The sequence below is a fragment of the Bos taurus genome, chromosome 1 (genome assembly GCF_002263795.3).
Source record: "Bos taurus isolate L1 Dominette 01449 registration number 42190680 breed Hereford chromosome 1, ARS-UCD2.0, whole genome shotgun sequence".
Classification (NCBI taxonomy): domain Eukaryota; kingdom Metazoa; phylum Chordata; class Mammalia; order Artiodactyla; family Bovidae; genus Bos; species Bos taurus.
In genome coordinates, this window is record NC_037328.1 from 67,517,703 (window position 1) to 67,639,598 (window position 121,896).

Genomic DNA, 121,896 nt, shown 5'->3' on the forward strand with positions numbered 1-121,896 from the left:
GGAAGCAAATTGGTCTGGGTTTCAAAATTCTGTCAAGAAATAAACTAACACGTGAAGGCATAGAGGGTCTTATCTGAATGCAAGCAGACACTGGGTTTTCAGAAGACTTTGATGTGTTGAAAAAAAAACCAGAGGTGTCTGAGGAAGGTGAATTGCTGATAGCAATAGCTCAGAGAATGAACTGAGTAAACCAAGCTCCGTCAGCTGGGGTGATGCAGGAGGTTGCCGTAACTTTTTGCTATATGTGTATATTCAACCCATCCTTTTGTTTAAAGCATCGCTTTCAGATATACTTGTGGCCCCAAATCTTTTTATTTTGTCCACGCCCCTGCAGTTTGCAAGATCTTAGTTCTCTGACCAGGGATCAAACCTGGACTACAGCAGTGAAAGCCCTGAGTCCTAATCACTGCACTGCCAGGGAATTCCCAATCCAAATCTTAAACCTGCCCCAAATTATGTAATGTGAATCTGCTTCTGGGCTTTTCTACTGCCAGTTGGGCTTGTAGTCTGCTAAGTCAGTGACCACCCACCAGTATGACAGTCTAAAGACTGATGCCCAACCCCATTCTCCCTTAAAGAGTTATATCTGCCAGCCTCCCTCATAGAGAGCACTGCCAACCACAGATCTGCGATTTGTGAGTACAGGTGCCCATACAATTTAGGGGTCCTCTTTAAGAAAAAGAATACAAAAATTGGGATAAAGGCAGATATTTATTTAGAATGTAAAGGAAAAATCTCAAGTTAAATAATTAAAAAGCTTAAGTACACCACAAATAACACAAAAATCTAGAATAATAATAATTTATAGTTGTTCCGTCGCTAAGTCATGTCCGACTCTTTGTGACCCTGTGGACTGCAGCACGCCAGGCTTCCCTGTCCTTCACTGTCTCCCAGAGTTTGCTCACATTCATGTTGATTGAGTTGGTGATGCTATTTAACCATCTCATCCTCTGCCACCCTCTTCTCCTTTTGCCTTCAGTCTTTCCCAGCATCAGAGTCTTTTCCAAGGACTTTGCATCCTGGCTCTTTGCATCAGGTGGCCAAAGTATTGGAGCTTCTGCTTCAGCATCAGTCCTTCCAACGAATATTCAGGGATGATTTCCTTTAGGATTGACTGGTTTGATCTCCTTGTTGTCCAAAGGACTCTCAAGAGTCTACTCTAGCACCACAGTTCAAAAGCATCAATTCTTCGGTGCTCAGCCTTCTTTATGGTCCCACTCTCACATCTGTACATGACCACTGGAAAAACCATAGCTTTGACCATATGGACCTTGGTCGGCAAAGTGAAAATAACAATACAGTATTTTTTATTTATTTTTGTTTCTTTAGGTGTCTTCTAAAATATCATCTTCCTTGGGGCGGAGGGGCCCTCCTTCTCTCACCACCCCACACAAGGAAGGCAGCACCCTTATATTGGGCTCCATCCCCTCACTCTGCTTTCTTTTCCATAGCACCTGTTCCTCAGGATGTCATATCTATTCTTATTTGTCTGCTTGTTGTCTTTTTTCTTTCCTCACTAGAATGTAAGCTCTGTGAAGGTAAAAATATTTTCTGTCCCCTCCTCTATATTGTCCAACAACCAGGACATGCTAAGTACTCAATGAATGTTTGTTGAGGAAATGTTGAAAATTTTCACACAAAATTAAGTATTTTATAAAATATACATAAAGTATGATCCAGCTTTTGTAATAATATGCATAAGAATAAAGAAATAAATAGATCAAAATGTTAAAAGTGATTATTTCTGAGTGATTTTCATTTTCTTCATCTTTCTTTTCTATATATTTCAATTTCTCTTCAATGCTGTTATACATTTTAGATAAATTAGAGGTGAAATGCTTGTAGATGAAATATGAAGAAAAGCGAGATAGAAAATGTAGCTAATAAGATCCTGATTTAATGTTTTTTTTTTTTAATTTATTTATTTTTGGCTGTGCTGGGTCTTTGTTGCTGTGGGGGCTTTCATTGCACGGGTCAGTCTTCTTATTGCAGTGGCTCCTCTTGCTGCAGAGCACAGGCTCAAGGGCACTGAGCTTCAGTTGCTGCAGCCTGTGGGCTCAATAGTTGCGGTTCTTGGGCTCTAGAGTGCAGGCTCAATAGTTGTGGCCAACAGGGCTGAGTTGCCCTGCAGCTTGTGGGATCTTCCTGGACCAGGGATCGAACTCCTACGTTGGTGGGCGGATACTTTACTACTGAGCCACCAGTTCAGTTCAGTCACTCAGTCGTGTCTGAACCTTTGCAACCCCATGGACTGCAGTATGCCAGGCTTCCCTGTCCATCACCAGCTCCCAGAGCTTGCTCAAACTCATGCCCATTGAGTTGGTGATGCCATCCAACCATCTCATCTTCTGTCGTCCCCTTCTCCTCCTGCTTTCAATCCTTCCCAGCATCAGGGTCTTTTCCAATGAGTCAGTTCTTCGCATCAGGTGGCCAAAGTATTGGAACTTCAGCTTCAGCATCAGTCCTTCCAATGAATATTTGGGACTGATTAAGGGACTCTCAAGAGTCTTCTCCAACACCACAGTTCAAAAGCATCAATTCTTCAGTGCTCCGCTTTCTTTATGGCCCAGCTCTCACATCCATACATGACTACTGGAAAAAGCCACCAGAGAAGCCTCTAATGTCCTTTTTTTTTTTTTTTAATGAGAAGAAAAAGGGAATGTAGTGATGAATTAATAGTTACTTATTGGAATAACTGGTGGTTTTCAATTCTTCTTACTTTTTGTGTTTTTCCAGTTTCTATCATGGGAGTGAATTACTTTGATAATCAATGAAAATTAAGATAACAAATATTAATATGAAAAATAAGATAACTTAGAGATGTAGCTAGACATTTGGTGGTGGTCAGAGAAAGGTCAGGGCAAGATAAAAGGAAGGGCACCCAAAAGGAGGGAATAAAGTAGAAATAGGGATCTGGATGAGATTAAAATAAAAGAGTATCAGGGAGAGAAAGAGGAACCCACCACAGCAGTGGATGAATATAATAGAGGAGAAGTGGAACCAAGAAATGCCCTCATTTTGATTCAAATAAGTGCCTCCCCTCAGAGTGTCCTAAATTTCTAAAAAAACCCAAAATTAAGTGGTAAGTGGAGAACATTTTGTAAACTTTTGATGGGCTGTTTTAAAAAGCAATGAAGGAAAAAATATATTCTGAAGTTGCCCCAAATGCCTTCTTAACTTCAGTTTTTCAAGATAGACATCTGAATTAGAATATTTATGACTTAATTGTGCATTAGTTCTGGGTGCGATGATTGACCGTAACTGCAGGTAACTGGACAAATCCTTGTGGTCTCCAAGGACTACTTGTTTAATGGAATAATAATGATAACTAGGATGTGGTGAATCCACCTTCTCACTAAGAAATAGAATGCCAAATAGAAGTCGTTGGTATTCATTGAAAACAGCATGTGAATAATCAGATAAAAGAAGGGTACTTAGTGAAGGCACAAAAACACTCAGTGAAAATCCTTTAACAGGTATTTTTGTAGCACAATAAAATAAAAATGTGGGTTAGTTTTAAAATTCATAGCTTATCTAAAGGAACTCCTTGAGACTTGCTGGCTACATATAAAATTACTTTAAAGAGCAAAATAGAGACTGTATTATAAAATGGAAAGAATTCAAAGCTCCTTCTTACTAGAATACATATTGATATGTAAAAGTTCTTTTCAGTTCAGTTCAGTCGCTCAGTCGTGTCCGACTGTTTGCGACCCCATGAATCGCAGCACACCAGGCCTCCCTATCCATCACCAACTCCTGGAGTCCGCTCAAACCCATGTCCATTGAGTCAATAATGCCATCCAACCATCTCATCCTCTGTCGTCCCTTTCTCCTCCTGCCCTCAATCTTTCCCAGCATCAGGGTCTTTTCAAATGACTCAGCTCTTCGCATCAAGTGGCCAAAGTATTGGGATTTCAGCTTCAACATCAGTCCTTCCATTGAAAACCCAGGACCAATCTCCTTTAGGATGGACTGGTTGGATCTCCTTGCAGTCCAAGGGACTCTCAAGAGTCTTCTCCAACACCACAGCTCAAAAGCATCAATTCTTCGGCTCTCAGCTTTCTTTATAGTCCAACTCTCACATCCATACATGACCACTGGAAAAACCATGGCCTTGACTAGACAGACCTTTGTTAACCAAGTAATGTCTCTGTTTTAATTGAAGATAATTAAAATAATAGGCTATCTTTAAAATAATTACATACAAATGTCTACAAAATGATGGGCACTTGGTTATAAAATTTTAACATGAGCAGTATCAAGACATAATAATGCCATATCTAAATGAATATATATATTTTTACTAATTTATCTATTCACCTTACATGCTCTTCTGCTTAGGAGGGAGGGGGTGAAATCTCACTAATATATAGACCCTGATTCAGCAGGTACAGAAGAAATTTACTGGAGTTAGAGCTCTATGACAAAGTTATAAATGTAAATTTACCATTGAAATAAAACTTGAAAGTAGTGGGCCCCCTGAAATATATATTCATATTCATATATCTATTGATATAAATAGCTACACATTTAATTTATGATAGGCTTAACTGTGTTCCTTACATTAATAATTAACTCCAAAGGAAATGAAACTAGAAGGTCCCATCTATGAGGGATGTTTAACTTAAGGAGTAATAAAATGAAATGCAACTTAACAAGAAGCTTTTTTAAAAACTTATATTAACAAAGTATTTTAAAGCTGGTAGTATCCAAAGCATCATCATCAATCATCACCAATAGCATTTCAAAGTGATTCAAACCTCTTGGAAAGTAATCTGGCAATATAATATTAAGAGACACAAAAAATTATAACTTTCAATTTAGCAATTCCAGTTCTAGGACTGTATCCTAAGAAAATAATCCCAAGTGTGGAAGCAGCTATAAACAAGAAAACATTAATCTAGGCATCACTCATAATAGGGGAAAAAAGGAAGTAGATGTCCCAGAAAAAATGCTAAATATCTAATAAAATAATAGTTACGTGGATTGTATAGTACATTCATTTGATATATTCTGCAGCTGGTAAAAATGACAGTTATGAAAACTAGGGAGAAACATGGAGGAAATCTTATGGTGTGTTAAATTTTAACAGTAGAATGCAAATGTATGTATACTGTATGATTGTAACTCTTCAGAGATATGCTTTTTTAAAAGTACCAGAATAAAATGCATTAAAATGATAATGATGGGGCTGTTAGGGTGAGAAGAATATGGCTATTTTTATTTTCTCTTCTTTCTACATTTTTAACATAATTATATTACTTTAAAAATAAATGTTATTAAACTTTTTGTATTGGAGATTTGATTTGCTAGTTTGAAGTGTTTTTTGGAATGTTTTCCAGCATCTTCTCCAATCCCGTAATATCTCTGAAGGTTTGATAAAACTTAATAGCATAACCTGAAAGTAAATTTGGGAGGAAATTTTAGGTGAAAATGCACATGAGAAAGTATAATATGAAAAAAAAGCTGGACATAAAATGCTTCCTCTAATATGATTCTGGTTTGTTTAAAAATATTTTTATAAAAATTAAGGCAAGAACTTCTTATATATGACATCAAAAGCACAAGAGCACAAGCAACCAAAGGAAAAAAAAAGATAAATTGGACTTCACTGAAATGAAAAACTTTTGTTTTTTAAAAAATACCACTGAGAAAGTGAAAAAAATAAGCATAAAATGAGAGAGAATATTTGCAAATCAGATATGTGGTAAAAGATCTGTATCCAGAATATATAAGGAACTCATAACTCAGCAATAAAAAAAAATAATCCAATTTTAAAAACAGACAAAGGATTTAAATAGATTTCTGCAAATAAAATATGAAAAGATGCTCAACTTTACTGGTTATTCAGAAATGCAAATCTGTGGTTTCACAGTGAGCTACATTCAGTTAGCTATAATCAAAAGACAGACAACAATTAGCACTGCTGAGGATGTGATGCAATTAGAACTCTTATTCGTTGTGGTGAGAGTGTAAAATGGTACACTCGATTTGAAAGATAGTTTAGAATTTCCTCAAAAATTAAGCATAGAGTTACCTTATAAGCCGGCCTCTTCCCTTGTAGCTCAGTCAGTAAAGAATCTACCTGCAGTGCAGGAGACCTGAGTTCAATCCCTGGGTTGGAAAGATCCCCTGGAGAAGGAAATGGCAACCCACTCCAGTATCCTTGCCTGGAAAATCTCATGGACAGAGGAGCCTGGCAGGCTGCAGTCCATGGGGTTGCAAAGAGTCGGGCACGACTGAGTGACTAACACTTACTTACATACTTACCTTATAAGCCAAAAATTCCACTCCTGGGAGAAATGAAAATGTGTGTTCACACAGAATACCATATGTGGATGTTCAAAACAGCATTATATTTAAGAGCAAAAAGTACAAACAACTTAAATGTCCATCAACAGATGTCTAGATAACAAAATGCAGTATATGCACATCATGAAATGTGACTCAAAGAAACGAGGTTCTGATACATTCTACAGCATGGATGAACCTTGGAAACATCATGACAAGTGAAAGAAGCCAGTCACAAAGGACCATATATTGTATGAGTCTATTTATATGAAATGTCCAGAATAGGAAAATCTGTAGGGACAGAAAGTAGATTAGCGGTTGCCCATAGCCAGGAGGTAGGAGGGTGGGGGAGTTGTGGAGCATTTTTTAAGGTTGGCTTTTTTATTTATAATTTATTTTATTATTTTTGGCTGTGCTGGGTCTTTGTTGCTGTGCGTGGACTTTCTGCGGTTGTGGTGTCAGGGCTCAGTTGCAACCCACAGGCTCAGATGCCCCAGTATGTGGAATCTTCCCAGACCAGGGATTGTACCTGTTTCCCCAGCATTGGCAGGTGGATTCTTAACACTGGACTACCAGGTAAGTCCTGTGGAGCATTTTTGGAGAGACAAAAATAATCTAAAAAATTGGACTTCCCTGGTGGCTCAGATGGTAAAGCGTCTGTCTACAATGTGGGAGACCTGGGTTCGATCCCTGGGTTGGGAAGATCCCCTGGAGAAGGAAATGGCAACCCACTCCAGTACTCTTGCCTAGAAAATCCCATGGACGGAGATAGTAGTAATGATTGTACAACTCTGTGCAGGTACTAAAACCACTGAATCCATAGGCTTTAAAAATGGGTGAGTTATGTGGTATGTGAGTTATATTTTAACTAAGCAGTTAAAAAAAAAGAATGACACCTCTATTTTGACTTAAAGGTGTTTAAAGAAATGATTGAAGGAAATATGGCAATAAATCAGTAGCCATTACCTATGACAGGTGATTTTTACTTTTTTCCTATTTTTTGGTGTTAGACAGTATTCATAATAAAGCATTGCCTAATAAAGTATATCAGTAATTAGTGTTATGTACTATCAGAGGGCCAGTGAGGCATTACTGAGTAAAGCTTAAGCAAGCTCTGGAGCAGACAGACCTGGGTCATAGTCCTTGCTCTGGGCTGCTGATAACTAGTTATACAACCTTGGGCAAGTCACCTGGACCTCTCTGTGCCTTAGTTTCTTCTTCTGCACAAAGGACATCATGAAGAAGACATACAGATGGCTAACAAACACATGAAAAGATGCTCAACATCACTCATTATTAGATAAATGCAAACCAAAACTACAATGAGATACCACCTCACACCAGTCAGAATGGCCATCATCAAAAAAGTCTACACACAATAAATGTTGGAGAGGGTGTGGAGAAAATGGAACCCTCTTGCTTTGCTGGTGGGAATGTAAACTGATATAGCCACTATGGAAGACAGTATGGAGATTCCTTTAAAAACTAGGAATAGGGGCTTTCCTGGTGGTCTAGTGGTTAAAGAGTCTGCCTTGCAATTCAAGGGACACTGGTTCAATCCCTTGTCTGGGAAGATTCCACATGCCTTGGATTAACTAAGTCCCTGAGCCACAGCTGTTGAGCCTGTGCTTTAGCACCCCTGAGCAGCAACTGTTGAACCCACATGCAGCAATTACTGAAGCCCACAGCTAGAGTCCCTGCTCTGAAATAAGAGAAGCCACCACAATGAGAAGCCCACATAGTGCAATGAGGAGTAGCCCCCTTTTGTTGCAACTAGAGAAAGCCACATGCAGCAATGAAGACTCACTACAGCCAAAATATAAAAATAGATCTTAAAGAAAAAACCCCAAAACTAGGAATAAAACCACCATATGACCCAGCAATCCCACTCCTAGGCATATACCCTGAGGAAACCAAAATTGAAAAAGACACATGTGCCCCAATGTTCATTGCAACACTATTTACAATAGTTAAAACATGAAAGCAACCTAGCTGTCCATCGACAGATGAATGGATAAAGAAGCTGTGGTACATACATACAATGGAATACTGCTGCTGCTAAGTCGCTTCGGTCGTGCCCGACTCTGTGCAACCGCATAGACGGCAGCCCACCAGGTTCCCCGATTCCTGGGATTCTCCAGGCAAGAATACTGGATTGGGTTGCCATTTCCTTCTCCAATGCATGAAAGTGAAAAGTGAAAGTGAAGTTGTTCAGTCGTATCCAACTCCAGCGACCCCATGGACTGCAGCCTTCCAGGCTCCTCCGTCCATGGGATTTTCCAGGCAAGAGTACTGGAGTGGGTTGCCATTGCCTTCTCCATAATGGAATACTACTCAACCATAAAAAGGAACACATTTGAGTCAGTTCTAATGAGATGGATGAAACTAGAGCCTATTATACAGAGTGAAACAAGTCAGAAAGAGAAAGATAAATATTGTATATGGAATCTAAAAAGATGGTACTGACAAATTTATTTTCAGGGCAACAATGGAAAAACAGGCATAGAGAATAGACCAATGGACATGGGGGGAGGGGAGGAGGGAGAGGATGAGATGTATGGAGAGAGTAACATGGAAGTTTATGTAAAATAGATAGCCAACGGGAATTTGCTGTATGACTCAGGGAACTCAAACAGGGGCTCTGTGACAATCTAGAAGGGTGGGATGAGGAGGGAGATGGGAGGGAGGTTCAGGACAGAGGGGACATAGGTGTACCTATGGCTGATTCTTGCTGATGTATGACAGAAAACCACAAAATTCTGTAGGGCAATTATCCTTCAATTTAAAAAAAAGGACATCATGATATCTCTTCATACTAGGCTGTTTTGAGCATTAACACAGAGAGTTTGTGTAAGTGCAGAGCAGAGTGCACTCAGTCAATAAATGCAAGCTGGGAATAGGAATCATAATTATAGTGATATTAGTTCCAGCAGTAGTAATACTAAGGGATCCCATGAAGCCAAAATAGTTAAGAACCACCACCCTCAAAGGCAAGGCTCTCTGACTCTAGGTTGGTCAGTTGTTCTAAGTGAGGAGGGCTGTGAGGGCACTTCCCTGACTCACAGGGCTTTTACAGATAATGTTGAAATAAGTATTCTTTTGGTTTTCTGGCCATTTTGAATTCCTAATATACTGATTATTTTTTTCTCTGAGGTTTATGGAGGCCAAAGAGAGGCCAGGCAGTAGTATTTTTTTTCAGTTTTGCTGTTATATAAAATTACTTTGCTCCTTTTCTTTCTTCTTTTTAAAATTCATATCAAAATAAATGGTTGAATTTTGAATTTGTTTCAGCTAAATGAGATTACCTCGTTGGGTTCAAAACTACACTTCGAGAGATACAGAGTAATGGACCTTACTGGGATATAAGGTTTATTTACTATTATCAGATCAGGCCCATTAGGAGCACCAATAATTCTACCATTTTCCTGAGCCTCTGCACGACTAAGGGGAAATTAGGCTGGACTTTTGCTCTTTCTATACTGAGACTTGCTGTCGAGATCAACCTGAAAAATCAGGATTAGTTGTTTTAATGATTAGCATTGGTGTCTATAAATAAGTGGTCACATATTGGATATGGTCACAAGCATCCGAAGGTAGTGATTTCTGAGTTCTTCAATGATTTTCCTGATACCACTTGTCTGGCAGAGGTAGCAAGGGCATTCCTCATTCTGTTTGCTCTTCTTGGATGCTGGGGGAGTCGGGGTGCTGCTTTTCCCAGCCTTCCTTGCAGTTATGCTGTGGGGTCTACGACTGGCTTCTATCCAGTAAAATGCAGGGGGTGCAATGGAAGCCACCTTCAGTTTTGGTCCACGTGTTCTAGGTGAAGAAATTAAGATCTCTGGGTCCCCCTTTGGAGAGAAACTCCTAAGGGACAGCCCGAGCCCCCGGACCATGTTATAAGTGATGAATAAAACTTCACTGTATTGAGCCTGTTCTGTCTTGTCGAAAACAAACCTACATTTTAACACAGAAATCCCCAAAGTATCCCATAAGATGGTCAGTGTCATATCACATTAACCAAATGGTTTGGTTTAAATACTGTTTTATTAATATAACTAGGATCAGGTGTTCATGCAACCTGTATCCTTACGTGTCACATGTAGCATCACTCGGATATTTACCTTTACATTCTTTTCACCCCAAAATGAAAGAGGAGTTCCTGTTTACTCATGCCAGGGCTGCGACACCCTTCCTCAAAGCTCACTCTTCTCCCCATGGCTTCTCTCTAACCTGGGAGCCTTGGCTCTTCACTTGGAGCCAAGTGTGACATTCCAAAGAGATAAATGCATGAAGAACGGTATATACTATGAGATATCTTCCACTGAATGTGTTATGATAGTCTTTCCCCCTTTTTGGAAAAAAAAAATGTTTGGTAACCAAATTACTAAATGCATTAGGGTAAACAAATGCATTAATGAGAAATTGTTGTTGCTGCTCAGTCACTAAGTCATGTCTGACTCTTTGCAACCCCATGGACCCCATGGACTGCAGCACGCCAGGCTTCCCTGTTCTTCACTATCTTCCAGTGTTTACTCAAACTCATGTCCATTGAGTCAGTGATGCCATCCAATCATCTCATCCTCTGTTGACCCCTTTTCCTCCTGCCCTCAATCTTTCCCAGCATCAAGGCCTTTTCCAATGAATCAGCTCTTCCTTCGCTGCTGCTGCTGCTGCTAAGTCGCTTCAGCCATGTCCGACTCTGTGCGACCCCATAGACGGCAGCCCACCAGGCTCCCCCGTCCCTGGAATTCTCCAGGCAAGAACACTGGAGTGGGTTGCCATTTCCCTCTCCAATGCAGGAAAGTGAAAAGTGAAAGTGAAGTCGCTCAGTCGTGTCCGACTCTTAGCGACCCCATGGACTGTAGCCCGCCAGGCTCCTACATCCATGGGATTTTCCAGGCAAGAGTACTGGAGTGGGGTGCCATTGCCTTCTCCACTTCCTTCGCTACCTGAGGCCAAAGTATTGAAGCATATAGTAATGAGCGATTACTATTTCTTTGAGAATCCAGAAGTGCTTAGCACCTTGCAAGCTATCACATTTATATTATGAAATCTTTTTTTCTCTAATATTTTAAATAACTTAAGGTCCAGGTTTCTTTGTGGGTTTTTTTTTTTTTTTTGGTTGTGTTTTAGGGTTTTTTAAAGTTATCTCAAGTGCTGAGAGCTGGATCAATTTTACTCAATTCATAACAAATTATTACCAGTCCACATAAGGCCTCTTTCTAGTTTTATATCATTTATATCATTTTATTTTTACCCATTCATCTCTATTCACCCCCAGATAATCATCCACAAGTGCATCTGATTTGTCTTTAAGTATGAATGTATCCTTATGAAATATGTGTTGTGGTGTGTGTGTGTAAAATCTTTGTTTCTTCTCCATGAGTATTAAATGACATTGCACAAAGTCTGATGTAAAAGTCTGGGCTAGTTTCTAGAATGTCAAATAGGCCACTTTCTCCACAGACTCTCAGATAATGTGCTGATAATTAGACTGTACAACTTTATTACATTTATATGGTTTTCAATGCCCTTTGAAATGTGATTAGTTCTTTTAAGGTTCATGGACCCATATGACACTTAGCTTATAAATAATTAAATTCAATTAATACTCCAGATTGAACCAAACCTAATTTATTTCAAGTTCTGGTTCTTAGCAGAGGAGGCCTTGGTTCACTACTTTTGAAATAATTCCATTTTCCCTTCAATTCATATGAGTAATAAAATACAGATGACATGAAAGGGGAAGTGATGCATATAGAGTATGTATTAAAATATGGTATTTTATTAATTTGAAGAAACTCCAAGTTCCAGAAAAGTAGAGAGAATAATAAACTATAAACCTTTAAATTTCTTTTTTGAAAAATAATGTATTTCATATATATAAAAAGGCATTAAAAGAATATGAAGAGCATCACTATGTCCATTTCTTGGTTTAATCTTACAAACAGCTGGCACCTTCCTGACCCCATTCCCCTCTGTTTTTCTTCTGCCAAAACACCATCATCCTGAATTTCATGTCTGTCATTCTCAGGAAAGTCTTTATGCTTTTACTCGTCATATATGCGTCCAAAACAGTAGTATCATTTTGCAGATTTTAAACTTTATATAATCAACATCATACTCTAAGTATCCTTTTGTAACTTACTTTTTATTTTAATTTTTTGGAGATTTTTTTTTCTTGTTAATATGTGCAGTTGTAATTCATTCAAATACCAGTGCCATCTGTTTTTATTACACGACTAAAGTTTATTTTTTCTCTGACAAATGATACTGATGTGAACGTTCTTTAACATGTCCTCTTGTGTATACATAAGAACATTTCATGAGAGTTGATGCTTGGGAGTGAAGGAATTACAGCATCCGGTGCCCCCTCCCTTAGGCCTGCTTGGACTTCTTGCTCACTCTGTTTCTGGTACAGCTCTCTCTTCTGTCTCTTGCAGCCATAAGGACAAGTATCCTTATGAAGGCAGGCATTGTGTTGGTGGTTGAGCATATGGAAGGTGACACTCTCTCTGGTTCCCCTTGGCTGCCACAGTTCCTCTGACTGCCATCTCTAACTCTGGCACCCAGGCTCTTGATGCAGCCTCTGGAAGAACAGTTGACAGCCCTTTTGCACAAGACCCCTGAATCACAGCCAATCAGCAGCATCTTGGCACTGCACTGACCTCTTTCTACTCATCGTCTCTCTCCCTCTGAGTGCACCCTTACTCCACTGGGACACCTCTGGCCCTTGAAGCCTTCTTGATGGCTGCAGGATGTGGCATTTATCACTTTGTTCTGGGAAGAAGGAAATCCTGTGATCGTGAGAATGCCTTTTTTCAGAGTCTGCCAGGACCAGAATGCCACATCCTGCAGCCATCAAGAAGGCTTCAAGGGCCAGAGCTGTCCCAGCAACAGTAAGTAATAAGTCACCAGCAATAACACATATTGATATTACATATCAGTGTATGGTAGACTGAGAAAGACACAACATGACTTCTGGGATATTCTTGCCCCAAAAGCATTAGCTCAATCTGATCAAGAAAACACAAGTCAAACTCTAATTGAGGGGCATATTACAAAACAGCTTACCAGTACTTTTCAAGAATATCAAAGTCATAAAAATCAAGAAAAGATAGAGAAAATGTCACAGATGGAGGAGACTAAGTAGATATGGTTACTAAATGCAATATATCACAACAAAATGTGGAAAATTCTTAAAGAGATGGGAATACCAGACCACCTGACCTGCCTCTTGAGAAATCTGTATGCAGGTCAGGAAGTAACAGTTAGAACTGGACATGGAACAACAGACTGGTTCCAAATAGGGAAAGGAGTACGTCAAGGCTGTATATTGTCACCCTGCTTATTTAACTTATATGTAGAGTACATCATGAGAAACACTGGGCTGGATGAAGCACAAGCTGGAATCAAAGTTGCCGGGAGAAATATCAATAACCTCAGATATGCAGATGAAAGTGATGAAAGTGAAAGAGGACAGTGAAAAAGTTGGCTTAAAGCTCAACATTCAGAAAACGAAGATCATGGCAGCCAATCCCAACCTTCATGGGAAATAGATGGGGAAACAGTGGAAACAGTGTCAGACTTTATTTTTTGGGGCTCCAAAATCACTGCAGATGGTGACTGCAGCCATGAAATTAAAAGACGCTTACTCCTTGGAAGAAAAGTTATGACCAACTTAGATAGCATATTGAAAAGCAGAGACATTACTTTGCCAAAAAAGGTCTGTCTAGTCAAGGCTATGGTTTTTCCAGTGGACATGTAAGGATGTGAGAGTTGGACTGTGAAGAAAGCTGAGTGCTGAAGAATTGATGCTTTTGAACTGTGGTGTTGGAGAAGACTCTTGAGAGTCCCTTGGACTACAAGGAGATCTAACCAGTCCATCCTAAAGGAAATCAGTCCTGAATATTCACTGGAAGGACTGATGCTAAAGCTGAAACTCCAATACTTTGGCCATCTGAAGTGAAGAACTGATTCATTTGAAAAGACCCTGATGCTGGGAAAGACTGAAGACAGGAGGAGAAAGGGACGACAGAGGATGAGATGGTTGGATGGCATCACCAACTCATGAGTTTGAGTAAATTCTGGGAGTTGGTGATGGACAGGGAGGCCTGGCATGCTGCAGTCCATGGGGTTGCAAAGAGTTGAACATGACTGAATGACTGAACTGAACTGAACTGAAATGCAATATAGGCTACTAGATTGAATCCCAAGACAGAAAGATATTCCTGGGAAAACTAATAAAGTTCTCCATAAGTCTATACCTTTTTAGGTATTGCACTAATGTTAAATTCTAGATTTTGATAATTATACTGTAGTGATGTAAATTGTTAGCAGTAGGGGAAGCTGAGTGAAGATTATGTAGGAACTGTGTCAATTTTTACAACTTTTCTGCAATCCATGATTATTTCAAAGTAAAAGTTAAAAGAAATCTAGGCCTCATGTCTTTAGAGGGGTCAATTTTTGATCACTGACACAATTTTAAAAATTTGTTATTAGTCTACTTAGGATTTATAATCTTTCTCTAGACATTTTTTTGGGGAAAAAATTTCCCTTTCAAGTGTATTTTCAGGATTATTGGCATGATACTCATTCATATTATTTCTCAATGTGTTTTGAAATCTACATAGGATTTATACTTAGGTCACCCTTTTCCAAGTGACTCAAATGGTAAAGAGTACACCTGCAATGCAGGAGACCTGGGTTTGATACCTGGGTCGGGAAGATCCCTTGGAAGAGGAAATGGTAACCCACTCCAGCATTCTTGTCTGGAGAATCCCATGGACAGAGAAGCCTGGTGAGCTACAGTCCTTGAGGTCACAAAGCATCAGACACACTGAGTGACTAAGCACACACGCACGCATCCTTTTCATTAATTCATTTATGATATAATATTCATTTATGATGTAATATTCATTGATGATTTTTCTTGTTCTGTTTACTTCTTTGATTAAGACTGCAAGAGGTTTATCTTTTTATTAGCCTTTCAAAGAATCTCTTTTGGTTTTGTGGGTCATTTTATTGTATGTTTTCTATTTCTAGTAATTTCTGATTTTGTTTTAATTTTTTTTCCTTCCCTTTTCTTGTGTTCATTCTATTACCCTTTTTCTATCTTCTTAAACACTTTGGTTATTTATTTATCACCTCTCTTTTTTCCCAATGTAAACCATCATATAGTACAGTATTTCTTCTAGTTCTGTTTGACTATATCACTCAAGTTTTTGTAAGCTTGCCTTTTATTTTGAAATATATGAAATTATTATTTTATTATTATTAATACTAATTTTACATTATTAAAACATGGGCATTCTTGTAGTCTAAATAATATCGCTGTCAAAAATCATATCACTGTTGTGAGATTCACAATATAATTTTAATAAATATTTTCCATATACTCTTCAGTCTTCCCTCCAAAACCGTTACTGGTTGACTGAAAATAATGTTTCAAAATAGAATATATATAACTGACTGATCTAAGATTTCAGATCAGTTCACCTTCCCCATATCTTTCCAACAGTTTTGTATACTTATGAGAGCTGAAGCACACCTTTAGGTTGATTTGTAATTCAGCTCATCATCTTCAGACAAATTACGGCCAATAAAAGTTTTCAAATTAGCATCTCCTCTCTGGCACTTGCAGGTATCAATGACATTTGTGTGTGGATAGAGGTTATGGAGATTTGCGATGGTGCTGAAGAATATGGGTCCAGAATCAGTACTTATTATTGCTGGTGTTAAAGTATGACAAGTAATATCCTGGAGAATTTATATATTCCCACTATTTGAAACACTGAGCTAAGCTGGAATCTGAAGACAAGGTCAGGAAAGTCACTCTTTAACATGGGACCTAATGAGGTTTAATATACAAGGCAAGGGCATTTTTGTAACATATCCTGTTTTGTGGTTTGGAGTGCTCTTTTCTGTAAGCCCAAAAATGGTAGAAGAAATGGCCGAACTCATACAGACTAAAAAGTGAATCTAAGCAGTAGATTCATCATTGCCATGGTAGTTATGTTGTGCGGACACATGTAACCAATAGGAGAATTAGATCGATATCTATATCTGTAGTTTAACTATGCTATGCTATGCTATGCTAAGTCACTTCAGTCGTGTCCAACTCTGTGCGACCCCACCAGGCTCCGCCATCCCTAGGATTCTCCAGGCAAGAACACTGGAGTGGGTTGCCATTTCCTTCTCCAATGCATGAAAGTGAAAAGTGAAAGTCAAGTCACTCAGTCGTGTCCGACTCTTAGCAATCCCATGGACTGCAGCCCACCAGGCTCCTCCATTCATGGGATTTTCCAGGCAAGAGTACTGGAGTGGGGTGCCATTGCCTTCTCCATAGTTTAACTATAGCTATGTATATACAGTTATATCTGCAGGATGGGCTGCCAAGCTGGAGACCCAGGAAAGAGCCAATGCTGTGGCTCAAGTGTGAAGGTTATCTGCTGGAAGAATTCCTTTTTTTGCTCAGAGATCAGTCTTTATTCTATTTAAGCCTTCCACTAACTGGATAAGGCTTACCCACATCATGGAGGACAACCTGCTTTTCTTAAAGTCCACAGATTTAAATGCAAATCTCATGCAAAAACACCATCACAAAATAATGTTTGCTCAACCATCAAACACTGGTCCAGCTAAGCTGACACGTAACATTAGCCATCATCCTGCCTGAAGAGTCCAGGGCCGTCACGAGCGGCTAATAGTATTTTGGTCCCTGGAAGATAAGGTGCTCAAAAGGAAAAGTGTCCTGATTTTGATTCCCAGCTGAATTTCTTTTTAGCTTTTTGATCTTTGGGCAGTTTAGTTAACCTCCTGGAGCTTCAGATTCTTTCTATAACTAAATAATAGGATTGTGAGAATTAAATGATGTAATACTATGTAACAACTAACAGTCCCTTTGTAGGTGCTCAAAGATTGTTCATTTCTCTGTTTCCTGAGGAAGGAGCATTCTCCATCTGCTTCCTTAGCCTGAGCCAATGTGAGATGACCAACACCTTGGGCTCTGATACCCTGATCGCAAAGCCACATTCTGATTACTAAGTCCATTTTCCAAATATGTGGACAGAAGAATTCTTGTTGGAAAGGATTGTTCCATTGTTCATGAATACAATGGCACTCTTATTCAAAAATCAGTACCTGAGTCAGAAGTTGCTAGTAAGAAAGAAATCTACTTTAAGAAGCTCATAAAAAGTGGATTTGATATCAAAACTGAGAGGAATGTAATAGAGACTTAACTGCAAGATATAACCTATCCTCAATGGGAATCATAATATGAGTTACCTGCCCCATCTCTCTCTGAGGAGATAGAGCCATGTTCATTTCTTTTGGGCTTCCTTTGCTGTATTCTAAACATCTGCTCTCCTGTAAATTGGGGAAGTGACTTAGCAGCAGTAGCATGGCACTTATAGACTCTCTGACCCACCTGCTAAATAACCTTTCAGATAGTAACATGCATGTGGCATCTGACCAGCCCACTCTTTATGTTTCTTAGGTAAAATTCAGAGAGTCTGATTGATCGTTGGCCAGCTCCTTTTGTCACATGGTCCAATCATCTGTGGCCAAGTCTCTAGTACAGTTGCCTGGCTGGTCAGTCAATGCACCTCAAAGAGCTGTGCCTGCTTTCTGCTTCTGCATCCCCAGCTTAGCTTGCCTTTACCTCCCAGCTGTCCTCCAGACTTGCATAGGCTGTTTTCTCCCCAAGTGAGAGATGCCAACGCTCCTATAGGCCTTTCTGCCCCAGGCTGCCATCTGTCTGGCTACTGGAAAAGCTTATCCACTTCATTATATGGCTCTCAATAGACCACTAGAATCCCTGGCATTGACTGGACATCTCTTGTCCTGCTTTTATATCCCTGTCTCCAGTCTCAGTGACTTCCCAGGTCTTTGCCCCCTTCACAGACCTGCAGATTTTGTCTGTATGCACATTCCCCTCATGTGATCTTAGATTTCCTCCCTCGGTATGCACGTGGCCCAGCAGTTTACTTCATGCCAGGATGAGCCAACACATACATAACATTGGCTTTCTGAACTTGCAAAGTTGAGAGGCACACGCTGACATGGCTGGATCCCTAAGACATGCGGAGTGTCCTAAGATGAAAAGCCTAATGCAGTTGGTCTGTCTTCCTGGCCTCAGAGCTACCTGCTGCAAGTGGCAGCAAAGGATCACAGTGAAAAGAGCCAGCGTGGGAATTAGCAAGCTTGGATTTGAATCCTGGCTCTTACATCTACTCACTGTGGGACCTTGGCCAAGTTTCTGAGACTTAGTTCTATAAGATAATAATTATTATAATATTTAAGGCATAGGGTTGCTAGAAAAACCAGATGAGATAGGTGCAAAGTAATTAGCCCCAAATAAAGGAATGGGAATAGTTATTTTTAATCATATTTATCAGTGTTAATAGAACATTTCCTAGTCCCCAGGAAATGGTTAAAGAGGAGGGATTGTTACAGCCCACAGGCAACTCCTTATTCCTGAAATAGGCTTTTCTCTCCACTCCATCTCTCCTACAAGGTCACTGCCATATGGGGGTGGTGAAGAAACGATGGATGTATTTATAGCAGTTAGGGAAACCGTATTTTGGATTTCAAGAACTTCCTGTACCTAAACCCCTCTCCTGTAATAAAGGTTTAAAGTCCTTTCCTTGCAGCTTACCTTACTTTTTTTCTTAAACCTCAGCAGCAATGTCACATTGAGGTCTCTCTTTGAACAAGCACCACTGTACTAAACCATATTTCTTACTGAATTTTGGGTGGAGTGAAAATTATTTCTAAGTCATTTATTCCTTAAGCCAAGAAGTATGCAGTAATTAAAGCACTATACATAAACAGGAACAAGAAGTAATTTATAGCTTATGCGTGATTGTTTCATTCTTTCATGAACTTACATATTTATGTATTTGAATAAAACCTATGAATACTAACTGGCTCTTTATTCCAACAAACGAGACTGATGGGGAGTGAATTGAAGAAGGAAAATGTGGAGCACATAATTGAAGAATAAGATGGAATGATGGACTTGAGATGCACGTCTGAATCATTTTGTAACTCTAAATACAACACTTCATGCTCTGATTCTCCACCTGGAAAATTATGGTAATATAACTATCTGGAAAGTACGGCATAAGAGTCTATTTTTTAAAAAGAGAGAACATCAAAAATATTTTGGGGCTTTTGGATCCAAACAGGCAAACATTCAAAACAAGGGTCTGGGAAATTAGAATCCTTGTTTAGCCTGAAATATTTTATCCTTGGTGAACAGAGTTTGTAATATTTGAAGATGCTGCTTTAAATCTAGGGTATCAACAGAGTAATAGTACTCACACATTGTTTAGCCAAAGAAACAGATGAATGGGCAACTCTCCGAAGACAAAACGCATTTGAGCAAGGAACACATAAAACAATTAACATCTTCACTAATAATTGTGTAAGAATTGAAAGCTAAACAATAATGTAACTTTTTTTCACTTTTCAAAATTGGAAAGAAGTTGAACACTCTGCTGATACAAGTGCAGCTTTGTGGAGGATTGGGAAAATGCACACAATATTGGCGAGAGTATAACTGAGTACAGGAATTTTGAGAGCAATCTGATAGTAATTTTCAATCCGTGTGCCCTTTGGCCAGGAAATTCTACTTCAAGGAATCTGTCCTACCTAAATATTCATATATGACAGTCTTTACAACATCAGTGGTTGTAATGGCCTGAAAAGGGAAGATAAACATCCATTAGTAGAAAGTGATTCAATCACTTACAGTAATCCATATTACCATATGCCACTGTGAAAAAGAATGACGTAAATCCACAGATACTGACTGGGGTAGGAAGAGGGACTGTACATGAAATACTGTCATAAAAAACAAGTTGTAGAGCACTTCTTTGGTGGCTCCAAGGTAAAGAATCTACCTGCCAATGCAAGAGACACTGGTTTGACCCCTGATCTGGGAAGATCCCACATGACCACAGGGCAGCTGTGCCTGAGCGCCACAACTGCTGAGCCCATATCAGTGAGTGGTAATCCCACTCTCTAGAAATAAATGGTACACATATTTTTCTGTATTATATTGCAGTCTTTTAAAAATAAATCCTTAAAAAATTAGAATTATAGATGTGGTATCATACACTGATTTCTATTTATGTACTGATTTTAAAAAATTGTTTTTAAATTTATTTAAGTGCTCCACGCCTTAGGTGCAGCACACATGATCTTCTATCTTTATTGTAGCATATGGGATCTAGTTCCTTGACCAAGGGTCCAGCCTGGGCCCCCTGCATTGAGACACGAAGTCTTAGCCACTGGACCACCAAGGAAATCCCTTATGTACTGATTTTTAACTTAATGTTTTATTATGAGTGCTTATCTATTTATTTGGCATAACTTTAATAGTTATAGAATATGCCACATTATGGATATACCAATAGTTATTTCATAATGAACATTTGATAGTTTCTATTTTTTGCTATTGTAAAGAATATGTATACATGCATATAAAATATGTTTCATTATATCTCTTGATTGCTTCTTCAGGATAAATTTCTAAAAGGAGGAGGAGTGCAATCTTGGCTCGACACATATTGCCAAGTTGGTTCCTGGAAATACTGAATTCATTTGCACTTTTACCAGAAGGAGATCAAAATGAATGAGCTTCACAGGTAGCTCAGTGGTAAAGAATCTGTCTTCCAGTGCAGGAGAGGCATGGGACGTGGGTTCGACCCCTCAGTTGGGAAGATCCCCTAGAGGAGGGTGGCAACCCACTCCAGTACTCTTGCTGGGAAAATCCCATGGACAGAGGAGCCTGGTGGCCTACAGTCCATGAGGTCACAAAGAGTCAAACTCGACTGAGCACCTGTGATAAAATTTCAACCATCCCATTGTGGCCAGTAGCTTAAATTCTCCTTTAAATAGAAAATAAAAAGAAACCAAAATAATAAGAAGGAATTGATTTAACAGGCAAAAATTTTTTCCTTTTAAAAATTTGTATTTACTTGATTGTTATTAAGTTGGAAAAATTTAAAAAAAATTTTACTTCAGTTTGTAGTTTAAAAAAGAACATTTCCCTCCATAAAATTATAATTTTTTAATATTATATCAATATTGTTTAATAGTTAAATTGCACCATTTGTCTTAAAAATGTCTTTTCTGGTTTGTTTAAAACAAAATCCAACCCAAGACCAGACGTTGAACCTGAATATTACATCTCTTAAGATTCCTTTAAGCTACAGTTCCTTTATTTCTCTTGCTTTTTCCCTCTTGTTTCCTTCCTTTCTCGCTCTCTCTTTTCATGTACTGACTTTTGAAGAGATTTGGTCAGTTGTCTGGAGGATGTTTTATTTTTCCATATTTGTCTTATTTCCCTGCAGTGCTGTTCACTTTGATCCTCTATTCCCTGTATTTTCTGTAAATGAGGAGCTGGATTTAAAGGCATGAGATTTGAGCTAAACATTTTTGGAAAGAATACATCACAAGTGTTGTATATTTCTTATTGCATCATATTAGCAGTCTGACCAATAACATCTTGTGGTCAGTCATTAGGATTGTTAAGGTTGACCCCTGATAACAGTAGCAGCAACCTTCTCCTTCCATTTCCCTTTTGCAACTGCACAGTAATCTGTGTGGTGCCCTTGAGCACCGGAGGAATACTATTCTATTAAATAGAGTTTTCTCTCATCAACGGGGACCACTTGTTTATTCTGAAATGCAACCACTAGAAAGGTAAGATATTTCATTTTTTTCCTTTAATTATCCCTTAAATATTTGTTTGCCACTTAACAATAGTTCTTTGGTGAATGATCTTTTCATTGCCTATTTGCAATGAAAATGTTCCTAATTCTCTTGGCATATACTTTCCTCAGTTTATTGTCTGGTTCTTAATTTTACTTGCTTTCAGGTACACATTTTATATTTTTATTTAATTTGGTCTCTTAATCTTTTTTCTTTGTGGTTTCCTCACGGTTTTCATGCTTAGAAATCCTTTTCTATCCCAAAGCCAGATCCACCTTTATCTTCATATAGTTGCTTTAATAGTTGATTTTTTTAAAGCTATAAAATATGCTTATTTTTTAAAGCATCATTTAAAAAAAAATTTAGGATGCATTTGTTTTACTATTCCTCTGCTTAAAATCATTCAGTGCCTGCAGGATAAAAGTCAAACCTGGCAACTTGGCATATCAGCTCTTTGGAATCTGGCCTTTCCTTTGGCTTTATTTCCCATCTACATTCTAGCAACAGAAGGCCACTTGCAGTTCCCTGAATTGTTAATGCTCTTCCATGTGTCTATGCCTTTACAAATATGGAGTCCCTTCTCCATGACCTCCCACAGCTTGCCTGATTAATTTCTCTTCTTCCTCTTTATCACCTCTTTCTGTGTTTCACTGCAGCTTACTTAGTCACCCCTTTGTGATCCTCCAGAGCCTCTTGGTCATATTTTTATTGACATTTATCTTGTTGGATTACCATTGTCTTTATACATATTTCTCTCCCCATCCTGACTGTGAGGGCCTTAAAGGGGAGGACTGTATCGTATTTACCATCGTGACTGCCAGCACACAGAGGGCACACAATTTGTTGAATGTGTGAAAGGCTAATGAAAATACAGTTTTGGACAATAAACCAGATAATAATTTGCAAAAGTGATGGAAACCACCTTTGCAGAGTGGTGGAAAAGTCATTTCAGAATTTCCAAGATATAATATGCTTCTCCTCCTCCGTTTCTAAGAAATAGGTCTATCAAAGACTTCGCTAACCTAAAAGAAAAATAACTTCATATAACTATGACATGTATGTGTGTTAAGGATGGCTTTTGATGTGCAGTGTTAGTGACAAAGAAATGATGTCATACTGGCAAAGCTTCTGATACAACTGCAATGCTGGGCAATCCTTGTCGTCTGGCTTCCCTAGCCCCTCTGTCCTGCAGCTCTTTATTCTTGGTTCTGCAGTGCTGCCACGCAAGACTCAGACACACTACCCCCAAATGCAAATCTGCACTTCCTTCCCCACCAGGTCTACCTGGAGCCTTGAGATATAAGGGGCTCCCTTACGTGGCTGGCTGCGTAGAGGGTCAGCACTGTTTATCTGTCCCTCGTTAACAGTTTTTTAAAAACCCAGGCCTTCCATAGAACTGGCTCATAAAGCAACAGAGCAGTCTCAAACTAGGGCATGTAGAATGTTTAAAAATATGGGATGATGACAGTACTAGAGATGATTTTGATTTCTATACTATGAAAAAGTAATGGAATCCAACAGTGCTATCCAATAGAAATAGAATGCAAGCCATGTAATTTTAAATATTTAGTAGCCATCTTTAAGAAAAAGAAATGTAAAATTAACTATGATAACATATTTTAACCCACATATTAGCATACTATGATTTCAGTGCATATAGATTTTAAAGTTCTACATTGCTTCAATTTTAAAATAAAAACTTAAATTTAACTGAAGTTAAGTAAAATAAAAAAGGTTAAAATTGGTACATTTAGTATTGATACAATGCTATTGATATTATCTATTTCGTATTGATACAGTACTATTGATACTATCTAATCCATTCTCCATATTCAAATATTATTGGTTGTTCAAATAATGTTCTTCATGGCTATTTTTTACAACAGTCCAGAATCTAATTTAGAATTATATATTACATTTAGTTGTTATGATTCTTTAGTTTCTTTGAAACTGGAAAATAATCTCAGCCTTTCCAGACATTGAGATCTTTGAAGTGCATGGGCCAGTTGCTACGAAGAATGTCCTTAAATTTGGGTTTGATGTTTCCATATGATTATTTTCATGTGTTGCATTTTTGGTAAGCATCCCACAGAAAATCTGTGTGTTTGCTGTAGACACAGGGACTCCCTGCCAGAATCTGCCTCAAGGGAGGACTTGTTGAATTTATGGACTAAATGTTTGTCTCCCTTTGTTGAAGACCTACCCCACATGTAATGGTATTAGGAGATGATGTATTTAGGTTTAGTTAAAGTCATGAGAGTGGTGCTCACATGGTGGGATTATTATCCTTATAAGAAAAGAAATAGACACCAGAGCTCACTCTCTTACTCTACGAGGATATAGTAAGACAAGAGGACTCGTCATGTACCTGCAGGGAGAATGGTCAGAAGATAGGCTCTAGCCAATAGATGCTCTATCCTCAGCCTCAGTTTCAGAGAGAAATCTTGTGTGATGTCATGTCCATCTCGAGAAGTCCACGTATGGTGACTTGTGAGGCAAGGATATCAAAGCCTGGCCATCTGATCTGACACAGGACACTATAATAGGTGGTACTTGTTCCAGAACTCCTGCTAGACTCACTGAGCACTCCTTTGTTAGATCTGCATCACAGTTCAACTTATTCCTCTGCCGATACTGTTTCTTTCTCTTCCCTTTGAGGGAGGAAACAGACAGAGCAGCCTCCATCTTGAAAGCAGGACTCCATCTTGGGCCGGACTGTGGACTTTGAGCTATATGCCCTTATCCATGGAAATGACATACCAACTGGAAAGCCAGGGCCCCCGGATGGAAGAGCCCCAGGGGTCGTACCTATACTCTCCATTGCCTAAAAGAATACCCTAATTATCTGTGTAAACAAATAGAATCATAAATTCTTTCATGTTTATTGGGGTACGACCACAGGCCTATTGATAATTGTCCACTGTTAACTACCTAGGCTTAAGGCATATGAATCATGGGTTAACTTTGATTGTATCTTTCTCTTCCTTTGTTCAGACTAGTTTTAGGGAATTTGGGAAGGTGGGTTTGGGCACGTATACTTAGGGTATATAAGGTTTTCAGAAAAACTGGTTGGTGTCCTTGGCTAAGAGGAGACTCTGCCTTGGGCCTGCCGGTGTAATAAACTGCACTCCACTATCTGCATTGTGCTTCTGAGTGAGTTTGTTTCCCGGAACGCTTGGCTATAACACCTTCACAGGTGTTGGTCCTTAATAAACATTTCATACCCAAACTCTACTTAGTGCCTACTTTCAAAGAACCCAACCCATGATGGTAACAGAAATGGGATAATGAAAAAAAGGCAATAATAAAGAGTATTTGAAATGGAATCATTTACCACCTGTCTGGGGATATTAATAGATGGAAAATTTGACAGTACCACTTGTTAAAGTCTTTAGCAGTGCTAAGTTGAGAGGCATATAGGTGGAAGGGAATATATATAAGCAGGTACAATGTATGAGGCATTCAAGATATATGGAGAAAGAAAAGCTATGAGGGTAGTGCATTGGATGGCTCTTGCTGACTGCCATTGAGGTTCTACATAGAAATATAATATACAGCTAAAGTTGAATAACAGGCAATTGAAAACCAGGTGTGAAAGTTAGAGGACCACTTTGATTACATATATAAAAAGGGACAAATCTCATCTCTAGCAAGACTACAGAGAAAGCCCAGGAGAAAGCCAAGGATTTAAGAAGTTAAAAGCCAATAAAGGCAGGACTGCTTTGCCAAGGTCAGATTCCTGGTCAGGAAACGCAGGTTGGGAAACAGGACACAGGGAAAGGGGTCATACATGTAGAGGACCCCAAAGTTTTTGCAGCCCTATCCCACTTCTGTCTCTTCTGAACCTTCTGAGCCTGTGTAAGTGGCTGTGCACCACCCTCCACATTATGAGTTGGTACCTGACCCTCAAAGGCAATATGTGCTCCTGGGCCTAACCTATCAGTCACCAGGCCTATGATGAGGCTTCAGTGAAGGTATAGCCCAGCTGAGGACATGGTGAGCCTAGGAAGGAAGGAAAGGAGCTATACACCAAGGGAGCTGCAAGATCCAGCCAACATTTATCAGAAGGAGTGGGGTAGTCCATGTGTGACTGGGTTCTAAGGCTGCTTAATCTAAGGGGTCAGAGTATAAAATTGGATAGAGAAGAGTTAGACTCGGGAGTACCTTCCTGAGATTCAGGATTTAACACACAGCAAGAACCCAGAATGCCAGGAGGTGAGCATTTAGCCCTTGGATGGCTCCTTCAAGTGTGGTTCACACAGTGCAGTTGAAACACCAGAATGGCAGGAGAGGACGGGATGGAAAGTGGAAGTGAGCATGCTGGAATGGTTACACTAGGTGTGACTGTAAGAATTGCCAGATGGTATGTTCTTGGAAAGGCCCAGAGGAATGAGCTGTGGGGCACTGTTCAGAGGTTCAGCAGGTCTCTCTCTGTCAGCCAGGGTTGATGGCAGCAGAAGTCATAATAGAATTTGGTTCCCTGATATTACAAGACCCTGAGCAAACAGAGGCGAAGTGTTGATGTTTAATAGACAAATGCCAGGGTGAGACTGTGATGACTATCAGTTCAGTTCAGTCGCTCAGTCATGTCCGACTCTTTGCGACCCCATGAATTGCAGCACACCAGGCCTCCCTGTCCATTACCAACTCCTGGAGTTCACTTAAACTCACATCCATTGAGTCGGTGATGCCATCCAGCCATCTCATCCTCTGCCGTCCCCTTCTCCTCCTGCCCCCAATCCCTCCCAGCATCAGAGTCTTTTCCAATGAGTCAACTCTTCACATGAGGTGGCCAAAGTACTGGAGTTTCAGCTTTAGCATCATTCCCTCCAAAGAAATCCCAGGGCTGATCTCCTTCAGAATGGACTGGTTGGATCTCCTTGCAGTCCAAGGGACTCTCAAGAGTCTTCTCCAACACCACACTTCAAAAGCATCAATTCTTTGGCACTCAGCTTTCTGCACAGTCCAACTCTCACATCCCTACATGACCACTGGAAAAACCATAGCCTTGACTAGACAGACCTTTGTTGGCAAATTAATGTCTCTTCTTTTCAATATGCTATCTAGGTTGGTCATAACTTTCCTCCCAAGGAGTAAGCGTCTTTTAATTACATGGCTGCAATCACCATCTGCAGTGATTTTGGAGCCCCCCAAAATAAAGTCTGACACTCTTTCCACTGTTTCCCCATCTATTTCCCATGAAGTGATGGGACCAGATGCCATGATCTTCGTTTTCTGAATGTTGAGCTTTAAGCCAACTTTTTCACTCTCCTCTTTCATTTTCATCAAGAGGCTTTTTAGTTCCTCTTCACTTTCTGCCATAAGGGTGGTGTCATCTGCATAGCTGAAGTTATTGATATGATGACTATAATCGTCTGCAAAGTTAGAGTGGCAGTATGCTGGCCTGATGGCAAAGAATTATAAAAAATGGTTAATAGAATGTGGCCTTCATTGGGGCAAAATAGATGGGCAGCAACTAAATACTACTCAGCTTTCACTAGTAGAAAACTGAGAGGCTGAGTGTACTCATCCCATAAAAAACTCATGATTCCTTATATCCCTAGTAGGGAAAATACACAAGTCTGGTTACCAAGGGGTAGAAGCAGATTGGCATCTCTTATTATGACTCTTAATGACTCATCAAGGGACTTCATATTTCTTATCTCCATAACCCTGGGCTCTGAGAGGTTTGAGTTCTTGGTCTCCACATATTTAGCAGGTGATACAAGAGTCCTAGGGGATTATGAACTATGGCTGCTCCCTGAGCACTTTGAACTCCTGTGTCCAGGGACCAGGCAAGAAGAGGGTCACTGTCTTGTAAGGGATCACAGAGCATCAGGAGGAGGTTGGGCTGCTTTTTACACAACTGAGGCAGGGATGAATGTGTGTGGAATTAAGGCTTCCCACTTGGGAGCCTCAGAGTACTCCATTGCCCAACTGTGACTGTAAAACCACAGCTGGAGCAGGGCATGATGACCAGGGGATGAAAATCTGGGTTATGCTACTGGTAAGGCACTGAGGCCAGCAGAGTTGGAATGGAAGATGAGGACAATTAGAATGCAAAGCGGAGGGGGATGATGTGATGTATCAGTTGTAGCTTGTCTCCCTCCCTTCCTTCCTCTAAGTTTGCCCTCTGAAAGAGATCCACCATGTTCCTGGAGAAGTGGGTTGGTTGACAACAAGGTGTTGACTGTGATAGACACAGAGCTAAGATGCCTAGACCTCCCCTCTCCCCACCCGACCAAAGAAGAAAACGCTGCCCATCTTTGGTGAGTGAAGACCCTTCAGCGTCCACATCAGCTACAAGAGTACGGCCTCGTCTGGGGTCACACCCTTCCCAGGGCAGCCTGCCTCTGGTCCCTGAACGAGGTGGGACTATAAAAGTGGTCATTTTGGCCCACATAGGGCACTCTGATAAGCAACACTCACTCCAGAGCTACCCATTGGATCGAGAGAGGCTTTCTTAGGTCTGAATTGTAGTGTAAACTCTTAATCCCGTCTCTACTCTGTTTTCCTTGGTAGGTGTTAATTGCTAATACACATCTTACACTTCAGACTCTGGCTCCAAAGAACCCACTTTTTGACAGTGTCCTTTTCAGTGCATTACATTAGGAAGCAAGCATATAAAGTCACTTGGTGATTTGGTGGCATCTGCCAGGTTTCTCCATTATAAAATACCTGGTTTTCCCTTTGTTTAGTAGGCAATTTGGGGATGTGTTTTAAGATATATAAATATCTTGTTCCTCATTATACTTCTGTCTACTTAGATTGGGATAGGCTTCCATTAATAATTTTCTAAGTCTCTCATTCTTTCTGTATTTGTTACTTGGCATTCTACTGTAAGGAAAAGCTTTCCCTCCTCATTTGTCTATCATATCAGATCAGATCAGATCAGTCGCTCAGTCGTGTCCGACTCTTTGTGACCCCATGAATCGCAGCACGCCAGGCCTCCCTGTCCATCACCAACTCCCGGAGTTCACTCAGACTCATGTCCATCGAGTCAGTGATGCCATCCAGCCATCTCATCCTCTGTCGTCCCCTTCTCCTCTTGCCCCCAATCCCTCCCAGCACCAGAGTCTTTTCCAATGAGTCAACTCTTTGCATGAGGTGGCCAAAGTACTGGAGTTTCAGCTTTAGCATCATTCCCTCCAAAGAAATCCCAGGGCTGATCTCCTTCAGAATGGACTGGTTGGATCTCCTTGCAGTCCAAGGGACTCTCAAGAGTCTTCTCCAACACCACAGTTCAAAAGCATCAATTCTACAGCGCTCAGCCTTCTTCACAGTCCAACTTTCACATCCATACATGATCACAGGAAAAACCATAGCCTTGACTAGATGAACCTTTGTTGGCAAAGTAATGTCTCTGCTTTTGAATATGCTATCTAGGTTGGTCATAACTTTCCTCCCAAGGAGTAAGTGTCTTTTAATTTCATGGCTGCAGTCACCATCTGCAGTGATTTTGGAGCCCAGAAACATAAAGTCTGACACTGTTTCCCCATCTATTTCCCATGAAGTGATGGGACCGGATGCCATGATCTTCGTTTTCTGAATGTTGAGCTTTAAGCCAACTTTTTCACTCTCCACTTTCACCTTCATCAAGAGGCTTTTTAGTTCCTCTTCACTTTCTGCCATAAGAGTGGTGTCATCTGCATATCTGAGGTTATTGATATTTCTCCCAGCAATCTTGATTCCAGCTTGTGTTTCTTCCAGTCCAGCATTTCTCATGATGTACTCTGCATGTAAGTTAAATAAACAAGGTGACAATATACAGCCTTGACGAACTCCTTTTCCTATTTGGAACCAGTCTGTTGTTCCATGTCCAGTTCTAACTGTTGCTTCCTGACCTGCATACAAATTTCTCAAGAGGCAGATCAGGTGGTCTGGTATTTCCATCTCTTTCAGAATTTTCCACAGTTTGTTGTGATCCACACAGTCAAAGGCTTTGGCATTGTCAATAAAGCAGAAATAGATGTTTTTCTGGAACTCTCTTGCTTTTTCCATGATCCAGCGGATGTTAGTAATTTAATCTCTGGTTCCTCTGCCTTTTCTAAAACCAGTTATGATTTAAATTTATATCAGTATGGACTCACGGATATCCCTGGTAGTTCAGCTGGTAAAGAATCTGCCTGCAATGCAGGAGACCCTGGTTTGACTCCTGGGTCAGGAAGATCCCTTGGAGGAGGGATAGGCTACCCACTCCAGTATTCTTGAGCTTCCCTGGTGGCTCAGTTGGTAAAGGCTCCATCTGCAGTGTTGGAGACCTGGTTCAATCCCTGGGTTGGGAAGATCCCCTGGAGGAGGGCATGGCAACCCACTACAGTATTCTTGTCTGGAGAATCCCTATGGACAGAGGAGCCTGGCGGGCTACAGTGTATGGGGTCGCTAAGAGTCAGACATGACTAAGCACATAGATTCACAGATTATTTGCTTCACTGATATTTATTCTACTCAAGGGGAATTATATAAAAATGACAGCTATTGTTTAGCTTGAGACTATGATATTGTCCTAGATCGGATCAAAGGAAATCCTTCAAGCTGGCTCCTATGTCTTGGATATGTCTCTGTCGTTCTTTGACACTTCTTTGTTTTCTGGCACAATATGATCCAGGCGCCTATTATTCTTTCTGTGCTGTAGGCCTGCGATCAACCTTTTCCCCAAAGACTTCTGATCTCTTTTAGTGGAAACGGCATTTTGTTCTCTTATTTTTAGGTAATTCCATTATTTTAAAATAACATTAGATAACTCCTTATTTTTAACTCCCTTTCTTGACTTGAGTAACCTGCTTTCCATCCTTCTCAGTGTATTGATTTCTTTGTTCAAGCCTAGAAAAGACAAAAATAATTTCAGATTGCTAGTTAGGCTTCAATATTTATATGCCACTTTTTTCTTTTTAGGTAAATTTACATGCAATGAGATGCAAAAATCTTAAGTGTATCATTTAGTGAGTTCTGAATAATTCATATGCCTGTGAAAACCAAATCCCTATCAAGATAACAGAACCTTATCACCACCCTAAAATGTCCCTCCTATTGCTTTCTAGTCAACCCAACCACTAGAGGCAAGCATTTTTCTGATTTTCTTTTCACTATATATTATTTTTATTTGTTTAGATCCTCATTTAAATGGAAAGATACAGAATATACTTTTTAGTATTTGGTTTCTTTTGCTCCACTAATATTTTAAAACTTATTTTTATGCCCCAGAGTATGGTGTAGCTTAATGAATAGTACATGTGCACTCAAAAAAATGTATATCCTGCTGTTATTTGCCATTATTTCACCTTCATACTTTGAAAGAATTTTTGCTGGATATAAAGTTCTAGATGAACAGAGATTTTTCTTTCAGATTTTATTCCATTATATTCTGGCTTACACTACAGTCATCAAGACAGGGTGGTAGTGGCACAAAAACAGAAATATATACCAATGTAACAAGTTAGAAAGACCAGCGATTAAACCCAAGCACCTATGGACATCTTACCTTTGATGAAGGAGGCAAGAATATATGAAGAAAAGTAGTCTGTTCAGTAAGCTGTGCTTGGAAAATTGGACAGTTATGTGTAAAAGAATGAAATTAGTACACATCCTAACACCATACACAAAGATAAACTCAAAATGGATTAAAGACCTAAATGTAAGACCAGAAATTCTAAAACTCTTAAAGGGAAATATAGGCAGAACATACTTAGACATAAATCACAGCAAGAGCCTCTATAACCCACCTCCTAGAATAATGGAAATAAAAACAAAGGGAATCTAATTAAACTTAAAGGTTTTTTCACAGCAAAGGAAACCATAAACAAGATGAAAAGACCACCCTCAAAATGGAAGAAAATAATTACAAATGAAACAACTGGTAAAGGATTAATCTCCAAAATTTATAAGCAGCTCAGGCAACTCAATATCAGAGAAACAAACAACCCAATTAAAAAATGGGCAGAAGACCTGAACAGACATTTCTCCAAGAAGACATACAGATGGTTAATAAACATTACAAAGTGCTCAACATCACTTATTATGAATAGAGAAATGCAACTCAAAACTACAATGAGATACCACCTCACACCAGTCAGTATGTCCATCATCAAAAAATCTACAAACAATAAATTCTGGAGAGGATGTAGAAAAAAGGGAACCCTCTTGCACTGTTGGCGGGAGTGTAAATACAGCCACTATGGAGAACAGTACGGAGATTTCTTTAAAAGCTAAGAATAAACCTACCATATGACCCAGAAATCCTACTACTGGGCATAGACCCTGAGAAAACCACAATTCTAAAATACACATGCACCCCGGTGTTCATTGCAGCACTATTTACAATAGCCAGGACATGGAAGCAACCTAGATGTCCATCAACAGATGAATGGGTAAAGAAGATAGACACATACACATACACACATATATAATATATATACAATGGGATATTACTCAGCCATAAAAAGGAACAAATCTGAGTCAGTTCTAGTGAGGTGGATGAACCTAGAGCCTGTTATACAGAATGAAGGAAGTCAGAAAGAGAAAAACAAATATTGTATATTAACACATATGTATGGAATCTAGAAAAATGGTACTGATGAACCTATTTGTAGGGCGGCAATAGAGATGCAGACGACAGAGGACAGACGTGTGGACACAGTTGAGCAAGGAGAGAATGGGGTGAATTGAGAGCGTAGCACTGAAACATATACATCACCATATGTAAAAGAGATAGACAGTAGGAATTTGATGTATAACACAGGGAGCTCAATCTGGGGCTCTGTGGCAACCTACAGGGGTGGGATGACGGGGTAGGTGGGAGGGAGGTTCAAGAGGAAGGGGACATATGTATACCTGTGGCTGGTCCATGTTGATGTATGGCAGATATCAACACAACATTGTAAAGCAATTACCCTCCAATTAAAAATAAGTAAATTTTAAAAAATTGTGGCTTACAGTCTCTCTGATTCTTAGTAGTAATTCTTATCTTTTCCTCTGTATACAAGGTGGCTTTTTCTCTGGTTGTTTCTAATATTTTCTTTTAATTATTTATTTTCAGCAGTTTTGTGTAATGTGCATTGATAAGGATTCTCTGTGTTTATCCTCTTTAGGGTTGGTTTGATTTCTTGATACTGTGGATTTCTATTTTTCATTAAATTTAGAAAAGTTTTGGCTGTTATTTCTTCAAATATTTTAAAATCACCTCTCTTCTCTTTCTGGGTCTCTGATAATACATGTGCTAGGTAACTTGGTATTGTCCTGTAGGTCACTAAGTCTCTTTTCATTTTCTTTTCAACTTTTATTCTCTTTGTGCTCTGGTATAGATAATTCTTTTTGTACTATTTTCTCATTCACAGATCTTTTTTTCTGTATAACTAAGCTGTTTTTAAGGCCATCCAGTAAAGTTTTCATTTTGGATACTGTATTTTTCTGCCCTAAAAGTTCTATTTGGTTATTTTTATAGTTTTCATTTCTTGTGTTTTCCTTTAAATTCCTGGCTACATTTTTAACAGCTGTTTTAAGTCCTCTGATAAATTCATTATCATTGTTATTTCTGGGTCCATTGACTAATTTTTCTCCTGTTCATGACTCCCATTTTCTTGCTTCTTCATATAATTCAGTTCAGTTCAGTCATGTCCGACTGTTTGCGCCCCATGGACTGCAGCATGTCAGGCTTCCCTATGCATCACCAACTCTCGGAGTTTACCCAAACTGATGTCCATTGAGTGGATAATGCCATCCAACCATCTCATCCTCTGTCATCCCCTTCTCCTTATGCCTTCAATCTTTCCCAGCATCAGGGCCTTTTCAAATGAGTCAGTTCTTTGCATCAGGTGGCCAAAGTATCGGAGTTTCAGCTTCAACATCAGTCCTTCCAATGAACACCCAGGACTGATCTCCCTTAGGATGGACTGGTTGGATCTCCTTGCAGTCCAAGGGACTCTCAAGAGTCTTCTCCAACACCACAGTTCAAAAGCATCAATTCTTCGGTGCTCAGATTTTTTTATAGTCCAACTCTCACATCCATATATGACTACTGGAAAAACCATAACTTTGACTAGACGGACCTTTATTGGCAAAGTAATATCTCTGCTTTTTAATATGCTGTCTAGGTTGGTCATAGCTTTTCTTCCAAGGAGCAAGCATTTTTTAATTTCATGGCTGCAGTCACCATCTGCAGTGATTTTGGAGCCCAATAAAATAAAGTCAGCCACTGTTTCCCCATCTATTTGCCATGAAGTGATGGGACTGGATGCCATGATCTTAGTTTTCTGAATGTTGAGCTTTAAGCCAACTTTTTCACTCTCCTCTTTTACTTTCATCAAGAGGCTTTTTAGTTCTTCTTCACTTTCTGTCCTAAGGGTGATGTCATCTGCTTATCTTCTTCTGGCAATCTTGATTCCAGCTTCATTCAGCCTGGCGTTTCTCATAATGTACTCTGCATATAAGTTAAATAAGCAGGGTGACAATACACAGTCATGATGCACTCCTTTTCCTATTTGGAACCAGTCTGTTGTTCCATGTCTAGTTCTAACTATTGCTTCCTGAACTGCATACAGATTTCTAAAGAGGCAGGTCAGGTGGTCTGGTATTCCCATCTCTTGAAGAATTTTCCACAGTTTGTTGTGATCCACACAGTCAAAGGCTTTGGCATAGTCAATAAAGCAGAAATAGATGTTTTTCTGGAGCTCTCTTGCTTTTTCTATGATCCAGTGGATGTTGGCAATTTGATCTCTGGTTTCTCGGCCTTTTCTAAAACCAGCTTGAACATCTAGAAGTTCACGGTTCATGTATTGCTGAAGCCTGGCTGGGAGAATTTTGAGCGTTACTTTGCTAGCATGTGAGATGAGTGCAATTGTGCGGTAGTTTGAGCATTCTTTGGCATTGCCTTTCTTTGGGATTGGAATGAAAACTGACTTTTGGATACTGGACATTAGGGGTGCTACATTGTTTAGTGCCTGGATTTTGTTGTCCTTAAAGATTATTAAGTTTCATTCAATGAAGCACTTAATTTACTTGCATGTAAGTTTTCTGTTTTGTTTCAGTGAGTCTAGAATAGCCTTTACTTTTGGGCTAATTTAGCCTTATCTCTAAACTGTGACCTTTCTGAGGTTTTCTTACCAAATGCCCTATTTGTTTAATGAGGTTTTTCCATTCCAGTTAGTCAGAATGTCAATGTTTCCAAACCTTATTTAAGATCTAGTAGTTGTTCAGCTTGTAGTTCCCACAGTAGTTGTTATTTAACCAGCCTCCTGGAGTCTCATTAAAGCTATGCCAAAGATTCAAGGAGACTCACGTATATTTCTGAAACTCTTAATCTGGTTCTCTGGACTGCAAATTTCAGTTGCCTCCATCTCTCATAATTCAAATTTCACTCTCCTCAGTTAGAGAGAGTACTGTATTCTGCTTAGCTTTCTTCAATCCTATGCTTTGGAAAATACCACCAGAAAGAAAATCTGGGGACGTCTTTGGGCTCATCTTATTTGCTTTCCTTCTTTCTAAGATCACAGTTCTACTGTGCCTACTGCCCAATGTCTGAAGAGACACTTGTCTTATAGATTTGGTTCAGTTTTCTATTGTTTGTGGTAGGAAAGTTAGTTTAGTTTGGTACCAGTCACTTATTTATGGCTGGATCACCATAACACTTTAAAAATATAAAATTTCTACTGAATACTAAGATGCGTACTAAAAATTGTATATCTTAAGTGTTCAATTTGATGAATTTTCTTTTCTTTTTTTTTGCCTGCTCCATGTAGCATGCAGGATCTTAGTTCCTTGATCAGGGATTGAACCTGTGCCCCCTGCAGTAGAAGCAGGGAGAGTTCCCACTGGATTGCCATGGAATTCCCAACCTCATGAATTTTCATTAATCAAACACACTAGTGTAATTAACATCCAGATCAAACATTACTAGAACCCCAGAAGCCCCCTAGGGGCACTTTCCAAAACTTAATGCCACCTAAGGGTAACCAACAGTCTAACTTCTATTACCAAATATATTATTTTTGTCTCTGTTTGAATGTTATATAAGTAGAATCAAGTAGTATACAGTTTCTGTGTCTGGCTTATATCAGTCAGTTTTACAGTTGTGAGAATCATCCATGTTTTGTATGTAGTTGTTGATTGTTCATTCTCTTTCCTGTATACTGTTCTACTATGCGAATATTCTAAAGTTGATTTATCCTATGAGAATTCTTATATATGTGGTATATTCTTATATATGTTTATGGTAAACATATGAATACATTTCTGCTGCATATATATCTAGGAATGGAATTGCTTGGTCAACCCACTCCAACAACCAGCAAATTTATATAATTAGTCCAGACATTGCTTCTGGACTTCAGACTTACATCTCCAAATCTGTTTGACATCTCCATATACAAGCATGTCCAACTAAATATGTCCAAGATCATTTGCTCCTCCTTCTAGGTTCCCTGAGTCAGTAAATGGGTTCTTAATTCATCTAGTAAGTCATCCTTAATGCTCCACTTTTCTTTATCATCCTAGGCAAACCAATTCTTTATTACATCCTTTGGATTCCACCTCTAATTTATAAATAAGTATTTCAAAATTATCCAAATCTTTCTGTCTCTAGTGTCATTACCCTAGTTCAAGCCACCGTCATCTCTGGCCTTAATTAATGTAACTGCCTCCAAACTGGACTTCCAGTAAGCCCTTCTCTCCTCTTTCAAACCATTCCCCACAAACAACCTAAGTGAGAGTTTATTAATAAATCCATAAATCTGACCCTACTTAACACTCTGTTAGCTGCCCATTGACCTTAAGATACATTCCAAAATACAGTCTAAAATTTATAATGTGGCCAGGAAGAGCCTGCATAGTCTGGCCTCTGATTCATTTCAACTCGTTTGCTCCTACACCTCAACCCCACTGACTTCCTTTCAGTGACATGTTCCTAGAACACATCAAATTCTTTCATGCCCCAACAATCTCAAACATAATATTCCCTATGCCTGCAACATTCTTAAAGCCTCTTTCATGTGCCTGGAGCTTCAAAGGCACTTCTTCAAAGAATTCTTCCCCCATAGTCCTGATTAATCTATCGTTGCACGCACTAATTTTCCTTCATAGAACTGATCACAATTTATAATTACGTAGTGTTTATGCTTTAACATCTCTTGCTCCTATCACACATTATATCCACCGAAAGTTATGTTCACTCCTATAACCCAATGCCTAACACTGTGCTTGGCACATAGTATGCAGTCAGTAAGTATTTGTTTAATAATGCATGAGCGATGCAAAAGCTGGGATGGACTGCAGGAACAGCATCTGGCATTTCTTTGTCAAGGTTGGATGCCTTCCCGGGCGTGGTAATAATGGGACAGGTCCTTTTCTTGTTCACTCAGAGGGGGACTTTCATGTTTCTTCGATAAGTGTTTCCTGCAGGGCCGCTAAGAAACAAACTACGTGCAGGTACAGGCGGCAGACGGGAGATCAGCCTAATTTGCCAGGGACAGTATAATCAGTCAATCCAGGACTTGCCACTCTCTTGGCATAGAAGCGTGAAAAGCTGTCAATCTCCCCTGGAGCGGGGCCGGGGGTCGGGGGGAGGAGGGTAAGTGTGTCCTTCCCCCAGAACCTGATTGGCCTGAGCAAGGAACGGGGGCGGGGCTTGATCCCGCTGGGTGCCAGCCACGTTGCACGCGGGGCTGCCCCGCGGAGAGGCCACTCCCCGGCCCCACAGTGCACTGCGAAGCGCGTCACTCGGAGCGGCGGGTCTCGGCTCGACAGGTACGACCTGGCCTCTCCCAGTCCTCCTTCCTCCCTTCTTGGGGTCGCCCGATCTCTGATCTGCCGCTCCCCTCTCTCTCCTGGTCTCCTGCCACGGTCCTGACTCTCGCCGTTGGGACTACAGACTACCTACCCCGGGCGGGAACTAAGTTCGTGGCGTGGGAGCGGGAGTCGTCGGAGTCGTGGAGATTTGGAGGGGTGGGATTGCTGGGACTTCGTTCCCTTCAACTTAAGGGATCACTGGGGCCGCGCGAACGGCGGTTGCCCTTCGGCTGACCTGCCGGGATATCGGGCAGCTCGGGCAGGGGGCCGAGGAGGGAGGGACAGTCGCTCTGAGCTGCCAGCGGTTAAGCGGCATTCCCTGGCGCCCAGGTGTCAGAAACACGGTGGCCCTCCTAGGCTGTTTAGATGGCCCAGAGAGCTTGACATGGCACTTCCTATTTTCTTTTAGGCAGGGTTATTTAGCTTTTTTGTGAGGTAATTCAACCTCAATGCTAATTCAACCATTGAACCCAGAGATTTGCCCGCGTTGGCTCACAGAAACCTAAGGTTCTGTTAATGGCACTTAGGAAACGATGTGGCATAAGGGAGACCTAAGCAATTGGCTCGACAGGTAGATGAGGGTTCCGGAATAGGAGGCCGAGCCCCAGCTGCCTTTAATCTCTCTGACAGTGAAAACAGCAGCTTTGGCCCGCCCCCCACCCCGCCCCACCCCTTTTAGTTTTCCTGGATCATCTACCTGGGGCAGTGGGAAAGCTTGAGAATCAGTTCCTTCTAAGCTTTGCTTCAGCCAAGGCAAAGCCTAGGGGTGAAGTGTCAGCCACCAGGAGGGAGAAGATGGGATCCCAGCTAACAGGTGGAAAAGCCACTTCTTAAAACTCTCTGAGTCCCTGTGCAGGTTACTGCATTTGTTCAGGTGCTAAGATAATGGTTTCCCTGGTGGCTCAGATGGTAACGAATCTGCCTGCAACGTGGGAGACTTCGGTTTGGTCCCTGGGTCAGGAAGATCCCCTGGAGAAGGGAATGGCAACCCACTCCAGTATTCTTGCCTGGAGAATTCCATAGGCAGAGGAGCCTGGCAGGCTGCAGTCCATGGAGTTGCAAAGTCAGACAGGACTGAGCGACCAAGCACACAACACAACCCTAACTTAAGGGGCATCTAGGCATTTCCTGTATTGAGAACCATAATTAGTTTACTGCTTGTGTGTGTGTGTGTGTGTGTGTGTGTGTGTGTATAAAGTGATTAAAAAGTGTTAGTCGTGTCTAACTCTTTGTGATCCCACAGATTGTAGCCCACCAGGCTCTTCTCTCCATAGGATTCTCCAGGCAAGAATACTGGAGTGGGTTGCCAATTCCTCCTTCAGGGGATCTTCCCCACCCAAGGATCAAACTTGGGTCTCCTGTATTGCAGACAGATTATTTACCATCTGAGCCACTAGGAAAGCCCGTGTGTACGTAATTGACTCTTAAAAATCTTTATTTTATACTGGGTGTATTAATGGAGCCTGCAGTTCAGTTCAGCCGCTTAGTTGTGTCCAGCTCTTTGCGACTCCATGGACTGCAGCACACCAGGCTTCCCTGTCCATCACCAACTCCCAGAGCTTGATCAAACTCATGTCCATTGAGTCAGTGATGCCATCCAACCATCTCATCCTCTGTTGTCCCTTTCTCCTCCTGCCTACAATCTTTCCCAGCATCAGGCTCTTTTCCAATGAGTCTAGGTCTTAACAAACAGGTACTTTTGACCTTCCTGTCCATGTAGTCGAGTTGCTGCTGCTGCTAAGTCGCTTCAGTTGTGTCCAACCCTGTGCGACCCCATAGACTGCAACCCACCAGGCTCCCCCGTCCCCGGGATTCTCCAGGCAAGAACACTGGAGTGGGTTGCCATTTCCTTCTCCAATGTAGTTGAGTAAGAAGCTTAAATATGTTGAGAGGCAACATTTCAGAGTGTGGTTAGAATTATGCTTGAGTTTAATTCTGTCACTTGCTTGTTTCAGGATTGAATAGATTACTTTTCTGGGCTTGAATTTCCTCAGAGATAAAATGGAACGGATAATAACTACCTCACAGGTTATTGGAAGGCTTAAATGAGGTAATGTGTATAAAGTGGTAAATAGAGGACAGTCAATAATAATAACAAGCACTTAATATTACACTTTCAGTCTGCAAGGTCCTTGACATGTTCTTATGTGGTAGATACTATTAGTATCTTTAAACAGTCCTATGAGATAGGTGCTGTTGGTAGTCAAAATTGATAGATGAGGATATTGAGCATAAAAAGACAAAGTTTGCCCAAGTTTACACAATTACTAAATGGTAGAGCCAGTTTTTGAATCCAGGCAATTTGGTTCCATAGTACACCCTGTTAACTATAATACTATAGTATATAGTATATAAGCGGTTTTAAAAAATTGTTATTTCAGAATGAGTAGCTAATTCCAGTATCACTGGCTCCTTGCCACTTGTTGATTATAGGAGGAGCACAGTGATGTAGAGATATACAAGAGACTTAGGTTTAAATACTGCCATGCATTAGCAGTGTGACGCTGAGGAAGGTTTCCTCATCTGTAAAATGGAGGTTATACCTCCCTCACTCTTTGTTAACTGTGAGGTGTTACACAAATTACTGATGCAGTTGAGTATGTATTGAAGGCCTTCTTCCTAGATGTGTGTATGATCTATGCATACTATGTGTGTATGATCTATGCATACTATGCAGTACAAGTACCTATAATAAAAATACCAAAGGCTGTTGATAAGGTGGGGGGCACAGGTAAAGTTGCAGAATAAACTCTGGTTGTTTTTGGTACCCTTTCCACCTCTTTTCAGGCTCTATCTCCCAAGTGCCTTCCTGCTAACCTATGGCTGCATGAAGTCCTTCTCATTTCACTCAATCTTCCCCCAACTCAGTGCATCACAATTAGTATAGCTTTCTCCAAAGCTACAGCCCAGTTCCCAGATCTCAGCTAGTACTTTTTAAAAAATTTATTTATTTTAATTGGAGGCTAATTACTTTACAATATTGTAGTGTTTTTTTCCAGACATCAACATGAATCAGCCACGGGCGCACATGTATTCCCCATCCTGAACCCCCTTCCCACCTCCCCTCCCCATCCCATCCCCCAGGGTCATCCCAGTGCACCAGCCCTGAGCACCCTGTCTCATGCATTGAACCTGGACCGGTGATCCGCTTCACATATGATAATATACACATTTCAGCGCTACCCTCTCAAATCATCCCACCCTCACCTTCTCCCACAGAGTCCAAAAGACTGCTCTTTACATCTGTGTCTCTTTTGCTGTCTCGCATATAGGGTCGTCGTTACCACCTTTCTAAATTCCATATATATACAGTAGTATACTGTATTGGTGTTTTTCTATCTGGCTTACTTCACTCTGTATGATAGGCTCCAGTTTCATCCATCTCATTAGAATGGATTCAAATGTATTCTTTTTAATGGCTGAGTAATATTCCATTGTGTATATGTACCACAGCTTTCTTATCTATTTGTCTGACGATGGACATCTAGATTGCTTCCATGTCCTGGCTATTGTAAACAGTGCTGTGATGAACAGTAGGGTACACATGTCTCTTTCAATTCTGGTTTCCTTGGTGTGTATGCCCAGCAGTGGGATTGCTGGGTCGTATGGCAGTTCTATTTCCAGTTTTTTAAGGAATCTCCACACTGTTCTCCATAGTGACTGTACTAGTTTGCATTCCCACCAACAGTGTAAGAGGGTTCCCTTTTCTCCACACCCTCTCCAGCATTTATTGCTTGTAGACTTTTGGATCGTAGCCGTTCTGACTGGCATGAGATGATACCTCATAGTGGATTTGATTTGCATTTCTCTGATAATGAGTGATATTGAGCATCTTTTCATGTATTTGTTAGCCATCTGTATGTCTTCTTTGGAGAAATGTCTGTTTAGTTCTTTGGCCCATTTTTTGATTGGGTCGTTTATTTTTCTGGAATTGAGCTGCAGGAACTGCTTGTATATTTTTGAGATTAATTCTTTGTCAGTTGTTTCATTTGCTATTATTTTCTCCCATTCTTAAGGCTGTCTTTTCACCTTGTTAATAGTTTCCTTTATTGTGCAAAAGCTTTTAAGTTTAATTAGGTCACATTTGTCTATTTTTGCTTTTATTTCCATTACTCTGGGAGGTGGGTCATAAAGGATCTGCTGTGATTTATGTCAGAGAGTGTTTTGCCCATGTCTTCCTCTTCAGTTCAGTTCAGTTCAGTCACTCAGTCGTGTCTGACTCTGCAACGCTATGTACCGCAGCACGCCATGCCTCGCTATCCATCACCAACTCCCGGAGTCTACCCAAAGCCATGTCCATTGAGCCAATGATGCCATCCAACCATCTCATCCTCTGTCATCCCCTTCTCCTTCTGCCCTCAGTCTTTCCCAGAATCAGGTTCTTTTCAAATGAGTCAGCTCTTCACATCAGGTGGCCAAGGTATTGGAATTTCAGCTTCAACATCAGTCCTTCCAATGAACACCCAGGACTGATCTCCTTTAGGATGGACTGGTTGGATCTCCTTGCAGTCCAAGGGACTCTCAAGAGTCTTCTCCAACACCACAGTTCAAAAGCATCAATTCTTCGGTGCTCAGCTTTCTTTATAGTCCAACTCTCACATCCATACATGACTACTGGAGAAACCATAGCCTTGACTAGACGGACCTTTGTTGGCAAAGTAATATCTCTGCTTTTTAATATGCTGTCTAGGTTGGTCACAACTTTCCTTCCAAGGAGCAAGCGTCTTTTAATTTCATGGCTGCATTCACCATCTGCAGTGATTTTGGAGCCCCCCAAAATAAAGTCAGCCACCGTTTCCACTATTTCCCCAGCTATTTGCCATGAAGTGATGGGACTGGCTGCCATGGTCTTAGTTTTCTGAATGTTGAGCTTTAAACCAACTTTTTCACTCTTCTCAAGAGGGTCTTTAGTTCTTCTTCACTTTCTGCCATAAGGGTGGTGTCATCTGCATATCTGAGATTATTGATATTTCTCCTGGCAATCTGGATTCCAGCTTGTGCTCAGCACCACTTGTTAAAGAGATTGTCTTTTCTCCATTGTATATTCTTGTATGTTTTCATCTAGAAGTTTTATAGTTTCTGGTCTTACATTTAGCTCTTTAATCCATTTTGAGTTTATTTTTGTGTTTGGCGTTAGAAAGTGTTCTAGTTTCATTCTTTTACAAGTGGTTGACCAGTTTTCCCAGCACTACTTGTTAAAGAGATTGTCTTTTCTCCAGTGTATATTCTTGCCTCCTTTGTCAAAGATGAGGTGTCCATAGGTGCATGGATTTATCTCTGGGCTTTCTATTTTGTTCCGTTTATCTATATTTCTGTCTTTGTGCCAGTACCATACTGTCTTGATGACTGTGGCTTTGTAGTAGAGCCTGAAGTCTACTTCCGCTGGAGGTTGATTCCTCCAGTTCCATTCTTCTTTCTCAAGATTGCTTTGGCTATTTGAGGGTTTTTGTATTTCCATACAAATTGTGAAATTATTTGTTCTAGCTCTGTGAAAAATACTGTTGGTAGCTTGATAGGTATTGCATTGCATCTATAGATTCCTTTGGGTAGTATACTCATTTTCACTATATTGATTCTTCTGATCCATGAACATGGTATATTTCTCCATCTATTTGTGTCACCTTTGATTTCTTTCATCAGTGTTTATAGTTTTCTATGCATAGGTCTTTTGTTTCTTTAGGTAGATTTATTCCTAAGTATTTTATTCTTTTCGTTACAATGGTGAATGGAATTGTTTCCTTAATTCCTCTTTCTGTTTTCTCATTGTTAGTGTATAGGAATGCAAGGGATTTCTCTGTGTTAATTTTATATCCTGAAACTTTACTGTAGTCATTGATTAGCTCTAGTAATTTTCTGATGGGGTCTTTAGGGTTTTCTATGTAGAGGATCATGTCATCCGCAAACAGTGAGAGTTTTACTTCTTCTTTTCCAATCTGGATTCCTTTTATTTCTTTTTCTTCTCTGATTGTTGTGGCTAAAACTTCCAAAACTGTGGTGAGAGTGGGCACCCTTGTCTTGTTCCTGACTTTAGGGGAAATGCTTTCAATTTTTCACCATTGAGGATAATGTTTGCTGTGGGTTTATCATATATGGCTTTTATTATCTTGAGCTATGTTCCTTCTATTCCTGCTTTCTGGAGAGTTTTTATCATAAATGGATGTTGAATTTTGTCAAAGGCTTTCTCTGCATCTATTGAGATAATCATATGGTTTTTATCTTTCAATTTGTTAATGTGGTGTATTACATTGATTGATTTGTGGATTTTCAAGAATCCTTGCATCCCTGGGATAAACCCCACTTGGTCATGACGTATGATCTTTTTAATATGTTGTTAAATTCTGTTTGCTAGAATTTTGTTAAGGATTTTTGCATCTATGTTCATCAGTGATATTGGCCTGTAGTTTCCTTTTTTTGTGGCATTCTTTGTCTGGTTTTGGTATTAGGGTGATGGTGGCCTCATAGAATGAGTTTGGAAGTTTACCTTCTTCTGCAATTTTCTGGAAGAGTTTGAGTAGGGTAGGTGTTAGCACTTCTTTAAATTTTCGTTAGAATTCAGCTGTGAAGCTGTCTGGTCCTGGGCTTTTGTTTGCTTGAAGATTTATGATTACACTTTTGATTTCCGTGCTTGAGATGGACCTGTTTAAAATTTTCTATTTCTTCCTGGTTCAGTTTTGGAAAGTTATACTTTTCTAAGAATTTTTCCATTTCTTCCAAGTTGTCCATTTTATTAGTATATAGTTGCTGATAATAGTCTCTTATGATCCTTTGTATTTCTGTGTTGTCTGTTGTGATTTCTCTATTTTCATTTCTAATTTTATTGATTTGATTCTTCTCCCTTTTTTTCTTGATGAATCTGGCTAATGGTTTGTCTATTTCATTTATCCTCTCAAATAACCAGCTTTTAGCTTTGTTGATTTTTGCTATGGTCGCCTTTGTTTCTTTTTCATTTATTTCTGCCCTAATTTTTATGATTTCTTTCCTTTTACTAACTCAGATCAGATCGGATCAGATCAGTCGCTCAGTCATGTCCGACTCTTTGCAACCCCATGAATCGCAGCACGCCAGGCCTCCCTGTCCATCACCAACTCCCGGAGTTCACTCAGACTCACGTCCATCAAGTCAATGATGCCATCCAGCCATCTCATCCTCTGCCGTCCCCTTCTCCTCTTGCCCCCAATCCCTCCCAGCATCAGAGTCTTTTCCAATGAGTCAACTCTTCGCATGAGGTGGCCAAAGTACTGGAGTTTCAGCTTTAGCATCATTCCTTCCAAAGAAATCCCAGGGCTGATCTCCTTCAGAATGGACTGGTTGGGTCTCCTTGCAGTCCAAGGGACTCTCAAGAGTCTTCTCCAACACCACAGTTCAAAAGCATCAATTCTACAGCGCTCAGCCTTCTTCACAGTCCAACTCTCACATCCATACATGACCACAGGAAAAACCATAGCCTTGACTAGATGAACCTTTGTTGGCAAAGTAATGTCTCTGCTTTTCAATATGCTATCTAGGTTGGTCATAACTTTCCTCCCAAGGAGTAAGTGTCTTTTAATTTCATGGCTGCAGTCACCATCTGCAGTGATTTTGGAGCCCAGAAAACTAAAGTCTGACACTGTTTCCTCTGTTTCCCCATCTATTTCCCATGAAGTGATGGGACCGGATGCCATGATCTTCGTTTTCTGAATGTTGAGCTTTAAGCCAACTTTTTCACTCTCCACTTTGACTTTCATCAAGAGGCTTTTTAGTTCCTCTTCACTTTCTGCCATAGGGGTGGTGTCATCTGCATATCTGAGGTTATTGATATTTCTCCCGGCAATCTTGATTCTAGCTTGTGTTTCTTCCAGTCCAGCGTTTCTCAGGATGTACTCTGCATATAGGTTAAATAAACAGGGTGACAATATACAGTCTTGACGTACTCCTTTTCCTATTTGGAACTAATCTGTTGTTCCATGTCCAGTTCTAACTGTTGCTTCCTGACCTGCATACAGATTTCTCAAGAGGCAGATTTCCTCCTTTTCTAGTTGCTTTAGGTGTTCAGCTCAGCTCAGCCATGTCTGACTCTTTGCGACCCCATGAATCGCAGCACACCAGGCCTCCCTGTCCATCACCAACTCCTGGAGTTCACTCAAATTCATGTCCATCAAGTCAGTGATGCCATCCAACCATCTCATCCTCTGTCATCCCCTTCTCCTCCTGCCCTCAATCTTTCCCAGCATCAGGGCCTTTTCAAATGAGTCAGCTGTTCGCATCAGATGGCCAAAGTATTGGAGTTTCAGCTTGAACATCAGTCCTTCCAATGAACACCCAAGACTGATCTCCTTTAGGATGGACTGGTTGGATCTCCTTGCAGTCCAAGGGACTCTCAAGAGTCTTCTCCAACACCACAGTTGAAAAACATAAGTTCTTTGGTGCTCAGCTTTCTTTATAGTCCAGCTCTCACATCCATATATGACTACCAGATAGAGTTAGGTTATTTATTTGACTTTTCTCTTATTTCTTGTGGTAGGCTTGTATTGCTGTGAACCTTCCCCTTGGCACTGCTTTTACTGAGTTCCATAGGTTTTGGGTTGTTGTGTTTTCATTTTCATCGTTTCTATGCATATTTTGATTTCTTCTGTGATTTGTTGTTTTTTCAGAAGCGTGTTGTTTAGCCTCCATATGTTGTATTTTTAATAGTTTTTTTCCTGTAGTTGACATCTAATCTTACTGCATTGTGATCAGAAAAGATGCTTGGAATGATTTCCATTTTTTTTTAATTTACCAAGGCTAGATTTATGGCCCAGGATGTGGTCTGTCCTGGAGAAGGTTTCATGTGCACTTGAGAAAAAGGTGAAATTCATTGATTTGGGGTGAAATGTCCTATAGATATCAATTAGGTCTAACTGGCCTATTATATCATTTAAAGTTTGTGTTTCCTTGCTAATTTTCTGTTTAGTTGATCTATCCATAGGTGTGAGTGGGGTATTAAAGTCTCCCACTATTATTGTGTTGTTGTTAATTTCCCCTTTCATACCTGTTAGCATTTTCCTTACATAGTGCAGTGCTCCTATGTTGGGTGCATATATATTTATAATTGTTATATCTTCTTCTTGGATTGACCCTTTGATCATTATGTAGTGTCCTTTGTCTCTTTTCACAGCCTTTATTTCAAAGTCTATTTTATCTGAGTATTGCTACTCCTACTTTGAGTATTGCTACTCCTACTTTCTTTTGGTCTTGATTTGTGTGAAATATCTTTTTCCAGTCCTTCACTTTCAGTCTGTATGTGTCCCTTGTTTTGAGGTGGGTCTCTTGTATACAGCATATATAGGGGTCTTGTTTTTGTATCCATTCAGCCAGTCTTTGTCTTTTGGTTGGGGGATTCAACCCATTTACATTTAAGGTGATTCTTGATAAGTATGATCCCATTGCTATTTACTTTGTTGTTTGGGGTTTGAGTTTATAAACTTTTTCTGTGTTTCCTGTCTAGATAAGATCCTTTAGCATTTGTTGAAGAGCTTGTTTGGTGGTGCTGAATTCTCTCAGCTTTTGGTTGTCTGTAAAACTTTTGATTTTTCCTTCATATTTGAATGAGGTCCTTGCTGGGTACAGTAATCTGGGTTGTAGGTTATTTTCTTTCATCACTTTAAGTATGTCCTGCCATTCCCTTCTGGCCTGAAGAGTTTCTATTGAAAGATCAGCTGTTATCCTTATGGGAATCCCTTTGTGTGTTATTTGTTGTTTTTCCCTTGCCACTTTTAATATTTGTTCTTTGTGTTTGATTTTCATTAATTTGATTAATATGTGTCTTGGGGTGTTTCACCTTGGGTTTATCCTGTTTGGGACTCTCTGGGTTTCTTGGACTTGGGTGGCTATTTCCTTCCCCATTTTAGGGAAGTTTTCAACTATTATCTCCTCAACTACTTTCTCATGGCCTTTCTTTTTGTCTTCTTCTTCTGGGATTCCTATAATTCAAATGTTGGGGCATTTGACATTGTCCCAGAGGTCTCTGAAGTTGTCCTCATTTTTTAAAATTCTTTTTTCCTCTCTGCTTCATTTATTTCTACCATTCTATCTTCCACCTCACTTATCCTATCTTCTGCCTCAGTTATTCTACTGTTGGTTCTCTCCAGAGTGTTTTTGATCTCAGTTATTGCATGATTCATTATTGATTGACTCTTTTTTATTTCTTCTAGGTAACATTTCTTGCATCATCTGAATCCTTGTCTCCAGGCTATTTATCTGTAACTCCATTTTGTTTTCACGATTTGGATCATTTTTACTATCATTATTCTGAATTCTTTTTCAGGTAGACTCCCTATTTCCTCCTCTTTTGTTTGGTTTGGTGGGCATTTATCATGTTCCTTTACCTGCTGAATATTTCTCTGCCTTTTCGTCTTGTTTAGATTGCTGTGTTTAGGGTGGCCTTTCTGTATGCTGGAAGTTTGTGGTTCCTCCCTGTGGGTGGGGTTGGACGAGTGGCTTGTCAAGGTTTCCTGATTAGGAAAGCTTGGGTCGGTGTTCTGGTGGGTGGAGCTGGATTTCTTCTCTCTGGAGTGCAATAAAGTGTCCAGTAGTGAGTTTTGAGGTGTCTGTGGGTTTGGTGTGACTTTGGGCAGCCTGTATATTAATGCTCAGGGCTATGTTCCTGCATTGCTGTAGAATTAGCATGGTATGTCTTGCTCTGAAGCTTGTTGGCTCTTGGGTGGAGCTTGGTTTCAGTGTAGGCATGGAGGCTTTTGGATGAGCTCTTGTCGATTAATGTTCCCTGGAGTCAGGAGTTTTCTGGTGTTCTCAAGTTTTGCATTCAAGCCTTCTGCCTCTGGTTTTTCAGTCTTATTCTTACAGTAGCCTCAAGACTTCTCCATCCATACCACCCTGATGGTAAAACATCTAGGTTAATGGAGAAAAGATTCTCCACAGTGAGGGACACCAAGAGAGGTTCGCAGAATTACATGGAGAAGAGAAGAGGGAGGAAGGAGATAGAGGTGACCAGGAGAAGAGGGGGAGTCAAAAGGAGAGAGACAGATCTTCAGCTAGTACTTTTAATAAAACAGTATGTACCAAATTAGTGTTTCCCAAACTTTGGTAAGTTAAGATAGGTAAGATAATTCGAATGATAAGCAGATAAACATAAAAGAAATTCTGTAAAAATTTTCCCACGTATGTTTGATGAGACAAAAGTTCTTTATATGTTTTAATTTAAATTAGGAGGAAAACCTAACACCTCAAAACTGATTTCATAGATGCTATTGCTAAGCATAGGGCAAAAAGTAAATCAATTGAAAGACCTGTATTAGGTAAAAAATAGTACAGGTGGGATGCAGATATGGTAATATGACTTCTGAAAATGGTACTTGGATGACAGAAGTTTGGGAAATAACAGACTAAAAGTATGAGTGATTAATCTATTATGAAATTTTTTTTTTCCTTAAAAGTGGCATTTTGAAAGCATCTTGCTGGAAAGTAGATATAAAATGTACTTACGTGTTGGGTTTTGTTTATTACTTTTGAGAGATTGCCTTCCCGGAACCTTGGACCCACAGTCATTACCCTACAACATTCTAAAGAAGAGAGGCCAGTGTCTTGTTGTCTTGGGTCTAAAAGGCTGCTTGCTAACCATTGCTGTAGGAGTTTGGTATTGTGGAAATTTTTCCTCTAGCAGTTGCTATTGGGCAAAGAATATATAAGCCAGCACTCAGATTTCCTATCAGTTTTCTGATGCGGTGTAAAGGCATATGATACTTGTTTTTTTCCTGTTAAAGGTGAGGGAGAATGGACCAGTGTCCTAAAAATGTATCTATAACCCCAATTAAAATACTGCTCTTGAATCTTCCCATGCAAGTGTCTTAATCTCTCCCTTTTCTCAGTTCCCACTAGCTTTTCCATGTTTTCTCCAGTCACTACTTTGCTAGACTTTAAGGGTATCCTAACCCAAGCTTGGCCTTAATGTCAACAGATTCCTTTTTCTACTGCTGTAGTCCAGATTAAGATTGGAGTGTGTGTATGTTTAAGGAACTGTATTAAGAATTCAAGGTAAAAAGAAAAAAGGTGGGGTGTATTTATTGAGGTAATAAAGGAAAGATTGCTAATCCAAAGAGTTGGACGTGACTGAACTGAACTGAAGGTGACTAAAGTCTCTACAAATTAGTCAAGCCTCGTATTGTTCACTGACAGTCATCCCAATTTCTTTTGTTAGTTTGCTGGTTTGAATGCTAGGTTAAATGACTCTGAAGTTCAGTTCAGTTCAGTTCAGTTGCTCAGTCGTGTCTGACTCTTTGCAACCCCATGAATTGCAGCACTCCAGGCCTCCCTGTCCATCACCATCTCCCAGAGTTCACTCAAACTCAACGTCCATCGAGTCAGTGATGCCATCCAGCCATCTCATCCTCTGTTGTCCCCTTTTCCTCCTGCCCTCAATCCCTCCCAGCATCAGACTCTTTTCCAATGAGTCAACTCTTCACATGAGGTGGCCAAAGTACGGGAGTTTCAGCTTTAGCATCATTCCTTCCAAAGAACACCCAGGACTGATCTCCTTTAGAATGGACTGGTTGGATCTCCTTGCAGTCCAAGGGACTCTCAAAGAGTCTTCTCCAACACCACAGTTCAAAAGCATCAATTCTTCGACGCTCAGCTTTCTTCACAGTCCAACTCTCACATCCTTATATATCCACTGGAAAAACCATAGCCTTGACTAGACAGACCTTTGTTGGCAAAGTAATGTCTCTGCTTTTCAATATGCTGTCTAGGTTGGTCATAACTTTTCTTCCAAGGAGTAAGCGTCTTTTAATTTCATGGCTGCAGTCACCATCTGCAGTGATTTTGGAGCCCAGAAAACTAAAGTCTGACACTGTTTCCTCTGTTTCCCCATCTATTTCCCATGAAGTGATGGGACCGGATGCCATGATCTTCGTTTTCTGAATGTTGAGCTTTAAGCCAACTTTTTCACTCTCCTCTTTCACTTTCATCAAGAGGCTTTTTAGTTCCTCTTCACTTTCTGCCATAAGAGTGGTGTCATCTGCATATCTGAGGTTATTGATATTTCTCCTGGCAATTTTGATTCCAGCTTGTGCTTCTTCCAGCCCAGCATTTCTCATGATGTACTCTGCATAGAAGTTAAATAAGCAGGCTGACAATATTGACAAATACGTCAAGCAGTCTTGACGTACTCCTTTTCCTATTTGGAACCAGTCTGTTGTTTCATGTCCAGTTCTAACTGTTGCTTCCTGATCTGCATATAGTTTTCTCAAGAGGCAGCTCAGGTTGTCTGGTATTGCCATCTCTTGAAGAATTTAAGGAAGAGGTTTAATTTTTTCTCCTCAGAGAAATCTTATCAGTAGATCTATTGAAGTAGTTCTCTGAAAACCTTTCAAGAATTTAGAAAGGGAATGTCACTGCTGTTGTGCTTTTGGTTACAAGCCTAAAACTGTATATTAGGAATATCCGAAAGGCAAGTTTGTGTAACTGTAGTTTTCCAGTTAGTAAGGCAGTTGGCAGTATAGCTTTTGTTATGTTTGCTCTTTCCATCTGAATTTCTTTAATTCTGGACTGCTGCTTCTCCATGGTAGGAACTATCTATTCCTAATGTCTAACATAGCCCCTGGCATAAATAATAAATGTTTGTTAAATGAATGGAACTTAACTAGGTTGGTATTCTTTTAGGAAGTATGAATCATACATTTTTGTCTTTTAAGTCATAAAAAAGAAAAGAGTAGCTTTGAAGATTATGTGAAAGTTGGCACTGTATGCTGCTGCTGCTAAGTCGCTTCAGTCATGTCCGACTCTGTGCGACCCCAGAGACGGCAGCCCACCAGGCTCCCCCATCCCTGGGATTCTCCAGGCAAGAACACTGGAGTGGGTTGCCATTTCCTTCTCCAGTGCATGAAAGTGAAAAGTGAAAGTGAAGTCGCTCAGTCGTGTCCGACTCTCAGCGACCCCATGGACTGCAGCCCATCAGGCTCCTCTGTCCATGGGATTTTCCAGGCAAGAGTACTGGAGTGGGGTGCTATTGCCTTCTCCTGGCACTGTATAGTAAAGCTTATTCCTAATATTTCTGTTGAGAATCTAGAAAGAGCAAACATAAAGAATGCAGTTTCTTTTAAACAGTACTAAGAATATGGATGTTTGGAAACTGTAAGTCACAATCCTGCCCTCATGTTAACTCCTAGAGTGGTCCTTGCGTTTCAGTATACTTCTGGAAAGATGAAATTTTCTGTTTAAATCATAAATTCTAAGGGTATAAAGTAAGCCATTTTCCTAATTTCTTACACTTAGGCTAAATGTTACAATTGTGGTTTAATAAATGTAACAACTTTAAAAAGAGATTGATAGTATAGACATTATCCCTTGATCCCAGCTTTCTTTTGCTACTGCCTTCAGAAGGAAAAAGGAGCTGGTTGAATAGGAAGACAAAAAATGATTTGGATATGTCATGTTGGAACTTTTGTTTGAAGATTCCATTATGGTAAAGACTAATTTAATTCCTGCTGGGTTTTTTTTTTTTTTTCCTTTCAAATAAATGGAAAAGAAAAATATTAAAGGATAATGACATATTAATACCTAGCTTTTCCTCTCATTCCCTCATGAATAGAGGTAAAGGGGGAAGTAAATTTAATGTATTAACTTTATTATTTGGGTTAAGTTTTGTTATCAATTATCGTCATGATTGGGCACTCAGATTTCGATTTGACATAGCGACAAAAATTAGGGGCCCCTGGTTTCCAAACTTGGTACCAATTGATTTTCTTTGTCATTGTTTGATATATTACTAACTCAGTTTTTCATTTTTGGAGCGAGATAATATTGAACTAAGTTGATTAGGTAAGGATTAATTTAGTCTCTGAGATATATTTGAAAAAAGCCTATGACATTGTTACCAAATTTTTCAATTTTACTGCTGCTAGTGAAGGAGACATATTTAGTGGCATTATGCTCTATGACCTGGCAAGAAGGAGTTATCACTTAATTTTAGACTGCTAACAGACTGGTTCCAAATAGGAAAAGGAGTACATCAAGGCTGTATATTGTCAGCCTGCTTATTTAACTTCTATGCAGAGTACATCATGAGAAACGCTGGGCTGGAAGCACAAGCTGGAAACAAAATTGCCAGGAGAAATATCAATAACCTCAGATATGCAGATGACACCACCCTTATGGCAGAAAGTGAAGAGGAACTAAAAAGCCTCTTGATGAAAGTGAAAGAGGAGAGTGAAAAAGTTGACTTAAAGCTCAACATTCATAAAACGAAGATCATGGCATCTGGTCCCATCACTTCATGGGAAATAGATGGGGAAATAGCAGAAACAGTGTCAGACTTTAGTTTTCTGGGCTCCAAAATCACTACAGATGGTGACTGCAGCCATGAAATTAAAAGACGCTTACTCCTTGGAAGGAAAGTTATGACCAACCTAGATAGCATATTGAAAAGCAGAGACATTACTTTGCCAACAAAGGTCTGTCTAGTCAAGGCTATGGTTTTTCCAGTGGATATGTAAGGATGTGAGAGTTGGACTGTGAAGAAAGCTGAGCGTCGAAGAATTGATGCTTTTGAACTGTGGTGTTGGAGAAGACTCTTGAGAGTCCCTTGGACTGCAAGGAGATCCAACCAGTCCATTCTGAAGGAGATCAGCCCTGGGTGTTCTTTGGAAGGAATGATGCTAAAGCTGAAACTTCCATACTTTGGCCACCTCATGTGAAGAGTTGACTCATTAGAAAAGAGTCTGATGCTGGGAGGGATTGAGGGCAGGAGGAAAAGGGGACGACAGAGGATGAGATGGTTGAATGGCATCACCGACTCGATGAACGTGAGTTTGAGTGAACTCTGGGAGTTGGTGATGGACAGGGAGGCCTATGTGCTGCAGATCATGGGGTCGCAAAGAGTCAGACACTACTGAGTGACTGAACTGAACATGTTGTAATTCAATTTTTTTCAAAGTATGGTCCTTAGATAAGCATAGTAATTACTTGGGAAATTTGCTTAAAATAGAAAATGCTCAAGCTCCACTCCATAGTCAGTGGATTAGAATTTTTTGAGGGGAGGACCCAGAAATCTGCATTTCTAATAAAAATTCAAGTGGTTTTGATACAGGCTAAAATTTGAGAACCACTGTGTATGTGTGTATTTTATCAAAGTTTGACTGTTTACCTGATTTCTTTCAGACTTGTATAAACCTATGGTCTTTTATTTATTTTTGTAAAGCATGATTAGAATATAATAAAACAGGTCATTATGATTTAGTCAGTTCAGTCGCTCAGTTGTGTCCGACTCTTTGTGACCCCATGGACTGCAGCACACCAGGCCTCCCTGTCCATCACCAACTCCCGGAGTTTACTCAGACTCATGTCCATTGAGTTGGTGATGCCATCCAACCATCTCATCCTCTGTCGTCCCCTTCTCCCGCCTTCCATCTTTCCCAGCATCGGGGTCTTTTCAAATGAGTCAGTTCTTCGAATCAGATCGCGAAAATATTGGAGTTTCAGCTTCAGCATCAGTCCTTCCAATGAACACCCAGGACTGATATCCTTTAGGATGGACTGGTTGGATCTCCTTGCAGTCCAAGGGACTCTCAAGAGTCTTCTCCAACACCACAGTTCAAAAGCATGAATTCTTCAGTGCTCAGCTTTCTTTATAGTCCACTCTCACATCCATACATCACTCTCACATCCATACATTGTGATTTGCTTTCTGGTAAAAAGATTGAGAACAGCATTGATTAGTATTCCTTTAGCTTTAAGACTTATTTTTATAAAACATTTATCTGATTATAAAAATAATATATTCCCATTGTGGAATATTGCGGAGACTTAGGAAATTATAAAGTAACTGTTACCCATAATACTGTTTCTTGGAAATGAGCATTCTGATTTTGTCATGTTTCCTTCCAGTATCTGTTTTGCCATTTATCCCTCCCTTCTTCCTTTTCTTTGTCTTTATGGAAAACAACATATACAATTTTGATCCTGCTTTTTTAATACCTAACATATAAACATTTTACCATATCATTAAACTGTTCTTAACAAACATAACTTTTAGTTGCATTATATTCCATTATGGGGTGTACAAGTAATTTGTTTAACCATCCCCCTGTTGTTGAATGTCTAGGTTGTTTTCAGTTCTTTCTATGAGAAAAATGTCTTTCTGTTAAAATTTTTTTCTAAATCTGATTATTTTCTTTAGGATAAGGAGATATATATATAGAGATATATATATATATTTATTGTGGTCAAAGGGCATGTCTTTCTAAACTCTTGTTGAGCATCACCAAATTGTTTTCACAATGCTGTTTATTCCAATATTTATTTCCATGTATACTTACAGAAATTCCAGAAGGAAGCAAGTGGTTTTTTTTTAACAACTAATTTGTGAAAGAAAGTATGATATGTCATTGCTTTAATTAGTATGTCTTTGATTATTAGTGAGTTGCATATTTTTGCACTGTTTATCAGCCTTGGGCTTAATTTCTTACCTAACCCAAATTGTTAATTTGTTTCAGATCTTCTCTGCTGGTGGAAATGTCTATGATTTTATCTGCCTCAGTCATTCGTGTCAGAGATGGACTGCCACTTTCTGCTTCTACTGACTATGAACAAGGCACAGGCATGCAGGAGTGCAGAAAGTATTTTAAAATGCTCTCAAGAAAACTGGCTCAGCTTCCTGATAGATGTACACTGAAAACTGGACGTTATAACATTAAGTAAGACTTCAGCTCGCTCCCTTAGAATCATTTGCTTAGTGGTTGTCATTTTAATGAAATTTTAGTTGTTGAAATAGAAATTAGTGTTTGATTAGTTTAGGAAAACTTTTCAAGTCAAAAATGATGTGATTCTGAACTTATACTAAATAATATTTATTATGTCATTACCGTTTTTGTAGTTTCTCTGTGTTTATGTCTGGCTTTAGTAAATTTTATATTTTTACAGATTGCAGATATTCTGTCTTGTAAACTGATCATTAGGTATTTATTGGTGTTCTTACATGTCCAGGAAAACTTTCATGGGAAATATAAAAAAATCATACCCAATAGCAGCCCTCAAAGAACTTACAAGATTTATATCCTAGTGATAGGAGATAGTGCTCATCATTATTATTTATTGACGTAGTGCCCAATAAATAATGAGCAGAGGGATAGTGACTTTTTGGTGGTCAAGGGCCTCTCTGAGAGGGTGACATTTGAACAGAGATCTAGAAGACATGAAAGACGACAGTCTTATGAATGCTGGGGATGAAGATCAAAGTGTGGTAGGTGCATTAACCTGGCCTGGAGTAGTGAATGGTGATTTAGGGATAGTTATGGGAAATGTGAGATAATTAGTATGGGGCCATATCCTAGATTTCCCTGAAAGTTCAGGTCTAGGGATGTCACTTTGATGATGTAATAAGTTTAGGAAACTTATTGCAAGTTTGAGGAAAATGGCTTTATAAAAAACAATGCTGAGACAGTGAAATATAAGGTGAAATGGAAAGTCTGAGCAGAGGAGAGAAGTCAACTTGTAATTAGGGCCTGAACTAGTAACATAAAAGTGCAAATGAAAAAGAAAATGCCAACCAGAAAGATACTTCAGAAGAAGAAATGGTTAAGCCTGATAAGATAGAATATCAGAGAGGAAGAGAAGAAAGGGACGAAGTTGACTTGGAATAGGACAAAATGAGATCTTTGAAAAGGGTTGCTTATGTGGTGAGGAAGAAGAGGGACACAGTGAAGCTCCATTTTGATCATTTTACTTGAGGTTATAACAAGGCATTCAGTTGAAGTGGTAGAGAGATTTTTTTGTTATTTACATAGAAACTGAAACTGTGTGGGTAGACATGCCCACTGAGTTTCAGAGAGGCCCAGAAGAGAACCTTAAAGAAGGTCCATATTTGCTTGGGTTACCTGGGATAATGAGCATTGTCTTTACTTGGTCTTTCTTAGAGTTTTAGCTAGAAAATGTGGTGGTCATGGTGGTTAAAATATATCTAAAATGATATCTTAGTCTACTTCTATATTTTGAAGAAAAAGCCTGAAACCTTACAATATTTCATAGGCTCTTTTAGTGCCCTGGGTTTATCATCCTGAGTTCCAGTTGTTGTATATTGCCAAGACAGATTGGTTTGAATATGTATTAATTCTGGCAGATATCCTGGACTCTAAAGAAACCAAATGCTTGTTTGCAAATGTTTTTTGTTCCTCTACCTTGTTGGCTTAAAAGGAGAGTAGAATGTGGTGAAATTTTAGCATTCTTCCAGTGCTCAATGCTGTTTAATTGTTGTGAATTCTAGATTTTGTATTATTTATTTGCACCCATGTTATTCCACAAAGGATGTGAGGCAATTAAAAAAAATTCAAGAGTACAGGTAAAAGAATCATATGAAAGAAAAAATAAAGATAGAGTAATAAACTGAAGTAACGTATCCTTCTAGAGATGCAAGCTACATAGTCCATTAATTTTTTTAGAAAAAGGCTACAAACATTGTTCTGAACTTCTTTGAGGCCAAAACAAAGGGGGATAATGGGTCATTTATGGGATTCACAGGTTCCATTGCGTAAAAACATTGCTTCTCATGTTATTGAAACCTGATGTACATAAAGAGAGACAGAATTTGGGTAGTATTCTTCCAGCAGCCATACCATGAGCTTTTTATGATTTTTCTTATAATATTCCTTAGTGTAAGCAAATAGCTTGATGCAAAAAGCAATTTATTAGCGAGTTTAGGAGTCAGGTGAATCAGCAGAGGTCTAATCAGCCTGATCTAAGAATATAATTTAGAAATGTCTAAAGGAATAAATATGTTACCTGGCCCCCAGAACCACATATAGAAAAACCTCTTTGTGTATTTTTATAGCCAAGTTTTAAGAAAGGTTTTAATAACAGAGAATTTTTAGTTCTAGTTCCTAACAGCCTGGATTTCATATATTTTCTTTCACTGATTAGAAGTCTTGTTAGTTGGTTTCTAGTTCATTGAGGTTTTTATACAGTATGACAACAAATTTAGCCTGAAATACATAAAATTGGAAATTGCTGTGTTACCCGACATATTTAAAATTCTCACATGACACCTCTTTTTCTAACCACCATGAGTTTGCCAGGTAAAACCCAAAGATCTATAGTAGTAGTTGCAGCACAACGTGAAACTGGCAACACTCTGCACTTTCTTAGCCGTATTTCTAAATACTTCTCTTTCTTTCAAAGCTCCGCCTATAGCCTGTGTCTTTTGAGTCACCTGCCTCATTACTACCGTTTGATTTCTCTAGTAACCTCACTCCCTTCACAGATTGCCTGTAGAACTTGTTGACTGACCTTTTCAGCATTTTTTTTTATTAATATTTTTTAGAATTTCTATATCCACTCTCTAAAACTAGGTTGTAACTCACTGAGATAATTGACCTGCCCTGGCTTGTATTATTTTTGATTCCTTACCTTTAAGCATTGTGGTTTTTAGATCTGTACAGAAATTGAAGTGCTCTTTGCAGAATGCCCCTGAGAAGCCAAACTAAGTGTCAAATAATGTGCTAAATCAGATGGTACCTCACCTTAGATTCTAGTTGAATAGGTAGAGGAAGTTCAAAGTTTTAAGAAAAAAAGAAGGTGAGTAACATTTAAAATAGAGAAAATTATTTTAATTTCCTCCCCCTATGTATTGGATAAAAGATAAATTTCAACAGATTGTAGTACCTGAATAATGCAGTTCAGCTAATGGTGCACGTTCTGTGGAGCCTGGCTTGTGGTGACACAGTGCCATGCACATATCATAGTAGCTGCTACATAAGGGGTGGTTGTGCAGTATGGCAGCAGTCAGAGTGCAGTGGAGTTAAGTCTTCATTTTCTTTTAATTCTTCAACTTGACTGATCAGGGTGGGGTGGAGAGTGTATAACCCAGTTTTGTGATTTCTTTTCCCATTGCATAGTGATAGTATAATTCTCTGTATAAAATTTTAAGGAATTCATCTGTTTTATTAATTGAAGGATACCTTCCTTAAATTATAGTGTTTAATAGATAAACTTATATTACTACTTAGGGAACAACAGTGACTCACACAATAATTATTAACCATATGGAAATTAAGTTGTATTTTATGAAATCTCGAAACTTTGAAATTGGCTTTAGGTGTTTAAAAAGTATAGTTGTACATTTTGAAATCTCTTTAAACATTGAGACACTGATCTCATGAAAAGACAAACCTTTGGAAAGTCAGTCATACTCTGAGGTGAGTTTAGTGCAAGAAGTGAAATTCCTTAGTTCTTTCATAGCAAATTCATTTGAAGTCTGATATTGGCTGTGAACTTCATAGGTTCTCTCCTTACCTGTGGAGTCACTTTCTTCATATTTGTCCCCAAACTGCTGCTACCAACCAGGAATGCTGTCTTAGACTTATCTACCTTTTTGTTTTTATTTCCGGGATTCCTTTCATATTTTGGTTGTACTTTCTGATTATAGGAGTAACAACTTCATCAATGAACCAGTTAGTAAGTACCTGCAGTTGCCAGGCGCGTTAGTTACAGTAGCTCCCCTACACGTGAATGAGTTTCATTCTGAGAGCATGTTTGTAAGTCCAGTAAAGTTAGCCTAGGTACCCAGCTAACACAATCAGCTATATACCACTGCTTTTATGCTTGCTTCTGGACATCCTCAGCTTGAAGTAAAGATACTATAATACTGTACTCTAAACTACACAAAAGCCGACCCACTTGTAGAGGATGCATGCACGTGACATTGTGTGCCAGACGTGTGAACTAACTTACGTGATTAGACATGCAAACACGTTTGCATCTTTGAAAGTTTGCAACTTGAAGGTTTGTATGTAGGGGACTTACTGTGCTTTTCATTAAATTTTGCAGCTACTCTGTGAATGGCTATTAAATAGAACTTTTCCCCATTGTCAAGGGCAAAAACACAACTCACACTTGCTTAAGCAAAAAAGGGTATTCTGAAGGATAGGCCAGATTCCTAGTTGGGTGGAGCCAGGGACTTACATGTTACCAGGAATTCTTCTCTCATTTCTTCAGTCTTTTCTTTTGCAGATAGATGTTCTGCACATATTGGAAAACACTGTATGGTAGCTTCAGGCTTACTTCATTACAGCTGGGCAACCCTGCCCCCTCCATGTTTCAAGAAAAGGACCTCAATTGGCCTTGTTGTGTCATGGCCCATTTCTGGACTAACTTTGTGCTTGGAGGTACTCTTAGTTGTCCTGACCTGGTACATACCCATCTAGTTGGTGGGGAGCTTTATCAAAGCCATATGGAATAGGTAGTGGGGCTGGAGGTAGTTCCCCAAAGGAAAGAGGTGAAGGGATGCTGGGCAGATAGCTGTTATAGTACTACCACTCCTATTGTACAGATGAGGGGACTGAGACTTAGGGGTGTAAAGAAACTTATTCAAAGACACAGAGCTAATAAATCGTATATCTGACGTACAGTCTGTAGGGTGGTTCAGAGGGTAAAGCGTCTGCCTGCAATGCGGGAGACCCAGGTTTGATCCCTGGGTCAGGAAGATCCCCTGGAGAAGGAAATGGCAACCCACTCCAGTACTCTTGCCTGGAAAATCCCATGGACGGAGAAGCCTGGTAGGCTACAGTCCATGGAGTCACAAAGAGTTGGACACTACTGAGCGACTTCACTTTCTTTCTTTTTCTTTTTTTTATTCACGTTAATCTCTGGTAAAAGAGGGAGTTACCTCTCTTTACCCTTAGCCTCTTTGCTGACAAAGCGCCTTCCTAATTCTTTTCATTTTATGAAATTAACTAGGGAAGAGTGTTAAGTGAAACTATCCCTCCTCCCTTTTTTTGGTTGAAAAACAATGAGGAATAGAGTATATATGAAGTCTAAAATTGATGAGAAAACACTGGAGACGAGGTGTTTGGTGGGGGCGGGGGATGTACCAGGGTAATGCAACCCACCAGTAGTTACCAAGCCACTTGGGGGAAGAAGATAACCTGTGTTTTGTCTCATTACTAGCATCGTATTACTTTTCTATTGTTTATTATGGTAAGATCCACAGCTTTTCAGCTCCATGTATGTTAAATAGGCTCTTATGAACTGATCTAGAAATCTAGTTATTCTTACAATGCAGTTTTTGTAGGTGTAGTAAACCTCTGAAATACAGCTAACAGGCAAATAAGAGGCTGTCAATGGTTGGTTATCTAAAAGAAGTTAGGATCTTTATTCCCTGGAATGTGAAGGTGTAAAGGAATAGGGTTAATGGGAACAGGTAAATCAGGAGATAGATTAACTTTGCAGAAAAAGAAAATGAAAGCTGTCAAAGGCAAAGTTTGTATCCAGGGTTCTGATGGTGTAATCATCTTCAGTCACTTAAAATCATCTGATTCTCCTTTTCTTTTTGTTTAGTTGCTAAGTCGTGTCCAACTCTTCTGTGACCCCATAGACTTGCAAGATGACCCCCTGGATCAGCAAGATCCAAGAAGGGAATAGCAACCCACTCCAGTATTTTTGCATGGGGAATTCCATGGATAGAGGAGCTTAGCAATTTACAGTCCATAGGATCACAAAGAGTCAGACACGACTGAGTGTCTAATGCTTTCACTTACTTTCTCCAGGGGATCTTCCTGACCCAGAGATTGAACCTGTCTCCTGCATTGTCAGGTGGATTCTTTACCACTGAGCCACCAGGAAAGCCCACTTCTTCTTTAGCTTACTGTTATAAGTTGCTATCACCTGACATATTACATATTAATACATATTTTCTTATATAATGAGGTTTAAGTTAGTAATGAAAATGGGTCTTTTATTTATGGGATAATGTATTTATGATTTAGCTCTTCACCATTGGAGGATAATTAAAGGTTGGCTACGTAAGAGAGGAATAAATGAGAAAATATGAAATTCCTGATAGAATGTGGAGCATGGCAGACGCTCATTGTTACTTAGTTCTCTTTCTGGTTCTTGTCATCGTACTGTCACTGTATGGTCCCTCTGGTGGTAAAGTCTTATTTTCACTTTGTTTCTTACCATATATATTTGGTGATAACAAATTCATAAGGTATACTCAATTTCATAACATCAAACCATTTTTTATGTTTAAAACTTTAAAATCATTATTTTAGGAAATGGAATGCAGTTTGAAGTTTTTTTTCTTAGGAGTAGATTAGAGATTTCATGTCCAACTGGAGAACTTTTCTTCACCCAGAAAAGCTGTTTACTTGGTAAACATGGCTACAAAGGATGAGCAGATTTTCTATGTGCAATGATACAATTGCAGAATGAAAATTATCAGTTCAGTTCAGTTCTGTCGCTCAGTCCTGTATGACTCTTTGCGACCCCATGGCCGCAGCACGCCAGGCTTTCCTGTTCCTCACCAGCTCCTGGAGCTTTCTCAAACTCATGTCCATCAAGTTGGTGATGCCATCCAACCATCTCATCCTCTGTCTTCCCCTTCTCCTCCTACCTTCAATCTTTCCCAGTGTCAGGGTCTTTTCCAATGAGTCAGTTCTTCGTATCAGATAGCCAAATTATTGGAGTTTCAGCCTCAGCATCAGTCCTTCCAATGAATATTCAGGACTGATTTCCTTTAGGATGGACTGGTTGGATCTCCTTGCAGTCCAAGGGACTCTTGAGAGTCTTCTCCAACACCACAGTTCAAAAGCATCAATTCTTTGGCACTCAGCTTTCTTTATGGTCCAACTCTCACATCCATACGTGACTACTCAAAAAGCCATAGCTTTGACTAAACAAACCTTTGTTGGCAAAGTAATGTCTCTTCTTTTTAGTATGCTGTCTAGGTTGGTCATAGCTTTTCTTCCAAGGAGCAAGCGTCTTTTAATTTCATGGCTGTGATTTTGCCATGAATTTTGTGATTAATTTCATCTGCAGTGATTTTGGAGCCCCTCAAAATAAAGTTTGTCACTGTTTCCACTGTTTCCCCATCTATTGACCATGAAGTAATTGGACCAGATGCTATGATCTTAGTTTTTTAAATGTTGAGTTTTAAGCCAACTTTTTCACTCTCCTCTTTCACTTTGATCAAGAGGCTCTTTAGTTCTTCTTTGCTTTCTGCCATTAGGGTAGTGTCATCTGCGTATTGAGGTTATTGATATTTCTCCTGGCAATCTTGATTCCAGCTTGTGCTTCATCCAGCCTGGTATTTCGCATGATGTACTCTGCACGTAAGTTAAATAAGCAGGATGACAAAATACAGCCTTGATGTACTCCTTTCCCGATTTGGAACCAGTCTGTTGTTCCATGTCCTGTTCTAACTGTTGCTTCCTGATCTGCATACAGATTTCTCAAGAGGCAGGTCAGGTGGTCTGGTATTCCCATCTCTTTAAGAATTTTCCACAGTTTCTTGTGATCTACACAGTCAAAGGCTTTAGTGTAGTCAATAAAGCAGAAGTAGATATTTTTCTGGAATTCTGTTGCTTTTTCTATGATCCAACAGATGTTGGCAATTTGATCCTTTGCCTTTTCTAAATCCATGTTGAACATCTGGAAGTTCATGGTTCACGTACTGTTGAAGCCTGGCTTGGAGAATTTTGACCATTACTTTGCTAGCGTGTGAGATGAGTGCAATTGTGCAGTAGTTTGAACATTCTTTGGCATTGCCTTTCTTTAGGGTTGGAATGAAAACTGACCTTCTCCAGTCCTGTGGCTGAAAACTATATGTAATACAAATATTATTGCTATTTCAATTACTTTTTCATTTAGCATGCTAAAAAGTTCAGTTTTGTTTCTTTAATCTTGTTTTGTATATCATTTTAAGTATATTCCCAGTACCTAACTACAGGTTCCTGGTGGGCAGGCATTTGGTCTTTGACATTAAAGCTTGTAGAGTAGAATGCTGGATATGCACTGGGTGCTTTATTATTTGCTGTGAGAAAGATCATAGTCTTCACTTATCATTTTAGTTTGGTACAACAAGCCAGCAAGTCCTAATAATGTTGATGTTTAATTGGTGATGTCTAAAAAAATTTTTTTGGCATTTAATAAATAAAATTAGGTACTAGGAAAAGTTTAATGTCTAAAACCACTTATTCATTTTGTTGGACTTTAGGAATCACTTGAGGTGTGGCCTGCTTGGATACATGTTAAAATTAGCTTTTAAACAAAATGACTGAAAGTGGTAAAGCCTCCTTATCTGTAGTTGGAACTTCAGCCAGCCTTATTTGTCCCAGACACTCTTGACCTTGGATTCCCTAAAGAAGTTTCTAGTATATGTGCCATGGAGAGGAACCAAAGATGTAATGAGGTTAGATAAATTCCTGGGTCAGAAGGAAGGCAATAGCTATAGAGATCAAATCCCATGGATCCCAAAGTCCAGAAGTGGAAGGAAATAAAAAAGGAAAAGGAAATTAAAGTGAAGTAGGAAAAAAACAGTGGCAATTTAAGAATTGTGCTCAAGGTGGAGAAAAGAGGACTTTTTGTTGTTGTTGTGAGGATTAGTAATGACTGTGGTATGAGGAAAGCCGACAAGCTTGTTAGCCCTTTATAACCATCTGGGGGTACTCAGGGCACAGGTGAGTAGTTCTACATGATCTCTGAGCACAGCTGTCTTTTAAATAGGGGGATGTTGAAGACTTAGTGATTTGAACTCAGGCCTTCTGGGAACAATGACCTGGAAGAGTATGTGAAGTTCTACTCCCTTCTGTCATTAGTCAGGTGTTTATTTAGCTTCTTGGTGTAGATGCCACTGAGCTGTGCAATTATCTGTGCATAGTATCTAAACCAACTAGGTATAAATGAATAAATGAATGATGCCATCTATGCACTTATTTATTTACAAATTTATTGAGCACTTATTGTGTACTGGACATAATATTCTAGATATTAAGAATACAGTGGTGAACTGTAAAGAATCATCTCTGCTCTCATGGAGCATAAATATTAGTGAGAGAGACATGAGAACAAACATACAAATAGGTAAGTATAAACTGGGTTAATTACGTGAAGATAGATAACATGTGCTTTATTTACATAAAGTAAGAATGAAATTAGATAAAATATGTAAAATACTTAGCAAAGGGCCTGGTTCATTCCAAGTGATCAGTAAATCGTACCTGCTATTACCATTACTATTATTAAACCGTACTATTACTGTTACTACTACTTCTCTTCTTCCTCCTCATCAAGGCAGAAGAACAACAGCCAGATTGTCTGTAACAAGTGAGCCAAATGAGCTTGATGGACAGGCTAAAGCCTGCACAGACTTGCTTGCCTCTAGTGGCTTTAGACTATTTCATTGCAAGTTGTCCTCAGTGCCATGGTAGGAGTCTCAGTTTGTCCCAGTGATATGAAAAAGTAGAACCTTTGATAACAGAGTTGTATCTAATTTTGGAAAACCAGCTTTGCATTTCAAAAAAATATAGCATTGTAAGGGTAAATTCACTATGAAAAGTCAATAGCATTTTTGGAGAATATCTAGCATTTATAATAAAATAAAGACTTTGTAATAAAGACTTGAAAACATTAATATACCATCTTAAAAACAGGACTTTTTTTATTTCACAAATAATTTGCCAGGTAAATTGAGTGCAAGCAAGAGAAACCATTTGGGATAAACACATGTAGGTGTCTATGGTTCACTCTGTTATTAATATGGAAGTATAGTAAAACCCTGTTATAGCACAAAAGCTGGAGTGTAAAAGCTTCCATCATATTATTGAAGGATAGTGAAGTAACGCCTCAGCAGCTACTTGAAAGTTCCAAGTGTTTAGAAGCTAATCACCAATTTTGTTCTATCGCAATTCAAGTTATTGTGAGATATATTTGAATGCTAACAACATGTTGAAGAATTTTGATAGTGACAGTGAAGATTTTTTTGGACAGGGAAAAGTATTTGGGAAAATCATACTTTGATTTTTCAATTTACTTGACAATTTTGTAGAAAAGTACAGTACATTATGGTTAAACTTTTTTGACTGTGACCCGTAAGAAGAGATACATTTTACTTTGTGACTGTCACTTAGCATACAAATAGGATAAACCAAAGTTTTATGAAACAATTGCATTCCAGCATTTTCTGTAATATTCTATTTCAGTTTTTAAGAAAATGCTGTGTGTAATTCATTAATTTTATGGTCTACTGGGGAGGGGTGCCAACTTGCAGCTTGAAAAACATTGCGTCAAATGGCTTTATGTTAAGTGGAACTTCAGAAAGGAATTTCAGGTTATTCCAGAAGCACAAGATCAGCACAGTTTCCCTAGTAGTATATCTCACACTGTTAATAATAGATGATGAATAGGTGCCAACCCCACATCATTTGGCTGCCTTGGGTGGTCTTTTAAAAAAGATAGATGTATATTTGTTTTCATATGCATAACTCTCACTGGAAGGATGCATATGAAATTAATAGTAACATGAGTTGCTTGAGGGACAGAGAACTGAGTATCTGAGAGCAGCGGTGGGGATAAAATACTTCAAGTATATATTTCCTTTCATTTTTCATTCTTTTAAAATTTGAGTCATGTGAATATTTTAAAAGTTAAATTTAAAATGATATTAATAAATAAATTCTGCTTCTATAATAGTAGAGAAAAAGGGAGAGAGAAGGACTCTGATGTGGATCAGGGTTCGGTAGTAAAAATTGCTGTGACAGATTAGCAGTGTCTGGCATGGGAGTGGCGAGGTTACAGCCTGTACGCTGTTTGCTTCCCTTGATCTAGACCAGAACTGTGTTGACAATACCATGCAAGAACGTTTAATGACTCATTAAAAACCATCAATTTCTGTCCCATCCTATGCATGTTATAGGGCAATGTATACTTTGTTTCAGAAATTTTTTTTCCAATAGAAGATGGTTAATTTAAACATTTTTGTTTTAAATTTTAACTTATTTAGAAATAATTTCAAACTTTCAGAAAAGTTGTACAAGTATGAAAATTACAAATAATACTTGAACCCAGAGTCACATTTTGTTAACATTTTACCCCATTTACTTTATTGTTTCATCTATCTGATTTATTTTTGTCCAAACCATTTGAGAGAAACAAAAATACCATACCCTTTTATTCCTAACTACTTCAGAGTGTATTTTCTAAGGTTAGAGATATTCCTAGACTTAATTGTAGTACAGTTATCAGAACTAGTATATTTAATACGGATACCATAGTTTTACCTAAACTACTGTACTGCCTGTTTTCTGTTTTTGTCAGTTGACCAAGGAATGTCCTCTGTAGAACTTTTCCCCTTCTGTAACACAGGATCCAGACTAGGGTTCAGTTCAGTTCAGTTCAGTCGCTCAGTCGTGTCCGACTTCGCGACCCCATGAATAGCAGCACGCCAGGCCTCCCAGACTAGGGTTAGGTATTGCATTTAGTTGTGTCTCTTTAACCTCCTGTGATCAGAAACGTTTCCAAAGCCTTTCTTTCTTTCTTTCTTTTTTTTTTTTTTTTACAACATTGAGTTTTCTGAAGAATATAGCTCCCCACCCCACACCCTTTTAAAGGAAATAGAATGTTGATTATTCTGGTGTTCCTTCATGATTAGATTCAGATTATGCATTCTCAGCCAGAACTGATATGTCTGACTGAGGATCACATCTGGAGGCATGGCAAGGCCATATTAGAGTACTTGGTTAAGGTGTTGTCTAGTTTCTACTGTTTTATAAATACAATAGAATTCCCCTGCAGCCAATAAGCAATCCATGAGAAGACATTTTAAAGCCATGCACAATTTCCTGCTCCTTACCAAAGTACCTACCTAGATTTAGCATCCACTGTTTATAAATGGATTCAGTCTTTACTGTGTAGGCTGCAAAGTGCTAAGTTTTCCAGTTCTACCACTATCTCCACATGTACCAGGTGGTATTCAGCATTCTGCTGTGAACGAGAGTCTTCCTTTCTTCCCTTTTATTTGTTGTTATGAACTCATAAATTCTCTTTTTCCCCCACTGATACATAATTCATTTTGTGAAGTAGAGGATTTGATTTTGGAGTCAGTGGATAACTTTAGGAGGTCAGTTATCACCTTGAAACTGTCTGCCAAATTCTGTGTTGTTTCTGCAAAGAGTGTCCATAACTTTCATCAGAACCTCTAAAAAGTTCTTGATTCAAATAGTGTTAAATTCCTCTAGGTTGAACGATTGAAATGTTAAACTATCTGTGACCCTTATTTATCTGCAGTCTTTCCTGCTTTCTACCCCAAGTGATAAGTAACTGAAGTGTTTGAATCACAGTATATGTCCCTCTCCACTTTTTAAAAATGAATCTTAATTTGAGTATAGTTGATTTACAATGTTGTGTTAGTTTCTGCTATACAGCAAAGTGAATACATTCACTTTTTTGTCTATTGTTTTTAAACCGCAACTGAAACTAGCATTATATTTCAATTCCTTTAATTTTTTGCTAAAATATTTAATAAGTGTTAGTAACATCAATGCCTCTGTAGCAGCAGAGTATGGTATATAGAGCCAGTCTTGTGAAGTAACGAATTACCTTGATTTAATTTGAAATTTTAAATCCGATGTTTTTTACACTGTAGTTTTATTAGCTCTATGGGAGTGAGCTACATGATGTTGTGCACTGAAAATTACCCAAATGTTCTGGCCTTCTCTTTCCTGGATGAGCTTCAGAAGGAGTTCATTACTACTTATAACATGATGAAGACAAATACTGCTGTCAGACCGTACTGTTTCATTGAATTTGGTAAGGGCCTGATTTTTTTTTTTCCCTTTTCATTATCCTGTCTCTATTCAGTCATAAATGATTTTTCATCTAATACTAAGGGACAGAGAGAAAACTCAGAAAATTCTACTAACTTGCTTTTGACAGAATAGTTTGACAGTCTATAAATTATGGCAACTTCTTCACTTGAATGCCAATTAGTAAAGGTTCTGTTTGAACCCTGTAGAGGATCATGATTATTGGTTCAAAGAATTAATCCCAGAAGATAATTTCTCAGTGAGAAATTTATAAGCTAGAGATTCAGAGCTTTGTGTTTATGTGATAGTATTTTTAGACTGCTTAATGTAGAACAGAAGTTGGCAAACATTTATTGTAAAGGACCAGATAGTACAAATTTAGGCTTTAAGGATTATTTTCTCAGTCTCAGCCCTTGCTATTATAGCTTGAAAACCAGCCATAGGCAATGCATAAATGAATGAGTATACTTATATTCCATTAACATTTTATTCACAAATAGAATCAACAGGCTAGATTTGGCCTGTGGACATTAGTTTGCTTGACTCCTGATGCAGAAGGGGCAAAAAGGGTAAATTCAAGATGCAAATAGTGGAAATAAAATTGGGAGAAATTTAGGAAATGTTTTTTATTGATTTCATTAAATGTGTTCTTTAAAGCATATGTTCTAATGGTATAAGCAATAAATAAGAAAACAGATTTATATGAACATGCAATTTACAGTGTATGTTTTAAGGTACTTACAACTGGTAATACTTACAGGCAATACTTTATGAGATCTGAATCCCTGTACAAATTAAGGCTTTGGTTTAAATTTAAAGGGAGCTGTTTTCTTTTTTTTTTTTTCAGAGGTTCAGAGTAATTCCTTGAAGTGGATATAATTGTAGAAGTATTCTCACAACCATGTGATATTAAATCCTTAGTTTATTTATAATTACTAGTTTCTAGAGTATAATTTCTAGTGAGAAAAACTGATGATGCCAGGATATATTAACCATTAAACACAAATAATATTAGGGCATTCCATGACAGGTTGGACATTTAGGATAACAAACTGTTTATCACCAAATTTACTGTCTGTAAACATCACACTTTCAAATGATTTAATTAACAAATGACTGCAAGGAAATTTATTTTTTATTTTACATAGATAACTTCATTCAGAGGACCAAGCAGCGATATAATAATCCCAGGTCTCTTTCAACAAAGATAAATCTGTCTGACATGCAGATGGAAATCAAGCTGAGGCCCCCTTATCAAATTTCCATGGGTGAGCTGGGGTCAGCCAATGGAGTCACATCTGCATTTTCTGTTGACTATAAAGGTGCTGGTAAGATTTCTTCTGGTGAGTTCTGGATCTCAATTACTTCATTAAAAAAGTATTTTCTAAGAACTGAGGGACTCTTAAAAAATGAATTAATTTATTCTAAAATTTTAAAGCAAGTACATGAGAGAATGTAAAGCTCAAAGTAATTAATCATTTCCCCCAATGTTTTATATAGTTATCTCTCAGATATATGTCTGATCAGAAAAATACTTTTAAACAGCAATCTCAAAGGAACTGTTTGCTAGAGAAACATTTAAGAAGGTTTCTTTGTACACATTTTTCTTGAAAAGAAAATGTTTATTTGCAATGTATACCTATAGGCATGTAAAGTGCTTTGCATTGTGTAAAAATGACTACATTTGAGGTCAAGGTTCTTGACTGTCATGGGAAATATGATCATCTACTCAGACGTCCCTCTCAAACAAGGAGTGTCATTCTCAACAGTTACGACATGTTGAAAATTTCTGCTTAAAAGTAAAACCCTTGTTATTTTATAAGGTAGTATATGCCACTGTTGAATTGCTTATTTTAAAAATTCTTTCTTGTATTTTTGAGCTAAAATCTGTTCCCTATAATGCCTACATTTGTCTAAGTTCTGTGACCTCTCCCTCCCTGGCTTCGGCTGTACCACAACTTTGAAATCAGCAGCTTTGTGTCCTTTTTATCCTGTTAGTCTGATTGACTTCATGTAAAATATCCCCAATTTCCTCACCCTTTTTGTCTATTGTATTTTGAAACCCTCCTCATCCTGGAAGCTTCCTCTTTATATGCTTACGTTTGTTAGTATTCTTCAGATGTGGCATTCAAGGTTGAACACAACGTTTCATGTTTGGTTTGATTAATACAAATTATGGGAGAGAGAGGAAGCAGATTTCACTAAAATAATCCAGCTAGTCAGAAAACAAGTAAACAAACAAATAATAGTAACAAACCCTGGGGGAGAGGAGGTGGCTCAGTACCCAGAGTTGTTAAAATATAGTTTCTAAAATGCCTAGTTTCCAATGAAAACAATTACAAGACATTCAAAAGAAAAGGAAAGTATAATTCATACACTGGAAACGGGGTATGGTAGGGAAGGCAGGCAATAGAAACTGCCTGTGAGAATGATCTGATGTCAGATTTAACAGACAAAGACTTCAAAGTAGCCATTATAATTTTCTTCAAAGAACTAAAGGAGGCCATGATTAAAGAATATGATGGTGATGTCACATCAAATAGACAGTATTAATAAAAGAAAGAAATTTTAAAGTAAAGGAACCAAGTGGAAATTCTGGAATTGACAAATACAGCTGAAATAAAAAACTTGCTAGTTGGGCTCAACAGTAGATTTGAACAGGCAGAAAAAAGATCAATAGAGATTATGTAGTCCAAAGAACAGAGAGAAAAATGAAGAAAAATGAACAGAACTTCAGAAAAATATGGGGCCCTATTAAGCACACTAACATATGCATGATGGGAGAACCAGAAGGAAAGGAGAGAGAGGGGAGCAGAAGAAGCATTGAAGAAATAAAAGCTGAAAAGTTTCCACTTAGTCAAATATGTTAATCTGCTCCTCCAGGAAGTTCAAGGAATTCCAAACAGGATACATGCAAGAGAGTCACAAATAGATGAATCATTAAAAATGCTGAAAGACAAGGAAAAAATTTTAAAACAGCAAGAGAAAAACAATTTGTCATTTGCAGGGTTAACCACAACAAAATTAACAACTGCCTTCTCAACAGAAACAGTGGGGACAAGAAGGTGATGGGATAATATGCTCAAAAAACTCAAAGGGAAACAAAAACTCAACCAAGAATCCTATATATAGCAAGGCTGTCTTTCAAAAATGAAGGTGAAATAAAGATATTTGCAGATAAGCAGAAGATGAGAGAATTTGTTACTGGTGGACTCACCTTAAAGAAATACTGATGCAAGTTCTTCATATTTGAAAGCAAGACCCAGACAATAATTTGAATCCATACTGAAAGAAAAAAAAGCAAAGAGCAATCATAAAGGTAGTTAGACAATAAAATGTATTTTCTTCTTTTCTAAGTCAGTTAAAAGCAATATTATAAAGCTATATATGTATATATATATATAATCTCAATAGATGGCGGAAAAAGCTTTTGACAAAGTTCAACAAACATTTGTGATGAAAGCTCTCCAGAAAGTAGGCTTAGAGGCAACCTGCCTCAACATAATAAAACCATATATGACAAACCTCTTGTGTTGTTGGAAGAGGGTGTTTGCTATGACAAGTGCATTCTCTTGACAAAACTACATTAGCCTTTGCCCTGCTTCATTCTGTACTCCAAGATCAAATTTGCCTGATACTCCAGGTGTTTCTTGACTTCCTACTTTTGCATTCCAGGCCCCTATAATGAAAAGGACATCTTTTTTGGGTGTTAGTTCTAGAAGGTCTTATAGGTCTTCATAGAACCATTCAACTTCAGCTTCTTCAGCATTACTGGTTGGGGCATAGACTTGGATTACCGTGATATTGAATGGTTTGCCTTGGAAATGAACAGAGATCATCCTGTTGTTTTTGAGATTGTATCCAAGTACTGCATTTCGGGATCTTTTGTTGACTATGATGGCTACTCTATTTCTTCTAAGGGATTCTTGCCTACAGTAATAGATAAAATGGTTATCTGAGTTAAATTCACCCATTCCAGTCCATTTTAGTTCACTGATTCCTAAAATGTCGACATTCACTCTTGCCATCTCCTGTTTGACCACTTCCAATTTGCCTTGATTCATGGAACTAACATTCCAGGATCCTACGCAATATTGCTCTTTACAGTATCAGTCTTTGCTTCTATCACCAGTCACATCCACAACTGGGTGTTGGTTTTGCTTTGGCTCCATCTCTTCATTTATTCATGCAAAGATGGGCACAATAAAGGACAGATGGTATGGAGCTAACACAAGCAGAAGATAGTAAGAAGAGGTGGCAAGAATACACCAAAGAACTGTACAAAAAAGATCTTCACAACCCAGATAATCACAGTGGTTTGATCACTCACCTAGAGCCAGACATCCTGGAATGCAAAGTCAAGTGGGCCTTAGGAAGTATCACTACGAACAAAGCTAGTGGAGGTGATGGAATTCCAGTTGAACTATTTCAAATCCTAAAAGATGATGCTGTTAAAATGCTGCACTCGATATGTCAGCAAATTTGGAAAACTCAGCAGTGGCCACAGGACTGGAAAACGTCAGTTTTCATTCCAATCCCAAAGAAAGGCAATGCCAAAGAATGCTCACACTACCACACAATTGCATTCATCTCACACGCTAGTAAAGTAATGCTCAAAATTCTCCAAGCCAGGCTTCAGTAGTACCTGAACTGTGACCTTCTAGATGTTCAAGCTGGTTTTATTTTATTTATTTATTTTTTTAAAATTTTATTTTATTTTTAAACTTTACAATATTGTATTAGTTTTGCCAAATATCGAAATGAATCCGCCACAGGTATACCTGTGTTCCCCATCCTGAACCCTCCTCACTCCTCCCTCCCCATACCCTCCCTCTGGGTCATCCCAGTGCACCAGCCCCAAGCATTCAGTATCGTGCATCGAACCTGGACTGGAGGCAGGGGAACCAGAGATCAAATTGCCAACATATGTTGGATCATTGAAAAAGCAAGAGAGTTCCAGAAAAACATCTATTTCTGCTTTATTGATGATGCCAAAGCCTTTGACTGTGTGGATCACAACAAACTGTGGAAAATTCTTAAAGATATAGGAATACCAGACCACCTGACCTGCCTCCTGAGAAATCTGTATGCAGGTCAGGAAGCAACAGTTAGAACTGGACATGGAACAACAGACTGGTTTCAAATAGGGAAAGGAATATGTCAAGGCTGTATATTGTCCCCCTGCTTGTTTAACTTATATGCAGAGTACATCATGAGAAACACTGGGCTGGAGGAAGCACAAGCTGGCATCAAGATTGCCAGGAGAAATATCAATAACCTCAGGTATGCAGATGACACCACCCTTATGGCAGAAAGCAAAGAGGAACTAAAAAGCCTCTTGATGAAAGTGAAAGAGGAGAGTGAAAAAGTTGGCTTAAAACTCAACATTCAGAAAACGAAGATCATGGCATCTGGTCCCATCACTTCATGGGAAATAGATGGGGAAACTGTGAAAACAGCAACAGACTATTTTTGGGGCTCCAAAATCATTGCAGATGGTGATTGCAGCCATGAAATTAAAAGACACTTACTCCTTGGAAGGAAAGTTATGACCAACCTAGATAGCATATTAAAAAGCAGAGACATTACTTTGCCAATAAAGGTCCATCTAGTCAAGGCTATGGTTTTTCCAGTAGTCATGTATGGATGTGAGAGTTGGACTGTAAAGACAGCTGAGCACTGAAGAATTGATGCTTTTGAACTGTGGTGTTGGAGAAGACTCTTGAGAGTCCCTTGGACTGCAAGGAGATCCAACCAGTCCATCAAGGAGATCCAACCAGTCCATCCTTAAGGAAATCAGTCCTGAATATTCATTGGAAGGATTGGTGCTGAAGCTGAAACTCCAATACTTTGGTCACCTGATGCAAAGAACTGACTCACTTGAAAAGACTCAAGATAAACAAAAATAGATGGAAAGATATACAGTGTTCTTGGATTGGAAGAATCACTATTGGCAAAATGACTATACTACCCAAAAGCAATCTATAGATTTAATGCAATCGCTATTCAAGGGCATTTTTCAAAGAATTAAAAGAAAAAATTTTACAATTTGTATGGAAACAAAAAAGACTCTGAATAGCAAAAGCAATCTTGAGAAAGAAGAATGGGCTGGAGGAATCAGGCTCCCTGACTTCCTAATATACTACAAATTTGCAGTAATCAAAACAATATGGTACTGGCACAAGAACAGAAATATAGATCAGTGTAACAGGATAGAAAGGCCAGAGGTAAACCCATGCACCTGTGGCCACCTGTGGCCAATCCAAGAACACAGTATATCTTTCCATCTATTTTTGTTATCTTGCACTTCTTTCATCAGTATCTTATAGTTTTCTGAGTACAGGTCTTTTACTTTCTTAGATCAGTTTATTCCTAGGTATTTTATTCTTTTTGATGCAATGGTAAATGGGATTATTTCCTTAATCTCTATTTCTGATCTTTCATTATTAGTGTATAGGAAAGCAAGATATTTCTGTTTATGAAAAAGGAGGCAAGAATATACAATGGAAAAAAGACAGTCTCTTCAATAAATGGTGCTGGTAAAACTGAACAACTGCATGTAAAAGAATGAAATTAGAACATTCCCTAATACCATACACACACACAAAACTCAAAATGGATTAAAGACCTAAATGCTGGATACCATAAAACTCTTAGAGGAAAATTAGACAGAATATTCTCTGACATAAATCACAGCAAGATATTTTTTGATCTGCTGCCTAGAGTGATGGGGAAAAAGACAAAAATAAACAAATGGGACCTAATTAAATTTAAAAGCTTTACACGGCAAAGGAAACCATAAAACAAAAAGACAACCATCACATGGGAGAAAATATTTGCCAACGAAGCAACAGCAGGGATTAATCTCCAAAATATACAAACACCTCATGCAGATCAATATAGAAAGAAAATGAACAACCCAATCAAAAGAAGTGTGGAAGACCTAAATAGACATTTCTTCAAAGAAGACATACAGATGGCCAACAGACACATAAAAGGATGCTCAACATTATTATTAGAGAAATGCAAATCAAAACTACAATGAGGTATCACCTCACACCAGTCAGCATGGCCATCATCAAAAATTCTACAAACAATAAATTCTGAAAAGGGAACCTTCCTACACTGTTAATAGGAGTGTAAATTGGTACAGCCACTATGGAGAATAGTATGGAGGTTTCTTAAAAGACTAAAAGTAGAGCTATCATATGACTCAGCAATCCCATTCCTGGGCGTATATCTGGAGAAAACCATATTTCTAAAGGATGCATGTACTCCATTGTTCATTGCAGCACAGCGGGCAATGCAAATGTCCATTGACAGAGGAACGGATAAAGAATAGCTTCTTTATTCTTGCTCCTGTACGTATACACAGTAGAATATTGCTTGGTCATAAAAAGGAATGAAACAATGCCATTTGCAGAGATGTGGATGGACCTAGAGATTATCATAACAGGTGAAGTATTTCAGAAAAAGATATTGTATAATATTGCAGCTTTCCTGGTGGTTCAGATGGTAAAGAATCTGCCTGCAATGCAGGAGACCTGGATTCGATCCCTAGGTTGGGAAGATCTCCTGGAGAAGGAAATGGCAACCCACTCCAGTATTCTTGTCTGGAAAATTCCATGGACAGAGGAGCAGTAACCAGCACTTTATATGTGGATTTAGAAAAATGGTAGAGATGAACCTGTTTGCAAAACAGAAATAAAGACACTGACATAGAGAACAAATGTATGGGCCACCAAGGGATGGGAGAGAGAGAGAGTGGGAAGAATTGGGTGATTGGAACTGACGTATGTACACTACTATGTATAAAATCTGGAGTAGGAAATGGCAACCCACTCTAGTATTCTTGCCAGGATAATCCCGTGGACAGAAGAGCCTGGCAGGCTACATACAGTCCATGGGTTTGCAAGGGTTGGACACGACTTAGCCACTAAACCACCACTATATATAAAATAGATAGTTAATGAGCACAGGGAATTCTCCTCAGTGCTCTGTGGTGACTTAAATGGGAAGGAAATCTATAAAAGAGTGGATATATGTATATGTATGGCTGATTAACTTTGCTGTACAGTAAGAAACCAACACAACATTGTAAGGCAGCTAGTTGTTGCTCGGTTGCTAAGCTGGGTCAAACTCTGCGAACCCATGGACTGCAGCACCCCAGGCCTCCCTGTCCCTCACTATCTCCTAGAGTTTGCCCAGGTTCATATCCTTCAAATCAGTGATGCTGCCCAATCATCTTATTGTCTGCCACCCTGTTCTCCTTTTGCCTTCAATCTTTCCAAGCATCAGGGTCTTTTCCAATGAGTTGGCTGTTCGCATCGGATGGCCAAAGTATTGGAGCTTCAGCTTCAGTGTCAGTCTTTCCAATGATTATTCAGGGTTAATTTCCTTTAGGATTGATTGGTTTGATCTCCTTGCTGACCAAGGGGCTTTCAAGAGTCTTCTCCAGCACCTCAATTTGAAAATCAACTGTACTCTAATAAAAATTAATAAAAAATAAAACAATGTATATATTTTGCTACCTATGACATATAGAAATGTAATATATTTTCTGTTTTTATAGTACAAAGAAGGTAGATGGTAGCAAAGCTCCACTGGGTTAAAGAAATGACCCCAGATGATAATTTGATACCCCAGGTAGTAATTTGATTCCACAGGAGTAAATGAAGAAAGCCAGAAATGATAAGAATTCATATTAACAAAAACCTGCAAAAATATAATTGCAGTCCTTTTTCCTCTTAATGTCTTTAAAAGACATACACATAGAGCAATGCCACAAAAACAGGAGAAAGGGAATAAAGCCATTAAGACTAATGTTTTCTGTAGCTCATTTGAATTAGGTTAGTATAAATCTGAAGCTGTTTCTGATAAATTAAGATGTATATGGTAAATTCTAGAGCAGACACTAAGCAAATAACTCAAATAGTGAAATATTGAAGAAAACACTGCAGTATTCACTTATTGTAAGTATAGCAGTAAATAAGGAATAGAGCAAAAAGTATGAGGGATATCAAAATGAGTAAAAATGGCAAGTGTAAATCTTCTGTCTCAATAATTACATCATATGTGAATGCATTTTTTTTAATGTGAATGGATGAAACATTCCATTCAAAAGTTAGAGATTTTAAAATTGGATTAAAAAAACAAAATTCAAAGATACAGGTAGATTGAAAGTAAAAGGAAGAAAAAATATATATATTGCAAACGACAACCAAAAGAGAGCTGGAAATGGCTATTTTGATAAAAATGGAATTTAAATAGAAACCGCTACTAGAAACAAAGGACATTATATAATGATAAAAGAATCAATATACTTTATTGATTCTTATAACAATATAAGGTATAACAGTTATAAATACATATGCATTTCTCAACAGAGAAAATCCTAAAGAATTCACCAAAAAACTGTTAAACTAATGCATCAAGCAAGGTTGTAGGGTACAAGACCAAAATAGAAAAGTCATTTGTGTTCTAAATAATAGCAATGGACAGTCTGAAACGGACATTAAGAAGATCCTAGCAACTATTGGCCAAAACAAGACAGACACGTACGTATTTTACTGTTTGCAGTTAGAAAGAAAATCCCATATGCTGAAAAGTACCAAACATAGGAAGAAATTAAACAAGACCTAAATTCATGGAAAATAAAGTAGTCCTTTGTTCATGGATTCAAAGACAGTATCGTTTTCATTTCATACTCCTAAATTGATACACAGCTTCAGTGAAGTCTCTATGAAAATTCCAGCTTTTGTGTGTATGTGCAGAAATTGACAAACTGATCCTAAAATTCGTATGGAAATGCAAGGAACTAAGAATAGTCAAAATAATCTTGAAAAAGAATAAAGTTGGGGGACTCACACTTCCCAGCTTACTACCAGGCTAGATAGTCAGGACTGTAGTTCTGGTGTAAAGTACAGATCAACAGACTAGAATTGAGAGTACAGAAAGAAATCCTTATAGTCAATTCATTTTTAAGGCAAATGCCAAGACAATGGTGTAAGAATAGTCTTTTCAACAAATAATTCTGGGACAAGTGGATACCAACTTTCAAAAGAATGAAGTTAGACTTCTACCTTATAAAATGTGTTGAAACTGACTCAGAATGAATCAAAGATCTAAATTTAACAGCTAAAACTGTGAGATTCTTAGGAGAAAACTTACAGTTCTACAAAGAAAATCTGCAGCTGGCTAATTAGCACGTAAAAAAGTGCTGAACATCCTTCAGTCGCTCAGTCATGTCTAACTCTTTGTGACCGCATGGACTGCAGCACTCCAGGTTTCCTTGTCCATCACCAGTTCCCGGAGCTTGCTCAAACTCATGTCTATCGAGTTGGTGATGCCATCCGACCATCTCCTCTGTGGTCCCCTTCTCCTTCTGCTTTCCCAGCATCAGGATCTTTTCCAGTGAGTCAGTTCTTCATATCAGGTGGCAAAGTATTGGAACTTCAGCATCAGTCCTCCAATGAATATTTAGGACTAATTTCCTTTAAGATTCACTGGTTTGATCTTGCAGTCTAAGGGACTCTCAAGAGTCTTCTCCAACACCACAGTTCAAAAGCATCAATTCTTCAGCACTCAACTTTCTTTATGGTCCAACTCTCATATCCATACATGACTACTGGAAGAAACATAGCTTTGGATGAACCTTTGTCAACAAAGTAATGTCTCTGCTTTTTAATATGCTGTCTAGACTGGAGAAGGAAATGGCAGCCCACTCCAGTATTCTTGCCTGGAGAATCCCAAGGACAGGGGAGCCTGGTGGGCTGCCATCTATGGGGTCGCACAGAGTCGGACATGACTGAAGCAACTTAGCAGCAGCAGCAGGTTAGTCATAGCTTTTCTTCCAAGGAGCAAGCATCTTTTGATTTCATGGCTGCAGTCACCATCTACAGTGATTTTGGAGCCCAAGAAAATAAATTGTTTGTTAAAGAAAATTCCATTGTTTCCTCATCTATTTGCCATGAATTGATGGGGCCCGATGCCATGATCTTAGTTTTTTGAATGTTGAGTTTCAAGCCAGCTTTTTCACTCTCCTCTTTCACTGTTACATTGTTAGTCATTAGAAAAAAGCAAAGCAAGGTGTTAAGATACCACTTCATACCCACTGGGATGACTATAACAACATAGACAATAACAAGTGTTGGCAAGGATGTGGAGAATTTGGAACATTCTTATGTTGTTAATAGGATTGTAAAATGGTGCAGCTGCTTTGGAAAATAGTTTGAAAGTTCTCAGAAGAGTAAACAGAGTTATCATGTGACCCAGCAATTCTAGTTCTTGGTACAACCGCAGAAATTGAAAGTGTATGTCTAAACAAAAATGTGTACATGAATATGCATACCAGTTAAAAAGTAGAAATAACCCAAATGTCCATCAATTAATGAATGAATAAAGTATGGCATATTCACGCAATAGAATATTCAGTTCAGTTCAGTCTCTCAGTCATGTCTGACTCTTTGTGACCCCATGAACCGTAGCATGCCAGGCCTCCCGGTCCATCACCAACTCCCTGAGTTTACCCAAACTCATGTCCATTAAGTTGGTGATGCCATCTAACCCTCTCATCCTCTGTTGTCCCCTTTTCCTCCTGCCTTCAATCTTTCCCAGCATCAGGGCCTTTTCAAATGAGTCAGATCTTCACATCAGGTGGCCAAAATATTGGAGTTTCAGTCTCAACATCAGTCATTCCAATGAACACCCTGGACTGACTTCCTTTAGGATTGACTGGTTGGATCTCCTTGCAGTCCAAGGGATTCTTAAGTCTTCTCCAACACCACTGTTCAAAAGCATCAATTCTTCGGCGTTCAGCTTTCTTTATAGTCCAACTCTCACATCCATATATGACTACTGGAAAAACCATAGCCTTGACTAGATGGACCTTTGTTGACAAAGTAATGGTTCTGCTTTTTAATATGCTGTCTAGGTTGCTCATAACTTTGCTTCCAAGGAATAAGCGTCTTTTAATTTCATGGCTGCAGTCACCATCTGCAGTGATTTTGGAGCCCCCCAAAAATAAAGTCAGCCACTGTTTCTGCTATTTCCCCATCTATTTCCCATGAAGTGGTGGGACCGGATGCCATGATCTTCGTTTTCTGAATGTTGAGCTTTAAGCCAACTTTTTCACTCTCCTCTTTCACTTTCATCAAGAGGCTCTTTAGTTCTTCACTTTCTGCCATAAAGGTGGTGTCATCTGCATATCTGAGGTTATTGATCTTTCTCCCAGCAATCTTGATTCCAGCTTGTGTTTCTTCCAGCCCAGTGTTTCTCATGATGTACTCTGCATATAAGTTAAATAAGCAGGGTGACAATATACAGCCTTGACGTACTCCTTTTCCTATTTAGAACCAGTCTGTTGTTCCATGTCCAGTTCTAACTGTTGCTTCCTGACCTGCATACAGATTTCTCAAGAGGCAGATCAGGTGGTCTGGTATTCCCATCTCTTTAAGAATTTTCCACAGTTTGTTATGATCCACACAAAAGCTTTGGCATAATCAATAAAGCAAAAATAGTTGTTTTTCTGGAACTCTCTTGCTTTTTTGATGATCCAGCGAATATTGGCAATTTGATCTCTGGTTCCTCTGCCTTTTCTAAAACCAGCTTGAAGATCTAGAGGTTCACTGTTCACATATTGCTGAAGCCTGGGTTGAAGAATTTTGAACATTACTTGACTAGCGTGTGAGATGAATGCAATCGTGTAGTAGTTTGAGCATTCTTTGGCGTTGCCTTTCTTTGGGATTGGAATGAAAACTGACCTTTTCCAGTCCTGGGGCCACTGCTGAGTTTTCCAAATTTGCTGACATATCGAGTGCAGCATTTTCACAGCATCATCTTTTAGGATTTGAAATAGTTCAACTGGAATTCCGTCATCTCCACTAGCTTTGTTCGTAATGATACTTCCTAAGGCCCACTTGACTTTGCATTCCAGGATATCTGGCTCTAGGTGAGTGATCACACCATCGTGGTTATCTGGGTCATGAAGATCTTTTTTGTATAGTTTTTCTGTGTATTCTTGCCACCTCTTCTTAATATCTTCTGCTTCTGTTAGGTCCATAGCATTTCTGTCCTTTATCGAGCCCATCTTTGCATGAAATGTTCCCTTGGTATCTCTAATTTTCTTGAAGAGATCTCTAGTCTTTCCTATTCTATTGTTTTCCTCTATTTCTTTGCATTGATCGCTGAGGAAGGCTTTCTTATCTCTCCTTGCTATTCTTTGGAACTCTGCATTCAAGTGGGTATATCTTTCCTTTTCTCCCTTGCTTTTCGCTTTTCTTCTTTTCACAGCTATTTGTAAGGCCTCCTCAGACAGCCATTTTGCTCTTTTGCATTTCTTTTTCTTGGGGATGGTCTTGATCCCTGTCTCCTGTACAATGTCATGAACCTCCGTCCATAGTTCATCAGTCACTCTATCAGATCTAGTCCCTTAAATCTATTTCTCACTTCCACTGTATAATCATAAGGGATTTGATTTAGGTCATATCTAAATGGTCTGGTGGTTTTCCCCCACTTTCTTCAATTTCAGTCTGAATTTGGCAATAAGGAGTTCATGATCTGAGCCACAGTCAGCTCCTGGTCTTATTTTTGCTGACTGTATAGAGCTTCTGCAATATTACTAAGTAATAGAAAAAGAATGAAGTATTGATGTTACATGGTACCATATGAACTTTAAAACATGCTAATTGAGAGAAGCCAGGTACAAAAGGTCACATATTTATAATTCATTTATTCAATATGTCCAGAGTAGGCAGATCTACAGAGATAGAAAAGTATATTTGCCGTTGATAGGAGCTGGAGGGAAATAGGCATAATAACTACTAATTGTTATGAGGTTTCTTTTTAAGGTAATAAAAATGTTGTGGAATTAGTTGATAATGATGATACAAGTCTATGAATATATTAAAATTTCTGAATTGTACACTTTAAAATGATGAATTTTATTATATTTGGATTATATTCAATTATTAAAATCAGTAATAAATGAAGGGGTTATTACTTTAAAGACTTCCAGTAATGATGGAATAGGTAATTGAGACCAATCGTGTGAGTTGCTCAGTCATGTCTGACTCTTTATGACCCCATGAACTATGGCCTGCCAGGCTCCTCTGTCCATGGAATTCTCCAGGCAAGAATAATGGAGTGGGTTGCCATTTCCTTCTCCAGGGCATCTTCCTGACCCAGGGATTGAACCTGGGTCTCCTGCATTGCTGGTGGATTCTTTACTATCTGAGCCCCCAGGGAAGACATTCAGACCAGTAGTCCCATGAAATACATGTGGACAAGCTAAATGGAATGTATATATTATATAGAATAATAGGTTCTAATATAGAATTTATTTTAAAACATAATGTTCCTGATGTCTTTGGAGACCCAACAAGATTACTAAGAATTACTAGGTTACAGGGGAAAATGGAGGCTCAGGAAAATGAACCCAATGTTTGGAACTACTTTTTCGGTGGGGAGGCTTTTTCCAGTTCTGGAGGGAACTACTGATAACCTCTCAAGACTTGGGAGACAGGGATTAGAGAGCAGAACCCACCAAGGTGGTGAACCTCATGAGCAACTCTTCAGCTTTGGGTTAGGATTTTGCATGTCTGCACTCTAAGAAAAGGATAGACAGGAAGGAGTATGAAGTAGGTAGGCTTTATGTATGAAGTAGATAGGCTTTATCAGGACTGCAGCTTAGTTTTGAACCATATTGGTCTCTAAAACTGAATTGAGCTGATTACACTGTGCTTTGCTCCAAAGATCCTGGCAGAAACAAACAAATTTCCTAAGAAAAAGTCTCACAAGCTTTTAATGTCTACAATACGATTTTGAAAATAGATTGGCAAGCAATCAAAAATAACCAGACTCCTTGAGGAGACTAGACTATGTGAATGCAAACCATTAGACACACACACACACTCTCTCTCTCTCTCTCTCTCTGTCCCTCTCACAGAAACCGTGGAGGCCAGAAGGCAACTTAATAATATCTTTTAAAAAAGAGGATAACTGCAAATGTAGAATTCTGTGGTTAACAAAGATATCCTGAAAGAATAAAATAGCTTTGTTCCTGATTTTGATCTTACCAGGAAAAGCTCAGTCTAAACAGTTAAATACTTATAATACGATATTAACGTAGGGTTTATATTTTATGCCTTTTTACCAGGTTGAGAAAATTCCCTTATATTCCCAGTTTTTATCAGGAACTGAAGTTGTATTCTGTCAAGTGCTTTGTCTGCATTTATTGAGATGATTGTAGCTTTTCAAATGTTAAATCAATCTGGTGGTTCTGTGATAAACCCCACTGAGGTTTATCCTGTATTATCCTGTTTATATACTCAGATCCAATTTGCTAAAATTTTATTAAGATATTGTACTTGTATTCATCAGGGAATTGGTTTGTAGTTTTCCTCTTTTGTGATTTTTTTTTTGGGGGGGAGGGGTTGTCTGGTTTTGCTAACACAAAAAAACTGGCCTCAGAGAATAAATGGAAAGGTATTCTCTCGTCTTCAAAATTTGAGAAATGTTTCTGTAGAAGTTATTTCTTTAAGCATTTAGTAGGTGAAGCCTTTCGAGCTTCTGGTTTTTGTGATAAGATTTTTATCTACAGATCAGTTTCTTTAGTGAATGTAGTTATTCGAGTTATCTTCTTGAATGAGTTTTAGTAGTTTGTTCCTTTTAAGAATTCTGTCCATTTCACCTAAGTTATTGAATTTTGGGGCATAAAGTTTGACATCAGTCTTCTTAGAGTTTATAATTTTTCTTTTTTTTAAAAAAGAATATATTTTGTATTGGGGTATAGCTGATAACAATGTTGTGATTGTTTCATGGTGAACAGCAAAGGGACTCAACCACACATATACATGTATCCATTCTCCCCCATAGAGTTTATAATTTTTATCAATTTCCTTAAAAAACTAGCTTTTGCTTACTTTGACTTTTTATTGTTTTGTTTTCTGTTTCATGATTTATGTTTTGGTGTTTATTACTTCCTATCTTTTGCTTCCTTAGAGTTTAGTTCGGAGAAGGCAATGGCACCCCACTCCAGTACTCTTGCCTGGAAAATCCCATGGATGGAGGAGCCTGGTGGGTTACAGTCCATGGGGTCGCTGAGAGTCGGACACAACTGAGCGACTTCACTTTCACTTTTCACTTTTATGCATTGGAGAAGGAAATGGCAGCCCACTCCAGTGTTCTTGCCTTGAGAATCCCAGGGACAGGGCAGCCTGGTGGGCTGCCGTCTATGGGGTCGCACAGAGTCAGACACGACTGAAGCGACTCAGCAGCAGCAGCAGAGTTTAGTTGAGTTTTCTTTTTGTAGGTTATTAAGGTAGAAGTTGGGTGACTGCAGCCATGAAATTAAAAGCTTACTCCTTGGAAGGAAAGTTATGACCAACCTAGATAGCATATTCAAGAGCAGAGACATTACTTTGCCAACAAAGGTTCATCTAGTCAAGGCTATGGTTTTTCCTGTGGTCATGTATGGATGTGAGAGTTGGACTGTGAAGAAGGCTGAGTGCTGAAGAATTGATGCTTTTGAACTGTGGTGTTGGAGAAGACTCTTGAGAGTCCCGTGGACTGCAAGGAGATCCAACCAGTCCATTCTGAAGGAGATCAGCCCTGGGATTTCTTTGGAAGGAATGATGCTAAAGCTGAAACTTCAGTACTTTGGCCACCTCATGTGAAGAGTTGACTCATTGGAAAAGACTCTGGTGCTGGGAGGGATTGGGGGCAAGAGGAGAAGGGGACAACAGAGGATGAGATGGCTGGATGACATCACTGACTCGATGGACGTGAGTCTGAGTGAACTCCAGGAGTTGGTGATAGACAGGGAGGCCTGGCGTGCTGTGATTCATGGGGTCGCAAAGAGTCAGACACGACTGAGCGACTGATCTGATCGGATCTGATCTGAAGGTAGAAGTTGAGGTAGTTTACTTCGGAACTTTCTTTTTTAATACAGACAGTTAGTACTGTGTATTTCCCACTAAATATTGCTTTAGCTATATTTTGTGAATTTAAATTATAATCTGTTGCATTTTTGCTTTCATTCTGTTCAGAATGCTTTTTAATTTCCCTTTTGATTTCTTTCATGATCCATGGATTTGTTAGAAATATGTTACATGTTTCAAAATATAGAGATTTTTCAGATGCCTTTCTGTTACTGATTTCAAATTTAATTTCATTGTAGCCAGATAGCAAATTTTGTATAATTTTAATCCTTTTACATTTATTGAACTTGTTTTATTTTCTCCAAGTATAGTATATCTTAGTAATTTTTCTGTGTTCATTTGAAAAGAATATGTATTCTACTGTTACTGGCTAGATGATAATATATCAATATTGGTGATCAATATCATTTAGATCAAGCTAGTTGATGGTGTTCAAGTCTTTTATACCTTTCTGGTTTTCTGTCTATTTCTGTTAATTATTGAGAAAGGGGTGTTCAAATCTCTCACTGTATTTTCAAATTTATGTTTTTTTCCTTTTAGGTCTATTGTTTTTATCTTGTGTATTTTAAATCTTGTTAAATATTTAGGATTGTTCTCTTGGTGTTATGTACTCCTTTGTCCTTTGAAATTACTTTCTTTATATCCAGCAATATTCTTGGCTCTGCAGTCTACTTTATTAATAGAGCAATGATAATCTTCTTTTTTAAAATTAGTGTATATTTTACCATCTTTTTTCTTTTAACATTTGTTTTTAACATATTTTTAAATAGGTAAATGTATTTTTAAAAATACTTATTTGAATATTTAAATAAATTAGTTAATTTAAATAAATACATTTATATATTTTAAAATATATACATTTACTTATATATTTTTAAATGAAATATAGTTGATTTGCAATGTTGTGTTAATTTCTATTTACAGCAAAGTGATTGAGTTATACATATCTATCTATATTACACATTCTCTTTCATGGTCTTTTCCATTATGGTTTATCACAGGATGTTGACTGTAGTTCCATGTGCTATACAGTAGGACATTGTTTTCCATTTTATATACAATAGTTTGCATCTGCTAATCCCAAGCTCCCAGTCCATCTCCCCTCCCTGCTTGCGCCTTGGCCACTACAAGTCTGTTCTCTGTGTCTGTGGGTTTGTTTCTGTTTTATAGATATGTTTATGTCATATTTTAGACTCCACATATAAATGATATTGCATGGTATTTGTCTTTCTCTTTCTGACTTACCTAGTATGATAATCTCAAAGTCGATGCTGTTGTATGCCATTGTATATATGTGCCACATCTTTATCCATTCATCTGTCAATGGACATTTATGTTGCTTCCATGTCTAGTAAATAGTGCTGCAATGAGCATTTTTGAATTATAGTTTTGTCCGGATATATGCCCCAAAGTGGGATTGCTGGACCATATGCCAACTCTAGTTTTCTGAGGAACTTCTATACTGTTCTCCATAGTGACTGTACCAACTTACATTCCCACCAAGGTGTAGAAGGGTCCCCTTTTCTTCATACCCTTTGCAGCACTTGATATTTATAGACTTTTTAATGATGGCTGTTCTGACCAGTGTGAGGTGGTACCCCATTATAGTTTTGACTTGCTTTTCTCTAATAATTAATGATGTTGAGCATTTTTCACATGCCTGTTGACCATCTGTGTGTCTTCTTTGGAGAACATCTTCTGCTCATTTTTTGATTGGGTTTTTTCCTTGTTCTTATTATTAAGTTGTGTGAACTATTTGTGTATTTTTGGAGTTTAAGCCTTTGTCAGTTAAAACATTTGCAGATATTTTCTCCCTCTGTAGGCTGTTTGTTTTGTTTATTGTTTCCTTTGCTGTACAAAAGCTTGTAAGTTTGATTAGATTCCATTTGTTTATTTTTGCTTTTATTTATATTGCCTTGGGAGACTGTTGTATTTTTATATTTAAAGAGTGTTTGTTTTTTTTTTTTTAGGTATGTAGTTGGGTCTTTTGGGAAAAAAATCCAATTTGACAATATCTGCCTGTTTACCTATGTATTCAGATCATTGATGTTTAGTGTGTTTATTGGTATGTTTGGGTTTAAACCTGTCATCTTGGCTATTTGTTTTTGTTCTTTCGGATTTTGATCACGTCTCTTTTTCTGCCTCTTTTTGTATTGATTGCTTTTGATCTATTTTCTATTCTTTGTTGCCTTATTATACCTCCTTATTTCATTTGTCAGTTTTTGTGGTTCTTTTGGGTTTTATAGTCTTTCTTTTCAATGGATAAGCTGACAAGGTAACTTCTGCTTGAGAAAAGACAGTCATTGAAAATATAATTTCTCATGCCTTAACTGTCCTATTTGACAAAAAAAGAGAAGAGAGATTACTAATATATATCTGATATTTTGTGGTATGAACACTAGGTCCTGTGGTAGCTAATAAGCAAGCCTAAAACTAGTTCTGAAAATGAAAACAATTTTTGCCTAAGGGCTGTGTCATTGCTTCAGAATACCTGGAGCCTCTTTTATGATTTTTCTTTCCAGGTTTACTACAGGCTCAAAACATCATCCCTCTTATCCACAGATTTTACATAATTAATTAGTTAATTTTTGGCTGCACTGCATCTTCACTGCTGCACATGAGCTTTCTCTAGTTGTGGAGAGTGGGGGCTACTCTGTAGTCGTGGTGCATGGGCTTCTCATTGCTTTGGCTTCTTGAAATTGTTGCAGAGCACAGGCTCTAGGCACACACAATTCAGTAGCTCAGCACAGGGGTTCAGCATTTATGACATGGGGGCTCTAGGGCATGTGGACTTGAGTAGTTGTGACACAGGGGCTCTTGTTGTGGCTCAAGAGCCCAAGAGCACGTGGGCTTCCATAGTTGTGGCATGTGGACTTAGTTACTCCACAGCAAATGGAATCTTCCTGGACCAGAGGTCGAACCCGTGTCCCCTGTATTAGCAGGGAGGATTCTTATCCTCTGTACCACTAGGGAAGTCCCACAGATATTTTTAACAACATTGGATCCCTGGGTCATAAGTGCTGAGTAGAAAAATGTCCTGTATTGAAGTCTGGATCCTTCTGTTGCTTTGGGCCCTCCTCAACCATTGTCATTTAGTAAACATGTTGAAGCATCATACACAAATCTAGAAAGGCGTATTAAGCAACATATGTTTTCTTAGTGGTATGGGTGGAAAGCTGCAATTTGATCTTTACTTTCAATATTCTCTAGACCTTTAACCACCAGAAACTTGATTGAGGTGGTAGACTTTTATAATCTTGAGATTATTTTTTACCCTCTGGCATATATGTCATCTCAAGGTATCTAACCCAAAGCATATACTGTCTGTTCTTCAGGTCCTGTCAGCATGAGATCCTCAATGAAGTAGACTAATATAATATTCTATGAGGTGTTAAGATGTTAAGTGCTTGTAAGCCAAGATTTAGCAAACTTTTTCTGTAAAAGGCCAGGTAGTAAATATTTTGTATTTTACAGGCCATGTGGTCTCTCTTATACCTACTCAACTTAACTACTCAACTCTGCTGGTATAGTATGAAAACAGCTATATGCAGTATGTAAAAGAATAGCTGACACTGTCTTGCAGTAAAACTTTATTTATAAAAATAGGTGCTAGGCCGGATTTGGTCCGTGGGTCATGGTTTGCTAACCCCTGCTATGGACAAATCAGTGGCACACAGTTGATAAAACCTAGTGGCAATATGATAAATTTACTAATATCTGTATTAAGTAAAAGCAAAATGCTTCTGGTCTTCTGTTTTAGGATAGATAAAAAAAAGTATACAAAAGTTAGTACCTGTGTGCCAGGGAGTTAATTGGTTTGTTCCACATGGAGACCGCATCTGGAAAAGCATGTGCTGTTGGAACCTACAGTAATCTGTTGTCATCCTCTATGATGCACCTAGTTTGGAGACAAATTGGAAAGTTAAAAAGGAGTATGATAGGAATCATCACCAATGCATCTTTTTAAGCAAGCCTCGGGTGGTCACACCAATCTCTGCCGTTAGCCTAGGGATTAATTTTTTTATGATATTTGGATTGAGGGAGCTCCAAGACTTCCATTGGTCTTTCCTTCTCCAGTAGTTTTAATTCCATAGGTCTGGCACTTGCTAAGAATATATGTTCATTAAAATATACACTCAGGATCCAGGAGAATTACCTTAATTTGGGGTAGGGGTTCAACTTGACCTACTAGGAGGAGGACTTTATTAGAAACTCCTTGTATTACTTGACTTCCATAAGTCTCTACTCTGATGTGTAGATTGCAATGGTATCTTGGATCACCAAATAGGAGATACTTGGAAAATAGGGAGAAATCTGGAATTTGTTATTTTAAGAAAGGGAGAGAAAAATCATAAGAAAGAGAAAATTTTAAAATAACTGGCAGTTGGAGATTATCATAATATTAACTTTAAATTTGTTTTTAATTCAGATCAGGCCTGCATAATATTTTCTGTATAGTCTCCCAGTTTAAATATACTTTCTTGTTTTGCAGTTGTCTTTCCTAAATGAATTTATTTTAGAATCTGATTAATAGTTATTTGATAAACATTATTTTGCAGGCCTTGTCTCTCTTGCTTTTGGTATCTTTTTTCTACAGATGTTCTGCTGGGGTCAATATGTTAAATACTATGTCCTACTTTTACTTTTTTTAAACACTTTATTATAGAAAAATTTAAACATATATCAAGTAAATAGAATATTATAATTAACACTTTTGTATCCATCATCCAACTGTTATAACTATATCAATATTTTGACATTCTTGTTTCATCTATACCTCCCCTCACTACCCACTTATCCACTTGATAATTTCTACAGTTCTTTCTCTTTTTCTTTTTAAATTAAGTTTTTATACGATTTATAAAGGTTATTTTCCATTTACAGTTACTATAAAATATTGGCTATATTCCCCATGTTGTATAACACACTGCTGAGCCTATCTTATACCCAATAGTTTGCCACAGTTTTCTTTTTTAAGGGAAATTTGCACATACTAAAATGCACAGATATTTGTTGTATGGTTCAACAAATGGATACAGTTGTATAAACCACACTCTGTTTCAAAATATAGACTTTACTCTTATTCACATATGGCACGGCACGGCCAGCAGATTAGGAGCTAAGAGTCTTTGCTGTGATTTCCCCAGGAAGGAACGGGAAAGGCCCAGAAAGTACATTTAAGATTGGCTAGTTTGAATACTTGTATGATACCTGCCCCTGAGGTGCTTCAGGCAGGGGAATAGTGGCCTTCGGTATGAGAACCCTGTAGTTAGGAATGTGAGCTCCGGATATGGGGTTTGCTTATGGAAGACGTGCTTGCAGATGAGTTTTTTGCTGTCTCTACGAATTAAATAGTCCCGGGAGAGGCAGTCCTTTGATGTCTGCAAGGCCCCAAGATGTCAAAGCATCAAAAATACAGAGTAAAAAACCATGATAATACATACACCTATCACAGTGTGGACCATTTCCATCTTCCTAGAAAGTTTTCTTTATGACCTTTCTCACTCAATCTCTGTCCCACTCCAGACAACCACTATTGAGATTTTTTTCGCTTTAAATTAGTTTTATTTGTTCTAGAGCTTTATATAAACAAGACTATATAGTGTAATTCTTGTGTTCAGCCTCTTTTGCTTAATCCAATGTCATATGTGTATGTTGCATCTCTGTAGTTTGTTCCCATCGCTGAGTAGTAGTCACTGTGTGGGCATACCACACTTTGTTTATCCAGGGTGGGTAAACATTGGACATTAGCTTGTTTCCAGTTTTGGTTATTGTAGATAAACCTGTTATAAACATTCATCTTTTGTTGCTATGTGTTTTCATTTCTCTCAAGTAAGTGTTAGGAGTCAAGTTGATAGGTCACGGGTTAGGTGCATGTTTAACTCTTTATGAAACTGCCAGTTTTTGGAAGTAGTTGTGCCATTTTACATTCCCACAAGCAATGTATGAGAGTTTTGATTGCCCTCTATCCTCACCAACATTTAATGTTGTTATTCTTTTAAATTTTATATCCTTCAAAACAAATATATGAAACCCTAAATTTAATACACGTTTCTCAGTTTCTTTAATACCTCTGTTTTTAGCATAAATACTTGGTTAATCAGCATTTTGTCAATCTATGTAATTTTCTAGACAATTTATTAGTTGCCTACAAATGTGACTGTATTTGGCTGTTGTCCCACAATGCATGTAGATTTCCCAATCTCTTTCTGATACACACACACACACACACACACCCTCATAATCTAACAAATATTTATTGCTTTTTTCCCTCCAAAGTATTATGCTTAAATATTGTAGGGCATTTTATAAAGACAATAAGCACATGTCTGGTTTCAAGATGGGAAAAGCAAGTAAAAATCAATAAATAAAATACAAGGTAGAATGTGATACATGCTCTAAGATAAAAAGGAAGTAACACTTTTAGACCTTGGAAACTTGAAGGACATGCACATTTTTGACAAGTGGTAATGATAAGAAAGGGTCTTGTAGTGAAAAAAATAGTGTGTTTTTGTACCTTACAATTAGTCTCAGTCATAATTTAGTAATAAGGTATGCTTATTTAGATAGAACTGACTTGAAATTTCTCTGCATTTTAAAACCTGTGTCTTCAGGTGTTTTGGACATCATTGAATGACTGCAACTTCTGAACTTTGTCTTTGACTCAGCATAGACACTAGTATTATGAGGAGGTTTGAGGTTAGAATGGGACCATCTTTTTGAATACTCACTATGACTGTTCTGGTACTCTGTTTCACCAATTATTTTTCTTTTCTCTTGATTCTTCTATTTCTTCTTCTCTGAATTGGTTGTTCCACCTATAAATTTTTTAAAGTCTCTTTCTTCCACCCCATTACTGGGGAAAAATAATTATTTTTCAATCCTGTTGTATCTGTCAGGCTGTCGTTCTGTTTTCCTCTCCTGTAACTGCGGAAGTGTTCACTTACTGCTTCTGTCTCTTACCTTTACTAGTTATTGAACTTCTTGCAGTCTGAATTTTGCCTTCACCATTGAATACTTTCTGAAGAGTCAGAACCATCTTAGTCAGTAAATCGAATCTTTTTTCTTTTTCAGTTCACATTGTCTTTGGCCTGTTTACAGACATTGTAATCCATGTCTTCTTGATGGTCTCCCTTTCCTGAGCTTCTGTTGCTCCCTCTTCTTCTGTTTGTTTTACATCTGTCTTCCCTGCCTCCTCTTCCTTTCTGTGAAGGCAGTGTTTACCAAGGGTTTGCTGTTGGCTCACTTCCTTCAGTATAATCTCATCCAAGCCCTTACCATCAGATGCAGACCTCATCTGTTTTTCCAACTCACCTTTCTTGCATTCTTCAGTTGCTTATTAAACATATCTCATATCTCACCATCACTTCAAGTTTGATATGTTTAAAATGTCTCCATTCTCAATCAAACCTGGGTTTCTTCCACTGAGTCTGCTAATAGCCCTTTTGTTCCAAGGGATTTGCTCTTACTTCTTTAGGAATTTTTTTAAACTTTCCTTTAATCATTGGTTCATTAAAATTTTAATTTTGATGTGAAAATGCAGTTATTGGGCTCAAGGAGACTAAAAAAAAAGCATCATAGCAGAAGACAATAATAGCTAAACAAATAAAAAGTGACCTGGTAGTGTTATTTTGAATTAAACAAAACTATTATTTTCTATATCACCTCTCATTTCTTTGTTTCTTACTGTTCTAAACCTGCTTTATACCTAATAGTACGTATCATGGTGCCAAATTAAAATGTGAAGTAAGCATTTGTGGATAATAATTCATCTAAAATCTGTTTTATAAAATAAAAAATATGTAATATAATTCATTGAAATGTGATTAAATATCTCGTTCAATTCATTAAAATGAGAAAGTGTCCTTACAAAGTGTCAGCCTCACATTCTGTGCAGGTGGAGTTTTTCTTAGTAAGCATTCCCACAGGTCTTAGGAAGGGGATGGGGTGGGAGTGGGGGAATCTCCACTTGAGAATATTCTTTCTTGTGATTTGGCACCTTTCCAGCCTGTCCTTTAGCATAATTTGTGCCTTGTCCTTGTTAAAGGAGGCTTGTCATTTGCTTTAATGCCTTTAAAAATGTTTCTAGTTATTTGAAATAATTTTTAAGTCATATACTATCATTATAAAGAGAGTGTTCCAAGGGCCTAAGAGGCAAGTCTTAGAAACTTGGTAAATATTATTATTTATTTCTTAAATAGGTATTGATCAACACATTAAAATGGTAATATTTTTTCATTCAAGCACGGCCATTCCTTACTTGACCACAAAAGGCTATGGTTCTTAATTACAGTATAGATTACTGTTTGGTTTTTTGGTAAGATAAACTTGTATACTTTCGGAGAAGGCAATGGCAACCACTCCAGTACTCTTGCCTGGAAAATCCCATGGGCATTAGAAGTGTTATTTCTGTAACCTGTTTAGTTATCAAGTAGCTTTGTGCTTGAGGTCCTTGCTAAGGATTTTTTTTTAACTTGGAGGTCAGTTCCCCCTTACTACCCAGAGGGAGTGGAGAAGGATGGAGGAGGGATGCAGAGTAGGACTAATTGTTAGACCATTGGATAGATTCTTAAGTTGTGCGATTTTTTTCTCTAGTGATAGAAAATCTGGTACCAATACTTTACAAAGACATTTAGTTTTTGCTTTCATATTAATCTCAAGGAAATTAACTGGGAGAACAAGCAGTTAGCTTTGGCACAGAAGAAATTTAAGAAAATATATCCTATATTTGGATTCCTACTGAATTTGAGGAATAACTTTTTTTCGTGACATGTGGGTTTTTGTGTTTTTATGAATTATTTAGGGATGTTTTTCTGCTGTAATGGTTGAATATAAGTTGCAAAGATTTAAGCCTTTATATTAATGTTCTACCTCATTAACTTCATTGTTAGGGCTTTTACACTTCAGTGATTTAAAATAAAATGATCTAAATATAGTTCTGTTGTCCTCTTTTTCCCTCTCTCTCCCTTTTGAGGTCTAGATGATTATGTATTTAGTTTTGTGTTTTCATTTAGACTCTATAGTTAATTTTGTTAACTGCAGAATGATGAAGGGAAGCTATTGTATATCTAAATGTGTTATACCGTAAAGCCCCGATGGATAGGGCATGTGTCTGTAAAATAAACTGGTCACTTCATCAACTGTTGTTTTATCTTCAAGTGGTCTTCAGAGACCAGGAGCCTCATAACTGTAAGAGTCCATTCTATTACAGAGTTCAAATCAGTGGTTATAGATGAGCTTTCGCATATACCCTGTGGTATTTATAGCCCTGGGACCCAAATAAGGAAGAGCTTTGCTTAAAAGCAAGCTATGTTTGTCCTTTAAAATGTTTCCTAAGCATTTTCAGAAAAAATAGGAATTATGCAGTGAATTTCTGAGCAAAGTCACCTTCGCAAATATTTGCAGCTAAAAAAATATACATATTTGCAGCTACTTGTAAATGGTAGACATATTTAGGCAATAAGATTTTTTTCCTATATGGTTTACTGGCGAATGTGAGAACTCCTTAGCGCCATGTACCTCAAATGCAAATTAGGTGTCTTTGTTAAAAATGTAGAAAAAAAGTTAACTTGAGTTCAAGGGAATGAAGCTGTCATGTCAGACATTTTGCATTTTAAAAAATATGTAATTTGTAAGGCATAATCATTTTTTGAAGATTCACCAATATTTGATCCATATAAATTAAGCAGTGAATTTCATTTTATATAAGTATAGGTATTGATGTGAGATATTGATGTTCATTTCTGATCATTTTTTTTATTTTTCAGCTCACCAGAGACTGGAACCAGCAACTCTTTCAGGGATTGTGGCATTTATCCTTAGTCTTTTATGTGCTGCTCTGAATTTAATTCGAGGCTTTCATGCCATAGAAAGTCTCCTGCAGGTACTGTGCTATTTTTGCAATTTCAGATGACTGTGCCTTTTGATTCCACTTGTTACACAATTGATTTAGATTTGGTTATTAGTACAACTTAATGTGCTCAGATTTTGTATCCTTTATACTACTCTAGTTTCCTCTCCCCTTAAAAACACTACTTTCTAGTTGGCTTCTTCGACTTAACTAACAAATATTTATTTATTATCTGCTCTGCAGGAGGCACTGCTTAGAGGTATTCTGGAGAAACCAAGATATGTGTGACAAGGGCCTTGCAGTCTCAGGCCCTGGAATTGAATTGGGAGGCAGAGAAGTCCACAAATAAATGACAAGTACAGAGAGTTTGAAGGAGGAGTCAGGATACGAGCAGGAAGCTCTGAGGGGGGCGGTGAGCAGGACCTGGAAGCACCTGAGTAGACAGAGATAAGCAGAAGAAAGAGGAGAGCACTCATAGGCAGGTTTTCATCCTGCTTTTGGATTTCCTACCTAGTTATCTCCTTTTTTTCTTTTTTATTGATGGCTACCTCTGAAATCGCTAATTTTTTCAGATATTGCCAACTATTTTGTTTTCCAGAGGAGTTTCTTCCGGAGACTATAGCTATCAGAACATACTTTTTCTCTTACTTTTTGTAAACTTTTGAAACTTCCTTTCTTGAAGTTACACACATCTCCCCTTTTCCTTTCCCTGTTTTTACTCACATTCTCTGAAGAGTTTTTGACACTTACACATTGTAAATTAGTTCTTTTTTTTTTTGGCCAGTATTATGCTAAAAATATCATTTGTAAGAACCCAGTCAAGGCACTTTATATTCTGTTTTAAAGTTGCTGTTAGTTTGGGGAATACGCAAGAGAGTGGCATCTTGAGTACCCTCTGAAAGTCCTCAGCCATATGAAGCCAAGAGCAGAGGACATCACAGCTTTCAGGCAGCAGAGCTATCCCTCCAGGGGGATTGGGGGTCTTCTTATGACTTCCCAGCTCCTCTCCTGAACATCCGGGCCTGTAGGTAAAGCCCCTGTTCCCTTTCAGGCACAGGGCAGCTGGCTGCTGTCTCTGGGCATTCCTGCCCTGGTTGCTGAGCTGTTTAGCTTTATTCTAGTAAGGCATCAATTTCAAACCACTTAAACAACCTGCCAGAAAGAAACAAAGGCAATTTGGAGACTGCTGACTGGAAAAAGCTAATAAATAAGATCTTCTCTTGCCTTTAAAAAAAAAAAAAAAACTTGATATAGTGGAAAGAACAGTCACATAGAAGTGTGAGAGCTGATTTTTGTTTGTGGAAGAGTGAGAGAGAGAGTTGACTCCAGCTGAGCTGATTAGCTCTGTGACCTTGAATTGTTCACCTTACTTTCTGGTTCCTCAGTTTCATTTCTTATAAAATGAAGGAGACTTCCCTGGTAGTCCAGTGGTTAATAAGACTCCTTACTGGGGATTGAACCCCTGTCCTCTCCAATGCAGGGGACATGGGTTCAATCCCCAGTAAGGGAATTAAGGTTTCCACATGGTGTGCAGCACAACCAAAAAAAAAAAAAAATGGCAAAATACATCCAAATAAATCCATCATCTTAAAAAAAAAAAAGTGAATGGTGAATGGATAAACAGATTTCAGCAAACTATACAGTGGAATATTATTCAGTAATAAAAAGAAGTGAGCTATCAAGCTACAAAAAGACATGGCTAAACCTTAAGTTCATATTGCTTAATGAAAGAAGCCAGTTTGAAAAAAAAAACTATATACTAAGTGATTTTAACTATACGACATTTTGAAAAAGGCAAAACTCTAAAGACAATAAGTGAAAAGATTTGGAGGGATGGAGGAAGGGAGCATGAGGATTTTCGGGCAGTGAAACTGTTCTTATTATAATGGTGGTTGTGTCCTTATAGTGCACATATAGTGTTAGTTGCTCAGTCGTGTCTGACCCATTTGCGACTCCAAGGACTGTAGCCCACCAGGCTGCTCTGTCCATGGAATTCTCCAGGCAAGAATACTGGAGTGGGTAGCCATTCTTTTCTCCAGGGAATCTTCCCAACCCCGGGATCGAACCTGGGTCTCCTGCATTGCAAGCAGATTCTTTACTGTCTGAGCCGCCAGGGAAGCCCAATGTCATTATACATTTGTCAAAACCAGTAGAATGTACAACACAAAGAGTGGGCCCTAATGTAAACCATGGACTTCAGTTAATAATAGTATGTCACTATTGGTTCATCAGTTGCAATGTTAGTGCATGATGTTAATGATAGAGGAAAGTGAGTAGGGGAAAGAGTGGATATATGGGAACTCGCTGTACCATCTGCTTAAATTTTCTGTAAACCTGAAACTGCTCTAAAGATAGCAGTCTGTTCATCCGTACACACACCTCCCCACTACCACCAAATTAAAGCAAAGACTGGAGGCACATTCTCTGACTTTGATATTTCATTAGGTGTGGCTCTACTTAGTTAAAGTACAGCTTGTTACACTTGGCCAGCTCTTAAGAAATGGTGGATGGGGCTTTCTTTTCTAACAGAGTGGCAGAGTGTTCCCCTTCACACGGGCCAGGTAGGGACACCAGAGCCCTAGCCAGAATGGAGCCTGGGTTCAGGAGTCTGATTTGTATTTCATAGTCAGATATACAAATTTTTGCTGTCTGAGAACTATGGCCATTTTGAGAAAGCCACTGAGAGACAGAGCAGGTTCTCTGAAATTGTACCCACCAGTCTCTCTCAGCTTGGCCCCCAGCTCCCCTCATCAAGATGTCCTGGGAAATAACTGTAATTTGCATTAATTTGCACAAGGAAAGTCTGGAAAGATAAGAAACCAATAAATGTGGTGGGAACTGGATAGATAGGAAGCAGAGTAGGATTGGGAATCTTCACAATATGTATCTTCTTAATTTTTACTTTTTGAACCATATAAATATATGACATTTAGATTTTAAATGCTAAAAATTAATATTTATTAGCACCTATTATGTAATCTGGAAAACACTTTTCTTAATCCAAATTAATAGGTAGATTTTCAAGAAACAGAAATTTCAGGCAGAGTAAAGGTATATGTTTTCTTGGAGGGTAAGAGGAAGCTGAGCATTTTCCCTACATTTTTGAAGCTTCTTATTGTCTCTTAGAGTCTACAGTTTCCCTAGGAGCTTCAGGGTTTTTTATTTTAAACGGTTCCTTAAAACTGTGGTGGTGGGGTATGAAAGCAGCATGGGGTGAATTATGAATGGGAAGTTACAGTGGTCTTTTATAGTTTGGGATGCTTATATCTTTGAAGATGTGTCTTTCTGATGGTTGATATGGAATTCTTTTTCACTGTCGTCCTAGACTAAATTCACCCCAACAACATTGCTTTCTCACTTGACCCGGGGAACTGTAAATTGTTCCATGTAGGGTTTTTAGCTGTCTGGAGGCTAGGGACACCTGGTTATGTTACTCTCTCAGCATTGTTTTAAGTCTTTGTTCTGCCATAACCCAAATACACTCATCAACAGTTGAGGTTCCTAAAACAGTGCTGCTTTAAGAGAGGAGTGAGGGAACAAAAGAGTACAAAGTTGGGGGAATGTAATCTACAGGTACTTTGTCACTCGTTGGTAGTTTTAAGGTATTTTCCAGCAAATTTTGATCCTCTCACCTAAATGAGAATTACTGCTTTTGGAAATTCACTGGACCAAAAGTAGAGATTCCCATTGTTCCAATTATTGGGGTTTTTACATCTGTATAGAGAGAATGTTCTGGTAAGTGACTGGAACTTGGAGATATGTTTCCTTGTCTTGTAATGAAAATAATGAAGGAGTGCTATGTAGTGTTGGATTCCTGAAAGATGGAATGGACAATAGGCTAACAAATGGAGAAAAATGTGATTGCAGAGAGCACTGTGATAAACTTAGAGCTCTTAGCAGGATGAGTTTAGGCTTGCAAACTAGATTAACTTCAACAGTACATCCTTTATAGCTTGAATTAACCTGAAAGAAAATATATACAAAATTAGGGACCTGAGTTCTCTCTCTTTTACTCTTCCCTCAGCATCTCTTTTATCATTGTTTGTGACTTGTGTTGGTTAAAATGTTCTTTTTATTCTCATTAAAGCCACTGAACTTAAGACATACTTCTTAGCCTTTTCTCCTTCATCACTGTACTTTGTGTTCAGAATAATCTCTACAGTTGCTGTAGATTATTTTTGATCAATAAAGTAGATCTTTTTGAGGTGGTCCACTGTGTAGACTTGAGTGCAAAATCCCGAACATGGGTCTTAAGCCTTTATCTGTTCTGAACTTACCTGTATCTAATCACACCCCACTGGTACAGACTTAGTCATATGGCCGCACCTATCTGTAAGAGAAGCTGGACATGAAGCTCAGCAGCCATGCCCCCAGTTAAAATGCAAGGATGCTAAAGAAAAAAAAGACATAGCTATCACAGAACTGGAAATAGTTTTCATTCCAATCCCTAAGAAAGGCAATGCCAGAGAATGCTCAAACTACAGCACAATTGCACTCATCTCACACGCTAGTTGGAGAAGGAAATGGCAACCCACTCTAGTACTCTTGCCTGGGAAATCCCATGGACAGAGGAGCCTGGTAGGCTGCAGTCCATGGGGTCGCTGAGGGTTGGACACAACTGAGTGACTTCACTTTCACTTTTTACTTTCATGCATTGGAGAAGGAAATGGCAACCCACTCCAGTGTTCTTGCCTGGAGAATCCCAAGGACGAGGGAGCCTGGTGGGCTGCCGTCTATGGGGTCGCACAGAGTTGGACACGACTGAAGCGACTTAGCAGCAGCAGATCATAGTAGTAACAGAGGAAGTGCCAAGACAGTACCTAGATTAAGTGGCTTCAGCATTTCTTTAATACTTGATTTAAAAGCAAAGGTTTTATTTGGGGGCCATATTTTTAGATCTAGCTGAAAATGTATAGTGTGTGTCCTGAGTGTGAACAATATATTGATATTAATTTCAAATTTGATTTTTTAAGGCTGTGAATTCTAAATACTCTCCTTAAGTATTAAAACTGATTGCCACATTTATCTTCTAGTATGTAACTTGGTGCCTGAGGCAATTTAAATTTGAGAACCCACAGGAATTAACATTCCTGTGTAGTTAATGTCTTTGAAGGTTCAGCACAAGTTTGTTTCTTCTGGATTAATAACTGATTCTTAGGGTGATAACAAGCGATTTATTACAATGCCCAGTACTGAAGTTTTTCTTTGGTATCTAAGTTCAGACTGGGGAGGTTTAGGATGAGTACAGCTCTTTTTCAAGTTGGTAAATTTGATTTGGTGTTCACAGTAACGTGTAAATTAGATTATTTTCGCTCATTTCCATACTTTGTTCTGGGTTTAGACATGTTATTGTGAATTGACACCTCACGAATGCATAAGCTTTTATCACATTGGGCTTACTTTTCCTGTGTGCTTTTAAGGATCAGCCTTGGAAGGATGATCTTAATTAGGCTGATGCCAACCAGAAGTAATTCACATGTGGTGCACTAGAAAAAATAACGAGTATTTTGATACAGAATTGGAAATGCTGACCTAGAAGTCAGAATACCTGGGTCACATTTGCCAATAGCAAACTTTGTGACCTTGGATGGGTTATTTTACCTTCTTGGATCTCATTTTTCTATTTTGCTAGAGGAAAGTTTTAGACTACATAGGCTCAAGGATCACTTCATTACTACGGCTCTGATTCTAAAATTGTTTGTTCAGTTCAGTTCAGTCGCTCAGTCGTGTGCGACTCTTTGCGACCCCAAATTGTTTGTAATGGATACTATAACTAAAAGTCAACTTGCTTTTATTCCTGGAGTTCTTTATTTCCCATAGATTTGTTACTACCTTTTAAACAAATTATGTACCTATTAAAGCTCAATGAAAGTTTTTATTTCTTTAGTAGTATTATATCTATGTTAAGACGCAGTGATTGCTTTCTTAAAAAAAATAAATGCATTTTTCATGTGCTCTGTGCATAAAGAGTTGGAAGGAAAAGTATAAAGAAAAAAAGAAAAATCTCCCAATTTTCTCTTATTTTATTCATATCTACCATATATATACACACATATCATACCATTATGTAACTTTGTGTCCTTTTTTTCACTGAAGTTTAAAAAGTGAATGTTTCTCAATTATTACAGACCTTTAAATAGTATCATTCTAATACATTTTGTGGCTATCATAGGAAGCTTCTGCTTACCTTGACATCCTCATTTTAAAAAATTCTTTCCTTTTATTAGTTATTTCTCAAGCAGTATATTGATATCCTAGCATCCTCTGAAGGTGAATATGATTTTAAAACATTTGAACTCTTTACTTCAGCCCTTTCTTCCCTGCCCCACCCTTAATCCCATCTCCTGTCCACCCTGCCCCCACTGACTCCCACTTTTGTCTCTCTTTAAACCTCTGCCCCATGTTTCCCCAGCCTGTAGCTATTCATCTGTTTTTCATATGCTTCCTCTCTACTGGCTCTGTTCTCTCAGCTCATAAGTATGTTATAGCCTGCTGATCTTAAAAAAAACAAACAAAACACCCCTAAAAAACTTCTAGATGTATGTTCCCTCCTAATATTTTGAAAGCATAGACTACACTGTGCCCCTATTCCCTTACCTCTGTTCTCTTGGTTGACCATGATCCCTTTCTGCCCTTATAATTCTTTCAGTGACCATTAAGTTCACCTGTGTCCTTCGGGTAACCAGATACTGCAGCCGCTCTAGAGGTCTTGTTTTACGTGTCCTGTCTTATCACACATGTTGTTCAGTGCTTGCTTTTGAAAATAATTCATTGTTTAAATTCAAAAATAATGTTTATTTTAGAAAACTTAGAACCAAATAAAATAGATCACTGTTAATAGTTTCATGGTTTACTTTATTCTTGACATAATCTCATCCCTTCATTTCCATGAAACAATTTTTCCTATTGTATCTTTTTTCCTTTCTCTTCTTGTTGTTCAGTTTATTTGGTAAATTTTGTCCTCCACCTGTCCTTTAAATTGTAGGGTTTGTGTCATGTGCTTGGCTTTATATTCTTTTAAGTCTACATCTTCTTGGATATTTTCATAATGACTTTTAAAAAAGTTAATGTGTGTATATCTACAGACATCAATAGTCATGCATACACAAGTAAAATATGTACATGGTAAATTTCAAGCCTGTAATTTTCATAATAGGCAATTCTCTTCCCATTTCTCCTCCCCAGAGTCAACCACTGGTGTATCCTTCTAGAGAGACTATGTGCATATGTTAGTGAAATGAAGTGAAAGTTGCCCAGTTGTGTCTGACTCTTTGCAACCCCATGGACTATACAGTCCATGGAGTTCTCTAGGCCAGAATACTGGAGTGGGTAGCCGTTCCCTTCTCCAGGGGATCTTCCCAACCCAGGAATTGAACCCAGGTCTCCTGCATTGCAGGTGGATTCTTTACCAGTGAGCCACCAGGGGAGCCCATATATGTTAATACGTATGTATTTATAGATTTACTTATATATTCTTTTAAAATTATTCCTTTGTAAATGTCAGTGTATTATTCATATTGATTTGAATCTTTTTCCATCTAACTATGTAAATCATTTCATGGCAGTATATAGAGATTCTTGTTAGTGACTGAAAAGCATTTTTTTTTTTTCATTTGTATCCCTGTTTCCCCCACCACACACCATTTTATTTTGAAAGAATTCAGACTTACAGAAAGGTTTTAAAAAGCAATACAATTAACAGCTACCAAACCATTCATTGCCACAGTAATCCAAGTCTGTGCCCCAACCAGTAATGCTGACGAAGCTGGAGTTGAACGGTTCTATGAAGACCTACAACTAACACCCAGAAAAGATGTCCTTTTCATTATAGGGGACTGGAATGCAAAAGTAGGAAGTCAAGAAACACCTGGAGTAACAGGCAAATTTGGCCTTGGAATACAGAATGAAGCAGGGCAAAGGCTAACAGAGTTTTGACAAGAGAATGCACTTGTCATAGCAAACACCCTCTTCCAACAGCGAAAAGAAGACTACCATGGACATCAGCAGATGGTCAATATAGAAATCATATTGATTATATTCTTTTCAGTCAAAGATGTAGAATCTATACAGTCAGCAAAAACAAGACCGGGAACTGACTGTGGCTCAGATCATGAACTTCTTATTTCCAAATTCAGACTTAAATTGAAGAAAGTAAGGAAAACCACTAGGCCATTCAGGTATGACCTAAATCAAATGCCTTACAATTATATAGTGGAAGTGACAAATAGATTCAAGGGTTTAGATCTGATAGACAGTGCCTGAAGAACTATGGATGGAGGTTCATGACATTGTACAAGAGGCAGTGATCAAGACCATCTCCAAGAAAAAGAAATGCAAAAAGGCAAAATGGTTGCATGAGGAGGCCTTACAAATAGCTGAGAAAAGAAGAGAAGCTAAAGGCAAAGGAGAAAACGAAAGATATACCCATTCGAATGTGGAGTTCCAATGAATAGCAAGGAGAGATAAGTGATCAATGCAAAGAAATAGAGGAAAACAATAGAATGGGAAAAACTAGAGATTTCTTCAAGAAAATTAGAAATACCAGGGAAAATTTTCATGCAAAGAAGGGCACAATAAAGGAAAGAAATGTTACGGACCTAACACAGGCAAAAGATATTAAGAAGAGGTGGCAAGAATACACAGAAGAATTATACAAAAAAGATCTTCATGACCCAGATAACCACGATGGTGTGATCACTCACCTATAGCCAGACTTCCTGGAATGCAAAGTCAAGTGAGCCTTAGGAAGCATCACTACGAACAAAGCTAGTGGAGGTGTTGGAATTCCAGCTGAGCTATTTCAAATCCTAAAAGATGATGCTGTGAAAGTGCTGCACTCAATATGCCAGCAAATTTGGAAAACTCAGCAGTGGCCCCAGGACTGGAAAAGGTCAGTTTTCATTCCAATCCCAAAGAAAGGCAATGCCAAAGAATGTTCAAGCTACCCCACAATTGCCCTCATCTCACACACTAGCAAAGTAATGCTCAAAATCCTCCAAGCCAGGCTTCAGTAGTACATGAACCATGAACTTCCAGATGTTCAAGCTGGTTTTAGAAAAGGCAGAGGAACCAGAGATGTAATTGCCAACATATGTTGGATCACTGAAAAAGCCAGAGAGTTCCAGAAAAACATCTATTTCTGCTTTATTGACTTTGCCAAAGCCTTTGACTGTGTGGAATCCAACAAACTGTGGAAAATTCTTAAAGGGATGGAAATATCAGACCACCTGACCTGCCTCCTGAGAAATCTGTATGCAAGTCAAGAAGCAACAGTTAGAACTGGACATGGAACAACAGATTGGTTCCAAATCAGGAAAGGAGTATGTCAAGGCTGCATATTGTCACCCTGCTTATTTAACTTATATGTAGAGTACATCATGAGAAATGCCGGGCTGGATGAAGCATAAGCTGGAATCAAGATTACTGTGAAAAATATCAATAACCTCAGATATGCAGATGACACCACCCTTATGGCAGAAAGCAAAGAAGAACTAAAGAGCCTCTTGATGAAAGTGAAAGAGGAGAGTGAAAATGTTGGCTTAAAGCTCAACATTCATAAAACTAAGATCATGGCATCTGGTCCCATCACTTCATGGCAAATAGATGAGGAAACAGTTGAAACAGTGAGAGACTTTATTTTGGGGGGCTCCAAAAATTTGGGGGGGCTCACTGCAGATGGTGACTGCAGTCATGAAATTAAAAGACACTTGCTCCTTGGAAGGAAAGCTATGAAATTAAAAGACACTTACTCCTTGGAAGAAAAGCTATGATCAACCTAGACAGCATATTAAAAAGCAAAGACATTACTTTGCCAACAAAGATCTATCTAGTCAAAGCTACGGTTTTTCCAGTAGTCATGTATGGATGTGAGAGTTGGACTATATAGAAAGCTGAGCACTAAAGAATTGATGCTTTTAAACTGTGGTGTTGAAGACTCTTGAGCCTTCCTTGGACAGCAAGCAGATCCAACCAGTCCATCCTAAAGGAAATCAGTCCTGAATATTCATTGGAAGGACTGGTGCTAAAGCTGAAGCTCCAACACTTTGGCTCCAGTACTTTACCTGATGTGAAGTACTGACTCGTTGGAAAAGTCCCTGATGCTGTGAAAGATTGAAAGCGGGAGAAGAAGGAGACGACAGAGGATTAGATAGTTGGATGGAATCACCGACTTGATGGACATGAATTTGAGTAAGCTCCGGAAGTTGTTGATGGACAGGGAAGCCTGGCATGCTGCAGTCCATGGGGTTACAAAGATTCAGACACGACTGAGTGACTGAACTGAACTGTTACATACCTGCCATTCTTTCTTCCTTTCTCGCTTTATTTTCTTTTTTTCTGAATCATTGGAAAGTAAAATTGTCAGTATTATGACAGATGTATTCCAAAATTATTCAATATGTCTGTCTTTAGGACTAGAACATTCTCCTGCGTAATCACAATACCTTTATTAAACCAAAGAAACTGAAGACCAATGCTGCTGCTGCTGCTAAGTCACTTCAGTCGTGTCCGACTCTGTGCAACCCCATAGATGGCAGCCCACTAGGCTCCTCTGTCCCTGGGATTCTCCAGGCAAGAATACTGGAGTGGGTTGCCATTTCCTTCTCCAATGCGTGAAAGTGAAAAGTGAAAGTGAAGTCGCTCAGTTGTGTCTGACTCTTCGCAACCCCATGGACTGCAGCCCACTAGGCTCCTCTGTCCCTGGGATTCTCCAGGCAAGAATACTGGAGTGGGTTGCCATTTCCTTCTCCAATGCGTGAAAGTGAAGTCGCTCAGTCGTGTCTGACTCTTCGCAACCCCATGGACTGCAGCCTACCAGGCTCCTCCGCCCATGGGATTTTCCAGGCCACAGTACTGGAGTGGGGTGCCATTGCCTTCTCCAGAAGACCAATGCAGTATTAGCTAATAATAAAATCTATTTTTAGATTTCACAATTCATATTTGACCCCAAATATCCTTTATATTTATATTTTTTCCTCTCTACAGTCTATCAGCCAGTCAAGAAATATATTTTGCATTTCGTTGTCATACTCCTTTATTTCATTTAACTACTATTTAAATATTTGACTACTGAACTAGATCTCTAGGTTAAACTCTTCCCTGAAGCTGACTTAAATGGCTACTAAACTTATTTTTTGAATATCTCATGAGCAACTCCAAAATACCTGAGTCCAGAATGAACTCATATTTTCTTCCCTCAAGCCCATTTTTCCTCCTATATTCCCAACTTAGTGTTTGTGCATGCTTAGTCTCTCAGTCGTGTCCGACTTTTTGTGACTCCATGGACTGTAGCCCGCCAGGCTCCTCTGTCCATGGGGATTCTCCAGGCAAGAATACTGGAGTGGGTTGCTACGCCCTCCTCCAGGGGATCTTCCCAACCCAGGAATCGAACCCAGGTCTCCCACATTGCAGCACCTGAACCACCAGGAAAGGCCAACTTAGTGTATGGTATCATTCAAATGTTGCCTAAATAGGAGACCTTGGAGTCATCCTATCCTCTTAAAACTGTACAAGCTACTCCGTTTGCCTGGAATTCTTGTCCTACCTTGCCTACTGGTTTATCCTTCAAGATGCAAATTAAGCTTTACTTTCTGTGACAAACCTTCCCTGATCCTTTTTTTCTCCAGAATTAAATGTGTCTCCAGTAGGCTCCCTTAGTACCCTATACATACACCTATCCCATCAGTTACCACTTTGGATGTAAATTGTTACTTTCTATATCTGCCTTCCTGATTAGAGTTGAGCTTCCTCATTTTGTGTTGACTTGTTTTCTGTCCTTGGTTGCATAACACAGTACTTGGGCCATCAGTGTTTAATGAATGACTATTTTTTGAAAGAAGAATATGTTTATAAATATTCTCTTTACTAAGTGGAAATAAAGATTTTCCAAAGCACAACTCAATTTGGCATTCATTTGTTGAATTCCCACTTTGTGCACAGTTTCTTGCAAGTAGTAAGATTCATTTTCTTCCTTGAAGGACGGTTAGGATCTCAGTGAGAAAACAAGGCTAGCACATTAGAGATTTAAACAATATTGAAAGGTAATCCTAATTATCTGATAAATGATGCATATAGTAACCTTTGAGAAGGAGAAATTAGTGAATGTTTTTGAATACTTACTGTGTCCGTTACTGTTCTTTGTGTTTCCAAATATTATTGATATTTCATTGACTCTGTACAACTTTTATTTTCAAAAAAGGGAATTGGAGTTAAATATTAATAATAGTCCATGGTCATACAGCTAGCTAATAAATAAAGATTTGAACCCAGTTCTGATCTACTCCAGAAACATGCTGTTAAGTGTTCCAAAGGCAATTAAGAGAGTTATAAAGTGATAGTGTAAATTTAGGGAAAATATAATATTCGATTTTAAGACAATAATGAAATTATTGTATAGCCCCACGGTTAAAGGTTATGTAATCATTACAAATTAAATGGTTGGGAAATATTTAGTATCTTAAGAACATGTTTTATGATATAGTGTGAAGTACTAAAAAATACATAAAAGTATGATTCCATTTTTTCAAAGTACATATATTTTTGTACAGAAAGGATTAGAAGGAAGTACATAAATGGTTAGCAGTAATTCTCCCAAAATTGTGATATTATGTACTATGTGAGTTTCTTCTTTGTAACATTTTGTTTCAGGTTCTCTACAATGAACATGAACTTTTATAATCAAAAAAGATCATTGAAAGGACAGAAGAAAAAACAATCAAGCAGAACTTATTTAAAAGTCTTAGAATTATTAAAGTAGAAGGGCTTTTTCTTGACCTTCCTTGTCTCTGGTATAGAACTGGTCTAACCATCCCAGACAGATTAATGGTTTCTATTTTAAGATCCTCTCACTAGGATAAGCCATTTTCTCTCTGCCTTACAGGCACTTCTGTTGCCCAATAGCAAATGGAAAAGGAATTGTTCGCTTTATGTTATTTCAAGAACTCATGGTCCTGAGAGACACTCCCATGTCTTCTGAAAATTTTTATTGTATAGAGAGATTTTTTTTTCTAAAATAAGGGCCAAATTTAATGTTTCTACCTAGAAGAAAAGAAATTTGATGCTCCTGCGTGGGCTTTATGTTCTACTCCATCAAAAGACATGAGAAATACAGATATTTAAAAGGAACCAAAGAGGAGTAGAAAAAAATGGGTTTTTACGTGTCTCTATTAGTTTTCTTTTAAAAGAAATACTCTTATGCATAATCTATCTCTGTTTTTCCTGAGTGATTTTAACATAATACATGTCACTGAATTTCCTCATTGGGATTTAGCACACTCTAGTGGACAGTAGCTTTTCAATTTTAGTTGTCTTTTTTAAAAAATTTTAATCATGTCAAATGACTTCATTGGACAGTTTGGTGATGTGCTAGTTCTAGATGTAAACTATCAGTATTTATTTGAGTCAAATAGTAATCCCAATAAGCAGGCCTAGCTTTATAGGCTGCTGGGGTATTGTATATTTTCATATGGTTTCTTTAGTGGAAAGTAGAGACACGTTTAACGTTACGCGGAAACTTGTTTCCATTGGCTTTCATCTTCTCTTGGGTAAGATATAATTGATGGGGAAGCCCAGACCTAGAAGAACACTGGTAGTCTTCCCCTACCTCACACTCTCAGGTTCTTATGATGTGTTTTATGTTTCTCTTTTAGGACTCTTGAGTATTTTTATATTCCACTTTTGAAAATTTTGACCATTTGTGCATAAAGGTCATATCCTATCCCAATGGATTGTTTTTGGAAATGGGCTTCCACAGAAAGAATAACTTTTTATTTTATTTTTGCAGAGTGATGGTGAGGACTTAAATTACATTGTTGCATTTTTTCTTGGAACAGCAGCCTGCCTTTACCAGGTAGGTTCTCTCTCATTTTTAAGAAATACCTTCCTGTTATTGCTCATTTCAGGTATCATTTCTAATTAACTTCTTGGGCGCTTTAAATAAGATAATGTCTGAGTTCTTTGCCTCGTTTTTCAGTTTGAGCCTCTGTTAGCTTTGTGACCCTTTTGAATGAACATAGATCCCAGTGAATTCAGTGTTAGCCCTCTTCCTGTGCTGGGGCTTCATTGGCAGCAGGTCATCAGCCTGTGGCAGTAAAGGCTACTTCTAGATATTCTGGTGACTTATTATTCTACTTGCAGCCTCTGCTTCTACTCCAGGTTGAGGATTTTGTATTTTTGAGGTCTGTGAAGAGGGAACAGCAAAAGCAGGATTTTAGGATATTTAATTTAGCAATGATGAATAGGGCAGATTGTCAGAGCAGAGAGACTACAAGTAATGATATTAGTTTTGAGGCAGAAGGTAATGAAAGCCTAAACTATGGTAATGGCAGTGAAAGTGAAAGTGGCTCAGTTGTTTCCAGCTCTTTGCAACCACATGGACTACACAGTCCATGGAATTCTCCAGGCCAGAATACTGGAGTGGGTAGCCTACCCCTTCTCTAGGTAATGGCAGTAGGGATAGGAAAAGAAAGGACGCTGAGAAGGAAGACTCCCTGAGATTCGAAGACCAGGTAGATCTGAGACTTCAGGAGAGAGGAGGTTTTGTACCTGAATCATAGGGAGATACATACTCTCATTTACAAGACCAGAGGAGGCACAGATATGTTAGAGAAGGGAGATTTAACCATGCTGATTACCCAGATTCAAGTGTTTTTGTTGAAACATGTTAGAGCAAGCAAGGCCTTTTGACTTAACACTTATAGGTGTCACATTTCTCTGTCTTGCATAGAAAAATGTTAGATGCAGTCCTGCAAATAAAAGGGTACCTAAAACTCAGAAGAAATCTTTAGGGAAATATATTAAATATATGCATTTGACTTTTATGTGAAGACATTAGAAATTTTAGTTTCAGTGGCCCCATTTTTTAAATTCCCCTAGTTTTTCTTAATCATTTATATTAGCTTTAGAAATTGTTTTTCTGTCAAATTTGACAGATTGAGTTATAATGAATGACATTTCATGCAGGAGATATGAAAGCTTGTCTTCATTGATGTCACACGTATTTTAATTTTATGAAATATTCTTGTGCAGATTTCGTCCTTTAATCTCTACAGGCTATCACAGAGGGTATATCATCCTCACTTTTTTGAAAAAGAGAAATCTGAAGCAGTTTCAATACTATCCTGAGATCACATAGCCAGCAAGTGGTAGATTCAGAACTGAACTGGGTCTTCAGATTTTAAATGTCATATTCATTCCACTATATCATGCTATCTCTAAGCAAAATTCCTATATTTGCATAACTTTTATAATGCTGTAAGTGTATAACTTAATAACATATGCACTATTTCATATTCTAAAACAATGTGAGGTAAATATTAACTTTAAAATAGTCTCATGAATGATTATCCTTATAAAATATACTTTTAGCTGTTTTACCTTAATGAAATAATTTTAAATGCTAATAATAATGCAAAAATGTGTTGAGCTCTTCCTTTGTGGTAAGCCCTTTACATTCCTTACGCCATTTGATCCTCAAAGAAAGCCCCACACTAATCCTATTATTATCACCATTTTTCACAGCAGCCTAGACCGTTCTTACAGTCAGTCAGTGACTTGAAGCTAAGTGATCTTAGAACCAGTGCTCTTGCCAAGGATAGGCATACCTCTGTAACTTTCTCAGAACAGATGAAAGTATTGATAGTTTTAAGAGTAGCCTCATGATGGAGCAGTGTCACCCAGGTCTTCTTTTAACTTGAGAAGTAAACAGATAAATACTTTAAAAAAGAAAATTAAAAAAACAATGTCCTTCATATTGACAGGCTTGAAACTGAATGCTTTCCAAATATGATTAGCATATTTCTATAATTTCCCCATAGGAAGAATTAAGTAGCTTTTACCATGTGATATGCTGTATCTCCAATTTCAGGATATTTTTTAATCTCCTTTAGATCAGACCTCAAAGACTGCTACTGCATGGTTTGTTGCCTTTTCCTCCAGGCTCTGGATACTTACAGAATCACAGGGTTCAGTCAGATAGAGATCATCTTGATATGGAACATTTACAATAGGAAATCTGGGAATTCCCTGGCAGTTCAGTGGTTAGAACTCCATGCTTCCACAGCAGAGGGCATGGACTCAATTCCTGATCTGGGCACTAACATCCTGCAAGCTGCATTGCATGACCAAAAACATAAAGTAGGAAATCAGAAGAAACTAGAGATTGTGCTTTTCCTTCTGTGTTTTATTTTGGAAACCTTTAGACTTATAGAAAAGTTGAGAAACTGGTACACCTAGAATCACCAGTTGTTAACATTTCACAACATTTGCTTTAATCTCATTCTTTTTTTGTATGTTTTTGTATATGGGGTATATGCTCATTGTTTACAATGTAAGTTGCAGATAAAATGAATATGTGAAGTTGTTTTTCTTATTAGACTCTTTATTTTGAGATAATTAGACTCACCTGGAGTCATAAAGCGTGCTTACGTAACATTTATCCATTTCCCCGCAATGTAACCACCTTGGAAAGCTATAATACAACATCACAGTGCATATTGATGCTGTCAAGTATATAACAGTCCTTACCATAAAGACTCCTCATGTTGCCCTTTATAGTTCCCTCCTGCCCCAGCCCCAACCCCTCTTTAATCTCTGGCAACCACTCCTGTGTTCTCCATTAATATAATTTTCTCATTTTGAATGTGTTATATGAATGGACCCACATAGTATATATAACCTTTTGTGGTTGGCATTTTTTATTCAGCATAATATTCTGAAGGCTTATCCGTGCATGTGTCAGTGGTTTGTTCCTTTTTATTGCTGAATTGTATTCCATGGTATGGCTGTACCACAGTTTGTTTGATCTTTCACTCATTTAAAGGACATCTGAATTGTTTCTAGTTTTTGGCTATTATAAATAAAGGTGCTATAAACTTTCATGGTTGGGATTTTGTGTGAAAAAATTCTTCATTTCTCTGAGCTCAGTGCCCAGGAGGACAATTACTGGGCCGTGGTAGTTGCATGCTTATTAAGAAACAAACAGTTTTCCAGAGTAGTGTACCATTTTACATTTGGCATTGTGTGAATGACCTAGTTTCTCTGCATCCTTGTCAGCGTTTGGTGTTGTCTGTATTTTTTTTTTTAAGCCATTCTGATAAATGTGTAGTGATAATCTCATTGTGGTTTTAATTTTCATTTTCCTAGGGGCTAATGATGTTGAAAATAGTTTCATGTTTGCCACCTGTGTATCATCTTGGGTGAAATGTCTGTTCATGTCTTTCGCCTATTTTCTAATGGGATTGTTTGTCTTTTACTGTTGAGTTTGAGAGTTCTTTATATATTTTAGATATTAGTCCTTTGTCAGATATGTAGCAAATATCTTCTCCCAGTCTTTGCTTATCTTTTCATCCTCTTAAGAGTCTTTTGTAGTTCAAGTATTTTAAATTTTTATTAAGTTTAATTTATCAGTTTTTCCTTTTTTTCCCTCTACTGAATTGCTTTTGCATTGAAAAAATCTGTTGGGCATGTTTATGTGGATCTGTTTCTGGAGCCTCTATTCTGTTCTGTTGATCTATGTGTCTGTTCCTCTGCCAGTACCATACAGTTTTGATTACTTATGCTATTAGTAAGTCTTTAAAAAAAAAAAAAAGATTATTTTTATTTTTTGGCTGTGGTGGGTCTTTGTTGCTGCACATGGGCTTTCTCTAGTTACCGTGAGCAGGGGCTGCTCTTCACAGCAGGTGTGTGGGCTTCTCACTATGATGGCTTCTGTTGTTGCAGAGCACAGGCTCTAGGTGTACAGACTTCAGTAGCTGTAGCACGTGGGCTCAGTAGTCGTGGCACACAGGCTTAGTTGCTCCAGAGCATGTGGGATCTTCCTGGGCCAGGGATTGAACCAGTGTCCCCTGCATTGCAAGGTGGATTCTTAACCACTGGACCACCAGGAAAACCCTAATAAGTCTTACAATTTTCTTAATAGTTATAGAGCTATCCACATAATTGTTTACAATGGATGGTTTGCATTTTATGAGGAAATTGTCCATTTCACTTAAGTTATCAAATTTGTGTGTTGGATGGTTGTGGTATTCCCTTACTATCCTTTTGATGTCTATAGGATATGTAGTGATATTTCTTATTTCAGTCCTCATATTGATCATTTGTATCTTCTCTTTTCTTGATCATTCTTATTAATTTCATTGATCTTCTCACAGAGCCTGTTCCTTGTTTTATTGTTTTTTTTTCCTATTTTCTATTTTATTGATTTCTGCACTACCTCCGTGGTTTCTTTCCTCATGTTTGCTCTGGGTTTATTTGACTCTTCTTTTCCAGGGTTCTTGAGGTGAGAGCTTAGATGATTTGATTTGAGAATTTTCTCTTTTTTAATGTGTACATTTAATATTACAGATTTCCCTCTTAGTACTTCTTTAGTTCTATTCCATACTTTGAGATGTTGTATTTTCATTTAATTCAGTGTATTTAAAATTTTTTTCCTTGCAGTTTCCTCTTTGGCCTGTGGATTATTTAGAATTGTGTTGCTTAGTTTCCAAGTGTTTGGATATTTTCATTTTCTTTCCATTATTGTAGTTTGATTCCATTGTAGTTTGATAACATAGTCTGTGTGATTTCAGTTATTTTACATTTGTTGAGGTTTGTTCTGTGGCCCAGAATATGTTTTGTCTTGGTATATATTTCATGGGCACTTGAATAGAATGTGTATTCTGTTGTTGTTAAGTGAGTGTTCTGTAAATGTTGATTAGCTTCTGTTGGTTGATAGTGTTGCTCAGTTTTTATATGTCTTTGCTGATTTTTCTGGCTAGTTCTATCAATTGTTGGGCTTCCCAGGTGACACCAGTGGTAAAGAATCCACCTGCCAATGCAGGAGACATAAGAGATGCGGATTTGATCCCTGGTTCAAGAAGATCCCTGGAGGAGGAAATGGCAACCCATTCCAGTATCTTTGCCTAGAGAATCCCATGGACAGAGGAGCCTGGTGGGCTATATGGGATCCATGGGGTCCATGGGGTCACAAAGAGCTGGACATGCCTGAAGCGACTTAGCATACATGCACACTCAGAGAAGTATTGAAATTTTCAACTATAGTTGTGTATTTGTGTATTTCTTATTTGAGTTCTATCAGTTTTTGCATCTCTGTTGTTTGGTTCATACACATTTAGGATTGCTCCATCTTCTTAATTGATTGACCCGTTTATCATTATATCCCTCTCTGTCCCTGGTTATTTTTGCTTTCTTTGAAATATTTTTGCTTATTCATTTTTATTTTTTGGTCACACTTTCTGTTTCTTAGTTTCTCGACCAGGGATGCAACTTGTGCACCCTGCAGTAGAAACGTGGAGTCTGGACCACCCGGAAAGTCCCAAAATATTTTTATATTTATCTAATAGTAGGATAGCCACTCATGCTTGCCTTTGGTTAGTGTTTGCATGCTACATCTTTTTCAATCCTTTTACTTTAAACTTGCCTGTATCATTTGAAGTGAGTTTCTAGTAGATAACATAGAGTTTGTTATGTTTTTTTAATACATCCTGCCAATCTCTATCTTTTAATTGCTATATTTAAGCCATTTATATCCAGTGTAGCTATTGACATGTTAAGGCTTTTGTCTGCCTTCTTATATTTTGTTTTCAGCTTTTTCATTTTTATGTTTTATTGTTTGTGTCTTCCTGTGGATTACTTGAACATTTTTTTTAGAACTCCATTTTGTTTTATCTATAATGTTTTTGAATGTATTTCTTTGGATGACTTTTTAAATATTGCTCTAAGGTACTACATTTTACTTACTCAGTTTACTGGTGTCATCACTTTACTAGTTCAGGTGAAGCATAGAAATTGTAACTCTTTATATCTCTTTGTCCTCCTCTATTTATAATTGTCTTAAATATTTCCTCTACATATATTTAGAAACATATCAGACCCTGTTACAATTTTTACTTCAATCATCAAACATAATTTAGAAAATTCTTAAAAAGGCAAAGCTAGTCATTAACATGTATTTTTGCTGTATTCCTTTTCTATCCAGTGTTCCAAGGTTCCTTTTTTTTTGGTTTCCTTTCTGTCTAGAGAACTTCCTTTAGCCATTCCTTTAGAGTATATTTGTAGGTGATGAATTCTCTTCGTCTTCTGTCATCTGCTGCCGCTGCTGCCAAGTTGCTTCAGTTGTGTCCGACTCTGTGCGACCCCATAGACGGCAGCCCACCAGGCTCCGCCGTCCCTGGGATTCTCCAGACAAGAACACTGGAGTGGGTTCTGTCATCTGAGAATGTCTTTATTTTTCCTTCATTCCTAAAGGATATTTTTGTTGGATATAGGATTCTGGATTGACAGCTAATTTTCTTTCAACACTTGAAAAACGTTGTTCCACTCTTATCTGAACTTCATAGCTTCTGATGAGAAATCCATTGCCTTTTTAATGCCAAGTGGAGGTGAATTTCTGCAGTCCTTCTTAGTCTCTAGTGATACACCATGGGGTGGGGTTGAGGGACTCCTACCATCCAGTGGAAATCAAAGTTCTGGCTTCCCACTTGCCTTCTCTGAAGCCCTGGAGAATTAGAACATTAGCATTAGAGCCTTAGAGCATGATAGGCTCCCCACATAGGCTTTGACGGGGTGAATGTGGGTGGTCACAGTTTGTGTGTGTGTATGTTTGGCTTTTTTGGTTTGTTTTGGTTTGGTTCTGGTGGTATTTGGCTGTAGTAGAATAGTTGTTGTGTACAAGTTTCTGTAGTGGAAAATCACGTCACTCTTGGTCTTTTGGCTAGAGAAAGCAAAATTTTATTGAGTTTTGTTTGTTTTATTGGTGTGCGTCCAGTGGTTTTCTACTTGTCAGCTTCTTCAGCTCCAAGTGTGGGGTATATGAGGCAAAACAAACAAACAAACTTAGGTAATTTATCAATGTGTCATTCCTTGAGACTTAAGGTCCTTAGCCTGTCTTCCTTCTTCTCTTTATCATCCAGAGTCATCTGATACTTGTTTGATATATCATGTCCAGGGTTTTTAGTTGTATCTAGTGGAAAGAATAGAGGAAAGTGCATCGACTCCATCTTCCCAGAATCAGAGGTTCCTGCAGTTTTTTTTTTTTTAAAGTAAGTTACAAACATCAAGATATTTCACCTCTGGAAACTTCAGCATGTGTCTTTTGAGACCAGAGACATCGTTCTGTTGTACATAGCCATGATACCTTTATCACACCCAAGAAATTTAACGTTGATACAATATTACCTAACATAGGATTCATATTCAGATTATGTTGTCTCCAAAATGTTTTCTATAGCTCTTTTCCTCTGATTTCAAATTGTGCATTGTGTCTGGTTGTTGTGTATCTTTTAACCTACAATGCCATCTCCTGGCCTTTTTGTTGTTCTATTTTGTTTTGGTCTTTCATAACCCTGACATTTTTTAACAGTCCAGGCAAATACCTTATAGAATGCCCCATAATCTAGATGTGTCTCTTGTGATTAGATTCAGGTTAGTTATTTTGGTGACCATACTATGTAGTATAGTATTCTGTATACCTCTAATTTCATAAGTCAAGAGGCATGTAATAAATTTGATCATTTGATTAAGTGATGCCTAACAGATATCTCCATTGCAAAATTATCTTTTTCCTCTTTGTAATTAATAAGTAATCTGTGGGGTACAGACCATTATCTTTAAAGCCTTTGAAAACCACAAATTAAATATTTATTTTAAAAAAATACGAGGTACTCTAGCTCTTCTTCATAGTAGAATTTCCAGTTAATAAATGTAGAGAATGATGGAAATTGAAAGCGACTGTTTGGCAAACACCTGTGGCAGGCAGGAATCATCAATAGATACTAAAATTAGTGGGCAAAATATGATGGGATAGAAATCTACACAATCTCAAAGTATCCTCCTACAGGATACTGATTACAAGGAGAAAAATAGTAACTAGTGGAGAAACCTGTTGGATACCACCTTACCAAAAGATCAAAGTTAATAAGTAATTTGACACATCACACATTACCTCTTTGGTATTCTTCTTTCCAAAATTGGATATCCTCTATTCAATTTTGAGACAATATCAGGTGAACCAAAATTAAGGGCCATTTTACAAAATAACTTATCAGTATTCTTTAAACTGTTAAGGTCATGGAAAACAAAGAAAGACTTGAGCTGTTAAAGATTCAAGGAGACCTGACAACTAAATGAAATATGGAGTCCTGGGCTGGATTCTGGACCAGGAAAAGGGTCTTATGGGACAGCTAGCAAAACTCAAGTGAAGTCTTTAGGTTACTTAATAGTATTAAAATCAATGTTAATTTCTTGTTTTGATGATTATACTGTGGTTATATGACGATAACATTTGGTTGGGGTAAAAAGCTTTTGCAACTTTTCTGACATTTAAAATTATTTCAAAAGAAAATTTATATTTGTTTTTCAACTTTTTAAATTGAAAACACTCCAATAAAATAAATTTTTCCAATTAAATTTTGCTTGGATAGCAAACACAGTCCTGATTTGTGTAAGAACTAAACACATTAAGCAGAACATCACATTCTTTCTGTATTGTCACAAACACTCTAATGTTCTTCTGGTTCTGAAGTCTGGATATAATGTCACACAGAGACCTGCACCTCTTTCCTAAGACTTTGTGATCATATGTAATTCCTATATATCCCAGACTTGGAAAGCAGTTCACTGATTCAACAGATTTTTATTGTGCACTTATTATATACATACCAGGCACTGTTTGGGGCAATGGAGAAAAGTGAGTGAATGAGGCAGTTAAAAACCTCTCCCTCATGAAACTTGGATTTCATTGGAAGACTACAGATGACAAATAAAATAAGCATATTTTTGAAGTATGTTAATAAATGTAATATAGAGAAAAATAAGGGCAGAAAGGTGAATGCCAGGGTTTAGGTGCAGGGGAGTACTTTATCTTCTAAATCACCACTCATTGCATCCTGTGTCCCATTTTTAAAAATCTTTTCTAGAACATAACTACTTGATTGTATATATATAAATACATATATATACTTATATATAAACTTTATAATCTGTCTTCTAGTAGAAGGTAAGCTCCATCTGAGTGAGGTCTTTGTTTACTTAAAACCAAAGAACAATGCTAAACAGATAAATAAATTTCCATTGAATAAATTCTCCCTCAAGTGTTCTCTCAGGTCCTAGTTTAGCCCCTTGCACTCAAGTAAATATTTGCTGATTTCATTAATATACAGATTCAGGTTATATGAGCCCATTTTGCTGAATAACTTGTATGAGTTTTTTTAACTTTTCTGGGATAAGAACCCTTAAGATCCTAAGACTGCTTCTTAGTTGCCTGTCATCTTGAGGAATTTGTTTAGCTTGTTTGCATGGAAGTTATCTCTTTTAAATATGATACAAAACGCTTTTCCTTTTGAAAAATGAAAAACATAAAAGGAGAAACCTATTTCCCTCTTAAGCTGGAGCTTTCATAGCTGAATGTCTTAAAGATATTACATTGTCTTATCTGTAGTTGAAAAATCCCCTTACTCCACTTTCATATTTCACCCTGTGGCTTGTTAAAGTCTTATAGTTGCAGCATCTATTTCTTCTTCCTATAACCCTAATCATCATTCATTTTTGTATTTTCAACAGTGTTATTTACTTGTCTACTATACCAGCTGGCGGAATGTCAAATCTTTTTTGACTTTTGGTTTAATCTGTCTATGCAACATGTATCTCTATGAACTGCGCAATCTCTGGCAGCTTTTTTTTCACGTGACTGTGGGAGCATTTGTTACACTACAGATCTGGCTAAGGCAAGCCCAGGGCAAAGCTCCTGATTATGATGTCTGACACCATCCTTCAGACATACTGCCTTGCCTTACAGAGGAAAAGGAAGGACACTACCACTGTGCTGAAGAAACTGCTCACCACAAATGAGCTCTGCTTTCTTTCTCTCCAGCTGCCCTTTTTAAGTCAGCGTGGCATGCCTGTGAGCATGCAATACCTGGTAGGCAAATTCCTCTCAGCAGAATGTTGGCCATGATTATCATTCAGAAGATGAGGACACCTCTCTACAGGGCAGTGGCAGTGGAAGAACAGTCAGATGCCATGGGAAGACTGGGCCAACAGCTCTGAATCATGGCTGGAGAATTCAATCCAAAAGCAGGTGTGGGACTTGCTCTGAGAACCAAGCAGGAACTCTACAACCCCAGTTTGCCTTTGTGAGGCATTAGTATAGACCAAATAAAAGATGCTGCAGTGAATTGGAAAGCTTATGTGTAAAACAAATGACTTACTAAATTTTAGATCATTTGCACATTCATTGTACCATGAGTTTATGAAGTCCAGATTGGTGTGGAATGGTTTCTTTTTCCTTTTATATTTTTGCTTGAATGTTAACTCTGGAAATCACCTGATGTAGGAGAAGAATCCCTGGAGCATCATAAGTATTGAAAACACAGTGAACATGTTTCTTTCCTAGACCACATTTACACCTTCTTTTGAAATCACTTTTTAAAAATATGTCATTTGGGCTATAGCCATTATTTGCCAAACTTCTATCACTTAAGTATTACATATGCTATTATTTACTTAATACTTATCTTTTAAATTTTAAAATATTTTAAAAAGAAACTAATCTCTACTCCAAGTGAAAAATCAGCATCAGTTTGCCATTAAAAAAAAGAGAACTACAGAATAAATTAAAAATAAAACAGGATGTTGTTAGATTCTAACTGGATGCTGATGACTGCCAAGGCTCTGAATCCAAGAAGCCTACTCCTTCTTGTTGAGGTAAGAGACGTTACCTAGCCCCAAATGGGCTCTCTCTGTGGAATTATCAGAAATGTAAAAGAAAATTACAAAGGGAATGACATTCACACTGTGATTCAACATTATTTAATTCTGTGTTGTGTATTGCCTAAAGTCATATCACATGCCACCAAGTGATCTGGGTCCTGCCCTGTGGAAACACTGAGTTGTTCTAAAAGAATCAGAAGGTAGCTCTTCTCTCAGCACTTCTTATTATTCCTCTTACTATTTCATGGCTTCGAGGAGTTAAGCACCTACTGTCTAAGTGGTGCTTTTCGATAACTTTGTAAAGATTGTTTAAGCAGTTGTGAATTATTAGAGGAAGCACATTTTACTTCTTTTAGCAAAATCTACTACTCTTCTGGTTTTGAGGGCTTCCCGGTGGCTCAGATGATAAAGAATCTGCCTGCAGTGTAGGAGACCTCGTTTGATCTCTGGGTTGGGCAGATTCCCTGGAGAAGAGAGTGGACACCCACTCCAGTATTTCTTGCCTGGAGAATTCCATGGACGGAGGAGCCTGGTGGGGTATAGTCCGTGGGGTTGCACAGAGTCAGACAAGGACTAAGAGACTAACACTTTCACTTTCTGGTTTTGAAATCATCCTCATGAGTGGTTTTCTTGAGGAAAGATTCCAATTAAGGAATTCATAAGGTTTAAAATTTGATATCCAGAAAAACAGTGGACTCATTACATGTGATTCATGTTACTGGGTATATTAATTAAGCAGAAAAAATTGTCCAGAGGGGTAAAGTCACCAAACTGCATTGTTTCCAGAACCAGTTTATATAGGTATGCTTATAATGAGAAATCCTGCTTAACTACAACCTTTTTGCTACACTCTCCTTTTTAGGAGAATGAGGCAAAAGAAGACAGTGAAAACTTATAATTTTGGGGATTTATTTAATACAAGAAACTCCAGTTCCCTCCAATTTTCTGCCCCTAACAAAACTGCAAAGAAATTATGAATATTCTGAGAGATGTACCCATCTCTCAGATGTACCCATCCCAAGGTACCACATGATCCTAAATCATCAAAATGAAATTGATTTATGTTTGGTGTTTTGTAGTTACTGAGCCACAAAGTTAAGTTGATTCACTTTACTTTAGAAAGTAAAACTTGAGAAAGTTTTTTAGAAACTAACGGTTAAAGCAAGAAGAGTTTTCTTGTAAATTGTTGATTAACCAGGAGATTGGAGTATTCTGGTTCATTGAGATTTTGTTGTATATTGATACTTTATAGCTCTCTTACCAGTTTGGTTCTTTTTATTATTGAGTCATAATGTTTGGTATTAAGCAAGGACACTTGAAAACTCACCAGCTATCTTTAAAGGCTTCGTTTGTTTTTCATTTAGTTTTTTCACCAGCTATTTTGGATAAGGGGATGTTTATATTTTAATGTAAAAAATGAAAACAGGTATAAATAATGTTTTATGTATAGAAATGTTTTCTTTCGTTATTTGGTGCCTGCATCTTTGCGTGTTTATACAGCTTTCCTGCCTCTGTCATGTTGTTGCCAAAGAAAGTATGAATTTAGAAAGATAAATTTTTGCCATGAATGTAAAGAAGTTTTTAAGCTCTTGAGAAAGAATCACTTAGGCCTCTAATGTGTATGATGGTGATACATTGCATTTATATTGCAATTTTACTTCTAAGAGCACCTACCTAATCATAATGGGTCTTCTCCTGTCGAGGAGGTACTATTTTCCCAATAGGAAAGAGGACACTATGATAGCCAGGTGTTAGGGACTTACCTAGGGTCAAGAGCAAAGCACACACAGTTTCTAATCTCTTAGCCCAGGGTTGGGCTAATGAAGGTAGCTAAGATTATATTAATGAAGATAACTAAGATTATATTTAGGAAATATGTCTATTCTTGGTAAAATTGAAGTCCTGGGGACTTCTTAAAATAATGAGCTTTAGCCCGCTATTGTATCTAGGTGTATATTATCTTAAGGTAATTCTGAAACATTGCTTTTGATTAAGGTGTTTTATGAGGGCAAAGACACTCCCTTTTATATCCTAAAAGTATTTGCAATATTTGCTTGCTTTTTTCGGGTGTGTA

General features: G+C 38.2%; 1 protein-coding gene across 5 annotated transcripts; it reads left to right on the top strand.

The window, feature by feature from the left end:
* The first annotated feature begins 37,720 nt into the window (after positions 1–37,720).
* Positions 37,721–119,752, top strand: SEC22A (SEC22 homolog A, vesicle trafficking protein). Of its 5 annotated transcripts, none has more exons than XM_059885078.1 (8): positions 37,721–39,200; positions 39,747–39,841; positions 55,257–55,457; positions 68,174–68,337; positions 69,482–69,676; positions 95,038–95,153; positions 108,901–108,966; positions 118,674–119,294. In XM_059885078.1, the coding sequence occupies exons 2-8, from the start codon at positions 39,837–39,839 to the stop codon at positions 118,872–118,874; spliced, it is 948 nt and encodes a 315-aa protein (XP_059741061.1). In that variant the 5' UTR covers positions 37,721–39,200; positions 39,747–39,836; the 3' UTR covers positions 118,875–119,294.
* The last annotated feature ends 2,144 nt before the right edge of the window (positions 119,753–121,896 follow it).

What these genes read in the sequence shown, in the direction of transcription:
- SEC22A (XM_059885078.1), top strand. An exon ending in TGCTGGTAAGATTTCTTCTG is followed by an intron (nt 69,677 to 95,037) that starts GTGAGTTCTGGA and finishes TTTATTTTTCAG; the next exon opens with CTCACCAGAGACTGGAACCA. An exon ending in CCATAGAAAGTCTCCTGCAG is followed by an intron (nt 95,154 to 108,900) that starts GTACTGTGCTAT and finishes TTATTTTTGCAG; the next exon opens with AGTGATGGTGAGGACTTAAA.